The sequence below is a fragment of the Ictidomys tridecemlineatus genome, chromosome 3 (assembly GCF_052094955.1).
Source record: "Ictidomys tridecemlineatus isolate mIctTri1 chromosome 3, mIctTri1.hap1, whole genome shotgun sequence".
In the NCBI taxonomy this organism is placed as follows: Eukaryota; Metazoa; Chordata; class Mammalia; order Rodentia; family Sciuridae; genus Ictidomys; species Ictidomys tridecemlineatus.
In genome coordinates, this window is record NC_135479.1 from 63,417,056 (window position 1) to 63,538,951 (window position 121,896).

The window sequence follows — 121,896 nt, forward strand, 5'->3', positions numbered from 1 at the left end:
GGGAACAGGGTTCATATTATTCATCACCTCAATCCTGGGCTGTATCTTCCATAGCCCTTCTCTTGGAGATGCCCCCCACCCCCAGCAATCATGAGTCATCTGTAGAGGAACTAAGTCTCAGAGAGGTTAAGCAACTTGCCCAAGGTCACACAGTTTACAAGGGGCAGAGCCAGGATTTGAACCAGGTGTGTCTTAATGCCAAGCCTCCCTCCATAGGAAGGAGATTATAGCTGTCAGCGTGTGCAATCCATTTACCTTTGTTTTTTGCTTGCTCTATCTCTTCTCTTCATCTAAAAAAAAAAAAAAAACTTATAAAGGAAGTAAGGCAAATAATTCTCCTACTAGGCTTTTTTGTTGTTGTTGTTGTACCAAGGATTAAACCCAGGGGCATTTAACCACTGAGCACATCCTCAGCTCTTTTTTATATTTTATTTTAGAGACAGGGTCCCACCGAGTTGCTTGGGGCCCTGCTAAATTGCTGAGGCTGACTTTGAACTCAACCATCCTCCTGCCTCAGCCTCCCTAGCCGCTGGGATTACAGTGGCATTGAAGCAAGAGAAATTCAGGGAAGACTCACTCACAGATGTTCACAACAGTTCGATTCATTGTAGCCCCAAAAGGAACAACTCAAAGAATCAACAGATGAGCAGGTAAATAAGTGGGACCTATCCAGACTGGCACACTATTCAGCGAAAAAATGGAAATAGACTATTAATACATGCAATGATCTGAATAGATCCCAAAATAAACACGGTCAGAAGAAGCCAGCCGAAAACAAAGGGCACATGTGCTGTGTGACTCTGTTCACCAAAGTTCTAGAACAGACAAATCTCTGCCACAGTGGACAAGGTCAGGCTGCAGCTGCTTCTAGGGAGAGTGGGACCCTCAGCAGCCAGGGTGGGCGATTTCTGTCTGCAGGAGCCTGATCTACGCCGAATGGGTGTTCATCTTACTCCTTGATCACTCCCCTTACAATGTGTCCATTTCATTAGGTGTAAATTTCATCTGAAAGAAGAAAACTGTTAACAAATATCAAACTCAAGTTAATGTGTTATGCCAGATTCGTGGACCCCAGTAGACCTCCAGGAGCCGAATCCGATGCAATCACACAAGAATCTTTATTGCAAGCTCGAGCCTGGACTCACAACCGTTCCTGACGCAGCGGTCCCAGGGAGTGAGTCCCGGTCCTTTGTTCAGTGAGATTTTATAGGTTTGAGGGGGATACTCTATGCGTCACAACGTCACACACAGCAAGTCATTCCACACTGTGGGGAACAACAACTCTTAACATTGATTAGCACATTCACTGGAGGGAATAAATTGGGAGGGGTGATTGGTTAGTACAAGAGGGGGATTCCTTTGAACTGATTGGTTTAGGCTATGAGGGGTGTACGTGCTGAACTCCATGGTTTCCCAACATGTTATCAACCACCATAAACTACTGGGGGGTCATCTGGCATCCCAGGTATTTTCCCTGTCTCATGCTGATTGGTGGCTGCTAGGGGGTTGCTATGGGTCCTCACCTAGCCTAACTGAGTCAGGGACACCTGGCTCAGCAGACCTCTCCTGTTATTTACAGACAAACAACTCAGCAGCGTGGGGATGTGCCTAGGAGTGCTCTGTGGGCCTTTCCAAACACAAGGGTCATGCCCCCTTCCTTATGACAGGCTTTGCTCTGAGGTAGAGGCTGGTTTCTCAAAAATGGAGTCACATCAGTTTCTCAAATGCTACGCATGCTGAAGTGTCTAGAGGTGAAGTATCCATAGTGGCTGAGACAGGAGGATTGCAAGTTCAAGGCCAGCCTCAGCAATTAAGCAACTGAGTGAGACCTTGTCCCAAAATGAAAAAATAAAAAGGGCTGAGGGTATTGCTTAGTGATGAAGCGCCCCTGGATTCAATCCCCAGTACCAAAATGAAAAAGAAAAGAAATACACACGTGCCTCGACTTTTGACATAGTGACGTCCTGATGAGCCCCTGGTGCGTTGAATATATTTCCAATTCTAAAATGCACTGAATACCCCCACCCTCCAGCCCCATGGCTCACCAGCCCTCCTAGCAAAACCATCTAACCCAAAGCCTATTGCAGGCCACAGATGGTGCGTGTGAGTTGTTGAATCCTCCACTAGAAGTCAAAGACAGGGTGGTCCAATGGGTGCGGGATGGGTGTCCAGTAGACACACGATGCTGTGCCGGCAGAAAAAAATGCAACTCGATGTTCAAACAATGCTGGCAGCGCCTTCGCGGTGATTCACCCTCCTGTTCCGCGCGGCTGCCTGGGAGCTGCCGCTGCTCCGCATGGTGAACCAGGATCCCATCCCAAATTGCTAGCCCGGGAAGAGATCCAAACTCGCAATGCAAGCCTGGTTTTCAGCTGAATGCCTATCGGTTTCACGCCATTGTGCAGTTGAAAGCTCCTTCAGATCATGGGACCGTTTGTGCATCGAACAATATGATTGACGGTTGGGTGGAGGGTGGAGGGGCGGGGAGGCGGAGAGCCCCCGTGCTGGGTAAAGCAAGCGTGCAGCGGAGGCTGAGGACCGTCCCTTGTACCAACACCACCTGGTGTTCTCTGCACCACCCTCCCGTCTTTTCATGTTGGACAAGGTTCATGCTGAAGCGTTGGGAAATGCAGGGACAGAGGGTGGGAAGGACAGGGGCCTGCTCTTCTCCCCTCTATCGTCTCCTGGAGGCTCGGAGGCCTTAGAGCTGCAGGTGGGATCAACTGCACATCCCCTGAGCTTGGCAAGGAAGGGACCCCACCGGAAGGGAAATCCATCTGGTCTGGGCTCTCCTTTCTGTTCATCTCTCCCTCTTTGAATGGGACCTTTCGGGGCGTGACATCTGCCAGCGACTGACAGCGGACCCTGGGGCCACGCTGGCACCATCCTGCCCGGGAGCCATGCCTGACTGCGCTGGGCAGAGCTTGGATGGCCTCTCTCAGACAAGGAGCCACAGCTCGGGGGACCTCCGCCCAGACTTCCGGGCTTCTGTGGGGCTTCCCTGGCTGCACCCCCATTTTCCCTCCATCCCTGGGCATGCAGGGCATCCACTGCAAAGGGCCAACACATGGGCCCACTTCCTGTCCTGCTCCTTCCTCCAGCCTCCATCCCTGCTGCCTCCCCCTGGCCCTGCTCAAGGCCAAATCACCACCCACCCCTCACATCCCCTGTAAGGGCTGGAGGCTGCCTCAGAGGCCTCTCCTCCTTACTCAGCCTCCACATTTTGCAGATGGGGAGACCCAGGCAGAGGGGCCCCCTTCTCTATGAACCTCAGTCTTCTCTTCTGATAAATCAGAACGGGAGCGTGTGTCTCCGAGTCCCTGGGAGGATTCAGTAGGGACTGACAGGAGCAGATATTCATGGCCACCAGACGGAGTGTGATCACTGTCCGTTTCATAGATGAGGCTCAGAGAGAGCAAAGCACGTGCTTGGGCACGCGTGAACAGGAGAGGAAGGGTGGGACCCCCACACACACAGCACAGGGGAACTGAAGGGGACACTGGGTGAAGCATGGGGGTGCAGTAGCCCTGCCTGGCCCAGAGGAGGGAGGAGGGCTGGACGGGGCCGCTGGAGCCCGCGCCCTCCTCCTGGAGCCCGCGCCCTCCTCCTGGAGCCCTTGACAGGCTGTCAGCACTGACATTTATAACTGTGCCTAATGTTCCCGAGGAACCTGAGGGAGCCTTTTCCGCTCTAATCTGCCTGGCATTACCCAGCCTTGAAATGATGGCAATTACCCCCGGGGCTGGATAAATGGCCGTGGGAGGCAGTGAAAAGCGTCAGGTCTTGACACACAGGTGGCGGGGGTGAGACAGGACTCTCCCCCTCTGTGTGTGTGCGTGTGTGTGCGTGTGTGTGTGTGTGTGTGTGTGTGTGTGTGTGTGTGTGTGGCCGCTCTCGCTTTCCCCATCCTCATCCCTGGCCCCCACAGGAAAGTCTTGATGAGAACCTGAGGCTGGGGATGGGCTGCCCCAGGTCCCCCAGGAAGGAATCCAGCCAAACAAAAGTTTGGAGTCCGGGTCCCACTCTTCCTTCCCCAGAAACAGACACCCCTTCACCTCGCCCCGTTGCTGCCCCCTGGGCCAGGCAGAGGCCAAGAGCGTGCGTGCTAGCTGGAGTCTGGCGTGTCCAGATGGTGGACGGTCCAGGTGCCCGGCCTCAGCCTTGGTGACCCCACCCTGCCCCCATGTTCACAGCAGCACCGTCCACAATATCCCCAAACCGGGAACAACCTCAGCGTCCATCCGTGGATGAATGGGTGAGCAAACCGTGGTACGCCCAGAAAACAGGCAGGGGTGGACCTTGGAGCCAGGCACCGAGGGCCACTCAGCCTGCGATTCCACGGATTGGAACCCTCCAGAGCAGGCAAACCGTGAAGAGACGACTGGGTGGTTGCCTGGGGCTAGGAAGAAGTAGAGTGGAGTCAGCCAGGCTAGGAGGAGGGGGTTTCTTGGGGGAGCCACAAAAAGGTTAAGATCCACCGCGGTCACGGTGGCATGACTCTGCCAAGGTACTCAGAAGGCATCGAATCCCACGCTTTGAGTGAATTGTATGGAGTGTCAATGATTCCTCAGTAACAATCCACCAAGAAATAGAAATGCGAACAATAACACCCACTTCCTAGCAGCCGTGGATGAAAGTCAAAGTCATTCCAGAAACAACATCCAGGAGAGTTGGGGAGGTGATATAAGCAAGGGCTTACCAGGGCCCTGCACACAGAGCGCACTGCTCCTCCATCTACCATCTCACTGCTCAGAGCGTGGTCCTGAGACCAGGGGCCTCCGTATCTGGGACTTAGCGTGAGGGTGGAATCTGGGGCCCAGGCTGATTGCTTCAGAATCTGCAGCCTCCAGGGGAGCTGTGTCCACCCTAAGGTCTGAAAGGCACCAAACCACAGTGATGATCTCATCAGTATTCTCGGGTGGTGATGCTCAGAGTGGAAGGCACATGGGGAGCCTCTTGTTAAAACACAGCTGGGGACCCCATCCCCAGGGTTTCTGATCCCCCATGTCTGGGGCTGAGCATCGAACTCTGCATTTCTGATGAATTCCCTGGTCACCCCGATGCCACAGGCCCAGGAGGCCACTCTTTTAGAATTCCTGCTCCAGGGTCTGAGCAGCTTGCCAGGTATCTCATCCAAGAATCAGTGTAATGAGGTATACCTGCTGTCTCCCAGGAGAGGACAAGAGAGGACAAGCCTTGGGGACCAGTGGGTCTCCAACCCTGGCTTCACAGAAAGCCACCTGGAGACTTTTGACAGTTTCTGGCTGGGACCCCACTCCCGAACTACTGATGGGCATCTCAGGGCTTTAGCATTTGGTCTCAGCCAAAGCTGAGAGCAAGTTCCCCTTGCTCCCTAGATCAGGCAATTTTTCAGTGAGCAACCTGCACTACTGTTTGAGGGGTGGTGGGCTGAGGGCACACTTGCTCCTGGCACACAGACAAATGGAACCATTAACTTAGCTAACTTCCAGAGGGAAGGCCACAGCAGCCACAGTTTCCTCATCAGAGTCCAGCGAAAGCAAGCCAGGCTCAGGGCCAGGGTTGGAATTCCAGGTGCACATGAATCCAGACCTGGAACCCAAGGGTCTCATCCCCAGTGCCACCAGATCTGACCACCTCTGGCCAAAGCGGAGACTCCCTTCTGGGTTTTTCAAACATGAAAGAGACTGGGGGTTCAGCAGAGGCCCTGGGTCAGAATGAACCAGAACAAGCTGAGACCCAAGGCCCCCAGGGGTTCCACCTACAGTTTCCACACACCTCCAGCCCGTTGCCTGAGCACTGAAAACCCCTGCTAAGAACTGTTCTCTTTGCCCAGATCGTTGGGATATTTTTTTTCTCTCTCTAAGGAACAGTTTATATTAAGCAGACTAAATAGAGCTCTTTAAGACAGGATTTGGTTAAAGCCATCCTGGGTCTAATGGGCTTCAAGCTGAGGTTGGGGGGTGCGCTCTGGTGCTAATTGCCAATTAGTCCATTTTAAGCCCACTCTGCAGCCAAGGTCATTATTCGGCAGCCACCCACCACTGGTTTCTCCTGGACCTGACTGCTCACTTGCCTTTGTCTGCCCCTGTTTATCTGAAGATCAGTGGCTCTGATGTCCAGCAGCAGGTGACCCTCTTGAGATCCTGTTTCTGCTGGCCTCTCTCGAGCCATGGGGCTGCTGCTGGCTTCCTGGAATATGGAGAGCAGCACTCAAGAACTGGGGAGGTAGAACACAGGCGAGAGGGTTGCATTTCCTGTGTCGATGAATAGAGAAATGGGTTTTTTTAAAAAAATATTTTTTGGTTGTCAATGGATCTTTATTCTTTTCATCTATTTACATGTGGTGCTGAGAATCAAGCCCAGTGCCTAGCATCATGCTAGGCAAGCGCTCCGCCACTGAGCTACAACCCTAGCTCCATGATAAGCTTTTTTTCCCCAGGGAGTAGAGACCCTAGAAGCCATTAATTCGTGCAACACTTTTAAGCAAATTAAGGAAAGACCCCTCTTCCTTAGGAGAGCAGCTTGCTGGAAAGATCAGGCTGACCTTGGATCCCCTTGCTCCCTAGATCAGGCAATTTTGCAGTGAGCAACCTGGACTACTGTTTGGGGGGGGGGGGCGGGCTGAGGGCACTCTTGGTCCTGGCACACAGACAAATGGAACCATTAACTTAGCTAATGCTCTTGTCAAACGAGAGTTCCATGATAAGCCCCGGGGATGGAGCAGAGAAAGGTCTCTCATTGCAGATCGGGTCTGTTGGCAGGAAGAGATGAGAAAATTACCCTTGTAAAACACGGAGACGGTACCACGCTGGAAGAAAGACATTAGGAGCCAGACGCTGAGCTCAGAGTCAGTGCTGAACCCTCAACAAGGAATCCTGGGCTGAAGAAACAGGATCACCCAAAGGGCTCCAAGGAGACAATGTAACAGAGAGACTACTCACACTGCCCTGGGAAGGGGTAAGGGGCAATCAAGAGGTATGGTAGTGCCCATGCACTCCTGCAATCCCAGCATCTCAGAGGCCGAGGCCAGAGGATTGCAAGTTCAAGGCCAGCCTCAGAAACTTAGTGAGACCCTGTCTCCAAATAAAGTGGAAAGGGCTGGGGATGCTCTCAGTGGTAATGCTCTCTTGCCTGGCATGGGTGAAGCCTGGGGGAGCCCCCACCCCCACCCTACTGCCCCACAATGACAGGCAGGGCCCAAAGCAGAGCAGGGCAGGGAAGAGATAGATACCTGCCAGCTCCCTCTGCCCCGAGCCTCTGATCTGCAATGGTGCCTCCCCGTGGGGTCCCTGAGGAGGACAAGGAAATGCAGGCTCAAGAGGGGAGCTGAATTTAAAAAGACCAACATGATCGAACTTTTAAAACTGAGTTGATTTTAAACGGATACACAAAGACAAAAGAATTGTACGCGTTTGCCGGGCACCTACCCTAGGTGCTCTGACACATGGATACGGTGTACCATGTCCTTGTTTGGCTGCCCTGGAGGGCCCTACCACTGAGCCACACACCAGCCCTGGTGTTTTAGTCAACCTTTTCCCTGCTGTGACTAAGGGACCCACCCCACCAGGAAAGGGTAGAGGGGGTCATAGTTTCAGAGGCTTCAATCCATAGACAGCTGGCTCCATTCCTCGGTGCTCAAGGTCAGACAGGACATCATGGTGGAGGAGTGTGGCAGAGGCAAGTGGCTCACGCGATCATCAGGAAGCAGAGAGAAACTCCCCTGTGAGATACAAGATATATACCCATAGCCACGCCCCGTATGAACCGCCCCCTCCGGCCACACCCCATAGCCACGCCCCCTATGGACCACCTCCTCCAGCTACACCCATAGCCACGCCCCCATGAACTGCCTCCTCCAGCCACGCCCCATAGACACGCCCCCTATGGACCGCCTCCTACAGCCACACCCCATAGACACGCCCCCTATGAACCACCTCCTCCAGCCACGCCCCATAGCCACGCCCCCTATGAACCATCTCCTCCAGCCACACCCAATAGCCACGCCCCCTACGGACCACCTCCTCCAGCCACGCCCCACCCACCTCCAGCCACCACTCAGTTAATCCCATCAGGGATCAATTCACTGATTAGGTTAAGGTCAAGTGACCCAATCACTTCTCCTCCAAACCTTCTTGCACTGTGTCACCACATCTAAACCATAATACTTGGTTTTTTTATTTTTAAGCGGGGTCTCACTGAGTTGCCCAGGCTGGTCTCAAACTTGGGATCCTCCGGTCTCAGCCTTCTGATTAGCTGTAATTACAGGCATGAGTCACAGCACCCGTCTAGCACAAAACGTAATCAGTTTAAACATATTTATCTCTTCAAACATTCATCATTCCATGAAGGTGAAAATATTCAAGTCCTTCCTTCTTAGCTTTTGGAAATATAGAGTACACTATCATCATCTATAATCATCCTACTGTGTGATGGCACCATTAGCCTTTTCTTAATAGAATAAGAAACGAAGGCCCAGAGAGGTGCAGTAATTTGCCCAAGCCCACATAGCTCCTGAGTAGTAAAGGCTGAGTTGATAATAGATGGGAGCAGCCCCCAGAAGCATTGAGACTGAGAGATGACTGCCCCTGAGAAGAAAGGTTGGGAATGACCTTTCCCAGAAGCTGAGAGTTAAGACCACAAAGAAGTGATAGGAAGGAAAGAGAATAAAGTCGAGGTAGAAGAAAGAGCACCAAGAGAACAGAATCGAGTCCAGAAGTAAAGGCACCTGCCTGGGTCACCTGGCTGATGATAAAGTGCAGAGGGAAAGGATGGTCTTTTCAGGATACGGTGCTAAGTCAACTGGCTGTCCATATGGAAAAACACATATATTGACCCCGACCTCACACCATTTGCAGAAATGACTTCCAGATGGGTGGAGATCTCCTTGTGAAGGTCAAATGAGAAACCCATGTCCACAAAGATGTGCGTGCACGCATGTTCCCAGCAGCATTACGCACAATACCTGGAAGGTGGGAGCCACCCACATGCCCAAGGACATGAATGGATGAACAATCTGCAGCAAACGGAATATTAATCAGTTGCAAAAATGAGCGAAGTTCTGCAGCCTCTGTCACCCGGTTGGATATGATGAGCGGAGCTGGGGCGCTGGGGCTCAGTGGCAGAGCGCTTGCCTCGCATGCATGAGGCTCTGGGTTCCATCCTCGGCACCACAGAAAAGGAACAAATAAAATAAAGGCATTCTGTCCATCCACAACTACAAAAGAAAATTTAAAAAAAAAAACAACCCACGTAGTGTATGATTCCATTCATAGGAAAGGTGCAAAACAGGCAGATAGGCCAGTGGTGGTCCGAGCTGGGAACTGGGGAGGGATGGGGACAGGGTATGTGGGGTTTCTTCCTGTGATAACGAAAAGGTTCTAAAAGGGGCCGTGGTGATGCTCGCCCTACACGTCAGTCACCTTTTCGTCACTGTGACAAATACCTGAGAAGAGCTACTTCGGGAAGCGAAGATTTACTTTGACTCATGGTTTCAGAGGTTTCAGTCGGTGATTGGTCGGCTCCCGGGTAGAAACGTCACTGCAGGAGGGTGCAGGGGAAGGGAGCTGCTCTGCCCCGGGCAGCCACCAAGCCACAGAGAGGGAGGGGCCAGGGACAGGACCTGCCCTTCCCCCCAGGGCACGCCCCCAGTGACCACTCCCCCCCAACCTCGCTCGCCTCCTGCGGTTTCCACCGCCTCCCAGCCACACCCTCCGCGAAGGACGAGTCCCTCGGTGGGATCATCTACTGATGCAGTCGGCGCCCTGCGCATCCAGCCCACGTCCCCCAGGCCCCACCTCCGAACCCTGCTGCACCCGCAGGAGCTCCGGGGGCCGTTCCGGAGCCAGCGCCCAACGCCCAACCCTGAACATCTACCGAGCTGCACACTTTGAATGGGTGAACTGCAAAATATGTTAGTTTTACTTCCACAAAATTGTTTTTAAGGGGCTGGGGTTGTGGCTCAATGGTAGAGCGCTCTCCTAGCACCAGCGAGGTTCTGGGTTCCATCCTCAGCAACCACATAAAAATAAATAAATAAAATAAAGGTATCGCGTCCAACTACAACCAAAAAAATTAATATTAAAAAAAATCTCTTTTAAAAGATGTGTGGCCTTGGGAAACACACATGATTTCTTAGGACACTGGAATTGCTACCCATTAAGCTGGGGATGTGGCCCAGGGGTAGAGCGCTGGCCCAGCATGTGCAAGGCCCTGGGTTTCATCCCCAGCACTGAAGAGAGAGAGAGAGAGAGAGAGAGAGAGAGAGAGAGAGAGAGAGAGAGAGAGAGAGAGAGAGAGAAACGGCAAATGGCAAATTAGACTGTTAAATTAAGAATGTGTGTTCGTGAAAGACACCATTTACAGAGTCCAAAGCCACCCATAGAGTCAGAGGAAATCTTCAATAACATTCAGAATATAAAACAAGTATCCTATTTCTTAAGCTCAATAGACTGGGTGTTTTTGTTTTTGTTTTTTATTTTTTTTTTGTATTAGGGATTGAACTCAGGGCCACTTAACCACTGAGCCACACCCCCAGCCTTTTTTATTTTTTATTTTGAGACAGGGTCTCGCTAAATTGTTTAGGGCCTTGCTAAATTGCTGAGGCTGGCCTTGAATTTACAATCCTCCTGCCTCAGCCTCTGCAGTTGCTGGGATTACAGGCGTGCACCACCAAGCCTGGCTCCTGATCCTTTTTTTTTTTTTTTTTTTTTGTACTGGGGTTTGAACTTAGGGGTACTTGACCACTGAGCCACATCCCCAGCCCTATTTTTTTTTTTTTTTTTGTATTTTATTTAGAGACAGGGTCTCACCGAGTTGCTTGGGGCCCTGCTAAATTGCTGAGGCTGACTTTGAACTCAACATCGTCCTGCCTCAGCCTCCCCAGCTGCTGGGATTACAGGGGTGAGCCACGGCGCCCGGCCGGCATTCTGTTTTTACTGCTGCATTCTAGTTACACATAGTGATGGGACTTATGGCAACGTATTCGTACGTGCACACTGTATAGCCACATAATTTGCCAAACTCACTCCCCAGCACTTCCCTCCTCTGCTGACACTTCTTGGTTGGCCACCCTGATTGGGTGGGGGAAGAGAGTACCAATGGCTACCACCAAAGCCACGCGGCCCCTCCCTGTGGGAAGCCCCAGACTCCCTTTCCCAGCCTTCCTTATGGCTCAGGGCTGGTGCAGGAAGGGAGTCCATAGGTTCAACTTGATATTGTTCCTGGGGCCTTGTCAGTCATTGTGCAATTAAAAGAATAAACAGGAACAGGCTAGGTGTAGAGAAGCAAGAGTACCCATGGAGCCTGGCCCCCTGGGGACACCACCGAGCCACTGAATCACACCAGCAACTGCAGAACCCCAGGATTCTCTTTGTCTTGTTCACTGTGAGCTGCATCTTCTGTTATATGCAGCCCAAAACATTTCCAGCATCAATACGATGATTTTTTTTTCATGTATTGTGATTTCTCTTAAAACTCAGCACTCAGCCTCGAGCTCAGCACCTGTTATTTCCCCTCCTCTTCCTCCTCGGCAATTCCTGATTCTGCTTGGGACTGCCTGGGTTCTGGGGACTGAGATTCCCCAAACACCTGTATTCTGCAGGAGAGGCCGTGACTCAGCCTAAGCTGATTAGCTAATTCCATTCCTTCTGGCCCTGGCTCCAAGTAGGTCCACTTTTAGTCACGCTTTTCTGAGAACACTGGATAAAGCCATCGCTCTCTTTTCTGGAGAATGACCAAAGATGAACCGTCCCCTGCAGAAGGCAGAACAGAGAGCCAGGGGCGTCTTTGAGCCTGGATCAAGTCCTGTCTGAAAGAACACTGTGTTTGGGGTTTGTTTTTTTTTTCCAGGGCCTTGTGCCAGTAAATTCCCTTTCTTGTTAGTTGCAAAAAACATATCACACACAACTCCATCAATTTTTTTGATACTGAACTATTGAAAATATCTTTTAGAGTAGGCTTCCCTTATCCATGGGGGTAGGTAGGTATATTCCAAGACCCCAGTAATGCCTGAAATCACGAATAGTACCAAATCATACGTATATGTGTTTTTTCCTACCCATACATACCTAGGATAAAGTTTAATTCATAAAGTTATACAAGTAAGAGATGAACAACAACAATAATAAAATAGGACAATTATAAAATACATTGATAAAAATAATTAGGGGAACGCACCCTCAAGATTTCTTTCTGTGCTATTTTCACTCTTGGGAGGAGTTAAGATGATACAATTCCGATGGGATGAGATGAAGTAGGGTGGGTGACGTAGGCAGTGTGGTTAGGCAACTACTGTGATCCCTTGACAGCAATCTGAGATTTAACTGAGATAGCTACCAAGTAACTAGCGGGCAGGTAGCATATACAATGTGGATACATTGGACAAAGGGATGATTCATATCCTGGCAGGGATGGAGCATGATGATGGTGAGAGATTTCGTCCTGTTTCTCAAACAGCAAGCAATTTAAGACTCGTGAACTGGAATTTTCCACTTAATATTTTGGACCACCCCTGATTGCAGGTAACTGAAACTGTGGGGGAAAAAAATACTAAGGTGGCACTAACTTATACAGTTGGCCCCACATGAGGGATTCAACCAACCACAAATCAAAGATATTTGGGGGGAAAATTGCATTCATAGTGAACATGTATAGACTTGTGGGTTTTTTTTTTTTGTCATTATTCCCTAAACAATTTAGTGTAAAAACTACTTAAGTCGCATTCGCATTGTATTACGTATTTTAAGTAACCTAGAGATGATTGAAAGCATATGGGAGGTTGTGTATGGCCACATGCAAACACTGCACCACGTTATCTAAAGGACTTGGGCATCCTTGGACTTGGGGATCCTTGGAGGAGTCCTGGAACTCATCCCCACAGATTCTGAGAGACAATTATACTTGGCTTTGACCACAGTCCCAGATGACCATTCTTTCTGTCTCTCTGACTTTCTCTACTGTAGGCACCTCACATACATGGGATCACGCAGTATTTCTTTCTGTGACTGGCTTATTTCACTTAGTACAATGTCCTCAAGCTTCATCCATGTTGTAATGTGTCAGAATTTCCTTCTTCAAGGCTGAATAATATTCCACGGTACATATATATCACAGTTTCTTTCTCTGCACACCTATCAGTGGACATTTGTGCTGCTTCCACATTTTATCTGTTGTGAATAACGCAGCTATCAACATAAGTGTGCTAATCTCTTTTCCAGATCTTGCTTTCCAGAAGAGAGGAGAGGAGAGGAGAGGATGGGAAGAAGGGGAGAGAAGAAGGAAGGAAGGAAGATTGCTGTGTCTGACCCCTGCTCTTTCCTGGCCCTGATGCGTCATACTATGACCAGCATCTCACCTGCTCTGTGCAAAACTCCTGGGTAAAGTAGGGGCAAATAATACAATAAGAGAAGTCCTACTTTTCCCTGGGGTCACACAGCCAGGGTAGAAGAGCCAAGATGTCCTAAGTCATCCATGACATCAAGGATGCTGGATGACAACAGAGTAAGCGTGATTTCATTTCTCCATGGATCATGATCGACTCCTCTGATGGGGAAACCGGGGCTTGGAGCAAAGTCACCCGGCCAAGATCAGGCGGCCAGGAAGAAGTTGGTTCTGAGACTGAAACCTGGGTCTGGCTGACCCTGATCCCGGTCCAGTTGCTCAAGACTGTCCTTCATGGTGTAGCCTAAACCTCTCATTTGAAAGATGAGAACTTGCAAACCAGAGAGGCAAAGCGTCTTGCTCAAAGCCACACAGCTCTTACAAGCCAAGCCAAGGTTAGAGGATTTGTCACATGCCACCCAGAAGCCTCCTCAGTGTCGCGGACACCAGAAAGGAGACGGCTGTCCATGAAGCCTGTCTGCCGCGGGGCAGGGGTGGGGTGCTGCCCAGCCTCTCCCCGAGGCTCCTCTGCCGTCAGTGCAGGGCTGGAGGAGGAGGAACTCGGCCCCGTGCCCGGCTCCCCACGTCAGATCCGCCGGCTGAGGTCCAGATGGCAGCCACACGGCTTCCTGAGCGCCCGCCTGCCTGGGTCTTGGGTCGTCCCCGTGGGACGTTTCCACAGATGCACAGCAGCTGGCCACAGCGAAGAGACGCAGCCCCTTCCCTCCAAGATCTTGGAAGCCGCACTGGAGTTCCCAACCTGCGGGTGTGGACTCTCCCACCAAGAGCCCCAGAGACCCAGGTCACAAACCTGACGTCGGGTGGGCCAGGGGCTGAGGCTGGACTCGACTCCCTTCCAAGTCGCTTCCTCCTCTGTAGGACAGACGCCTCCCTGTCCCTCCCTCCAACAGCCCCCCCCACTGTGAACCCGCCTGGGCCCAGGACCTCTCTGCCTGGCTCCGCTGCTTGCTCCCAAGTGCCCTTGTCACAGCAGCCTGCTCTGGGGACACAGGAATCAGTAAGGCAGCAGGAGAAAGAGTTCAAATAGGCAGAAGGGAAATCCGGGCCCCTTGGAGGTCCCGTCTCCAGGTATCAGGGCTGAGAAAACACAGACACAAAAAGCCGGGTCTCATCCAGGTCAGGCCCATCCCTGTGTCTAAGCAGAAAAACCAACTAATCTGGAGACCTCTGCGCCGGGTGCCCAGACCCACCCCCCCACACACACACCAAAAAAAAAGGCATCACGACCTGATTGGACCAAAAGGCCCCGGGGAGGGGCTCTGGACTTACCTGGGTCGGGTCAGGACTAGCCCCCTCCCTCGATTTGTGGATTCATAGAATCCCCCTGGACAGTAGCCCCTGGCAACCCTCTCTTGGACCCCCACCACCTCCTTGGAGAGCTTTGCTTTCTTTCTCTCCATTATTCCAGTAAATTCTGTGTCTTGCTTCCACCCCTGTCCATGGGTTCCATTCTTCAAAGAACCCACTTGACCCCACACACCCTGCTACAGAATTACAATGAGAGCTAATAGCTAAGCGAATGCTCATGACATCCCCATAAAATGGAGAACCTTTAGCTCTCGCTGTTTGAGTGTTAGTAAGGTGAGGCTATTTCATGCTACAGTAACAAATAAGCCCCACAGCTCCAAGGCTTCATACCTACCGAGGTTGGACTTGATGGGAGGGGTCTCCCTCTTTGCAGATGGAGGACTGAGAGGCCAGGACCCAGCATGATCCAAGCCACCGCTTTTTGCTAGAATTAGCTCAGGAATCACCTCACCCAGGTAGCCGTGTGTAACTGTGTGTCATGCTCCGTGTTTTTTTGGTACCTGCATGTGTCAAGTTAGTATCTGGATCGGAGAATATAAAAATGGATGGCGTTGGGGGGACTCCAAGTGTCATCAATTTTACTTAAAACAACACTGGATTCCTCCCAGTGACTCAGGAGGCTGAGGCAGGAGGATGGCAAGTTTGAGGCCAGCCTCCGCAGCTTAGCAAGACCCAGTTTTAAAATTTAAAAAATGGAAAGGGTTGGGATGCAGCTCCGTGGTAAAGTGCCCCTCGGTTCAATCCCCAGTTGAGACAGAGAGAGAGAGAGAGAGAGAGAGAGAAGAGAGAGAGAGACTGACAGACGACAGACAGAGGATCACTGACACACACATTTTACCAGATGTACAAACAGAGCTAAAAGGTCCTACTCTTGGCACCATGGCGTACTGCATGTGAGCCGCAGATTCGAGACTGGGACTTGGAGTCTTGAGTTCCTGTCCTGAGACCCCCTCAGCTCACTATAAGGGGCTTGGCAGGGACACTTTCTCCAGGTTAAAAAGTGGCGCTTTCTTAGGGGAACTAGAGGGATGGAGAAGGAGCAGATGGTGAGTCCGAGGTGGGGCTCTTCCCAGTATCCTGTAGGGAAAAGTTCTTGAGCCCCACCCCCCAAGTCCAACCAGGGTCAATCAGCTCCTCCAGACTTTCCCTTTCACTTGGTGGAGACTGAGGAGGGAGGGAGGGGGGCTGGGGACGGGGTGGGGGTGTCAGGGTCTTGGCCGAGTTTGCACGGTGGCTAAGTGGCGAAGCTGGGGTCTGACCCCGGGTCCCGGAGTTCCTTGGCGCTCTCTCTGCCATACGCATTGTTCTCCTCGGGGGGGCGGGGGGAGTAGGGGACAGAAACCAAGGTGTCATCCTGTTTTCCAAACGACAGCGCCAGGCTGGATCTCTTAGATTTGGAAATTCGAGTTTCTTTTGTCACCATTTTCGTCAGCTGTCATCAGGGTTTTATAAATAGAGCGGCTCCGACGCAGGCAGGGGCTAAGTCCGGGAGCCAGCTTTGAATATTCAGCATCGGGGTGTAAAGTCGGGGAAAGGGCAAAGCCAGACCAAGTAAACCCCGTCCCCAAGCAGGGCCACCTGCCTGGGCCACCGTGGAGCCAGAGAGAGGAGCCCCCTGCAGGAAGGGGAAGGGGTCCCGCCTCCCAGGGCTGCAGTGACCAGGGCGAGGTCTCCAGAAGCTCGCCCTGGGGTGGGACCAGCCAGACACCTTTGGTTTGTCTCCTCCGGGAAGCCCTCCAGGTGTTCACGAGGCTGCCTCTCCTGGGGCCGTGATGGATGGACACCTCTGTCCTTTCTCCACCGACTCCTTTAAATACTATTTGTGCCTTTGGCGAGAGTCGCCTGCCCAACCAAGGGGCTGCCAAATGCCTCCCTGGGATTTAGGGTGAGAGGAGGGGCACCGGTCCCTGAACTTCAGGTGGCCCTGGGTTGTCCCTCCCTGTGAGACTGATTGGCTGGCTTAATCCCAGGGCTATCGACTTATCACCTGCAGATGTCCCCGCAGATGTCCCCGTGCAAACCCAGGAGGACGGGCATCACCTGGAGCGTGTTCACAGTCACCTGGGGGAACCCGGTGTGCACAGGTCGCTGTAGCAGGAGGCCGATGGGCGGAGGGCCCCGGGCAGGCAGGATGGGGCCTCCCCCAGGTCCCCTCCCCACCTGTTCCCATGCCTGTCCCCAGACACAGCCACCTGGGCTTTGTCAGTCCACGCCAGGTCAGTAGGCAGCTCACTCCGTCTCCTCTTGGCTGATCCCCGCCCTGGCTGGAGGCGAGGGAGAGCAGGGGGTACACAGGGTGACAGCTGGTGCCCAGGAGGGGCGGGCTGGGGAGGACCCTGCCCGAGGGAGGCACCTGTGTGCATGTCGGGGACAGCCTCTGGGAGCCAGAGGCTGCGGGGGCTTGGGGCGTCCAGGTAGGTGGTGGGTGGGCATCAAGGTCAGAGTGGCCCCCGAGAGGCAGGAAGTCAGCAGCGAAGACTTGGGCTCTTGCTGCGGTGAGGCAGGAGCCGAGCAGAGAGCAACCATTCATGGTGGAGAGAAGAACCCTGCTGAGGAGGGATCAGCCTGGCCCACTGTGCACACCTCTGCCTTTCCCCCTGTGAAATGGGTGTGTTGACAGCCCCTGCCTCAGGGATCAGATGAGGTCATTCACTCGCACCACCTCCGAGTGCTCAGGAAATGCTGCAGGCGCAGCCCTCACCTCCTCAGGCCAGAAAGGTCTCCCTTTGTGATCCATCCCTCCTGCTCCCAGCCACACAGATCTGCCTCCCCAGCCGCCAAAGGAAACTGCTCCTGGGGGGAGCAGTTTCTTTGCACCTGGCACTCAGGATCTAACAAAATGTGCCAAACTCCCTCATGGGCTCTCTCTACTTTTTCCTATCATTATATTGCCCGGGTATTAACTACCTTTTTTTTTCCTTAAGATTTTTGGAGAGAATTCTTTTTCAACATATCAAGATATGTCCGATCCATGGGTGTCTGAAATGCTAAAATTTACTTGAACTGTTTAAATATGTATACCTCCTTCGTAGACATAGTATGTATAAATTTGAACAGTTCAAAAAAAGTTCATTAGATCTTTTCTTGCCTCCTTGATCAGCCAATTTCTGAAAAAAATACATTGAGTCTCCCCCTTAATTGTGGAATGGTCCATGTCTCTGTGTGGATCTATCTAGTAAACCTTTTGAAACTATGTTGCTAGAGGCATAAAATTTCCTACATTTTATTTTGCTGGCAGATTGTTATTTAGCAACTGTGAATCCAACTTCACTATGTTTTTTGCTTTGAGTTGTGTTTTGTCTGATATTGACGTATCTTCCCTTATATTCTTTCAATTAATATTTATTTAGCATCTTCTCTTCTATTTAGAAACTTCCTGAGTCGTTATAATTTATGCATTTCTTAAAGACAGGATTTCATTGTTTGTCTAGGAGGAGTTTCTCCTTAGAAACCAAATTTAACCCATTCATATTTATTGCATGCCAATGCTGAAATGTTTGGACTTACTGCTGATGGTACTTTTTGTTTTCTATTTGGTATGCTTTTGTTCTTCTTTTTTCCCCTGATACCATTTGGATTGATTTCATTTTTTTCCATTTGTTTTCCCCTCTGATAGTTTACACGAATTATGTTCTCTACTTCTATCTCCCTTCACATTTTCACACATGCAGTTGATCTCATTCTACCCATATCTAGAATTCATCGGAATCTACCTCCACTCTCCAATAAGGTAAGAATTTTTTGCATATTTATTTTCCTCAGTTCCACAAATTCCTTCTTTGGGATACCATCTAAGATTTTAGTTCCAGATTTGATTTCAGATTTTTAAGCAATCTCACTTAGATTTAATGACGTTTGTTGGCTTCTCGGCTCACCTGTTTTTTTCTGGTATTCTAATGCTTAGGTTAATTCTTTTGCTCAGTGCATGTCTCTGAATGTCTGTCTCCTTACGTTTGGCTCCATGTAGAATTCTGGGTAAGGAATTACTGCACCAAGCCAGGTGCGTTGGTACATGCCTATAAACCCAGCTACTCCAGAGACTGAGGCAGGAGGATCGAAAGTTGGAGGCCAGCCTCAGCAACTTAAGTGAGACCCTTTGTCAAAATTAAAAACTTAAAAGGGCTGGGGATGTGGCTCAGTGGTAGAGCATCCCTGGGTTCAATCCCTAGTACTGTAAAAAAAACATTTTTCCTTCAGATTTTGAAGAAAATTACTTTCTCCCCCTGTAGCTTCTACTGAGGCACTTTAAATGGTGCTATAGTTTAGACCTTGAATGCCCCCCACAGGACCCTGTGTTGAGGGTTGGGGCCTAGGGGGGAAGTGGAATCATTGGAGGCATGCCCCTGAGGAGGATAGAGAGACCCTGGCCCCGCTCTGCCTCGCTCAGCTTCAAGTGCCAGTCGGGAGATGAACAGCTTGCCATGACTCGCCGTCTCACTGCAGGCCCAAATGTAATGTGGTCCATCCATCACGGACAGACGCCCCCTAGAAGCTGTGCCAAAATAAACCTTTCTTCTTTTTAAATTGGTCCCCTCAGGCAATTCATGACTGTAACAGAAAGCTGCCTGCCATTCTGCCAGGGTCTTTTGATTCCCCACACCCACCCTTGGGGCCGCAGTGACCCTCCCCTCCCTGGTCCCCCCCACCCCATCTGAGAGTCCCAGCTCCTTCCGTCTTTCTGTCTTTGGCACCACATCTGCTTTGCCAAGGGCAGCGGTCCTGTTTTCCAACATGGTTGTGAATTTTAAATGTGTCTTCTCTCTCCTTTGGAGGGATTTAGAACGATGAGAGCAGGAGGCTGCAGTGAGTCACTACTCGATGGCTTTCCGTGGGTTGGACACCGCAGGTGTCCCTGTGTCTGCTGACCGGCTCTGTTCCGTAGCTTTGAACAGGACCCGGGCTCCATTTTCTCCCCCATCAGTTTTCACAGATTTCAATGAGCCTCTCTTTACCTTGCAGCGCGGTCACCGGGAAGATTCACGACATCCTAATGCGTCTGGCACATGCTCGGCCTCAGGTCCCTTTCTCCTCCCCTCCACCCTCTTTCCCTCCCCGTTAGATGCTGGTCACCTCCCTCCCTAGGGTCTGTGGGAAGTCAGTGGTTCGAGGGGGTCAGAAGATGGGGGGCGGGGGCTGTGGGGTCTTCTTGCAGGAAGACAGCAGAGGGCAGACCTTGAGGTAGGACAGGAGAGAAAGGGAGGGGGGCTGCAGGCTGGGGGCTGGGTGGGCGTGATGGGTGCTAAACAATAGGGTGCTTTGTTTAGTCAGAGGGCGGGGACTCAGATGCCACCAGGAGGCTAGGAGGTGGCACCGATGTGACGGGCTGCGGACTAACCCTAGAGGAGGGTGCATAGTAAAAGGCTCTTTGCTCATGGCTGACCACCAACCAGAACCGCTAGCCAGCCGTTTCTGGGCTGGTCTCCTGAGGGCTGGTAGCAGGAGGGTATAAAAAATACCATTAAGAAGACCCTGCAAGGGGCTGGGGATGTGGCTCAAGCGGTAGTGCGCTCGCCTGGCATGCGTGCGGCCCAGGTTCGATCCTCAGCACCACATACAAACAAAGATGTTGTGTCCACCTAAAACTAAAAAATAAATAAATAAATATTTTTAAAAAATAATTTAAAAAGTATATATATTAAAAAAAAAAAAAAAGAAGACCCTGCAAGCCAATAAGACATGTCAGAGCCACCAGTTTGTCACCTGGTTTGTATGGAGAGCCTCATACAGGCACGGTGGGATCCAGCCACAGAGGGTGAGGTCTTTGAGCACCTGCAATCCCCCTTCACAGAGCCAGCCGGACCTCAGCCTAAGCCTCCCTCCGGAGGCTGAAACCAAGAGCCCCCACAGCTCTTGGTTCCTGGATGAGGTAACCGTAGTGATTCATCCATCGGCTGGGACAAGAGCAGCTGAGATCCTCAGGCCTGGCCCATGGGAGCTTCCAGAAGGTGCATGGGATCAGAAAGGAATGCTGCTGGTTGGAAACAACAAGATGGAGGCAGAACACAGGGCAGGTCTAATCTAGGCATTGACTACAGGCTCCAGGGAACCAAAGAGGCGACCTCACCGCTGCGCCGCGTACCCCCCACATCCCTGGGAGTGGGGGAGGCAGGAAGGGCGCCATGCAGTTAGACGGTTCTCTGGTGCCCTCCAGTGGACATGTCTGTGAATTGCAGCTCCCTCACCACGACCTGATCATCAGCCCTGTTTCATGAAAGAAGAAAATTTAACCAGCCTCAGAAACTTAGGTGAGACCCTTGGATTTGGCATGACAGGCTGCATCTCCTCTGTGCTGCTTCTCTTTAAGTTCTAAGTAGCCTCATTGTGACTGGCCTCCTGTGGACAGCAGCCTGTGAGTCTCAGCTAGCTTGTAGCCAAATCTAATCCATGACTCCTTGCCCCACATACACCCAAATTGCCAGCAGGCAGAAACATTCTCTGGACAGGTAATTTGCTGGCTATTTCTATGCGTTTCTATCCTTAAGAGTTTAATATGTGGACGGGGTGGGGGGGTATAGCTCAGTGGTAGAGTGCTTGCCTTGAATTGTGAGGCCGGGTCTATCCCCATCACTGAAGGGGGGGAAAAACATGCATTGGATTAGGATCCTGTGAGAGCTCAGAAAAGGTCTCGGGCCAAACTGTCCCTCTCTGAAGCCCACAGGTCATCCGCAGCTTGACCCCTGGGCTTGAGCAGCTCTGGGTAAATAGAACACCCACAAATGTTGCTGCTGACCCCCAACCAGCCCAGCATTCCTGGGGGGAAGTGTGGGACTTGGAAACCTGTACGAGTCCTAACTCTGAAGTAGAACGAGTTTTCCTTTCAGACCTCTGTCAAGTCTGGTGGATGGCGAGCATCTGAGGTTGTGGCTAGGGACCAGATTCCCGGGTGGACAAGCAGGTTGGGGTAACGCCTCCCCCACCACCACCCCAGCAGTCAGCTGCGGATCCTCAATCTGGCTGACACACACAGCCTGTAGGACCCCTGCCCATACCTCGGGGGGAAGAGAACTTAGGAAATTGGGCCCTTGGCCCTTCTTTGCCCACAAGCCTGCTCCTGTGCCCCTCTCAGGACCTCTCTCTCCACCAAACACAGGCACCTCATACCATTTGAGAGGGGGGCTGGGCTGCCACCTAGTGGCCAAAGCAGGACAATGCGCCCTAGGAGAAATCTCCAGGTTCCTGTGGAAGTTCCCCATCCACATTGGGGCACCCACCCACCACCTGGCTTCTTAGAGTAAGTCAGTGTCTTCAACTGAGCAGCAACAGTCTGGGACAAAGGCTCCTATTTCTTGCAACGCTTTCTCATAGAAGCCAACCAACTTATTTCCCAGTTGGGGAAATGGAGGCTCAGAGAGCAAGGAGTCACACACAGCAAGTTGCTAGATGGTGACACCAGACCCAAGTTTGGGAGGGACCCAAGTCCCCACCCCCAGCCATGCTTTCCAGGCAGCTTGGGCTTGTCAGTGAGGCCCTCTGAGCCCTGGTTTCCTGGTCCAGCGCCAGCAGGAAGGGCTGGGGGCGGGGAGGTATTGTTTGTGTAACGGGATCTGTGCGCACACACTAAGAATCACATCCACAAATTACTGTCCCTTGTGAACGATCACTAACCACCGTTACCTCAAAAGTGGCAACTAAAGCCAGGCATGGTGGTGTGCACACCTGTAATCCCAGAAACTTAGGAGGATTGCAAGTTTGAGGCCAACCTTGGCAACTGAGCGAGACCCTGTCTCAGAGCAGGGGATGTGGCTCAGGGGTTAAGTGCCCTTGGTGAAAAAAAAAAAAAAAAAGACAACTAACCCCCAACTTGGTCTCCTTCCATTTAAAGTGGTCTTTTTTGGTCTTACGTTTTTTGGGGGGGGAAGCATCAGGTCTATCAAAGCCCCCATTCCTAGAGGCTGATATCCCCTTGATCTTCTGTGGATTAATTTTCCCCCCGCCATGGTGACAGTAAATCCTGGCCATGTCACCTGGTTGAGGGACCTGCTTTCAGGTCTGGCTCCAGCTCCTGTCTGTTCCCAGATTTTGCAGCAGCCCTCACCCTAGGTCACTCTTTGGGGATCGGCCACCAGGGCTCCGGCCAGCACCTACATCCTCTGCACCCCTCCACAGGCTCGCTGTAACTTCTGCTGTCATGAAGGAAAAAGGGTCCAAAGGCTCTTCCTTGGGCCCAGGTTTTTAGCAGCCCCCATGTCACATGGATTCCGCCCCCTCCACTGGGCGACTAGAGGCCACCCCAACCAGCTGAGCCCTACCCCCGCGGCTTCTCAGCATGGCCCAGCTCTGGCCGAGTCCTCCCCACCTGGCCGACAGTTTCTGCTGCAAGCCAAGCACCTGAGCATCCACTTCAGTCGGAGGCCCGGTTCCAGAATCAGGCCCTGCCTCCAGGGCACCTGAGCCTGGAGAGAGAGTACCAGATGGGAGGTCACAAGAGGAGCCCCAGAGCGCGGCCTTTGGGGCTGAAGTCCTGGTTGCATGACTAACTAGCCCCGGGTCCTTCGCCTGCCGTCTTAGTCATGCAGAGATGGCTCAGAGGCTGGATGAGATGAGCTCCGCTTCCAGGGTGTGGTTTGGGGGTCCTGGACGCAGCTCATCAGCCTCTGGAACAGAAATGAGTGCTGAGGAGTTGACCATTGCTGCAGTGATGTCGGGGATCAGGTCTCAACTAACAGGCAAACGGTGACCCAGGAGAAACCACCCTGTCTCTCCGCCCTAAAACCCCTGGATTGTACAGCGAGCATGTGCGGGCCCATGCCACCCGCAAGTCCCACAGCGGGCTCTCATTTGCACCTTTAACATCCCAGCCACCAGCGTCAGGCCATGGCTGGGTGCCAGTCAAAAAGACACCAAGGAGGCTCAGGCAAGGGAGGGGTCCCGAGGCCTGCTTCTTTGGAGGCCATGATTGCACGTCTTTTTTTTTTTTTTTTTTAATATTTATTTTTTAGTTGTAGGTGGACACAATACCTTATTTTATGTGGTGCTGAGGATCGAACCCAGTGCCTCATGCGTGTTAAGCGAGCGCTCGACCTCTGAGCCACAACCCTAGCCCTTGATTGCACATCTTGTAGGTAGGTGGACTTGGTCCAGCCTGTAATGGCAAGCTGCCTCTTCTTCCTCCTCCGCTCTGTGAGTTAGACAAAACTACAGCTCCCTGTGCTGGTGCACCAAAGCCTCTCTCCCTAGCATCTAGAGCTCTCATGAAGAAGGACAAACCATTGCAGAGGACCGTGCCCACCCACCTAAGAATCCAACCACAAACCCCGAGGGCTTAGAAAGGTTGTGTGGTACAGGCCAGGGGAGTGGCTCAGTGGTAGAGAGCTCACTTAGCATGTGCAAGGACCTGGGTTCCATCCCCAGTGCTACAAAAATAAGAAGTGCCGTTGGTGACGTCCCACACCTGTGGGGCCTGACACAAGATGCACCCAGCCAAATGCCATGGTGCTCACAGTGTTCATCCTTTGTCCTGCCATATCTCACCCAACACCTGTGCATTTGGATGCTTTGACCCAAATGCTTCAAGCAAATCTCATTTGGAAACTGTCCTCCCGGGTTGCAGGATGAGTCTCTGCGGTGCCTGCTCTGATCTGTAGCCTGGGTCTTCAAAGGACCTGGACATGCTCGGGGGAGGGATGTCTTGACTTTATACCAGTCACCAGTCTCGATGAGCCTCAAGCGGTGAGGCTGTTAGGCATAAATCAAGGCCCTTGTCACAGATCCTGCTACTGCAGTTGCCATTAATATGACCACTCGTCCTTCTGGCCCTTTCTGTGATGCTTCTGCTGTGGCTGAGGAGCCCAGCTGGTGGCTCCGGGCATGGAGCCTGGGTTGGAGATGCTGGTGCCGGCTGCTCTGCCGTGGGGAAGAGTTCGCCAGCCAAAGGGAGATAGAGAAAAAGAACAGAGAGTGAGACAGGGTCCAATGAACCAGGAAGGTGGAGAAAGTTCTGGACATGCTGCTTAGTCCCCTGCACCAAAGCACGCCTGGGCTCCCTGGGCACAAGCTCTGCTCACTAGCAGGCCTGAGCTGCATTTCTGACACGGGCATGTGGCAGTCTGGTGCCTGGCCGGGAGGCCTTTCCATTGGCAGACCTGTGATGGCGGCATGAGCCTGGAGAGGTGGGAGGAGGGAGTTAAGGACGAGGCCCCAGGCAGGGAGTGGGCAGTGCTTGTTACGGGGCAGGGGACAGCTGGGGAGCTGTGGCCGGTTCTGTTGGGAACTCAGGCCACTTGTCCACAGAGGCTAGTGCTGAAGGGACTTGACAGAAGAGCCACCAGATGCTGGGACGGGCTGGCTGCCTCCCAGAGCCTCCACAGTGTCATTGTACAAAGGAGGGGCCACCTGAGCACAAGAGACCCACTCGCCACGGCAGCGGGGAGGGCTTCCTGCCTTTATTTGGTATCCCCAACAGGACGTGCACCCCGTGGAAGAAGTGCGCAGTAAGGGGCAAGTGATGTCGTGACAGCTCAACAGTCGGCCAGCAATTCCGTGTGGCCTTCTGAGAGGGCAGGACACCCGACCAACGCTCCTTGTGCATGGGCGGTATTTCCACCAGACCAAGAAGTGGGACCGGAGTAGTGCAAAGGAGCCCCGCAGAGAGGAGGAAGGTGGCCCAGGCAGGAGGGCCCTGAGCCCCTTACACGCCCTCCCTGCACACGGCTGACCGAAGCAAAGACCTGGGTCTCTGCTGCCCCACACCCCGGAGTGGCCTGCCCCATACCCTGGGAGTGGGATGCCTCTGTCACCTGCCAGGACCAAAAAGCAGAGGCAAGGTTCTTTCACACCCATGAGTATGGCCTGGGCATCCCACCTGCCCCCTACATTACTGTCATGGCAGACTCCCCATCTCCTTCCCCAGAGGGGATGTGGCTCCTTCTAGGGGCTCCCGTCCTAGAGTTTCTGAATATTTCCAATATTTCATTTTCTTCCATTTTTTTCCTTATTTTTTCAGTCCTGGGGATTGAACCCAGGGCCTCATGCAAGCTAGACAAACACTCTTACCTCCAAACTACAAAACTTTTTTCTCCTTCCTTCTTTTGCAGTATTGGGGATTGGTTCCAGGGACACTTTACCACTGAGCTACATCTCCAGCCTTTCTTGGTGAGTTGCCTGGCTGGCCTTGAACTTGTGATCCTCCTGCCTTGGCCTCCTGGGTAGCTGGGATTACAGGTGCACATGCCACTGCACCTGGCTTCAGTACTCAACGGGGTGAATCTCAAAGTCTGACAAGGGCAGAGCCGTCAGGAGGCCGGCCAGGTGTCACAAGGCAAGGGACCAGTGGCCAGCCAGGTGTCCCCAGGGCAAGGACCAGTTGGTCTTGTCTGGAAGCAGATCCAAGCTCAGCTCCCCTGTGGGGAAGTGGACTCCTAAACTAGGTAAAATCCGACAAGACCGTGAAGCTTTGGGGTCCTGGCCTGGGTCCTGGCAGCTGCGGGCACCCTGTTCTTCCTGGCACACTGTGGGCAGCAGCACCCAGGCGTGGCAGTGTCCGACGCCCTGCATTTCTGGCCAGGCTGCACCTCCTGCCCCAGTCTCTCCTGCAACATGTCCCTGCAACCGGGGGCTCTCCCCTCCCTCCCACCTAGACCTCAGTGGCACGGCCTGTGTAAGGGCCAACCTGGAGCTGAGCTCTGGGGCCCCTCCTCCTGCTCCTGACCACATGTCCACCTGGAGATGGCTCAGCGGGTGGGACTGCATTCGAAGCATCTTCTCCCCTGCAGTTACTTCTCCTCCTTAAACTGTAGCAGCTCAAGGGTCTGCACCTGGGGGAGTGACGCTGGCTGAGCAGAGAACAGACGCAGCAGCTGTGGGGTTGGGTTCTAAAACTCAGAGCCAGCGTCCAGAAAGACTGGGAGCCCAACTTTCCTGCTGTAGCTTTTGTAGGAATAGACAGAAGAGCTGGGCCAGCCCAGCCCGGGACAAAAACCCCTGGGTTGCGAGAGAGGGAAAACAGACAGGGTGCAGACGAGGAGGAATTTCAGGCAGGAGAGGAGACCAGGCCGCCCCTCTCTGCTCTTAAGTATGTTACAACATGAGTGAACAGAGGGGCCTCTGTTCCTCCCGCTCACCCAGGGTCAGTGGACACTGCTTTGCATGTCCTCAGCACATGGATAAGGACTGCTGGAGACCAGATGCAAGACCTGCAGGCTTCCCTGTGTGAAGTCCACCCTGGGCCTGGGTGCTCCCTGGGCAGGAGGAGGAGGAAAACACCGACAGGGCTGAGGAAGCCACAGGTTTGTTCCTCTGTCAATGGCAGAAAGAAGGCAAGTCGCTTTTTGCTCCCCAAGTTATGGTCACGGTGTTTTCAGGGCAGGGCTGGCGGCACCTCATTCACTGCTGTGTCCTTGGGTTTAGCACATAGTAGGAGCACGACAGCCCCCTCCACACCAAAGCCCTGAGGGCCAAGTCCTGGGGAAGGTGCTCTCAGTGCTGTGGCCGGAGGCTGCAAGGTCCCGGGCCGCCCAGGCTGGAGGACCCCCCACCCCCAATGAGGACTTGGCTGTGGGCAGCGTGGAGAGGTGATGGGCAGGTGGAGAGGTGATGGGCAGGTGGAGAGGTGATGGGCAGGTGGAGAGGAAGACAGCCACATCTAGCCGCCAGGAAACACAAGAAAGTGACTCACCTTGTGTCACAGCAGTAGGGCATCTTAGGACAGCTGGGGAGCTGGGCCTCTGAGCCCTGGACTCCTCTGGACATGGCCCTGAGGTCTGGTGGCTTCTGGAGCATGTGGCATAGCCCCAACTTATCACTGGTCAGAATGACCTGCCAAGCCCCTCCCTCAGTCCAAGGGCTAAAGCCCAGGTAGGGACAGAGTCTGCAAGCTGCCATGTGGCACCATGGACGGCTGTGACTGGCCAAGCCCAGAGGGGCCCTTGCTCCCTCAGCTGGAGAGACGGGGCCTAAGCCATGAGACCCTGAGAGCCGGGAGGTCACCAAGCTCACCTGGCCCGGGGTGTGCCTTTCCTGCCCTGCCTTCCCACCTGGCCTCGCTCCCCAGAGCAGCCCCGAAAGGCTTGTCCAGAGGGACAAATTAGGGGTGTGGACAACCTATGTTCTCTTTAAGGACAAAGGCCCCCAAGGTTGTCACTTCCCAGGGGCTCGAGAGGAACAAAAGCCAAGGTTCTAACAGGAGCTCCTGGGAGCTTGCAGGAGCTTGGCCTTGGGAGGGGTGGGGCAGGGAGCCCTGTACCCCACTGTGTGGGCCGGGGGGGCACAGGGCAGGTGTGGAGGGAGGGCCAGGGCAGGGTGGGTAGACCAAGGACACCCCCAAGGCTGCCGGCTCTGCCACATCAGGGTCATCCTACCTTGAACCCCATGAGGTCACCTAGGGAGGCCCAGCACGGGGGAAGCCGTGCCCCTCCTCTGCCCCTCGTCAGCACGTGGGACCCCCGACACACAGCAGGGCTCCCTGGGGGCCAGACGCCAGAGGATCGTGGGCAGGGGCTACAGGAGGCCACGGCTCAGGCCCTATGTGAACAGCATTTATTTCTCGTTTGTTCCGCAAACATTCAAGCCTACTGACTCTCCTGGGCGGAGTGGGCCCGGGGACAGGGGAGGGAGACACTTCGGAGCTGGTCACAGGCAGGGCCAGAGCTGTCTCCTAGGACGGAGCCTGGTGGCCCCTGGAACCCCCTGAGGATTCTCTAAATACACGTGGGGTCACTTGGAGAGGCCAGGTGGGACGCGGGGTGCCACAGCTGAGGTGGTGAGGGGCTCATGCCCACCGGAAGCACCTTGGCGGTCACGCTCCTGGCACTCTTTGCTGATGGGCTGCGACCCTGGAACCAGTGTACCCCTGACGCCTCAGGGGACTTACCAAGAGGGCACAGAGGGCCTCTGAAGAGTGGCTTGGACTCCTCACCTGGCAGCTAAGGGCCAGTGCCCGAGTCAGCCCACACTGCCTTGTCCCAGGCTCCAGGGCGCCCAGCCCTGCCCCAAGATCAGGTTAAGGCTTGGCAGGGCGGGAAGGGAAGGGCCACGCAGCAGGGGGTCATCGTGATCCAGACATCTGGGGGGGCCCAGCACAGCGCTGTCCCCATGGTCCCACTGGCCCCGAGCTGGGAGCCCTGAGATCAGGGCCCCGTGGAGGAGCCCGAAGCGTAGTCCAGCTCAGTGGGGCCGCTTGCTGTCCAGAATGGCCTTCCAGTCGTCTGCCCACGAGAGCAGCCTGCGGTGGGGGGGCTGCAGCTGCAGATGCTGGTTGTGGCAGGACGTGAAGAGAACGTGCTCCCAGGTGGGGTGTGGCTCCGCCCCTGTGGGCGAGAAAGTAACAGCTCAGTGCAGAGGCCGGGGCCCCAGGGGCAGCCGGGGACCAGATCCTGAGTATCCTCAGGCGGGCAGTGCACCTCGATGACTCAGTTTCCTCTCCTGTAAAGGGTGCTTGCGCCAGAGCCTGCCACAGGAGGCAGGAGGACCCAACAAGCACCTCACGCCAGACACCTGGTGCAGCACGTGTGAAGCGCTTGACTCTTCACGGAGACAGTGTTCTGCATCTGACCTGCCGGGCAGGGTCTGCGCTGAGCCAGGTGTCCAGCCTTCCCTGCCCTCTCTGTGCCCAGCCACCCAGCGCTGGTCTGTGGGGGAGGAACAGGCAGGCACCAACCACGCAGCTGTTGGCCATTTGGCCCCTGAGTTTCCATCCTTCTGTCCACACGGGTGCTGCTGGTGGATCTGCCCCTTCAGATTATGTCCCCCACCAGCTCCTTCCCACAGGCCTCCTCCTGCTCCAAGTGGCCTCTGGGCTCCTGGAGGTCACAGTCCCCATGGGCAATTGTGACCCTGGGTTTCCCTGGGAATCCACATGGTTGGGAGGGGCTGGCCCACCCATGAAGTCAGGGTGAATGCACCCGTGGACCTCTGGACACAGAGGTCTGGTGAAGAGATGGACATGTTTCCAAACCAGTTCCAAAAGCCATTAGGAAAGAAAAAGTCTCTTCCTATTGGGGGTGTCCAAAAGAGCAGCCCACGACCCTAAACCACTGATGACCAAAACCAAGAGAGAGCCCTGCCCGCAGATGCTGGCAAGACCAGGCCAGGGCAGGGCCCGGAGAGCAGGAGGCTGACTCAGCTGGGCCCCAGGCTCTCCTACCCCACCCTGTCAGCTACGTGAACCAGTGATTTGTCCTCTTCTTTCAAAAGTCAGGTTTACTGTTTCATTTGGGGGAGGGGGGCATCTATAAGCAAAAGGGACGAATGCAATTCCAAAACACCTTCAGCCAGAGAAACCAAGTTCTGCTTGCCTGCCATACCTTAGGCTCAGTCCAGATTGCTTCTGAGAGAAAAAAAAAAAATGTGTTTGGGGGTGGGAGGGGGGCATTAACTAAAAACAAAGGTTTGAAAACCAGAGCCAGGTCCTGGCTCTCCATGAGGAAGGAGGCAAGGCTTTGGAGATGCGACGTGACTCCCCAAGGCCACCCAGCAAATGAAGCTTAAACCTGGAGACGGATCCCAACCCCAGGAGTCCCCAGGAGGCAGCTCAGTGTGGGCTGCACAGTGGACACCTGACACGCTCCTGCGGACAGCATAGGCAGGCAGGGGCGAGGAGGCAGCTGAGGGGTGACCACTGGGGAGAAGGGAGACATGAGTCCCGAGGCCGGCCCACCCGCGCCTTCCCTGCCATAGGCCACTTGCCCGTGATGTCCGGCCGGTCGTCTATGAGGATGTCAGCGGAGACCACAGTCTTGTCCCTGGTCAGCACGATCTGCTCCAGGAAGTCGGGACCGAAGTGCTTCTCGACCCAGGCATACTGGAGGCCAACGGGGAGGGAGGAGAGCAAAATTACATCAGGCAGCTCTGGGGCAGCCAGGCCCTTCCCAAGGGGGGGACAGCTTAGGACCTCAGCACTAAGAAGAAAAGGGGCTGATGCCAGGGGCCAGCTCTCAGAAGCTCTATGCAGGGGGGACAAGATGATCCAGGATGCTGGCACTTGGGGGCCATGTGTCCCTGGTCCCCACTCTGTAGTCAGAATGCAGCAGGGCCGTGACAAACCCAGACCCGGTGCCTCCAGGGCTACATGCCCCCACAAAGGACAGCCACGTTGGCCGGTGCTATGTCCCACAGGTCCTGCTTCCTCCCCGACATGCCTGAGAAAGACAAAGGCAGCTCTGCCCTCGGGGAGCTTCCAGCGGGTTGGGGTTCAGGTCAGGTGCAATCAGACCGTAAGTGGCAGAACACTGTAAGGGTCGCAGAGAAGCCGTCTGAGGGGGGGGGGAGAAGCCACAGGGGCTCCTGACCTCCACCCAAGTGCAAAGGGTGAGCACTTGAAGCAGCTGCTGTCCGGGTGCTGAGGAAGACGGGGCAGGAGTCTGCAGGGATGCAGGACAGGGAAAGCTACAGTGCTGGGGGGTGATGGCTGCCCCACTCACGGGGCAGGGAAAGACTCGGGCTGGCAAGCCACACGCACCCTGGCCACGGGGGGCTCTGCGCAGGCCTTTCCCTTTCCTGGCACCCCTCGATTTCCCACAGGGGTGTGCCCTCCCACCACCCAGCGTGACCCAAGCACAGCCACCTGGCTCCCCGGGAACATCCTGAGTGAGCAATCCCAGCTCTGCCCATCAGCCCAGCTCTGCCCTGCTTCACGCTGTCTAGCCACCTGGACAGCCGACATCCTCCTAGATCTCTGCACCTCAGCTCACACACGACTAGGGGTTTGGGCCAGGGGGAGGTCTAAGCAGAGGAGGGCAGGAGAGGGCACGCCTCCCCCCAGAGCTGCTGTGAACAGATACTACAAGTTGCAACAGCTACACGGCGCCGGTGGCTTGGGCCAAGGGAGCCCCGAGCTGCAGAGACAATGCAGTGTGGCAGCTGCCGACCTGCTGCAGACATTCGGGCTCAGTCCAAATGTCCCATAGCCCCTTGAGTAAAACAAGGGTGGCTGTCCTCTGGCCAGAAGGATAGTGTGCTAGGCCTTCCCAGAGCCCTAGAAATTCAGCACATCCAGGGCCTTGCCAGGGGCGGCCACTGACCCCACCCCCCCACCACAGCCACCATGGCACTCTGTGATCTGCAGGGATAAGGGCAGGTTCTGCAGAGATGGGAGCGGGCACCTGCCCCGCGCAGCCAGCTTTGCCTCTCTCCCTGTGCGCCCCCCCCCCCACTACGGCCTTGATCTCTTCACAGTCGGGCTTTTCCCTGCCTCAGCAGCTTACATCACTGATGCATATCCACCTGCCCCACCCAACTGCAGATCCCTTGAGGAGAGGTACCATGTCTCGACGGGCACTTGCTCAGATGCACCCATCAACAATTGTACAAAAGGAAGGAGTGGGTCATTTTGGGGTTAGCCTTGCCCCCACAGGAAGGGTACTTTAATTCTGAAGTCCTCAAGGCCAAAGTCACAGGATGCCACCAGATTCACAAGATGGCTCCGAGAGGGTTAAGTCACAGTGCCACAGGCAGATGGACTGTGGGTGGGCTGACCCCAGGGGCCGCCGTCCTGGCCAGGACTCCTCCCAGGTACCAGGCCAGGGAGAGGACACGTGGAGGCCTGGAAGCAGGGGTAGAGGAGGTGGGAACCTGGAGCCCACACAGGAGAGTGCCACGGTCCACCCTCCTGCCTACATCTTGTCACCACCTATGAAGCACCTTCTCCTCATGCCTACATCTGTGTACATGACCAATCTGACGTGAGACGATCATGTGATGATCCACCGATGGCTGGAGGGACTGCTGGGAGGTGGCACCGTGCTAGGGAAGCAGGTAAGTCCCTGGATAGGTCCTTCTCCTCCCTGGCCCACGTCCTCTTTCTCTGTTCCTGGATGCCATGGGTGGAGAGGCTTTCCTCTGCCAAGCTCTCCCATCCCCATGTTCTACCTCATCTCAGGCCCAAAGGGATGGAGCTGGACTCGGTCCATGGAAACCATGAGCCAAAACAGACCTTTTTTTCCTCTAACTTGTTCTTGCCAGGTACTTTGGTCCCAGGAACAAAAGGCTGACTCAAATGCGGTGAGAGCCCCATTTCCACCAACCATCTGCGGAGACGGTCAGTTTTATTCTGTTTTGTTAATTTTCACTGCGCCACGGCCATGGGCTTGGATGCAGTGTGAATGTCCAAATTGTCATCAAAGTTTCCAGTCACATATAAGCTCCGTCTTGTGCTTCTCTCCTCTTGGGCCAGGGCCCGTCTGCAGGCCACAAGTAGAGAGAGCCACTCTCCCAAAAAAAAAAAAAAAAAAAAAAAAGAGAGCCACTCTGCATAAAGGGCTGACTTAAGTGACATACCACAGTGGTGGACAGATTCTGTACAGATTAAAAAAAAAGAAATCTGAGGCTCAGAGAGGGCTAGTGACTTGCTGAGGGTCACGTGAGTGGCAGAGCCCAGTGCGGCCCCAGGTCTGAGCCCTCAACGCCATGCTCTCCTGCCCTGAGACTGGAAGAGAGCATTCAGGTTTCCTGAGCCTCAAGGATCACAGCTGTGACCGCAGCTGCCCCTGTGTCACCTAGTCTCTTCCTCAGAAGGCTGCGCTGTCCATGCCCAGTAACAGGTCCCAGCACTACGCCTGCACACAGCTCGTGCTCAAGAAAGGAACTTTTGGCCTTACTCCAAGTCTGCCGTCCTAAGTGCCCTTACCCATCCCAAGGTTCCAATGACACTTGAGTCATGGGACCACGGGAAAACTGTTGAGCCTCCAAAGACAGTCTCCTGGGGATGCTGTGGGTCTGACTGAATCAAAGTAAATCTCTGAGGGACGCTGCTATAGTTTATATCTGAAGTGTCACCCAAAGGCCCGTGTGGGTAAAGGCTTAGTCCTCAAGGTGGCACTTGGAAATCTTGAGAGGTGGGGCCCAGGAACACGACTGTGGGTGACTGGGGGCCCTTGCAAAGGACCTGGCTAATTCCTTGCTTTCTGTTGCTCCCTGGTCACAAGGTAAGAGGGTTTGTTCCACCACATACTTCCCCCAGGACATGTGGCCCAGAGCCACAGGCCGGCCACTCACGGATGGAAACCTCCAAAACTGGGAGTCCAGGTAAAACCTTTCTTTTCTTTTTTTTTCTTTTTTAATATTTTTTATTTTTCAGTTTTCGGCAGACACAACATCTTTATTTTTTTATTTTTATGTGGTGCTGAGGATCGAACCCAGCGCCCCGCGCATGCCAGGTGAGCGCATTACCACTTGAGCCACATCCCCAGCCCCCAAAACCTTTCTTTTAATAATTTGGTTTATCTCAGGTGTTTATTATAATTATGGAAACCTAACCTAGGCAGACTATTTACAGTAATGCCAGGTACACAGAAAGAAATAAATGAATGTTATCATTACATCTGAAGTTCAATAGCCTCCAATAATTTACAAAGAAATAACCAGGCTATCAATTTAGCAACAGGGATGAATACAAGGCTGATACACAAAAATCACTTATATTTCTATTCACCTAGAGATTGCAAAATTTTTTTTAAAATGCTATTTATGATAGCATAAAAAATTAAATAGGCTAAACTTATGCACTTAAAATTGGTAAAGATGGTAACTTTTATGTTATATGTATTTAACACTAAGATTTTTCTAAGGAAAAATTGTGTTCTATATGTGTAATAAGATTTGTGATGCATTCTGTCATGTATTTAAAAAATAAAAGCAATTAAAAAAAGATTTTCTAAGCAAAAAATAAAAATAGGCTTTATGCCAAAAATCCCCAATGTGAAGTAAAGAAAAAATCAACAAAATATGAGTGATACCAGTACCATGAAAACTATAAGATATTGCTGAGAGAAATTAAAATCTAAATTAATGAAGCACTGTGTGTGTGTTCATTCAGGATCAGAAGGTTTTGTTAAGCTATGTAACTACAATGCTACCGTAATCAAATTCCCACCAGGCTGTCTACAGAAATGGACAAATCAGTTCTAAAATTTATATAGAAATACAAAGGATCTAAAATAGTCAAAATAAGTTTTTAAAAAATTTTTGTAGTTGTAATTGGACAGAATGCTTTTGTTTATTTTTATGTGGTGCTAAGGGTCAAACCCAGTGCCTCACAAATGCTAGGCAAGCACTCCGCCACTGAGCTACAATCTGAGAACCCAAATAAAATTTTTGATAACTTTATTTTATTTATAATTTTTATGAGGATCAAACCCAGTGCCTCACATGTGCTAGGCAAGCGCTCTATCACTGAGCCACAACCCCAGCTCCCAAAATAAATATTTTTTAAATATTTATTTTTTGGTTGTAACTGGACACAATATCTTTATTTTATTTATTTATTTTTATGTGGTGCTGAGGATTGAACGCTAGGTGAGCGCTCTACCGCTGAGCCACAACCCCAGCTCCCAAAATAAATTTTTAAGTGAAGGATAATGTTGGAAAACTCACAGTGATTTCAAGAGTTACTATGAAACTATAGTAACATAGTTTTTACATTAAAGTATTCAAAGTAGGAGAGACATTTCCATTAAAGGATCTATACAGATAATACTACATAAATGGACCCCAAGGTACCAGGACATTTCAATCAAAATGACCTTTCCAACACAGGAGCTCTGACTAAGTGTGGTGGTGCACACCACTAATCCCAGGGACTCAGGAGGCCGAGGCAGGAAGATCCAACTTCAAGCACAGCCTCAGCAACTTAGCAAGACCCTTGTCTCAAAAAGTAAAAAGGGCTGGGGAGAAAGTTAAGTGGCAGAGCACCCCCAGGTTCGATCCTCAGTACCACACAAATAAACAAAAAATTAGCTCTAGTTTCATCTTGTACTGTGTAAAAAATGAGTTAAAAATGGATGATAACCTAAACATAAAAGATAAAAGCACAAAACTTCTGTTCTTCAGAAGACACTGTTAAGAAAAGTCAGGGCCAAGAGATAATGTTTGCAAGACACGTCACCTGATAAAGGACTTGTTTCTAGAATACATAAAGGGCTCTCGCAACTCCATGCCCAACAGCCCGGTGAAAAACTGGACAAAAGATTTGAACACTTCATCACAGAATAAATACAGAGAGCTATTTGCTTCAAAGGATGCTCAACATCAAATAGCCATCAGGGAAATACAAATTAAGACAACAAAGAGATACCATACCCACCTATCACTATGACCAACAACTCAACTCTGATGATACCAAACACAAATGAGGATGTCAATCCAAAGGGACTCACTAAGGTTTGCAGATTATGGTTGGTTGTTTTAGTGCTGGGTCCAGCCTGGTGCATGTAAGCACATGGTCTACCACTGAGCAACATCCCAGCCCTTAGATTAAAAAAAAAAAAAAAAAAAAAACCCACAACTTTTAAAAACTCTATTAGTTACTTTTTTTTCTTTTAATGTGGTGCTGAGGACCAAACCTCGTGCCTCACACGTGCTAGGCAAGTGCTCTACCTGAGCCACAGCCCTTAGGTTTTACTTTTTAGAGTGGTCTTGGGTTCACGGCAGAAGGTACAGAGACTTCCCAAACCCGTCTACTCTCACACATGCACAGCATTCCCCACTCTCAACCCCACAAAAGGCATAGCCCTGTGGGTCAGCTGTCCCTGTGACAAGATCTCTGAGAAAGTCAGCTTAACAGGAGGAAAGATGTATTTGGGCTCCTGGTTTCAGAGGCTTCCGTCCATGTTGCTCGGACCCAATGCTGTGGGCCTCTGGTGAGGCGGAGCATCACGGCAGGGGACACGGGATGGGGCCAAGGTGTCCTGTCATGGCAGCCAGGAAGCAAAGCAAAGAAAAGAAGGAAAAGGGGCCAAGGTCTCAATATTCCCTTCCAGAAACACTGTGCCCACACCTGTCATCCTAGAGGCTCTGGAGGCTGAGGCAGGAGGATCCTGAGTTCAAAGCCAGCCTCAGCAATTTAGCGAGACCCCATCTCTACATAAAATACAAAAAAAAAAAAAAAAAAGGCTTTCTTTCTTTCAAAAATAAAGAAAGAAAGATTGTGTCCGGTGACCTAGCTTCCTCTCAGGAGGTCCCACCTCCCCACAGTGCTGTCAGCTAGGGACCAGGCGTTCAACACAGGAGCCTTTGGAGGCCACGTAAAATCCAAACTGTAACACACACCCAGAGTGAGCCCCAACGCTGGGGACTGAGGCGGTGCCCAGTGTGGTGTGTCAGCTCTGAGCACAGGGGACACTGGGACAGGAGTCCTCCTTTAGGTCTGTTAGCTGCCGCTTTGGAAATACAAGGGCTTCTCACTGTTGCTCTAAATCATTTTAGTTCCTAAAAAAAAACTGGGTATAAAAGCAGCTCAGCCCGGCCGGACATAAAGCCAACCCAAGTATAAAACGGCATCTTCATTTCTAAACCAGAATCAGGAACGAACGTCAGAAGCAGAATCTAAGACTACTTGTGGCTGAAGAATCTATTGCCTGTACGGCTCCCTGGGGAGGCCTTCTCTCCTAGGCCCAGGGGCAGCCAGGAGGACCTCCATCTTCAGAACCAGGGGTTCAGGGATCCTGAAGACGGGGGCGGGTGGGGGTGTGGGGGTGGTGGAGGGGATGCCGAAGGGGATGGTGCTGAGAGAGGGCCAGAGGGATGGACAGCTGCCGCCCCTCCTCCCCCACACCCCACGAGCCGCCTGGCTCCCAGGCTCAGGATCAAACCCAAAGCTCAGAAACAGGGGATCTCCAAGCCAGACCTGCCCCTTGCTGAACCCACACTCAGACAGGCAGACCTCGGGGCAGGCGCCACGTCAGTGTGGGCTGGCGGCTGACCTGAGGTCGAGATAGCGGGCTTGACCTAGGGCCCTATAAAAGTATCGTACACTTTTGTCCTCGATCCATGATAAAATTACAAGACCCCATCAGAAGAACAGGGTGAGTTTTAAAATCTTTAGCCATCTGAAAAATTTTTTATGTGTCATTCACATGCCATAAATTCCACATATCTAATTCAGCATATCCGTTGTGTCAGAATGTGGCCCATGTTGATAAAGGTTCAGTGTCGCTCTACGAGAGCCTGTGTTCTGCCATGGAGTACTCCAAGAACATCAGCTAGGTGCTATTCAAAGCTCCTAGATCCTTTCTCACTTCTTATCTATTTGTTTTACCTATTAATAGTAGGGAGAGACTAAAACTTCTGGCAATAATTGAGAATTTGTCTCTCTCTCCCTGCAGTTCTTTTAGTCTTTTATGTTAGAAAAAAAAAAAAAAAAGCTGTTTCTTTTTATCTCACCTTGAAAAGTCATTTTTGAGACCTAAGTCACATGCCATAAAATCCAGCCACGTTAGTGTGCATTTCGGGGTTTTAGCAGATCTGCGGTGTTACGGGACCATCACCAACATCTTTTCATACCTGTCACGTGGACACTAGGGCTGTGGCTTGGCTATGGTCTGTTCCCAGGAAAGCTCGTGGTGAGGGTCACTTCCTCAGGGCGGTGGTGTTGGAGGTGGGCCCCTCTCCTAGTGGGGGGTTTGGCCCATGGGGTGCAGAGGTCTCGTAAACCCCGTGATGCATCATCTTGGCGAGTTCTTGACCTCATGGGGCTGGAATGGTTACCTTGTGAGTGGACTGTATAAACTGAGGCCACCCCTCATGCTTTGCCTCTTCTATAGGTATCTGTTTTCCCCCCATGAATTGAAGCCACATGAGGCCCTCACCAGATACCAAGCAGATGTTGGCGCCCTGATCTTGGACCCCCTGGCCTTCAGAAATAGGAAGGCCAAAATAAACCTCTTTTCTTTATAAAGCACCCAGTCTCAGGCTTTTTGTTATATCAGCAAAAAAATGGACAAGAGAGCTGGTGAGGACTAAAAAACACACCATGAGCTCCCACGTGAGGCTATGGGGTGGAGGGTGGGGCAACCCAACCAGGCGAAGCTTCTGGAATGCAAGCGATGTGGTAGTCACAGCACGGCAGGAGAAAGTGTCGAGCCTTTCAGTGTGAGTCTTACCAGAGGCCCACGTGCTGGCAGCAGCTGGACAATGTGGTTTAAAATGTCATGTAATTTATTGTCTTTCACTGTGAGTGGTGCTGGGGATGGAACCCAGGGCCTCTTCACGCTCATCAAACATGTTCCCACCGAGTACACCCCAGGCCCCATCATTATCTCCCTAAGTTCAAAAAGTGGCCTAAATCTCTATTTGAGGTTAAATGAAGAGATCCAATTATGTGGAGTATTTAACTTATTTGTTTGGTTGTGGTGCTGGGGCTCAAACCCAGGGCCTCGCATGTGTGAGGCAAGAACTCCACCAAACGTTTGTTCTTAAAACCAGAGTAGATTCCGCAGACACCTCATCTGGGAACCGACCTTCCAATGACAAGAACACGCTCTGCTTCACACCCCGGCACCTCTCTTAATTTGGCGTGTGATTGCTTCCCTTGTTGAGCTAGAAAAAGTCGGCATCAAATGTCATGGCTATGCACAAAGAGCTTGCCGTGGAGGGCAGAAAAATCTTGCTACTTCAGTTCCAGCTCAGTGGAGTTCAAGGTGGGTGACACAGGGGACAGAGCTCAAGAAGGTGGGTGACACGGGGGACAGAGCTCAAGTGGGTGACACGGTGGGATGGAGGGGGGCAGAGCTCTGGCTCTGCACCCGGCTCACTGCCTTCCTGCTGCTGACCTTGGTCCCGGGCCTCAGCTTCCTCATCTCAACAGGGATGAGAACAGCCCCTGCTCTGCGGGGTACTCTGAAGGTGACACTGGTGGTGACAGGGAAGGCGGGTGCAGACCACCACCTCAGCACCCTCTGCTGTTATCTGCTGATGGCCTGAAGGTAGCCTCTCTGTGACTCCCAGGGAACTCACGGCAGTTAGTTCCTGTGATGATGACTCCAGAGGAAATCGATGGTGGAGAAATATTCACACACACGATGCTAAAGGCGATCCTGCTGCAGTGGACAAGGCCACCGTCCGTGACTGGCGGGGCGTCTGAGCCAAGACCAGGGCTTCCAAAAAGGGGCTGCATCTGTCCTGAGCACACATGTCCTGAATCAGCCTGTGGCCCCTTCAATGCCAGCCCCAGGCATGGCACAGAGGAATCAAGTCACCCGCATCCCCTTCAGCCACAGCCAGCCACAAGGAGAAGGGTCCATCTGGGGGCATGGGGGACAAGTAGGTGGTAGAAGCTATTTTCATCTCGGATGGCTGGAGCCTGGGTAAGTTAAAGCACTTGGCCTGGCCCCAACCCGCCTTGTCCCTCTAGCCAGTCTCTCTAGCTGCTGTTCCTCCAAGGTGCTGTGCATTTTTCTACCTTCTTATCTTTGTCCATCATCCCACTTCCTCTTAACCAACTGACCCCGTGTGGTCCAGCCTGCGCCTGGGTGGGAAGTGGGGGGCTCTGCCTGCTGCTGGTGCAGTGGGAACAGAATCGCTGAATAAGACACACCAGAGCCCTGCCCCTCCTTGTGTGATGCGCTCACACTACTTCTTGGAATTTACTCTTAAGAGCACAATAATAGGGCTGGGTATATAGCTCAGTGGGTAGAGTGCTTGCCTCGCATGCATAAGGCCCTGGGTTCAATCCCCAGCACCACCACCAAAAAAAAAAAAAAAAAGGCACAATAATACAAAGACTTATTTACAAGGCCTCTTTAGATACCAACAATCGTGTTTCTGAAGAACAGTGTTTGATGACATTGAAAAAGCTAAAATTATAATATTAAGCAGAAAAGGAATGTAAGGTCAGAACAGATTTAAGTTTTATTAAAATATATAATTATATTTAATAGGCATCAAAGTAAAACTAGAAAAAAATATTAAAATGTTAACAGCGTCCCTATCTCCAGGTGGTGGGAGATAAGGACACTGTGAGATGAGGGTTTTTGGAGCTTTTTCTCTTGGGTATTTGGGACAGGACATACATCTGCCATCACTGTAGTCCTTCTTCTGGCACCGACCCCCCTGCTTTTCTCTGGGACGCTGCCCCTCTGCCATCAGAGACAACCTTATAGGACAATCAGGATGCTCCCAAGACCTTCCAACTCCACTGTCTCCCCTCTTGGTTTTTGCTCCCCAGTACCCACAGGTGCTCCAGTGTCTGGAAGCACCTGTCCTGGGCGGCCTGTCTGCGGTTTTGGGCCCCTGCCACCTGAGGCCTGCTTTCTGAGGCTCCCCTTTGATGCTCTGAGATAAACCAACACGCTTCTCATCCATCCTCCTTTGGTTCAGAGGAAGGCTGTGATGCCGCTTGAGACTCAGGGGTCTGAACCGACACCTGTTCCTCCCCACGGTGCACAGGTTCCTCTCCAGGGAGGACGCGTCTCTGCGGGAGAAGGTGGCTCAGGGCACAGCTGGGGAGATGGACAGATGTGGAACAGGCCCCGCTGGCTGTGTGATTGTGAGGCCCAGTAAATGGGCCTCTCTGGGCCTCCATCTCTTCAAGTCAGAGAGGTATTCCTGTTTCACGGGGAGCTGCTCTGAGTCTCAGGAGTGATGTTGAAAGGAGGGTGCCTGGCCAATTGAAGGCCCGGAGGAAACGGCGTCTGAGAGCTCTCCACTGCACAAATATGGGTCTGTTCATCCAACACAAAAAGGCCAAGTGCCCAGAGTGCCTGGCCCTGCACTGAGGGCTGGGATCAACAGTCAGCTGGACGGCCACTGCCACTGCCCTTGTGGATCTCAGGCTGGTGGGAGATGACAAATAACAAGCCAGAGACAAGGACTAAAGCCGTTCCAAATGGTGCTAAGAGTCCTGTAGGAAACAAGGGCTGAGAAACCCGACACGGTGGAGAAAGAACGCGTCTTAGATATGGTAGGGAATGTGGGGGGGCCCGGAGCAGAGGACGCCTGGTGTGGGCTGACGCTCCAGGAAAGGAGGGTGGGGAGTGCGGTGGATGGAGGACGCGGGCAGGCTGGAAGACCAGGCCCAGGAGAGTGTGCACGTATTTTTCAAAGGCAGACCATTCAGATAGGGCTGATTCGGTCCATCTTATGAAAGTCCTCATCCGCTCTGAGTAGAACTGACATTCGCCAGAAGGTTAGGTCACACTAAGAGTAACATTAGGAGTCCTGAGCAGAAATTCTAAGGTGGCAACAATGGAAAAAGAGCAACAGACGGATGTCGGCTTCTTTCTGAGGAACAGAATTCACAGGACACAGAACACGGCACGGGGTGAGAGGAAGGTATCAGATGGACCCCACCTCCAGCCCTCCGAGGCAGGCAGACAGACTGCGAACCCGAGAGGGAAGGGCTGAGTCTGCGGGGGAAGATGGAGGGAGGGACATGGATGGCTGACCCCCAAATGAGTTATAAATCCACAGGGATGGCTGGATGAAAGCCATTTAGCAATCTTTCTCCTATAAACTCAGTGTGTCCTCTATACAGTCTTTCACATCAGTGGATTCAACCCACCACAGATCAGAAATATTCAGGAAGACAACTGTCGGCACTGAACAGCACTGGGTTTGCCTGTCACTCCCAACGACACGGCCTCACAGCGCTCACGACTGCATCAGGCACTGAGTAGGTGAAAGACGGTTCCCGGTGCACAGGGTTGTGCATGGGTTATGTGCAAATACGAAGCCACTCCACACAAGGGACCTGGACTCCTGCAGACCTTCATGGTGGGACTCCTAGAGCCAGACCTCCAAGGGACGACGGCGCTGGCGACAACCCGACCACCCAGTGGGAGATGGAAGCATCAGCCCCACTTCTCAAGCTCAGGGGTGGGTCAGCGCCACCTGGCAGGCTGGGAACACCGACCACAATGCCACTCAGAAGGTCTGGTGTGGGCTGAAAAATGTCAACCTCTCTTGGGGGTTTCTGCTGTACTGGAAAGAGTGGCCCCAGCCTTCACCCCTCATCCATGCCCACCAACTGTGGGACACCCCTCCCTGGGCTTAACTAAACTTGTGCCCCCAAAATGTTAAAAGAGGGGCCAGGGTAAAGAATGTTTTACCCTCAAGTGGAATGTTGAGAGGAAGTGGGCACTGAATGGTCACATGCTGGAGTAACTGAGCCCCTCCCCACCGGGGAATACAAGGTGCTTAATACTGGCTGATTGTGCCAAGGCAGTTTCTGATATGCAGCAGGAGACTATAGAGATGTTCAGAACTCGTGCCTGAGGGTCCGAGGGCCCTAGACAGGGGGAGGTGTGGGCTGGAAATCCAGCCTCCTTGTGGGGAGCCGCTGCACGGACACCAGGGCAGGGTCAGGCCCTGCATCTCCCCATGCACCCCCATCCTGGCACCAGCACCCTCCTCCCGGGCAACAGAGCTTTCCTTGGGGCTCAGCACCTGCAGCTTCCCAATTTCCAGAAAAATCTCCATTTCATTTGATTCTCTCTTCAACAAGGATAAAAGAGTGTGTAGCAAAACAAACTCGAGCCATTTCCCCTCTGTCAGATTCTTCATGTACAGAGGTCCCAAGCCCCCAACCCTCCCCAGATGCGGTTCTCCCCGCCATCACCTCCTTTACAGGCCTCACAAATGATGCTGCCCATTGGTTGGACACCTTCCCACCCACTCCACGTGGAGATGAGGTTCCATCCAGATCACGGTACAGAATTTCAGGCTGGTGCTGGAGAAGGGACCTGGTACCACAAGAGTCTGCCACCCTTCCTAGGGGACATGCCCATCTGGCAATCCTGCCTGACACCCAGGCGAAGGGCCCAACCAGAGCGAGACGCACGCCTTACCTTCTCGTAAGGACAGTACTTGAACATCTTGATGGGGCTTGTGCAGATGAAGACATCGGTGCTGCCAAGAAGAGAAAGGACAGTGAGCCCGTGGCCCCGCCTCTGCTGGACCCTCTGACCTCTGACTGGACCCTCTGACCTCTGACTCCTCTGCTGTCAGCTCCGAGTCCTGCATCCACATGGGAAAACCCCACCGCTCGGCACCGGATCCACATAAGAAACATCAGCTTATGTTTCTGGCCCCACCTGATGGCTCTGGGAAGCCACCAGTGACCCTACTTTGGCCACCAGCCACAAGCTCGGGGACAGGCTTCTGACTCCTGCAATTTTTGCTGGACAGGACTCAAAAGCTTAGCCACCCCAATCAGGCGCCACCTCTAAAATTTGCATAAGGAAAAACAGAGAGGCATGTGGCCACAAGGTCAGCAGGAAAAGGACAGAGAGAGCTGGGAGTGCAGCTCAGGAGCAGTGCGTGAGCTTTGCATCCTCGGGATTCAGTACCCATCCCCAGCACACATGTGCGCGCACACACACACACGCACGCACACGCTCGAAGATGCAAAACCCACAGTTGCTTGAGGGAGAACGGGGGCCTCGTGCAATGCAAAAGAATAAGCAATGTACCAGGAAGAACTCCAAGAGCCCCTGCAAGTTCTCTGGTCCTGTTAGGCAGGTGGGGAGCCCAGCTCTACCTGCACTGAGCTGTCAACATGTCAAGACAGATGGAGGCTCTCCACAAGGAACCCCCTGCCCATGGTCACTGTTCTGAGCTGAATTCACAGGGGATGACGCTGCCCCGGAAGGGCCTTCCAGGCACCTGCTCCTCCCTATACCTGAGCCCTCTGATCCCAAACATCCTCGTAGAGTTGGCATTCGTTGCTGGCACCTGCCGGCTCATCAGACTGAGCTGTGGGGACTTTTCTCAGCTCTTTCTCTTTGGCAAATTAGTCCCCTGGGCGTCCCGTGTAAGCCTGCCAGGTTCCTGCGCCCTCTCATTACTGGAATCTCCTCGATTCTTGGCCCTCCCTCTGCCAACCTGGCTGTCCCCTCACACCTGCTAGGACACCGAGCACTCAGTCTCTGCCCTTTGGTTCTCACCTCCGGCCTCTGTGGGGACTGTCCTGCCTCCCTGCAGGCCTGGGTGAGGGCTGGCTTCTCCTTAACTCCACAGGGGAGGTGAGGAGAGCGTCTTCCCTCCTCTCCATCGCTCCTGTGTCAAAGGGCCTCACGCCCCGGTGGTCCTGCCTACCCCGTCACCTGCCACTTGCCAGGTACCGTCCTCCCCGTTCCTCCCGAGCCCCTCTCCCCCTACTCTGTCATCATCCTCAGTGACCCTGCACACGCGCACGCGTGCACACACACAAACACACATGTGCAAATCCAACAGCTTGCCTTTCGGTGGTGCCCAACCCTTCTCACCACCAGCCTCCTCCCCCACCCAACCTCTCTCCTGCCCATCACTGTCTACAGCGCAGACTCGCTTCAGCCAACACCTCAGTCTCACACTTGGCCTTTCTGGTCACCACTCTCGATGCTTCTGGAAAACATACACTAACAGCCTGAGCCCAGCTCTTCAGACTCAACCAGAGAGACAACCCGCTGCGGCCCCCCCATTTCTGCATGACCTCTGTCAGCTCGGTGTCCCCTCCTCTCCCCTGCTTGCACTCTGAGGCCCATCTCTACCATCTCTCTGCCTGTGTTTCTCTTGCTCCACTGAGATCTGTTTTGCCAGACCCTGAAAGAATCCAGCTGTCCAACTTCTAACACCAGCATCCAAGCAATCGAAGGTTGCTGGAGGGAAAAAACCAAACCAACTGTTGGAAAAGCTCCACTGAGCACTCCAGCTGAGGGCAGCCTTCCTCTGGAGCCGCCATGGGGGCAAGGCTCCCAGCGTGGCCAGAACTCACTTTTCCTGTTCCTCACCTCCTCACCCACCCTCCCCCCTCTCACCAGCCCCCTTCAACTCTGAACTCTAGCCTCATCTGCCCAAAGACTTTGTCCCTGTAACATCCCCCCTTTCTCTCCACCTTCTCAATCCAACATATTCTGGAACCTCCTCCTTAACCTCCTTGACTTACCGCAAGGTTACGTCCTGACAGGCCCACGATGAGTTGAAAACCTCAGTAGAAAATGCCTTTGATGCACCCACGCTACCACACCCTACTCTTAATACACCCACTGCACTACGGCTTCTACTGAATGGATGGATCTTGCTTTCGCGTCACTGTCAAGTCAAAAGTCCTAACTGAACCATCTGTGAAACTAAACCTTGGCCCGCATCCTCCCTCCAGTTACCGCATCTGCTCCCTTGGTGTATAACAGACCCAGCGCCCTGCTTTGCTGCAGCCTCAAACGTCCTCACCTCCTGCCCCTGCTGCGACCCACTCCAGCCTGAGGTCAATCCCTCCACTCCACAGAAAGTGGTCACTGTCATCAAGGACCCTTGAGTCCCCCGTGCGTGGCACACTGCACACCCTTCGCCTCCCTCACCAGCATTCTACCCCATCTTTGCCAGCTCTCTGGGGTGCTCCACCAGCTCCAGTATCCTCCAGGCCTGCAGCTTTAATGCCACCTGTAGGCTGGCACCTCCCAGGCTCTCCCCGCACCAGCTTCCAGTCCTTCTGGACTATTAAACAGCCCCACCTGGACACCATGCATCTCAAAATTGGCAGTTCCAAAGTAAACGTGGGATTTCCCTCACCTCCCAAATCTGTCCCTTCCCTGGTATTCCTCTAGCTAACAGCACTAAAATAAATGGCACTGTATTGGTATACACATATGCTAAAGAAAAACCCTGAAAATCACCACTTTTTCCTACCTTTCTTCCACCCCCAGTATTATAACCATCGCCAAGTCCTCTGGGCTTTACCCACATGGGTTTCAGCCCAATAGCTTCTCTCCGTGGCTGTCAAGCACCCAGGCCAAAGCACCCTCTCCCCAGTGAGCTGCTGTAAACACTCACTAGTCCCTCAATTTCCAATTCTGACCTTTCCAGGTCATTCTCCATCTCACAACCAGAATGACTTTTTTTTTCTTTTTCTTTTTTTGAGATGGACTTTCGCTACACTGCCCAGGCTGACCTTGACCGGGGTTCAAGTGATCCTCCCTCCTTGGACGCCTGGAACTACCATCACGCCTCACCACACCTAACTTGACCGATTATTTTTAGACAGTTTTATTGAGGTATAGTTGACATGCAGTAAACTGCACAAATTAAAAGGGCACAATTTGATAAGTTGTGGCACACGTACACACCCACAAAACACAGGACTCCACTATCAGGGTAATAAACACACCCTGTACCCTGAGCATTTCCCTTAGTCATCTCTCCCACCTGCCCCGCCCACGCCTGGGCCCCTGCAACCTCCAACAGCCTACAGCTACAGATCAGATGGGATTTTTTTAGAATTTTATGGAAGTGGAAACATCGAGTATCATTCTTTTTTTTTTTTTTAATCTGGTTTCTTTCGTCCAGTAAAATTGTTCAGATATTCACCCATGCTGTTAAAAATGTGTCCAAAGATTGTAAGTTTTTCAAAATTAAACAAACTGATTTTTTTAAGTTTTATTAAGATATAATCCCTATATCATAACACCCACTTTAATAGCTAAATGAACTTTAGTGTATTTACAGAGTTTTACAACCATCACCACAGTCTAATTTCTAGGATATTCTGATCACTGCACAAATAAAACTTACGTCCATTAAACAGTCACCTCCCACTCCCTCCTCCTGGCCCCCTGCTTTGTCTCTAAGGATTTGCCAACCTGGGACATTTCATATAAGTGGAATCACTGTATGTTCTTCCTTCTCTTAGCATGTTTTAAGGTTGCTCCGTGTTACAGCATGAATTAGAACTTCATTCATTTTTATAACTGAATAATATTCCACTTATGGATATACCATGTTTAGTTAGCCTATTCACCCACTGATGGGGACGTGGGTTGCTTCTTTTAGATATTACGAAGAGCACTACTGTGAGCATTTGTGTACAGTTCTGCACTAACAGTTTCACTGCTCTTGGGTAATTACCCAGGAGTGGAATCACAGGCTCATATGGTAATCCTGCACTTAATGTGTTAAGAGACGGTTTGCCAAACTGTTTTGCACAGTGGCTGTGCATTTTACATTCCCACCCACAACATATGAGGGTTCCGAGTTTTCCACATCTTCTCCCACAACTGGTACCATCGTCTCTCCTTAGTGGGTGTGAAGTGACACCTCACTGTGGGGTCTCAGGTTGTTTGGTTTCTGTTTCTGCAGTGCTGGGGACTGAGTCCAAGGCTCTGTGCATGCTAGGCAATGCTCTATCACTGAGCTACACCCTCCGACGTCATTTGTGGTTCTAACTTGCATTCTCCTGATAATGAGTGTCACTAAGCACGATTCCGTGTACTTACTGGCTCTCTGTAAATCTTCTCTAGAGAAATGTCTATCCACATTCGTTGCCCTAAACCCACAATTTTAAAACCTGTGTCAGGTCACAGCACTCTTTCCTCAGTCTCCTCCTCTGCCACTGTCATCCTACTCCCCCTACCACACTCACTAAAATTCTAGCTGCCCTGGTCTCCTTTATGTCACTCAAATCACTCAAATAAGCAAAATCCTTGCCCATGTCAGGGCTTTCACGCCTGCTCTCCTCTTGGCCTGGAGTGCTGGCCCTGACCCTTCGCTGGCCTATTCATTCTCAACCTTCAGGTCTGAGGTCAGATGTCAGCTCCTTGGAAAAATCATCCCACCCCACCCGAAGCAGCCCCTTCCCCATTTATTCTTCAGCACATGGCAATCTGAAATTGCACTTGCAGTTGTTCACGCTGCCGTCTCGCCACTGTGATGTGAACTCCCTGAGGCCTGAGACCTTAGGGGTCTTACCCACTAACACATCCCCAGTGCTGGTGCCATGCCACCTAGTAAGGCAGATACCAAGTCATTAAAAATGTGTCTGTCTAGGGAATAAACTGCCTCTTATTCCAGGCTCCACAATGGAGTAACAGGTGTCATGCTCAAATTGAGGGTTTAGACATTTATCTCTCCAAATGAGTGGTATGTCCTTTAGAAGTCCCCAATGAGGTCAAACACTTGTTTTGACAAATACCAATCCTCCTGGATGGTGATGAGGTAATGTCCCAATATACCCGTTATAAACTGAAAATACTGTGACTTGAAAATGCCCTGGATCCACCTAGTCTTCTGCAGATCCTAGCTCAGCGACACAGTCCACTGCGGAGTGCTGGTCGATCCCCTGTGTGATTAGGCTGACAGAGCTGGGGCTCACTGCTGCGGCCCAGCATCGAGAGAGAGGGCTGGGGGGCTGGGGGACAGCTCAGTAGTCGGTGCTTGCCTAACCCATGTGAGGCACTGGCTTTTATCCTCAGCACCACATTAAAAAATAAATAGGCACGAAAAGATCCACGTTCAAAAATTCATGTCATTTCCATTGACTGTGAATCTCTGTTTTTACCCCTGTAAAGTCTAAAATCTAAGTCAAACTATCATAAGTTGAACCACCTGTACTGCTAAAAACATACTTGGAGGGTCTATCATACAATAAAAATATGGAAAATATATAGAAAACTCAAAACCACCAAAACATTAAAAAGTGCTTGTTGCAAAATGGTGAGATTTTTAATAATAAATTTTAATAATAAATGACTTTTTATTATATATTTTAATTTTCCAAATTAACAGTTAGCTTTTATAATCTCAGAAGCCAGTTACAATCACCTCCAAAGATAGACATTGCTTTGACATCCTAAGTTGCTTTTATTTAACATATTTTGAAATGCATAGTAGTCTTAGCACTAGGAAAATTTAGATATGACTCATATTTACCAGCATTGACTCACAATAATTTTTGGCTATTTTTGCATGTCAAATGCTCCTTTTAAATGACAACACTGATTGAGGGCTGTTTTGAACCCTAGGAGCACTTAACTACTGAGCCATATTCTCAACACTTCATGTTTTTATTTTGAAACAGGGTCTCACTAAGTTGCTCAGGGCCTAACTAAGTTGCTGAGGCTGGCTTTGAACTTGCTTCCTTCCTGACTCAGCCTCCTGAGCTGCTGAGATTACAGGCATGCACCACCATGTCCAGCCAGGGTCTTTCAAGTGAGAAAAAAAAAAGACAGTAGAGCATGTATTCTGTGCTAGATGTTATGGAAGAACATCTACTCAAAATTACAGAAGAACATCTGCTCAAAAGGATAACTTAAATCATGAGATACTTATTAAAATTCAAAAACACGTGGCTTTGATCCAACTAGTCCACAACTGCATACGTACACCAGACTCACTGCAGTTCTGAAACATATGAATGAATGAGAAACAGCCACATGGTAACCCTTACAGGAACTATGTTACATCCATCCTGTAGAGTACTAGATGGTAGTCAAGGTCACCGGTGCAGTGACACACACCTATAGTCCCAGCTATTCAGAAGGCTGAGCCCAGGAGTCTGAGGCCAGCCTGGCAACATAGTGAGACCCCTGTCTCTATTAAAGAGAAAAAGGAAAAAGCAACTTTAAAAGAATAAGGTAGTTCTATAGTACTGACATTAAAATATTTCTAAGATATTGTTAAGTATAAAGGAGAGAGCTTACAGAACAACACAAAGATCTTATCCACTTTTTTTATTTTTAAATAGGGCTTCACTATGTTGTTGAGTCTGGGCCACAACCCTCGACTCAAGCAATCCTCCTGCCTCAGTCTCCTGATTGGCTGGGACTGCAAGCCTACACCACCACCCTCAGCTCCACATATTTATTTTATATTACCGGTGCTAGGGATTGAACCCAGGACCTCACACATGTTAAGCATGTTCCCTTCCACTGAGCCCTTCCATCCATGTTTTTCCAAAAAAGCCTAAGAACTTTGTGAATATGTACACTAGAGTTATTCATTCAGCAAACATTTGGGGTACATGCTAAGTGCCAGATATCATTCTGTGGACTGAGAATAGAGCCAGAACCAAGACAATCCCTGACCTCAGGGAGCTGTCACCCGAAAGAGAAAAGGACAAACACAGACGTCACCGTTTCAGATTGGAGTGTGTCCCCAGAGTAACGGAGATCTTAGTGCCACGTGAAGTCAGCCGGGTTTTCAGCTGGGAATCAACATCACCAGAATTTAGTTCAAAAAACAGCTCATTCTGGCTGCTGGTGGGTCATTGAAATTCATACATCTATATGTAAACTTGTATATAGGTGCATTTTAAAAGGCCTGGGAGTGTGCACTCTAAATTCTTGCTGGTGTGCCATGGCAGATGCCTATAATCCCAGCAACTGTGGAGGCTGAGGCAAGAGGACTGCAAGTTGGAGGCCAACCTGGGCAATTTAGCAAGAATCTGTCTCAAAATAAAACAGAAAGGCTGGGATCAGCTCAGCAGTAAAGTACTTGCCTAGCGTGAGCAAGATGCTGGGTTTTCGATCCAGTGCTCCCCCACAACACAAAACACAATCTTCACAAGGGCAAAAGGAGTAGAACCCAGAGGGCTATACAGAGGGAGGGAGAACAAAAGGGCACTGCCCGTACATCCACACTGAGTTCTTTTTTTTTGTAAAAGACTAGATCCATGTTTTGGGATAGGGGTATAACTCAGTGGTACAGCCTGGTCTGTAGGAGGTCCTGGGTTCTGTCCCCAGAACCACAAAACAAGACTTGTATGTTCCTGAGTAATCAACAGTCAACATGCCAAGGAAGCTGTTTGGGGAGAGCCTCTCAGTGGGAGATCAGGTCTCTTTCATGGTGTTCTCTCCTATAAGAAATTCCCTGCCCCTCCTTCACCTGGCACGTCCCTTCTCATTCTTCAAGATGGCGGCTCCAAGCTCACAGCCTCTCCTGGGGAGTGCCAGCCCTGGCCTGCCTATACTCCTACACTCCCTTCACATGCCCACTACTGGGCTCTTAGATCTACCTCCTAATAACCCTTAGGTCACTAGTTCAAGCACCTGGTTCAAGGGCAAGCCCATGCCAAGTGTTTGATAATTATCCACAATATTAACAGTTAAACCTTGGCCTCTGTCGCTGGGCCTCCCACATCTCTTGTTCTGCAGTATGCCTGCTCCAGCACCTGACATGCAGTACCCACTCAGCTTCTGATCAGACCCCTTGTGCCCTGTCCATACTCTGGCCACTGAGTCACCATGGGACTCTTCCACCCAATTCCCCCAGATGGAGGCAAAGGATCACTGGGTATGGTCTAGTTTTGCATTTCCCAGTTTCTGTGAAAGTGAAAATAGGTAAGCGGTGATAAAAAGTCTTCGAAGCTAGATTACAGGTGGCAAAAGTTGCCTTATCTCCTGTCCCAATGAGGTGTTGCCATGCCCTTGGGCGGTTAAACACTCTGGAAAGTTCTATGGTGAAGCATGAAGCAGCCTACTTAATCCACCGTTCCCCAACCTGTGTCGGCTGAAGAATGCTTTCCTTGTGGCAATACCTACTAAATCTCCCAGAATAACAAAAGCATCAACTTTTCTGAGTACCTACTGTGTGCCACATACTACACTGAGCACTTCTCGTTACCTTCACTTTACAGAGGAAGAAACAGACTCAGGAAATTTCAATAACTTGCCTGAGAGATGTTCTCTAGAACCCAGGACCTGGGCAGTCCTGCTGCTGTTCCTTGCTCTAAAACACTATGTGACACAGTGTCCCAGAACACAGTAGTGTGACTGTATCCAGGACACACTGACCCAGGCAGCGAGGAGAGATTTGAGAGCTAAAGTGCTGATACAGTCATCCCGTAGCATCTGCGGGGGATCGTTTCCAGACCCCTGCCCATCACAGGAACCAAAATCCAGGAATGTTCAAGTTCCTCACATAAAATGGCGTAGTACTTGCATGTAACTTGTGCACACTTTTCTGAATACTTTCAATAATCTCTAGATTGCCTCTGACACCTAATACAATGCAAATGCTCCAGATAGAGTTGCTATTGTTTAGAGAATAATGACACAAAGGAAAAAAAATGTGTACATGGTCAGCACAGATGCAACCGTCACAGGTGTTATAGTCTGGATCTTAAATGTCCTGCAAAGGCCATGTATTGAAGGCTTGGTCCCCTGTGCCTGGCACTATGAAAGTGAAAGAAAGTAAGTTCATCGTGGGCATGCCCTTAAAGGGAATACTGGAACCCCAAACTTTCTGGTCTCTCTCTTTGCTTCCTGGCCACCATGAGGTGAACATGTCTCCGCTGCTACGTGTTCTACCATCATGTACCCAGAGCCAGCACAGGCCCAAAGCAACAAGGCTAGGTGACCATGGACTGAAGCCTCTGAAACTGTGAACCAAAATAAACCTCTTTCCTTATTAAGCTGATTATCTCAAGTAATTTGTTAAAGTAATGCAAAGCTGACTAACACAACAGGCCTAGTACATGTTTGGCGACAATGAACCCATAGATATGGAGGGCCAACTGGGCACACATTCTCTGCCTTTCCAAACTCTTGCCACACACTACTAAAAACCAATCATACTATAAAACACAATCAAATATACTAATCTGCAGGACCTGGATTCAAGTCCAAAGACAAATCACCGAACAAATAAGGTCTACAATTCAAACGAAACTCTAAGCATTTTGTGGTTCTCTGATGCTTGTGTATCACAGTAGAATTTTTAAAAAAATATTTATTTTTTAGTTGTAGTTGGACACAACACTTCCATTTTACCTATTTTTATGTGGTGCCGAGGATCAAACCCAGGGCCTTGCACATGCTAGGCGAGCGCTCTATCACTGAGCCACAACCCCAGCACCCCCGACAGCAGAATTTTTTAAATTGGCAAATTCCAGAGGCACTTACATGGCACAATGAAGGCTAAATCATATCTCATGTTTGATTTGTCATACAGGTTGCTGAATTCAAGCAAAATTATGGCCAATAAAAATTATCTGTGTCTAGGAATAGACCTACATACTACAGTCAATTGATTTTCTTTTCCTTTATTCTGGTGTGTGTGTGTGTGTGTGTTTCTGGGAAATGGACTCAGCGCCTTGCACATGGGAGGCAAGTACTCTACCATGAAGCTATAACTCAAGCTCAATTTTAAGCAAGAGTACTAAGAAAACTCAATATCTTGGGCCAGGGTTGTGGCTCAGAGTGGTAGCACGCTTGCTTAGCATGCCTGAGGCACTGGGTTTAGTTCCCGGTACCATATAAAAAAATAAACAAACAAACAAATAAAATAAAGATATTGTGTCCATCTACAACTAGAAAAAATATTTTTTAAAAAAACTCAATATCTTTTCCTTAAAACTTTGAAAGAAGTTATAGTCTTTTCAACAAATGATTCTGGGACAACTGGATATCCACATTGTAAAGAATGAAGTTGGATCCCTGCCTTACATCATACACAAAACCTAAAATGGATTACAGGCCTGTTTTGGTTATAGCAGAAACTAAAACTCTTAAAAAAAACACAGCAGCAAATCCGTGTAACCCTGGATTAGGCAATGGCTGCTTAGATAAGACCCCCAACACACAAGTGACAAGAAAACAAATCAATAAATCGGACCACTTTGAAATGAAAGACTTTCTGTTTTAAAGGGCACAGTTAAGAAAGTGAAACAACAGTCCCCAGAATGAGAGGACATGCCTGTAAGTCATATATCTGATAAGGGACTTGTATCTAGAATATGTAGAGAACCTTATAAGTGAAACAATTAAAAAGAGAGCAATTAAGCTGGGCGTGGTGGCACACAGCTACTTGGGAGGCTGACCAGGAAGATTGCAAGTTTGAGACCAGCCTGGGTAATGTGTCTCAAAAATTTTTTTTTTAATTTTTAAAAAAATGTTTTAAAGGCCTGGGGATATAGCTCAAAAGTAAGTGCTTGCATAGCACATGCAAGGACCTGGGTTCAATCCCCAGGACCACACTCACACTAAAAAGACTCATTACCCAGTTGAAAAAAAAAAAAAAGAACAAAGGATATGAATAAATATTTCTTCAAATAAAATATTAAAATGGCCAATAAGTTCATGAAAATATATTCAACATTATTAGCCTTCATGGAAACGCAAATTAAAACCACAATATCAATTCACACCCACTGGGATGACTAAAATAAAAAAAAGACAATAACATGTCTTTACAAAGATGTGGACAAACTGGATCCTTTCCACATTGCTGTGGGAATGCAAAATGCATGGCTACTTGGAACAATTCGGTAGATCCTCAGGACTATTGATCACAGAATTATCTTATGATTCAATAATTCTGCTCTTATGTATATCCCCAAGAGAACTGAAAACAGGTATTCAAGCAAATACTTATGTGAATATTCACAGTATCACTACTCCACACAGTCAAAAGGTGGGAACAGCCCAAATATCCGTGAGCTGATGGATAAAGTGTGATCTATCCATAGAAGGGAATATTACTCAGCCATAAAGTCAGTAAGTAGTAACATAGGATACAACGTGGATGTATCTGGAAAAAAGTATTCCAAGTAAAAGAAGTCAGACCCCAAAGACCACACATTGTATGATGCTACTTAAATGAAATGTACAGAACAGATGAATCTACAAAGACAGAAAGTGAACCAGTGGTTGCGCGGGGCTACAGGAGGAAGATGGGAATGGGTAATGAGTGGTGATTGGTATGGGGTTTCTCTTTGGGGGATGATGAAAAAGTTTGATATTGACAGCAGCAGTGGCTATACAACTTTGTGTAGGTACTAAAACCCACTGAACTAGACTCTTTAAACCTCTCATTTTCACTTATTCAAATTCCTCCTTCTTCCTGAACCACCCTTTCTTTCCAAGTGGGGTCCTCTTCAACCTTCACCCTATAGTAACGCAGCTGTCTCTCCTGTGTGATTCTCTGCTCAACGCCTGCTCTCACTGGGCTACAAGCCCCAGGAGGGCCGGGGCCAGGCTTTGCTGTTGCTGAATTCCCTGGTGCCGGCAGCATCCACCCAGAACAGTTTCTACCCGATTCTGCGACAAGGTGAGGGGGTACAGACTGGAGCTGTGAGGGTCCCACCGGGTGGGAAGATAAACTTACTTTTGTAGGCTGGCCATCTGCTTCACAGCTTGCACGGCCCCTGGCAGAGGCTCAAGTTCAAAGAAGAAATTCTTCGTCTCCCAGATGCTGATGGCCTTCTCCTGAAAAGTCAAGAGAAGCAGATTACCTCCAGGCTCCACAGTGAGTGTGTGTGTGTGTGTGTGTGTGTGTGTGTGTGTGTGCCCACTCGCATGCATTCTGGCCCCTTTCCAGGAAGGATGTGACTTCTGTTAGGATCCAGCAGGGACCAGCGAAGGGGTTAGCTCTGTGGGGAGGCACATGGGGTTCTCTGGGCTTAAGGTCAACCTTCCCGAACCACAGACTTGATTCGAATGAATGAATGACGTACTGTGGAGGCTGGAGAGAGGACCAGGTCTTGCAATGGCAGAACTGTCAATAGACTTGAGGGCTGGACAATCTCAGAGACCCTGGAAGTGCACAGCTGAGCCAGGTGGGACAGGGGGAGGGGAGGCAGTGTGAAAGGTCAGGAGAGCACCAGGCTCCTCCTGTCAACCAAAACAGTTCTGCTTTGATGTTCTTTATGTGTTGAGGTGCCAATAATAGCTTTAAAAAAAAAAAAAAAGATTCTGCCGCTTTTAAAGTTTGAAAGCAAAAATTCAGACCTTCATTTTATTTTATTTTTAAAAATATTTATTTTTTAGTTGTAGTTGGATACAGTACCTTGAGTTAACTTATTTATTTTTATGTGGTGCTGAGAATCGAACCCAGGGCCTCGCGTGTGCTATGTGAGCACTCTACCACTGAGCCACAACTCCAGCCCCAGACCTTCATTTTATATGAGAAAACCAAGGGTCAGAATAGGGAAGATATCTACCCTATGTCACACAGCAAGACAGTGACCTTGCTGGGAGTAGAATACCCCTATCTCTTCACTCCCAGGGCAGTAACTTTCTACCTTTTGCTATTAGGCCTAAGCCCAATTTTCAAAAGGCAGCACCTCTTCTGGGGCCAGGCAAGGGGAAAGTGATAAATCTCAGTTTCTGAGAATCAAGAACCTAAATTCAGGTGTACAGTTCAGAAGTGCCTCTCTTTTTTTTTTTTTTTAAAGAAAGAGTGAGAGAGGAGAGAGAGAATTTTTAATATTTATTCTTTAGTTCTCGGCGGACACAACATCTTTGTTGGTATGTGGTGCTGAGGATCGAACCCGGGCCGCACGCATGCCAGGTGAGCGCGCTACCGCTTGAGCCACATCCCCAGCCCCAGAAGTGCCTCTCTTGTAAGAGATCATATAAGCAATATTCTTGTGAACTACACAGGGCTAAGTAAATGCGCACTTATTGCTGAGATAGGTCTTCTTGTCTGATACTCCCAATCCCCAAGAACCAAAGATCACTCTACCCAATTTACAGAGAAGGGAGATTTTGTTCAAGGACGCTTAGGGGTGACACCATCAGGACTTGAACTCATGTAGAGACAGTCTGGATGAAGTCCAAAAGCCCTGGTCCTTGCCGTGTGACCTGGGTTCACCACCTCCACTAAATGAGCCTCTCTCCTATCCCCAGAATAAAGACAGAAGCTCACCCCTTTCTTACAGGGTTCTTATGAGGATGTGACAAATACAGTAACCTCAATACCCAAGTCTCTCGTTGAGATGACAGTTTCTCAGTACCCCTTCCCTGACACTAACTTGCTGGGAACCACTAGTCAACCCTCTCTGGCTCAGTGCATCTGTCCTAACAGTCTAAGATTCTAAGTCTGTTAAAAATGAGCTCTTCTTTCCGTCTCTGCCCTGCTTACCTACCTAAATACTATGAAGATCAAAGGGAACACAGATAATGCAATCAGCCTTCCATATCCACAGGTTCTGCATGCAACAGACTCAACCAACCACAGATAGAAAACATTTGGAAAAAACACACTGCATCAGTACTAAATATGCAGAGACATTTTTCCTTGTCATTATTCCCCTAAACAGTGCAGGATACCAACTATTACATTGTATCAGGCATTATAAGTTATCTAAGTGTGACTTAAAGTATACGGAAAGTAGGTAGGCTACATGTAAATACTACACCATTTTATGTAAGACACTTGAGCATTTGTGGATTTTAATATCCAAGGGAGATCCTGGAACAGTCCACCTGGATACTAAGGGACTTTATTCTGTAAAGTAGAAGTGCCTTATCCAAACACAGGTTCCTCCCAGAGCACCTCCTACTTCCTCCACGAGCTGCTCCTTCTCTCTGTACTGGGAAAACAGGAAACTGTCTCCTTAGACCTTGAGCCTGGATCTCTGTGAAAAGGGCACGAAAAACCACTGTGCTTTTCAGAGTTGAGGATGGACTTAGTTCATCCATCATAAACTCTTGGGAGAAAATAAGGTGTCCTGAATTCCAGTACTCGGTTACCTATCGACAAATGAACACCAAACATCACTGAAATGACATGGGTATGTCCTTTGGTTTTTCAGTTTGAGGTCTCAGTACCAGGAGAGATCAGCGTACCAGGCTCTGTGGAATTCACCTTCGGAAGTCCTGGTTTTGAGGTAGGATAGAAAAGAGATTAAAAGATAGGCTGAAAGGAAACAGAAGGAAAAAAGAGACTCCAACTTTAAATATAAAATCCCCATGATCACAGGACTTGACACCTTTATTCCCCAGACCTGTCGTGCTTACCAGCCTGTTACCCGCAAATTCTTGAGAAATCGATAAATCTGAAAGTTATCATAAATTCACTCGTCTATGAAAATTGCCTGGTTTTAATGCTTATGAGCACTATTAGCTTACACAATGTACTTTTCAATTAGATAAAGAAAAAAGGAGATGTATTTTAAGAAACCTACAATATAGGCACATTCCAAATGTTATCTAGAAAAAAGATAAAATGACAACCTGAACACTTCAGAAGACCACACCATCTTAAACATCTTGTAATCACCAGGCAGATGCCATTCCCACATACCTTCTCAGGTCCACCCCACAGAGTTTCCTTTAAAAGAAAAGCCCGTGAGCCAAGTGCAGGGGTAGATGCCTGTAATCTTGGACTCAAGAGGTTGAGAGTTAGAGGACTGGCTTGGGCAACTTAGGAGGGCCTGCCTCAACAAAACACAAAAAACAAATAATAAAAACAAAAGGACTAGGTTGTAGCTCAGTGACAATGTTCCACTGGGTTCATTCCCTACCACCAAAAAAGAAAAGAAAAACCTGTGACCCAAAAAAGTGCTTCTCACTCAAAATGGACCATGGTCTGCTCTGAGAATGCCTATCTTCATCTAATACAGCTCTTCCTCTTTGCTACAACCTGATGCATCTTTAAATTCTTTTCTGCAAAATGTCAAGAACCTAGAAGGTCTGAGCAGAGATCTCCTTCCCACCCTCTTATGGTGAAACTTTGAATAAAGAGAAATGATACTTGAGTACTTCCTGACACCTGAACCTCAGGAAGACCCTTCTCCTTCACAGTGTTTCATCATGGTAAGGCGCTGGGTCTATCCTGGGGAGGTGTGCTGTTCCACCTTCCAGGTCCTCCCCTGTACAGGATGCCCACACTTAGCAGGTGGGAATGTTTCTACTACTCCCTGAAACTGGAGGGCCCAAGCAGGAGCGAAGAGCAGCTCTGGCCTCCAAGTTGGTACTTGTTTTCCCCCAAATTATTGTGGGACAAAACAAATTGTTGTATTGTGCCTTGTTGGAGTCAGAAGAAATGTCAATTGTTAGGGCAGGGCAGGCGACAGGACTTTGGAAGGGAAAAGCTAAAATGTGCCTAGCAGGCAGGCAGACTGGAGTTTGAATCCTGCCAGGGCCTCTTATGGATCAGATGACTTGGCCAAGTTTCCTCATCAGCAAAACGGAGATAACAATGCCTACCTTCAGAAGAGATAAGGCAGTAAACTTGGGCTCTTTATCCTCACCATCAAACCCTCTGCAGTAACCCCAAGGGGCTAATCAAGGGATGCTATAAAATTCCCAGCCTCTTTTAGTTTGTGCATGGCAAAATTCTCTGTTCCTTTCACAAAATAGTTTAAATCTTACAAATTATGCCCTCTGCAAAGGTCCCTGTATGGATATTTCTATCTATCCATGAAGGACTCAGGGGGCAGAGCACAGTTTGGGGGCGCTCAGGTATTCAGCAGGACAGGTATTTGGCACTGAATTTTGGGACAGGCTAGGGGGTGGATTCCACCTCACCTTAACCATAGGACTCCCTGTGTGGCACTCTAAAATTCTCTGAGCCTCCAATATCATACAAGCTATGCTTTCGTGGAATAGGGCAAAAAAGAAGGGTAAAGACACCTGTTAAAGTCATAGGTAAAATTTTAATTAACAAACGACCTGAAGACAAATATATCGAAAATTGAAAAATCGGCAGCAGAAAGAGAGTTTAGGTATATCATCATTAGAAACCCCCGTGACAGCCAAAGATAAATGGTGCAGGGCAGCGCTTGGCGCTGCTCTCTCGTCCTCCCCAGAACCCTACTTTACAAGAGGACCACCCCAAGGCTAGGGCGGTGACCCGTGCAAGGGAGCTCTCCGCCCAGGGCTGGGAAGGTAGCCTCGATTTCCCTGTCCGCGGTGAGCAAGAAGGGCGGCCCGAGAGACACCCCGAGGGGACCGAGGCAAGGGATGCTCACGCTCAATCCCGGCCGCAGGAGGCCGTATTGCTCCGACACCCAGAAGCCGCGCCGGTCCTCCAGCGCGATGAAGGGCAGGTCGGGGAAGCGCGCGCGGAACTTCTTGAGAAAACCGCCCTCGAAGTCGGCCAGCACGCCGTCCATGTCCACCAGCACCCGCAGGGCGCGGCCGCCTCCCTGGCCCGCCGGCCCGCCGGATGCCCGGCGCCGCTCCGCAGGGCCCGGCGCGCCGCGGGGCCGCAGCGCACACCAGCCGCCCAGCCGGATCATGGCCCCTCGTGGCCGACCGCCGTGGGCGCAGGTGCCCGAGCCGCCCCGCGCCGCCTGTGCGGGCCGGTAAACATACCCGCTGCGCAGGAGAAGCCCCGCCTCCCCCGGCGCGCCGCGGGCCACAGGGTACCTGGGGCGCGGGGCGCGGGGCGCGGGGCACCGGGCGCCAGCGCGCAGACTCCAGCCTCGAAGCGAGACCGAGGTGCGCGCCCCAACCGGCAGCGAGGCCCCGCCCCTTTAAAGGGCCGCCCGCCCCGTGGAGGCGGAGCCTGAGGGGCGTGGCTTCGGGGACAGCTCTGGGTGCTGGATGTCCACATGCCTGGAGTCTCCACTCGCATCCTTTCTCAGCAGCGGCCTGAGCTCGCTCTCCCCACTGCAGAAGCGGAGGATGAAGGTGCTGTGCATGCAAATGGAGCAGACCTGTGTCCTTAGACATGAACTGAGCGCTTGCTGTGTGAGACTGGAACCAGACAGACAAGGTTCCAGCCAGCCTGGAACTTAGGTTGTAGAAGGGAAGACAGACGATGGGGTGAAAGAACCAAAACGGGTTGTTGCGCACCTCGAAAGCCTCTCTGCTTATTTGGTGAATGTCTGGGGAAAGACTGATATGAGAACACGGAACCAGTATTTTTCAAGTAAACATATAAATAAATAGTATGTACCACGTTATAAGTTGCATTTTTTTTTCTTTACAAAACCAAACAACTTTGAAAACAGCACAGTAATGGGGTGATGTAGAAGGGTGAGATTGGCAGAGTGGTCGGGGAAGACTTTTACCGGGTGATGCTGTGTGAGATTAGAAAGTTCGGTGGTTCGTTTTGAGAATATAGTATTTAGCCTTAATTGGGTTGTAAGATCCAATTGTAGCCGATTTTAGCCCAGTTGTAGCCCAGTTTTAAAATTATCCAATCACTAACCCCACTTTCTCCAATCACGGCAAGAGGGAGCATTGATTTAGAGAGAAAAACAGCTAAACTGCCAGCAGTGTGCTTGCTAGATAAGTTCTTTAGCAGAAGTTAAGTTTGTCTTGTCCGCCTACTTCTGAGTATGTGTTTGATTTATTATTTTTTTATTATTTTTAGTGGTCAATGGACCTTTATTTTATTTATTTATTTGGATGCGGTGCTGAGAATCGAACCCAGAGCCCCACACAGGCCTGGCAAGCACTCTTGAGCTACAGCCCAAGCCCTGCGTTTGATTTCTTGCTGCACTTAGGTGTTTCTAACAAATTGGGTGCCAAGTGTGGAGCTCCATACATTGCCTAGGGGTCATGGGTCTCCTTCCTTAGAAGAGACACTTCCTACTGCCTTATTGCAGTGGCCCCAGAGCAGGGGAGGAAACTGTCTGTGATCCTTGAGGCTGGCAATGGTCCCCAAATCAAAAGTGGATCCACAAAGAGGGGAAAGGACCCAAGCAAGCACCCTGGAGGCCAGGTAACTCCAGGCATGAACCAAGGTAGGAAAATCTACTCTCAAGGACCAGAGAGAAGTACTTCCTTGGTCATGGCATCTTGGAGATTCTGTGAGTATGACTGAGGCATGAGAGCAAGAAATCCCCAAAGAGCGGGGGTTGGGTCTTGATTCAGAAACACTGAGAGCAAACTCAAGGAAAGGGGGGTGGGAGTTTGTGTGCAAGAAATCCTCAGTAAGGAGGATAGAGCACATAGGGTGCCTGGGGTATACAAGAAACCTCCAGGGGTTGACTACACCAGGAAACTTAATTATAGAAACCTTAAAAAGCAGAGGGTTGTAATAAAAATTCTAGGTCTAAAGACAGGGAAAAACAATGGAAATCTTTTCCTTTGGAGGGTTCCAAGCAGGGAAAATAAACAGTAGTGATGGTAGGAATAAATCTTTCCCCATGGAGGATAATGGCCAACTAAACCTTTGATTTCAGCATCCACCATGGTTGACAGACTCTATTCCTAATGTTACCAACTGCACAGCCCATTTTCATGTACCAGTCATACTGTAAAAAAAATCTGGGACAGGGTTGGAGTTGAGACTCAGTGGTAGAGCACTTGCCTAGCATGCATACATGAGACTCTGGGTTCCATCCCTAGAACCACATAAAAAAAAAAAAAAAAAACTAAATAAGTAAAATAAAGGTATAGTTTCCATCTTTTTAAAAAAAAAAATCTGTGACAGGCTGTATTTTAACCTGTGTATTGTATGTTGTGTCTATATATGGGCTTGTATCTCTATCATGTACATGATATCAAAATTGGTTTTCATGGGTAACCTAAGTTAGAAATGGGTAAATTAGTTTTAACATAAATGGAATTAATCTTCATAAATGTGTTTGTTAGAGGAGACATCTGGCTGATTTACAAAGTTAAAATACTAAAACATCAACTAAGTATAAATTCAAGAACTCTTGGCTTCTTGAATTCCATAAGGTAACATATATTTGGGCTATTAAATTTACCAATTTACAAAAATTGGTAAATTTAAAAAAGGTTTACATCAGACATAACTTTCCTATGTTCATATATGCATACACGACCAGTATAACTCCACAATATGTATACCTCAAGAATGGGGAGTTATACTCCATGTATGTATAATATGTCAAAATACATTCTACTGTCATGTATAACTAAAAAGGATAAAAAAAATTTAAAAAGGTTTAAGGTTACTTAAACTAAAAGCAAGGTTGTAAAGCGCTGAAATTCTAACAGGTGTAATTCCATATGCATAACATAAGTTTCAGCTGTATTTAGTTAAAGTACTGTAAAAAGAATAAAGTATTTCAATTATTAAGAGAAAGAGTAAGATTTATCCCTGTGGCTCTGGGAGGCTGAGACAAGAGGATTGGGAGTTCAAAGCCAGCCTCAGCAAAAGTGAGGTGCTAGGCAACTCAGTGAGACTTTGTCTCTAAATAAAATACAAAATAGGGCTGGAGATATGGCTCAGTGGTGGAGTGCCCCTGAGTTCAATCCCCAGTACCCTCCCCACCCAAGAAAAAAAAAAAGGAGTAAGATTTGTTTGAATGAGGGAAGAAAAAGCTCTTGTGACGTCAGGAGCAACCTACCTAATAGAGGTTTTATGGTTTCTGGATAAGAGTCCTGCTGAACAGGTATTTCAAAAGCACTGGGGCTGATGGTTGGAATCTATGTTGTACAGGCTCGGGAGGGTACCATGGTTGTTGGCTTTGCCCCTGACTTTCTAATTGACTAATTTTTCTGTAACCTTCATTTGGGTCTACCCCCACTTCCAGATTCCCAGCATTCTGGGACAAAAGAATTGACTGTAATGTTTAACCTCACAGGGTGGCCTTTGCATTTGAAAAGAACAAACCAAAAAGGCAACTAATTATTCTGTCTTATTCAGGAAGGTGAAGCTGCCAGTCACAAAGGACATAGCAAGGAGTTCCAGCACTATTAAATTATAACCTGGGGCGGGCGGGGGGGGGGGGGGGGGGCATTAAGGCACAGTTTTGTTTTGTTTTTTGCGGGGGGGGGGGGGGGGGGGGGGGGGAGGTTATATGCCAGATTTTCTATTCCTCTCCAGGGATAAACAGTTATGTAAATTAAACCTACAGATAACAGTTACAACAGTTACAGATAAGAGTTACAACTTCATTTGCAGGTGCCCCCAAGGAAAAGAAAACAAAGCCTGCTCTGCTGGAGGTCTACTAAAAGTGACTGAGACCACTTGAGCCAAAGGCACTATGAGGAAGATGATCAAGTTATCTCAACCAAGACTTTGTTTAGGGAGGAAATGGCTTGTCCCAGGAAGAATATATCCTCCTGTGTGTATATATGTAATGCAAGACCAAGTGATTCTGCAACCTGTACACTCAGAAAATTGAGATATTATATCCCGTCTGATTCAAATGTGTGATATGTCAAGGTCATTGTACTGTCATGTGTAACTGATTAAATCAGATTTAAAAAAAAAGAAAGGCATTAATGGGGATCCAGTCTCTTCTGGACAATTAAAAAACAAAAAGAATTGAGTCTGATTTGCCAGATACCCTAAATATATGTAAATATAGATAGATAGATAGATAGATAGATACATACATACATACATACATACATACATATATACATAAAAGCTTAGGGGAACACTTTACCAAGCTAGTGTTCTCCAAATTAAAGTGGCAATCTCCTACAGATTTATATAGAAATAACAATTTTAACTGGGGTTTATTTATGTCAATTAATGTTCTGTAGATGGATAAACGTAACCTTTAATCAGTAATGTATATATAAAATTTTGTGTTACTTTTTAACATTGGAGTGGAAATTTCAAAGTATTTTAAAAGATAATAAGGAGAACCTGATTTGTTTAAAGGTTGAGATTGTTTAAAGGTTGAGATTGCCACTTTTTCCACAAAAAGTAATTCAGGAACTCTCTTGGTTTTTGTATTTCAGATGTGATGTTGTATTGTGTTATTTGTCAAAAGCTCCACCTTACCTGAGATAAGGCTCCACCTCTCACCCTACTTCATGTTAGAATGAATCCAAAGAAGGTTAGACTTAAGCTCATTTAAAGTTATATTCAAAAGATAATTTTTTAATACTTTTTTTTTTTGTCAATTTTCAGTGGACCTTTATTTTATTTATTTATATGTGGTGCTGAGGATCAAACCCAGTGCCTCACACATGCTGGGCAAGCGCTCTACCACTGAGCCACAACCCCAGCCCAAAAGATGGATTTTTGTTGTGAAGACTACTGAGATCTCAAAATAAACAAAGGATATAACACAAAACGAAGCAAAGGTTTAGATAAATTACAAAAGGTATGTAAGATTGTAAAATAGTTTTAAAAGAAGGCAAAATTTGTAAAGAATCTCATATGTGATTGAGTTGATAGATTTATGGATTTTGTGGAGGCAAAGATATATTAGTGTTAATACAGAAATTATGTTTCTTGGTTCAAAGCAATCATATAAACTGAATGTTTTGGGTTTTGTTAATTTCATTTTGTATTTTCCTTATAGAACTGTATAACTTTTTAACATTTTTTTTTTTTTTTTTTTTTAGTTTTTGATGGATCTTTATTTTATATGTGGTGCTGAGAATCAAACCCAGGGCCTCACACATCCTAGACAAGTGCTTTACCATTACGCCACAACCCCAGCCCAGAACTGTATGACTTCTTAAAAAATATTTTTCAATTGTTGATAGACCTTAATTTTATTCATTTATTATTTATTTATTTGTATGCAGTGCTGAGAATCAAACCCAGTACCTCACACATTCCAAGCAAGTGCTCTACCACTGAGCTACAACCCCAGACCAAGAAATGTATAACTTTTTCTTGTTAGGGTTTTGAAGAAGTACTCCTTCAAACAGAACAACCCAAGTTAATTTGAAATAATAAACCATAACCTATAGGATAGAATAAGATATAAGCCTGACTTCCAGTACTGACGCCAGTTTAATGGAAGAGGTAACTATATAATTATAGACGCCTCTTAACTATATAATCATGACACTGAAGTTACTGATGATCTCTCTCACCCTGCACAAAACTCAGTTCAAATTGGATCAGAGATCATAGTATTAGACCAGAAACCCTGCACCTACTAAAAGAAAATGTAGGCCCAACTCCCCAACATGTCCACTTAGGGACCAACTTCCTCAACAAGAAGCACAAGAAGTAGAATTTCAGAAATCAATAAATGGGTTGGTATCAAACTAAAAAGCTTCTTCACAGCGAAGAAAACAAGAGCATGGAGAGAGTGCCTTCATGTCTCAAAAGAAGGAATCTGAGTGGTCAACAAATACACAAAGTGTTCAAAATCTCTAGCAAATAGAGAAATGCAAATTAACTACACTAAAATTACATCTCACTCTAGGCAGAAAGGCAATTATCAAAAATACAAATAACAACAAATGTTGGCAAGGGTGTGGGGAAAAGGGCACACTCATACATTGCTGGTGGGAAAGCACATTGTTGCAACCACTATGGAAAGCAGTATGGAGATTCCTCAGAAAACTAGAAATGGAATCACCATTTGACCCAGTTATCCCACTCTTCAGTTTACATCCAAAGGAGTTAAAATCGGCATACTACAGTAATGCAGCCACATCAATATTTATAGCAGATCAATTCACAATAGCCAAACTATGGAACCAAACTTGATGCTCTTCAACAGATGAATTGATAAAGAAAATGTGGTATATATACACAAAAGAATATTACTCAGCCTTAAAAAAGAATGAAATCATGGCATTTGCTGATAAATGGATGGAACTGGAGATTATCATGCTAACTGAAATAAGCCAATACCCCAAAACCAAAGATTGAATGTTCTCTCTGATATGTGGATGCTAACCCACAAGAAGGAGGGGGAGGGGAATAATAGAAGTTCAGTGGATTAGACAAAGGGGAATGGAGGGTCAATAGGAATAGGAAAGACAGTGGAATAATCTGACATAACTTTCCTATGTACATATATAAATACATCACATTGAATCGCAACATCCTGTACATCCACAAGACTGGGATCCTGATTAGAATAAGATATATTCCATGTTTGCATAAATATAACAAAATAAATTCTACTGTCATGTATAACTAAAAAGGACAAAAAAAAGTTACTGGGGAAAGTGACCTGCTGAATGTTTAAAACCATAACCTGTAAACCAAAGGCAAGGAAATAAAAGATCCAAGAATAAAGTAGCCAATATTTTGGCTGTGCCTCTCTAAGGTCAGCCACGACTCAGGGAATGAGGGGACCCTTCTAAGGGCTGGCTCTACAACTTTGGTGAGTCACCTGGCCTCCTGATCAGGGAGATTGAGAGGACCCTAGAGAACAGGAAGCCAATCAGTGCACCATCTGCGAAGAGATGGTTATTGGAGAGGGAAATGTCCCTAATGCTTCCAAAGGAAGTCAGTTGTGGTCAGCAAGACCCTAACCCATTCTGGAAGATGGCACAACTGGTAGAGGAAGGGCAAAAGAGCCAAGAGGCTTCTCAAACGTTCCCAAGAGTGATCTCTGAGGAATCTCAGCTGACTCTAAGAGTAGACAAGAACAAGGTCAATTTGACCAACTTGGTCTTAAACACCTGGCAGGAGAGTATATCCAAAGCACAGCCATACCTGGACAATAATACCTGGACAATAATTTTTTTTATTTGAGCTATACATTTGTGTAAGTCTTCCCCAAGGTAAGTAAAACTGGGAGGCTATAAAGGAAGGGTTTTTATACAGGAGTGCTTGATACCTATCACATAAAATTCTTTCAGAGTCAAAAGTTTGTTCTGAGTCAAGTTGAGACCTATCTTTTTTTTTTTTTTTCCTGGTATGATTATCATGAACTACTGCTCATACTCCCTTTCTGGAGTTTGCAATTCATCATTTCCAGCCAGACAACTTTACTTTAATAAAGACCTGGAAACAAGACAAGCTTCAACCAAGCTGGAAAGGACCTTCCCAAGTGCTCCTAATCACTACCCTAAGCCTTCATTCCAAGCACTGAGCCTAATTGCATGCACCTGTCATCTGGCTGTCTCTGGCTATTCAAACTGCTAGAAAGGGGAGAATTCATTACCGTGGGCGATTTCAACCTCAAAAAGTTAGAATGTCTAGGATGAATGGCAACACCAAAGGGTACAAGGACAAAAATTAAAATGAAGTCAAAAGGTATAAAATGAAAAGTGGGAGGGGGGCGGAGGTATTTGTGAGAAATAGATAGTCCAGGGGTCCTTGTGACTGAGTCACCTTACATGTGACTGAGTCACCCTCCCCGGCTGGGTACTGAGGTGCTCAGTCACAGAAATGTGGCAGAACTTTCCCCACCCTTCTTGGGTTCGAAGGTCAGTGTCTCGTGCATGGGTGTGTCTTGCAACAGCCCCATGGGTGAAGCTACACTCACCTGTTCCTTTGTAATATAACCCCTTGCCCTGTTTAGGATAGAATCTTCCATGGAAGTGCCTTGTGTGTGTCCCCTTCTCTTACTTGTGTGTGTGCCCTTGGGTATGGCCTACCCAGGTGTCAGTCAACCTGCTGACAGTGGACATCATGAAGACAGACTCAGCCCCTGAAACCTGACCCCTAGCCTCATTTGAATAGCTTCTCCTCAATAAAAGGGGTCAGTGCGTGCTCTCGCTCTCTCTCTCTCTCTTTCTGCAGACCCTTAAGGTCAGACGAGCTGTCACAGCGACCCCAAAGAAAAAGGTATTTGTGTCTCTTGTGTGGTTATTTTGTTTTGTTTGTGCAGCCCAGTCAGCCCAGTTCAACTGGAGCGACCCCTGAGCCTTTTAGTTACGAGAACAGAAACCGGGCAGGGTCCATTTTTCAGAATATAGTATTTAGTTAATTAATGGGAAGTAAGATCCAATGTAGCCCTTCCCTTTGTCTGCCCCAATTTTTAAATTAGCCAGTCACATAGATTGTAACCCCAGGGTCCTCCAATCAGGATGAAGGGCAGTGCTGTCTTAGGGATATAAGAAGATGGCTGTCCACCCAGGCATGCTTGCTAGCCAGGTTCCAAAGAATGCCCTGTGGCAGAAGTTCGCCTCGCTCACTCATACCCAAGCATGTGTTTGGTTTCTTGGGGGCACTTCAGGATTTCTAAGAGCTGGAGTAGAGAAAGAATGATGGGAAAGAGAACCAGAGACAGCCAGATGACACGGTGCATGCAATCAGGCTCAGCACTTGCAGTGAGGGCTCAGGATAGTGGGAGGGGGAAAGTCGATGAAAGCATAATTTCCATTCATATATTTACTTGGCAAATACTGAGCGTTCCCGATGTGCTTGGTGATGGATATCAAGTGATGGACAAAGAACTCACCCTTGTGGAACTGGTACTCTTGGCTTCTTCTAAAACCCTGCGGAAGGAATGGCAGGGGTGGTCCAACTTAGAGTAAGAGAGACAGTCAGGAGCTAGCAGGAAAGCAATATGACACAGTTAAAAAAGTGTGATCTGTGAACTCACACTGTCCCATGACCCAACCCAGGCACATGGTAGGGGCATGGGGCCTCAGGCATAACTAGGCACTTTAATGGCATCTTTGGGATCATATACCAATACCCTTGTTTGTTTTATTCACTGATATAACTCCAGTACCTAGAATGGCGTCTGGCCTATAGTATGTGCTCAATAAATTCATCCAGACACAAGTTGAACACATAGTTTTTGATTGCCTTGGAGAACACAGTGGGTGAAGACCAGCTCTGGTTCATCCTTGTATCCTGGATGAATGAGTGAATGTGTGAATGTGATTCCTGAAATAACCTTCCTAGTTATTCTTTGATACCTACCCCGACCCAACAAAGATTTCCCATCGTGCTTCTTCACCCAGATATTGATTCTTTAGTTCCATTGCCATGCTTTTCTCCATAATTTTATTATGAAAAATCTCAAACATTCAGAAAAGTTGAAAGAAGTATGCCAAGTAGATCCATCTGCATTCTATAGCTTTGTTCACTTTAACTAACACTGTGGGCCTGTGTCTCCCTGCACCCGTTCATCAGTGCAGCTTATTCTTTGAAGCTTTTCAAAGGAAGGTGTGGATGTTAGTACACTTCATCCCCAAATGCTTCAGCCTAGGTAGACTGAAGTGAGTTTGATATATTTAAATACATGTATTTAATGCACAGATCTCAGTTTTACCATTCTGTATAGTTTACATGTAAAATATTCCCCCAGGGGCCCATGCTCTAAAGGCTTAGTTCCTAGGGTAGCACTGATTGAAGGTGGTAGAATCTTTAAGAGATGGGGCCTAGCATGAGGTCTCAGGTCACTGGGGGCGTACCCTTACAGGGGATGTTGAGGTGAACAGTTTGTTCTACCACATACTCCCCATCAGGTTATGCTGCCTCCCCACAGACCCAAAGCAACGGTGCGGTGCTAATTGCTGATGAACTGCAAACCTTCAAAGATGAGAACCAAACTCAATCTTTCCTCTTTGTAAGTTGATTGCCTCGGGTATTTTGTTACAGTAATGAAGAGCTGACTAACACATATTCCATGAGTTTTAATAAATATGTTTAAATATGTGACCCACACTCTGGCGAGATATAGACCAGTGCTATGTCTTAGAACCATCTGCAGGGATGGAAAGGATCTGTGCCAATAGAGTAGCCACTTACCTCATGTGGCTATGGAGTACTCGAAATGTGGTTATTATGAATGAGGAATTGAAATTTATTTAATTGTAGATCAGTTAAATTTATATAACTCATGTGTCTGGCAATCAGCTTATCAAACAGGTAAATATAGAAATCTTCTCCCCAGAAAGTTCCATTCTGCTTCTTGTCCATTGCCTCCTTGTTTTGTTTTGTTTTCACCATAGAGAAGTTTTGCCTATTCTAGAACTGTAAGCCCAATCATACACTACATTTTTTTTTTGATTGAATTCTTTCACTCAACATATTGTTTTGGAGAAAGATTTATGTTACCAGCTGTATTAGACACTTGTTTATTATTTATTTATTGCTAAGTTCTTCATTGCATGAATATACTGTTTGTTTACCCAATCTTCTACTGATGGACATTGGGTTGTTTCTAGTTTGGGCCTATTAAGGATGAAGCTGTTCCAAATATTCATAAAAGTCTTTGAGTAGATGTATACTAGGTTTCTGTTCTTGCAACCAAATGGCTCAAGGGTCACTCCAGTTGAACTGGGCTGACTAGGCTGGGCAAAATAAGCACACAAGAGACACAAATACCTTTTTCTTTGGGGTCACTGTGACAGCTCCTCTGACCTTAAGGGTCCACAGGAAGAGACGGAGCGAGAGAGCATGCGCTGACCCCTTTTATTGAGGAAGCTATTCAATTGAGGCAGGGGGTCAGGTTTCAGGGGGCTGAGTCTATCTTCATAATGTCCCCTGTCAGCAGGTTGACTGACACCTGGGTAGGCCACACCCAAGGGCACAGTAAGAGGAGGGGACACACACAAGGCACTTCCATGGAAGATTCTATCCTAAACAGGGCAAGGGGTTATATTACAAAGGAACAGGTGAGCATAGCTCCACCCATGGGGCTGTAGCAAGACACACCCATGCAGGAGACACCAACCCTCGCACCCAAGAAGGGTGGGGAGAGCTCTGCCACATTTCTGTGACTGAGCACCTCAACACCCAGCAGGGGAGTGTGACTCAGTCACGTGCAAGGTTGGTCTCTCACAGATGTACTTTTTTTCCCCTTGAGTAAATGCCTAAGAGTGGGACTTCTGAGTAACAGACTGGGCATACATTGTTTTATAAGAAACTATCAGAGGGGCTGGGGTTGCGACTCAGAGGAAGAGCGCTTGCCTCGTATGCGTGAGGCACTGGGTTCGATCCTCAGCACCACATAAAAATAAAATAAAGATATTGTGTCCACCTATAACTAAAAAATAAATATTTTTCTTTAAAAAAGAAACCATCAGACTTTTTCTGAAGAGTTTGCACTACTGTAAAGCTCTGTTGGCTCAACACCCTCATCAAATTTCATATTGTCAGTCATTTTAATTTTAGCTGTGGGGGCGGGGTGTGTAGTAGTATCTCACTGGATTCTACTTTGCATGTATGACCACATTTTATTTTCTTTTAATTTCTGGAATTTTTTTCTGTATTGTTTACTTGTGGATTTTTTTTTGTCTTCTCTTCCCTTTTTGGAGTTAAATCCCATGAGGGCTAATCTGGTTTGTTCACTGCTATGTTCCTAGTGCTTAAATCAGTGCTTGCATATAGTAGGTTGTTTGATAAATTTGCTTAGGCATATATTCAGTAAATAGCTTTTGAATGCCTTGAACAGAACTGACATTAATTCAATGACAGATGAGAAGAGACTAGAGAATGAACCATGTTCAGTGCAACTGATAGTGGATGTCAATCATGACTAACGTATATCGAGACCTACTATGTGTTAAACACAAGTCAGACTCTTTAAGTGAATTTTCTCACAAAAAGAAATCACCATGAGGGCTGGGATTGTGGCTCGGTGGTAGAGTGCTTGCCTAGCACGTGCGGGGCCCTGGGTTGGATCCTCAGCACCATATAAAACGAAATAAGTAAAATAAAGACATTGTGTCCAACTACAACTAAAAATATATATATATATATTTTTTTTTTAAAAAAAAAAAAAGAAAGAAATCACCATGAGAGCTGGAGTGCTGGCTCAGTGGTAGAGCGCTTGCCTAGCACATGTGAAGCACTGGGTTCGATCCCCAGCACCATATAAAAATAAATAAAATAAAGATATTTTTAAAAAAGAAAAGAAATCACCATGAAAAATATTAACCCATTTTAAAGGATGAAAAAACTGAAGCAAAGAGAGGTAAATAGCTTGCTCCGTGGTGTAATCATGTTAAATAAAAAATTTGATACTTTCAAGAGATGGACCTTGGGGCTGGGGTTGTGGCTCAGTGGCAGAGCGCTTGCCTAGCATGTGTGAGGCCCTGGGTTCGGTCCCCAGCACCACAAATAAATAAATGAACAAAATAAAGGTCCCTCAACATCTTTAAAAAAAGAGAGAGAGAGATGGACCTTAATTCTTGTCTCCTTCAGTGTGGGCTGGATTTAGTTATATTCCTCTAATGAATAAGATATAGTGAAAATGGTATTGTTTGACTTTTAAGACCATGTCATTGCTATGGTTTGGATGTCAAGTGCCTCCCCACAAAGGTCCATGTCCCTGGGGTGGCAGTATTGACAGGTGGCAGAAACTTGAAGAAGTGAGGCCTAGAGAGAGGTTCTCCAAAGGTGGTTAAGGTAGTTCTTGTGTGACCCTTTTGTAGCTCTACTGAGAGGGTTATTATAAACAGAACAAGCCCGGCCCCTCTCCTCTCTCTGCTTCCTGGTTCAATCTATGACCTTTTGCTACTGCACACACCCTGTTGTCAGGTGATGCCATCTGCTGCTCTCACCAGAGGCAGTTAAACTAACTTCGAAATCCTAAAACGGGGGCCAAACAAACCTCAAGGACTGGGGATATAGGTCACTGATAAAGCGGTTATCTAGCATGCACTAGGTTCAATCCCTCATACCACATAAATGTTTGCTGCTATAAGCCTCCAAGTTTGGGGGGTGATTTTTATATACATCCCCAGATAATGAATACACTAGGCCACGAGTAAATGTTAGAACCAGGGTTCAAATCCAGACATTGGACTTAATAGCCACAAAGTTCAGGATGGTACCTTTCCTTCATGGGGTGTCCCCACCTGCCATGCTCTATGAAATGGATTCAAGTATCAATGGCTCTGAATGGGGGCTGGAGCCCTGATCTTGGCACGGTAACTCAAGGGCACAGGCCTGGGAGCTCTTGTCTGCCTGTATTTAGTTCTGACTTTGTCTCTTACCAGTTACAACACTTTGCCGTGTCTTAAAACATCTCTTGGATTGAATTTTCTCATTTTAAAATGGTCGTGATAGTAGCACCTGCATCACAGGGTCATTATGGAATTGCACGAGTTTTTACATTTCAAACACTTAGAACTAAGCCGTATACATAGTAGCCCCGCCAATCACTGTTACCTTGTGTGTTGTTTGGTATCATTCATGATGACTCACACAGTATGCAAAGCACTTGGTTTCGAGGCATCTTCACAATGACCCTATGAGGTAGCAATGTCCTAGCCATCCCTGTGGGAGTGGGCTGCCCCTAGCACTCCCTTCTCAAAGCGATCATTCAAGTCAGTTTATACTTTATGGCCTTGAGCGTGCAATGAGTGGGGTCTAGCCAATTCCTGAGATGCATTCAAGGCATGTTTCCTATTGTCCTAGCACAAACTACTTAGCTTCCTTTTATTAGCGACCACATCCTTCTTGGTCCCAGTCTTACTTTTTTCTTTTTTTCCAAACTTCAAGTTTTTTCAATCTTTGCATTCTGTTTTTTTTGCTCCCAATTACCACTGTAAATCTGACTAAGAGCAGATTGAATGTTGTGTCGCCTCAAAATTTCCTACCACAGATAAACTATCCATCACCTTTAAACTTGGCCTCACACAAAGTCTCAGGGCATGGACAAAATGGACATGGCATGGCATGGACCATATTCCTATGTGCATTCTGATCTTCTGAGCATCCTACCAGAATCATACATTACCTTAAGTTCCAAGTTTTCAATTATGGGACCATTTCAATAAAATTGACACAGGTGCATTAAAATAGGTTGTAAATAATAATCTAGAGCTTACATATTATTATATTTATTAATACAAATTAATGTATTATAATTATTATACTAAAATTGCATTCTTTTAGATAGCTATCTGAAATACTGTTCTATTAGAGGCTATATTTAAGTTTTTGCAGTTGTTCCACTTCTGGGACAGTGGGACAATCGGACCAATTCGTCCCCCTTTGAGTTGGCCTGCTTGCTTCTGCTGTGGAAGCCAATGGTCCTGGGCCTCCGTCTCTTTTCAAAGTCCTCTCACTGCGGCCTCCATGTTCAGACCACCCTGCTCGTAGCTCAGGTTACCTGCGTGGTCGTGGTCAGTCAGGACACTGTACCTCTGGTCCATTTGATGCCAGATGGCTCCCTCAGATATGGCCGGTCTGCCTAGGAAGGGCAGTGGTAATCTGGAACTGAGGTAGCCAGAGTCTCCTCAAAGATGGCTTGGGGGGGACACTGCAGAAGTGTTGTTTCTAACCAAGCTATCTCTGGAGGTTTGGACTTGGCATCTGACTGCTTCCCTGTCACATTGCCCTCTCCAGGTCCTAATTCCGGAAGTTCTTTCCCATTTCCCCCTCGGGATCTGAAAACTTGTTTTCCATAGCACTCTCTCCTCATGGGGGCTTTACAGCAAAAACTCAAAAGCAGTCCACCTGCTCTGTCCTTGGAATATGGAGGAAATCTTCGGAATTCAGTGTCAGGAGCAGCAGTTAACGTATGGTCCTTAGCTTCTGGAGGCAGAGGCAGTGCCTCTCTTGGGGACTTTCAGGTTGAAGGAGTGGAGAAGATCTCCTGGTTGCTATGGTGACACTCTGTTCAGAAGGAGATTCCGTGCCAGCCACGGATTTATCAGTTCTTGACCTCAGGTTCAGATGCCAGCTTCCCGGGGGTGGGGGCAGAGAATTATGGGTGCAAGCTGATAACTGTAACTGGGCTGCACAAAAGTTCATCCTCCACCCTGTATGCCTTGAAGACACTCTCACAGAAAGCCCCTTTGATGTTAAGACCTATAGAATAAACATGCTGCGCTGAATCTGGGTCATCCATCCCTCATCAGGGGACCGAGAACCACCTGTGACCCAGATTTTTCTCTATTTGTGTGTCTGTTTTGTCTTTTCTTCATCCCCTCATCGCCCCATCCGATTTCCAGGATTAATGGCCATGCAGGTTGCAGCAATTTAGAAATTTCTTTTCAGTCTTACCAAAAATCTGATTTTGAAATAAATTAACTTTCTGTCCTAAATGCTGCTACATGCATTTCTGCTTCCCCGGGGTGGAGTGGGGGGGAGGCTTATTATGGCTTAGGCTTATATAACAAAAGCAGAAATAAGAAAGAAGCCCATGGCTGATAAGAAAAGATGTGTGATATATTTCAAATATACTGGACCTAGAGAATCAAATTAAAAATAAAGGACTTCAGCGGTCTGGAGACATAGATCAGCTGATAGAGCGCTTGCCTCACATGCACAAGGCCCTGGGTTCAATTCCCAGCATCAATACAATTTTTAGAAAAGGACTTCAATGAAAGGACACAATCAAGAAAGTGAAAAGACAATCCACAAAACAAAAGAAAAAATTCCCTGGAAAATTTCCCTTCTGGAAAGGGACTTGTATCCAAAATATATAAAGACTCTTACAACTCAATAACAACAACACTACAACAACAAAAACCCTCAGTTTGAAAATGGGCAAAGGGTATGCAATAGACATTTCTCCTAAGAAGATATGGCCAACAAACACATGAAAATGTATTATTGTCATTGGTCCTTTGGTTGCTTAGGAAATGTAGATGAAGAATATCATGAGAAAATAATATACATCTACTAGAAAGAATGTGAAGCAAGAAAACTCATGCAGTGACAGTAAGCATACAAACTGGTGCCAATGCTTCAGAAAAGAGTTTTCCAGTTCCTCAAAAATATAAATATATGATTAGCATGTGACCCAGTAAGTTCCACTTCTAGGTATATACCCCAAAACGTTGCAACATAGGTCCACATGAAAATTTGTATATGTATAGTTGTAGCAATACTATTCATAATAGCCAAAAGGTAGAAATATATAATGTATAGCCATGTAATGAAATATTATTCACCGATTAAAAGTCATTAAAATAAATAAATGAATAAGGCAAATTTATTCATTTTATTTTATTATTTATTGTTTGACCTCTCGGTCAAACAGTTCCACCACCAACTACTGTTGGCAATCACTGATCTATTTGTGTCCATACAGCTTTGCCTTCTATAGAATGTCATTGAATGGAATTGTACAGTATGTAATATAATTGTAGAGTATGTAATATGATGATGGCCTTTGAGATTCACCTCCACTGGTGCCTGTATCTGAAATTCAATTATTTTTATTACCTTACTGAGTATATTAGTTAGTTTTCCATCACTATAATAAAATGCCAGAGATAAGTAACTTAACAAAGATAAAAGGTTTGGGCTGGGGTTGTGGCTCAGTGGTGAAGTGCCCACCTAGAATGCATGAGGCACTGGATTCGGTCCTCAGCACCACATAAAAATAAAAAAATAAAGATATTGTGTCCACCTAAAAATCTAAAAAATAAATATTGAAAAAAAGATAAAAGGTTTATTTTGTATCATGGTTTTAGAAGTTCCTGTCCACTATCTGGCAGAACAATTGTTTTTGGGCCCCCTCTAGTGGGGGTGCAATTTCATCATTAAGGGGAGTGTACGTCAGACCAAAACAGTGCCTTATTGTCAGGAACCAAAGAGCAAGAGGAAGAGATGGGGATATAATAATCCCCTTCAAGAGAATGCGCCCATGGACCCAAGGACTTCCCACTAGGCCCCGTGTCCTAAAGGTTCTGCCAGTTCTCACTGACACCAGGCTGAAGACCAAGCACATTGGTCCTTGGGGGATATTCAGCATTCAGTTATGCTGAGCAATAGTCCATGAATGGACATACCATAGTGTATTTACCCATTCACCTACCCAATGAGAAGAAACTTGGGTCACTTCCAGGTATTGACAATTATGAGTAGAGCTAGAATAAGCATTTGTGCAAAGTTTTTGTGTGAACTTATATTTTCATTTCTTTTTTATTTTTAATTTTTTTAAGTTGTAGATGGACACAATACCTTTATTTTATTTGTTTGGTTTTATGTGATGTCAGAGATTGAACCCAGGATCTCACACATGCTAGGCAAGTGGTCTACCACTGAGCCACAATCCCAGCCCACATATTCATTCCTTTGGGGTAAATACCTAAGAGTGGGTATATGGGGCTGGGGTGGTGGCTCAGTGGTAGAGCACTTGCCTAGCATGTGTGAGGCACTGGGTTCGAGCTTCAGCATCATATAAAGATAAATAAAGGCATTGTCCATCTACAACTAAAAAAATAAAAATAAAGATCTAAAAAAAAAAGAGTGGGTATATGGCAAGTGTATGTTTAAGATATAAGAAGAAAGTTTTCCAGAATGGTTACATCATTTTTCATCCCTACCATCATTGAATGAGGTTTCCTATTGCCCTGCTTCTAGCCATTGCTGGGGCTGGCTTTGAACTCCTGATCCTCCTGCTTCAGCTGGGATTACAGGCGTGTGTCACCACATCCAGCAAATTTTACTTCCTTTTCAAAATTGTTTTCTTTATTCTGGTTCCATTCACTTTCCATATGAATTTTAGAATAAACTTATTTATTCTACAAAAAAATCTTAGGTAGAGTTGAAATTACACAAAATGTGTAGATCAATTTGGAGTTATTGACTTCTTAATTATATTGAACATTCCAATTCATAAATGTATGTCTCTTCTAAGTTTCCTTTGAGTTCTGGTATCAATATTTTGCAGTTTTCAGTATGCGGGTCCTGCACATGTTTAGTTGATTTGCACCTAAATATTTCACTTTTTGGTATTTTGTAAATTTAAAGTACTGTGGCTGGAAAAAACTGCAGCAAGACACATTGTAATTAAATTGTTCAAAACCAGTGGTAAAAAGAAAAGAAAATCTTAAAATAGCACCCCCAAAATAAAAACATATTAAATACAGAGAAATAAAAACAAAGATGACAGCAAACTTCTTGTCAGAGCCAATACAAAGGGCATTTAAAATGGTTAAAGGGAGGCTGAGGATGTAGCTCAGTGGTAGGGTTCCTTTTGGCAAAAAGGGGGGTTTGGGAACATAGGTCAGTTGTAGAGTGTTGGCCTGATGTGACAGGTCAACCTTAGCAACTTAGGAAAACCTTGTTTCAAAATAAAAAGAACTGGGGATGTAGCTCAGTGATAAAGCACCCCTGGGTTCAATCCCTAGTGCCCAAAACAAAATAACACGAAACATGATCTAGCTATATGCTGTTTATAAGAGATGAACTTTAAATTAAAAAACACAAACAAGTTAAAAGTTACAGGATAGAGAAAGTTACTCTGTGCATACAGTAACAGAAAGACAGCTGGATGGCTACATTACTTTAGGCAAAATAAACTTTGACACAAATAGAGTCACTGGAAACAAAGAGAAACATTTTATAAATATTTAAAAAAATCAATCCATTTGGAAGATATAACAATTATAAGCATATATGCACCTAACAACAATACCCTAAGATAGAATTTAAGATTGAAATAGACAACTCAAAAATAAAATTCGTAAATTGCAATATCTTCTTTCAATAACTGATCAACAACTAGAGAACAAGGAAAGAAAAGATATGAATAATGCTAAACAAATGAGACCTAATACAAATCATCTATGGAACAAAATCCCTCAAACAAGATCAGACTACACGTTCTTCTCCAGTACATGTGGACCATTCTTCATGATAAGCCATGTGTTAGTCATAAAACCAGTCTCAATAAATTTAAAAGGATTAAATCATACAAAATATGTACTCCAGGGCTGGGGTTGTGGCTTAGTGGTAGATACTTGCCTAGCATGTGTGAGGCACAAGGTTCAATTTTCAGCACCACATATAAATAAGTAAAAATAAAGGTCCATTGACAACTAAAAAAATATTTTAAAAAATATGTACTCCAGCAAATATTAAATTAGATATCAAAAACAGAAGTAAATTTGGGCAATTAACAAATATTTGGAATGTTAAATTCACACCTATGAAATAATGATGGGTCAAGGAAACAGTCACCAAAGAAATTAGATAGTAGTTGAAAGGTATGTAAGTGAAATTACATCATCCCAAAACTTAGGAGATGTCACAAAACCACAGCTCAGAGGGAAAATAATGTATCAATGCCTACATTAAATAAAGACCTCAAATCAATAAACTAACTTTCCATCTTAAGAATCTAGAAGCAGGACATAACTTTCCTATGTTCATATATGAAAACATGACCAGTGTAACTCCACATCATGTGCAACCACAAGAATGGGAAGTTATATTCCATGTACCTATGATATGTCAAAATAGATTCTACTGTCATATGTAACTAAAAAGAACAAATAAAAAATCTTAAAGACAAATTTGGAAACAAAACAAAAACAAATCCAAAAGCAGAGGGAACTATAATAAAGAAAGAGCAAAATATATTAAATAAAGACCAGAAAACAAAGGTTGGTTAGTTTTCAACAAAATTGACAAACGTCTTTATTTCTTTACTAAGAAATAGAGAGGGCTGGAAATACTAAATCAAGATTGAAAGAGGCAACATCACAGCCCAACCTATGGAAACAAATAAGAAAAGATTATGAGAAAATGTCATGAGCAATTATGTTACAAAAATCATACGACTTATTTTAACTGGATCCATTATTAGAAAGTCACAAACTACCAAAACTCAAGACTCAAGAAGAGAGAGAAAAGGAAACCTAAACATGCACATAACCAGTAGAGAAACTGACGCAGTAATTTTAAAAACTTCCAAAAAGAAATGTCCAGGGCGGATTGACTTCACCAGTAAACTCTAAACCAAATCTTTAATGAAGAAAATAACAGCAATCTTTCAGAAGATTTTCCCCAAGTGAAATTAGAAGTGAAGACTTTTCAGCTTATTTTTGAGGCCAATTTACTCTGATACTAAACCAGACAAGGATAACATAATAAAAGAACATCCAAGACCACTATCTCGGCAGAAAATTTATCAAAGCATAGTAGAAAACCAAATTCAGAAATAGTAGAAAAAGTACTATCCACAATGAGAGGTGGGGCTTATTACAGAAAGCAAGTTTGCTTTAGTTTCACAAAATCCAGCAATGCGATACAGTAAGCATTTGTCAAAATCCAACAACTTTCATGATTGGGAGGAAAAAAAAAAAAGGACTGTGGTTGCGGTTGTAGCTCAGTGGTAGAGCGCTTGCCTAGCATGTGTGAGGCACTGGGTTTAAACCTCATCATCACATAAAAATAAATAAAGGTACTGCGTTCATATACAACTAAAAAAATAAATACATTTTAAAATCCAAAAAATAAAAAAAAACTAGAGCTGGACATGGTGGTTCATGCCTGAAATCCCAGGGGCTCTGGAAGCTGAGACAGGAGGATCCTGAGTTCAAAGCCAGCCTCAGCAAAAGCAAGGCACTAAGCAACTCAGTGAGAGACTGTCTCTAAATAAAATACAAAACAGGGTTAGGGATGTGGTATTGAACCCTGACACAAAGAAAAGACCACCAACTTCAATTTTGAATCAAATTAAAGCAAGCTTGTATTTGTGTACACAAAGAGCTGAACAGCGGCTGTCTCTCCCAACACAGGAAGCAAGTTTAGAGATCAGCCGCCCAGCCTTCTAGGAACAAGGTTTTATAGCACAAAAAGTTGCAGACTGGGGTGTCTTGAGTACTTAGAGCTAACAGGATTTTCACAAGCAAACAAAGGCAGATAGTAGGTTAATGACCTACATGGAATGATATTTCAAGGTAGGGAGTAAATTCAGGTCCCAACATCAGAATTTATGAGGTGCTACTGAGGTTTCAGAGAGGGCTGTTATCTGGTCAGGGAAAGCCAGGCATGGATGAGTTCAAGGCATGGGCAGAAATTCCAAACAAGTTTAGAGATCGCAGTAATTTATAGTAAAACAAAAATGAACTTTCCAAGGCTTTATGACGAGATGGCTCCCAATCTTAAAATGGAATTAGGCTGGATTCATCAGTGGTTCAGTGGCCGAGTTCCCCTGAGTTCAGTCCCCAGCACCAAAAAAAAAAAAAAAAAAAAAAAGAAAGAAAGAAAGAAAGAAAGAAAAAAGAAAAGAATAAAATCAAACTTCTTCAACTTGGTAAAAGACATTAATGATAAAAAGCCATAGCTAACACCACAATTAATAGTGAAGGAATAAATGCTTCATTCTAAGATCAGGAATGAGAAAAGAATAATGTCTAGTCTCACCATTCTTATTCAACATTGTATTGCAAGTCTTATTCATGGTAATTAGGCAAGAAAAAGAAAGTAAAAAGAACCCAAAGATAGGCTGGGGTGTGGCTCAGTGGTAGAGCCTGGCATGTGTGATGCACTGGGTTTGATCCTCAGCACCACATAAAAATAAGCAAATAAAATAAAGGCATTGTGTTTATCTATAACTACAATTTTTTTAAAAAAAGAGAATTATTGGCTTGAAAAGAAAAAGGAAACCAAAGAGAGAAGGAAGAAGCTATCTATATTCATAGATAAATGATCTTTAATCCCAAATAATTCACTAAAAACTTTAGAATTAATACGCAAATTCAGCAAGGTTGCAGGATACAATAGTTTTTTTTTTAATTTTATTTTTGAGTTGTAGTTGGATACAATACCTTTATTTTATTTTTATGTGGTGCTGAGGATCGAACCCAGGGCCCTGCATGTGCTAGGTGAGCGCTCTACTGCTGAATCACAATCCCAGCCCCCAATAGTTTTTTAAAAATGTGTGTTTTTTAGTTGTAGTTGGACACAATACCTTTATTTTATTTTTATGTGGTGCTGAGGATCGAACTCAGTGCCTCACACATGCCAGGCAAGCGCTCTGCCACTGAGCCACAGTCACAGCCCTGAAGGATACAATATTGATGTACAAAAATCCATTGTATACACTAGCAATGAACAGTTCAAAAATGAAATAAAAGAATTTCATTTTTAATAAAAGAATTTCATTTATTTTAGCATAAAATGGTAAAATAATTAAGAGCAGATTTAACAAAATTCATGTAAATTGGAAACTGAAAAATATTATTAAAATAAATTTTAAAAAGATCTAAATCAAAAGAAAGAATCTGATGTTTATGGAGAGAGACTTAAAATGGCAGTATTCCCCAAATTGATCTATAGATTTAACACAATCTCTATCAGGATCTCAGGTGTTTTTTGTTTTGTTTTGTTTTGTAGAAATTTACAACCTTATTCAAAAATTCACATGTAAAATTAAGAGACCAGAATAGCTAAAACAATCTCGAAAAAAATCCCCATAAAATTGGAGTTACACACTTCCTGATTCAAAACTTACTACAAAACTATAGCAATCAAGACGATGTTGTTTTGGCATAACAACACACATATGGATCAATGGAATAGGATGGAGAAGATGGGAATGAACCCTCACGTTTTTGAGCAATTGGTTTCAGATAAGTCTGCCAATCAGAAAAGGATAATCTTATAACAAATGATACTGAGGCAACTGAATATCAACATGTGAAAGAAGGAACCAGATGCCTATATAAAACATTAACTCAACATAGATCAGGGAATTAAATATAAGAGGTAAAATTACAAATTCTGAGAAAAAAAAACTTAGTGGTAAATCTTTGTGGCCTTGTATTAGGTGATACAGTTTCTTAGAATACCCAAGATAGATGGGTATATAGATATAGGTAGATATAAAATTTCACTTCACCCAAATTTGAAAAACGTGTGTGTCAAAGGACACTACCAAGGATAGTTATTATAAAACAAAACAAACAAAACTGGGAAAAAATTATAATAAGGAGGCAGAGAAGAAATGGAAGTCCTTGTGTGCTACAAGTGCTACTACTATGGAAAATAGTTTGTGCTTCAAAATTTAAAATAGAGTTACTACGTATCCAGTAATTCCACTTCTGGAACATACTCAAAAGAATTGAGTCAAACTTACATTTGTGCAACTCTGTTCATAGCAACATTAAAACAGCTAAAAGGTGGAAGTCATCTGAGTGTCTAGCCACAGGAAAATGGATACAATGGAGTACTACTCACCCTTGGAAAGGAAGAACATTCTAGCACATGCTGCAACAATGTGGACAAATCTTGAAGATATTTTGCTTTCACTTAAGAAGCCAATCACAAAAGGCCACATATTGTAGGATTTTATTTATATGAAATGTTCAGAATATAAGAAAATCTACAGTGATAGAGAATGGATTAGAGGTGGCCAAGGGTGGTTTGGAGGACAGAATTGAGATTAAGTGCTACCAAGTATGGGGTTTCTCTCCAGCTAATACGAATGCATTTGAATTAGATGGCAGTGATAGCTGTACAACATATATGAAAGCCCACTAAAATGTACACTTTAAAATGATAGATTTTGTTATGTGACTAATACATAAAAATGACTGCAAGGGTAGAATAAAAAGTAATCAGCCTTTTAAAAATGTTTATTATTAAGTTTTAGGTGGACACAATATGGTTATTTTACATTTATGTGGTGCTGAGGATCAAACCCAGTGCCTTGTGCATGCTAGGTGAGCATTCTACCATGGAGCCACAACCTCAGCCCGTAGTAATCAGCCTTTTAAATGTATAAAACTGCAACTGCAAATTTATAATTGTTGTTGGAATAATTTAATATTCCTGCCTTAATAACTGATAGAACAAATGGAAAATCAATAAAGATACATAAGCCTTGAACAACACTGTCGACCCATTTGACCTAATCTACATTGAGAAAACATTCCACACAAGAGCAGCAGAATAGATATTCTTCTCCTTCACACATAGAACATTTAAAAAGATAGGGGCTGAAGCATAACACACAAGGGTAGAGCACTTGCCTAGCCTTGGGTTCAAGGCCCTGGGCTCCATCCCCAGTACCTACCCTCCAAAAAGGCCACATTCTGGGCCATAAAACAATCTGTACACATTTGAAAGAATTTGAAGTATATAAAGTATGTTCTCTGATCACAGTGGAATTAAATTAGAAATCAATAATAGAAAAGTCTCTGAAACATTCCCCAGATTAGTGAACAAAAACCATGCTTCTAGATTGCCCACAGATGAAAAACAAAACCAAAAGAAAAATTAGAAAATATTTTGACTTGAATAACAGTTATGAGATATCATAAAAATAGTGGCAGTTCTTTAAACAGACATTTTAACAGATGGCCATTAAGCACATAAGAAGATGCTCAACATCACTGCTCATCAGGGTCATGCAAACTCAAACCACAGGAGATTCCAGTTCGCATCCATTAGGATGGTTAAAACTTAAAATGATTGACCATAGTGTCAGAATACCAGGGTGCCACCAGAAATCAAACTCCTGCTCAGAAGCAGCTCAGCAAGGCAGACTTTATTTCTGCTACCAAAGAAAATCCAGGGCATGTAGTCTCCCTGCTTTTATTGCTAACACAGTAACTGACCCTTGCTCTGGTAGGAGGGCTCGGAGTTACAATCCATGCCATTAGCTAATTTTAAAATTGGGGTGGACAAAGGGAAAGGCTATAGTTAAAATGGTTACGATTGGATCTTAATATCACAATTAAGACTAAATACTATATTTTGAAAATGAAGCCAGGCACAGTGGCTCACGCCTGTAATCCTAATGGTTCAGGAGGCTGAGGCAGGAGGATCGCAAGTTCAAAGCCAGCCTCAGCAAAGGCACGGCACTTAGCTGAGACCCTGTTTCTAAATAAAATACAAAATAGGGCTGGGGGATGTAGCTTAGTGGTCAAGTGTCCCTGAATTCAATCCCTGATACCAAAATAAATAAATAAATAAGTAAAACAAAAAGGGACCACTGAACTTTCTACTTCTCACATTAGCAAAGATGCGGAGGAGTTGAAACTCTCATGGATTGCTGTTGGGGAGAACAAAAATAATTGTGCAAACACATTAGAAAACATTTTTGTCAGTTTCTTACAAAGTAAATACATACCTACCTATGATCTGACTATTCCTCTCCTGACTGTGTACTCAAAAGGAAAGAAAGCTTATGCTCAAATAGAGATTTACACACTAATGTTCTTAGAGACCCTCTTTGAAATAACCAAAAGGTGGAAACAAACCAAACGTCTATCACCATGGGACTAGAGAAACAAGTTGTGGTATAGCCATAAAATAAAATACTAACTAGCAACAAAAAAGGAACAAATGAGGACAAATGCAGAACATTAATGAGTCCTTAAGTAATAACAGTGAATGAATGAAATAAGCCAGAACCTACCCCGCTCCCAGAAAAACATGCTATAATTTGAATATTGAGGTTCACTATGGCCCATGTGGTAAAGGATGGTGCTATTGCCAGGTTGTGGAATGAGGTGAGACCTAGTTAGAGGAAGTTAGGTCATTGAGAAAGTGCCCTAGAAAGAGATAAGAGAACACTAGTCTCTCTCTACCACCCCCCTCTCTTGCTTCATTACCTTGAGTGGTTTTGCTCTGCCACATGCTCGCACCATCAGGTGCTGCCTCATCACATGCCAAAGGAACAGGGCCAGTTGATCATGGATTGAAAGCTTCATGACTATGAGTCAAAATAAACCTTTTCTTTTTATGGGTTGATTATTTCAGGTATTTTGTTACAGTAACAGAAAATTGACTAACACCATTATTCCATTTGTGTACATTTCTAGATAATGCAATCTAACCTATAGTGACTCAAAGTGGATCAATGGTTGCCAAGAGATTAGAGGATGGGGAGGAGAGGACTTATAAAAGGACACAAAGAAACTTCTGGGGGTGATGGATATATTCACTGTCTTGGTTGAAGAAATGGTTTCATTGGTGTATATGTATACATTTTTATTTTAAAAAATTAACAAATTTCTATCAAAGTTTAAATTGTATATCTTTATAAATTTAAATTATGTATCTTTATAATTGTGTATCAGTTATAAATTGTGTATCAGTTATACCCCAATTTAAAAACAAAAGCTTTAGCCCTGTTATGGTGGAGCTTAGCAGTAATCCTAGCAACTCAGGAGGCCAAGGCAAAAAGATGATAAGTTTGAAGCCAGCCTAGGCAACTTATCAAGATCCTGTCTCAGAATTAAAAAATTTATAAAGCACTGGGGATACAGCTCAGTGTAGAGTGCTTGCCTTGTATGCACAAAGCTCTGGGTTCAATCCCCAATACTACAAAAAAAAAAAAAGTTTTATCCAAGAAATGGAAAGAAAGAAAACATAAGTGAAATAAAGATAAAGACTGCTATGCTGCCAAATCCAACTTCCCCTCAATCTGCAGTTCATTCATTTCTTGAAGTTGGTAGTTTCAGAGGTTGATAAATTCCCTTTATGAAGTAAGGCAGTTTAAAGTGGGCTTTCAGCTGCAGTGCAGAGTTCTGGGTGACACAATCCTCACCTCTAAAAGGTTGGGAAGGAGCCTAAAATAGAAGTAGCATATGGATGCACAGAATACAAAGCTTCAAATGCTTCTAGGATTTTTTTTTTTTTTACTACTAGAGATTGAACCCTGGACTTTTCACACGCTAGGCAAGTGCTCTACCACTGATCTACCATCCCAACTCTTTTTAATTTTTCGAGACAGGGCATTGCTAAGTTGCCCAGGCAGATCTTGAACTTATGATCCTCGTGCCTCAGCCTCTGAGGCAGCTGAGATTATAGGTATTTGCCACTATGCCTGGCTACTTCTAGCAATTTTAAATATGGACAGCAGGAAGGGTCCGGAAATAAGAAGGCTCTTGACTGGCACAACTTGTCTGGTGTGCTTGTGCTGATGACATATAAAGGTCAGGGATACGTGTTTTGATCTTGTGGGTTGAGGTCTTACCTCTGCCACTAGTTGCTGAGTGACCTTGGGTAAGTCCCACTTCCCTCTGACTTTCAGTGAATCAGCTGTGATAGGAAGAAGTTAAGGTGTTCTCAGATGCATTGTCACTTGGATGTGTCCTTTCTTCCAAGAGGCAAATCATACATGTGGCTGTGGGTGGAAATTTGGATCTGCTGAGCCGACAGAACAAAGTGTTAGCTGAGTTAACGAGGTGTTTCAAAATGAGAGATTCAGACCATTTTATTGTAAGAAGTGAAGAATTTGGGGGAAGCAGGTTAAAGATGGTGGAGTATGTTTTTCTCTGGGCTTTCTTCTTGCTGTCTCACCCGGTACGGTCTGTAGGCCCTAGCCACTGTACAGATCACTGCCGTCCCATGGATTGAAGTGAAATAGCTTCCCATCCCCACATTTCCTACTGACCCAGTGTACACAGTAAATAATTTTTTCTCCTCTCTCTCTCTCTCTCTCTCTCTCTCTCTCCTGCCTCCACTGCTTCTGCCTCTCAAGGGAGGATCTTTCTCTCTCTGAGGGGGATCCATCTGCCATGTTCTGAGCTGCCTTACGGAGAGGCCCGTGTGGCAAGAAACTAAGGGAGGGCTATGGCCAGCACTAGTGAGTAACTAACATAGCTCAAAAGCCCATGATAGCTGAATCCTTCCAACAACCCCATGAAGGAGCTTGGAAACAGACTACGTCCCAGTTGAGCCTTCTGATGAGGCTGCAGCCCTGGACGATAGCCTGACCAGCTCTGAGGGAGACCTTGAGGCAGAGGTGGCCATTGAACCATGAGAGAATTCCTGATATGCAGAAAGTGGGAGATAGTAAGTGTTGGTGAAGTAAGAAATGTTAAGGCTCTAAGCCTGAGGGTAATTTGCTACATAACTACGTTTCCAATGTGGTTTGGGGAAGGTGGCCTCTGCCCTTCTTACCTAAGGACTCAGGCCTGGAGCCCCCATCTCAATACTTCCGCCAGCACCCTGACAGGGGAGGAATTACACCTGACTCTTAAAACCCTCATCCTAGGGCTGGGGATATAGCTCAGTTGGTAGAGTGCTTGCCTCACATGCACAAGCCTCTGGGTTCAAATCCCCAGCATCACCAAAAAGAAAAAAACCAAAAAACCCACACCCTAAAGTGAAACATAAACACTTCAACTGTGTTTTATCAATCAAATGAAATAACATTGGGCTGGGGATGTGGCTCAAGCGGTAGCGTGCTCGCCTGCAAGAACTAAAAAATAAATATTAAAAATTCTCTCTCTCTCTCTCTCTTTCTCCTCTCTCACTCTCTCTTTAAAAAAATGAAATAACATATTCACAACTAACTTCACAGGAGGTGGAAAGAAAATAAATGGAATAGCTGTGAACTGTCTGGATGACTCCTACACTAACCTCTTTCTGGCAGGACTGTTAAGGGGACAGTGTCTTTTATTGCCATATTGGAACACTTTTGGCTACAAGTAAGAGGAAAACTTAAATAATAAAAGCTTAAACAATGAAGGGAACCTGTTGGCTCATATATTTTTGGCTGAAATTTTCAAAGATAGTTAAGACTGAAGCAATGGTATGATAGGATTAATTTCTTTTTGTTTCTCTTTTCTGTACTTTGACATACAGTCAGCCCTCTGAATTCTCAGATTCTGCATCCTTGGATTCTGAATCCTCAGAATCAACTAACCACAGATCAAAAATATTATTAAAATAAAAACACGCACATCCAGGCATGGTGGCACATACCTGTAATCCCAGCGGCTCAGGAGGCTAAGTCAGGAGGTTCACAAGTTTCAGTTCAGCCTCAGCAACTTAATAAGAACCTGTCTCAAAATAAAAAACAAAAAGGGCTGGGAATGTAGTTCAGTGGTAAAATATCCTGGGTCAAATCCCTAGTACTAAGAAAAAAAATTCTGTATTGAATATGTACAGATTTTTTCCTTATCATTGTTCCCCCCACCAAATATTTTGTAACAATTATTTGCATAGCATTTACATTGTATGTAAGTAAGTATAAGTATTATAAGTACTTATAATTAAAGTACTGTAAGTAATTATAAGTTTTATAAGTACTTATAAAGTATAAGCACTTACAATTAAAGTATTATAAGTACTCTAGGAAGATTTAAAATATAAAGGAGGATGTTCACAGGTTATATGCAAATACTACAGCATTATATATTATAAGGTATTCAAGCATCCTCTGATTTTGGTATCCATGGGAGGTTCTGGAACCAATCCCCCAGAGATATGGTGGGCTAAGGGTCAATTGTATGAATTTCATCCTAAACTTGCTACTCTCAGGATTCCATAGTGGTTACTAGAAGTCCCTAAGGGTTACATACTTCCTTGATCAAGAAGGGGGAGGGGGGGCTGGGGATGTAGCTCAAGCGGTAGTGCGCTCGCCTGACTTGCACGCGGCCCCGGTTTGATCCTCAGCACCACATACAAACAAAGATGTTGTGTCCGCCGAAAACTAAAAAAATAAATATTAAAATTCTAAAAAAAAAAAAAAGAAGGGGGGAGGGGTGCTGGGATTGTGGCTCAGCATGTGCAAGGCACTGGGTTCAATCCTCAGCGCCACCTTAAAAAAATAAATAAAATAAAGTTAATACAACTAAAAAATATTAAGAAGAAGAAGAAGAAGGGTAGCGGGCAGTGCCGCCTTGTTCACAGAAGTCCTGAGCTTCCCGCAGACTGGGTCAGTCACATGTTCACTGATGCCTGAGGGAGATGGTTCTGGAAAAGTGGATGGTTTCACCTCCTTTACATGCTCAGATTCTCCAAGTCAGGTTCCTTGGATGCACACAAACAGAAAGGGAGTGTACAGAGAGTGTTCCTGTGTCCCCTACCCCCCACGATTACTTACCACTCCTTTCTTTCAAGTCACCACCTGGTGAAGATATTTCTGTGATGACTTCATAAACTTGACTGGATCAGAATACGCTTTGCATTTTAAAAGCTAGACAAATCTAAGAGATTGTTGCTATGACTAGAGATAAGCAGTTCCCACCAATACCAGGATCCCCCTCACCCACTCTATTCTAGCCACACTGGCATTTTGTTCTTTCCTTGAAATGCTCCACACTGCCATTTGCCCACTATGCATTTCTCTCAGTTTTGAACTCTCTCGCTCCAGATCTTTCTTTTCTTTTCTTTTTTTAATTTATTATTATTATTAGTTGTTTATGGACATTTATTTAATTTTATATGGTGCTGAGAATCACACCCAGGGCCTCACACATGCTAGGCAAGCGCTCTACCACTGAGCCCCAACCCCAGCGCCCCCCACATCTTTCTTAATTGGCTCCCATCCTTCAGATTTTAGAGAAGCAACTCCTGATCTTCTATTCCTGGTGTCCATATTTTGCTTTTGTTTTTCTTTAAAAACGTATAAAATAGCAATTTTATTGAGGTAAATTTATACATTCCAAGAAAAGATCTGGCTCTGAAGCAGGATATTCAAACTGTCTAGACTTTTATATAATATAAATCATTTCAAAACCATTATATAAAATAATATTTCAAGTGGCACTTCATAAAATTATAAATATCAATCACATATAAATGAACTCAAATCTCATATTTAAATTATCAATAAATTAAAAATAATTAAAATAGTGTCCTAACACTTATACTGTCAGTTCTTCGTAGAGAACAAGATAAGGTAGGTACCCAGTGGACAGGACATGTTTTCTGACCATAGGAAGGAATGTCCATGAACCAATTAGCTTAGATGCCCACACTATGCTTTCCAAATAGCTCTCAGGGTGAACTGCAGGAAATCCTCAAAGTTGCTCAAGATGAGTTGCATGGTCATGACCTTCTGACAATCATTCTGTGACTCCAGTTTTGCCAACAGGTTGATATTTGCAGTTGGGCTAGGGAAGACTATTTTATTGGGATCCTTCACCTCTTTTTTCAGGATCTCAATCAGGGTTTTGGAACTGTTCTGCACACGTTTGGCTCTGTCCCTGTTCCTGCTTTCCTGAAACTTGTTCCGGATGTACTTCAGGTACATCTGAAACTCCAGAAGCCCAGAGGTGATTCACACAAGGCAGTTGTCCCGATTATATCCAGTTTGGAAGCATCCATCTTTTTCAGTCATCTTTGGAAGGTTCAGATTGGACACTGCCACATGGCTCTTGATACAGGTCTCATCATTCTTGCACAGCGTTTTTCTATTTTGAAGACTTCCTTGATGAGGTAGGAAATCTGTCCTGCGTTTTTTTTCTGAAGAGGCACGTGTTGGTTTATTTTGAGTGACACCATCCTCTACACCTTCTCTGTGAAGTTCTGAGGTGGGGAAGGCAGTCACCACCACTAGGAACAGCCCCCAGGAGGCAACTAGAAGAAAGGCGCCTGAGCCAGAGGGAAGAGAAAGCAGGGCGTGAGCTGACCCATATTTTGCTTTCTTCACAACATTTATTACTATATGAAACTATTTTGTTTATTTGGTTGCTAATTGCCTCCTCCCCCAACCAAACCTTTCATGTCAGCAAGGACTTTCTGTTTTCTACACAGATACACTCCCAGCATCTTGGCAAAGGCCTTGATGCATATTTGACACAAAATAAATGTGTATCCAAAGAATGAAAGAAATGATTAAATGTATCATCTCCATCAACTGCTATGCCACTGTGGGTGGTGAGTTCCTGCTTCCAGGAATTGTCAGATTTTGCAAATTACTGGCTTGCCAAAATACAAATTAGAATATATTCAAGGTTAACTCTCCAGCCACGAATCTTTCACTTTATTCTTGAAAGGAAAAGATAAGGGTGGAATTACTCTTTGCTGTTTGAGAGGGAGTGTAAATTGTATGCTGGCTCAATCCAGAGGCTCTCACATTTCAGTGTGCTCCAGAATCATGGCAAGGCCATTCATTTCAGATTCCTGGGCACCACCTTCAGAGTTTTCAATATGGGAGGTCTACAGTGACTCCAGGAATTTGCATTTTCAAAAAAGGTCCAGGTGCTGCTGCCGTTGCTTGCAGGAGTCATGGTTTGAAAGCAGCTGCCACAATCTAAATAGGCAACTCACTTTCAAAGTACGAATAATACAGGGGCTGGTGTTAGGTAACTCAACGGTAGAAGACTTGCCTAGCATGTGTGAGACCCTGAGTTCTATCCCCAGCACTGAAAAAAAAAAAAAGTTTGATTAACAGTCATGGCTATTTTGAATTATTGTAATACTTTCTCTGCCATGTTTTAGGCTTTCACTAAAACCCATGTATATCCATGGAAAGGAACCCTATACATCAAAATATCTGTCTGTGTGCTGCAAGAGATCAAAGACCAATTGCTGCCATTCAGGGCCATCTCTATCTTGAAGAATAAGTGTGAAAGTCATTCATCTAAACATGTCTCAAGTCCATCAATTTATTTTCATCTCTACTTTAAAGAGTTACAATTATTGTTATTCATGGTACAGTCAGTCATCCAAGGCACACAAGATTTCATGTCAACAACTGCAATAGCTTCCTATTCCTAACTGGCTCTCTTGAAATTTTATCTATATGAAGCCAGACCATTCTTTTAAAGATGTAAATCTGATTGTGCCACTTGCTTCTATAAAATGCTCCAGTAGTTTTTTAATCATCCCAGGTAAAAGCCCATTATCTTGAACACTGCTTACTTGACGTGGCCCCTGTCTGCCTTACAGTCTTACATCCTCTCCAAAGCCTCTTTCTTCAGAGGTCAATTTGCTCCATTTTTCTTAAGAAAGATTTCCCCTTGGTTCCCAGATCTGGTCAATTTCCTCTGTTGCACGATCTTATAGAGCCACGTTCCATTCCTTCAGGGCACACTACCTTTTTTTTTTCCTAGGGTCTTTACTTATTCATCATTTGCAGGAGAGAAGGACTAAGACCATTTTTGTTCACCAGTACATTCCTAGTGTCCGAACACAACATGTTGAGCATGTAGGTACTGGATTAAACATACGTTGGATGGAATCTTAAAATGTGCATTTCTCACTTCCTATTATGTACCAAATCCTATCCTGCGTCTCAAGAGGGCACAGAGATTAGTAAGAGAGAGATGTTTGACCTAAAAAAACTCCATGCAGGTTAAAAGCCATTGTGGCAGGGCGTGGTGGCGCATGCCTGTAATTCCAGAGGCTGGGGAGGCTGAGTGAGTTCAAAGCCAGCCTCAGCAAAAGTGAGGTGCTAAGCAACTCAGTGAGACCCTGTCTCTAAATAAAATACAAAATAGGGCTTGGAATATGCCTCAGTGGTTGAGTGACCCTGAGTTCATTCCCCAGAAAAAAAAAAAAAACCCAAAAAACAAACAAACAAAAAAAAGCCATTGCTTAAAGTGAAAGGAACAAAGTAACAGCATGCTTTTGAGGTCAAGTGGAGGAGGGAGAGCTCAATTCCAGGTGGGAAAGCCTGTTCATTCAACATATATCATGAATGAAGATCCCGATCACTCCTACTAGGGGCTATGCTAAGTGTCTCATAGGCCCCAGGGCGTTGTGTGGAGTAAACAAGGCACAGAACGTGCGCAGTCACACAGCCACTGTGATAGAAAAAGGATTTGAACCTAGTCTGTTTAAAAAAAAAAAAAAAAAATATATATATATATATATATATATATATATATATATTAGTTGTAATAACTTTTTTAAAAAAATCTTTTTAAGGTGGTGCTGAGGATCGAACCCAGGGCCCCCCACCTCCCAGGCAAGCACTCCATCACTGAGCCCCAGCCCCCACCCCCTCGTCATGGAAGACGTGGAAATTAAGCCGGGCTTAAAGGAGCTGGCCAAGTGAAAAAAGACGCACAGCCATTCCTAGCCAACTCTGGGCCGATAAACACGGGCTTAGTTATGAATTTGGTTCCTTCCTTTCTCAACCATTCGAGCCTAATTTGGGAAGCGATTCTACTGCAGCACAAAAACGCAGGAGGACGCAAGGGAAACTTCCGGACACCGCGAGGAGAGAAACCGTTTCCACGGAAACAGTAACGTGTTCCCGACAAGGTGAGATCTCGCGGTGCTTGAGCCAGGGGAAGTGACGTCAGGCCTCTCCGGAGGCCCTCTGGTGGATCGCCGCGGCCCCTCCTCCCCGAGCGGCCGCCTTTTCCCGCGCGAGCTGCCTCTGGTGCTCGGGCCGCCCGCGGGGAAACATGGCGTCCGCCCTGGAACAGTTCGTGAACAGTGTCCGACAACTCTCGGCTCAAGGTGAGGCCTTAGGCCGAGGGGCTGGGCCTGGGTGGGCCTCGGGGGATGGGCCTGCATCCTCAGGCGCCAGCGCGGCCGGTTGGGACCGCCCTCTTAGTCCCAAGCTTCATCTCGGGGGCCGGACTTGGGGTTGTGGCGCTTAGACCAGAGTGGGATCGAGCGCCGCTGAATGTAAGCAGCCCTCTCGAGTTCTTGAGCCCAGCTGTTCCCTCCTGCCAGACTCACCTCCCTGGGGCCGCCGGAACCTTTCCTCCCCCCCGGCCCGGGCCCCTGCCACCGGGCGCTGCGCTTGACAGTTTGGGGGCGTGACTTCCGCCGGGCGCCTTTCCGAATGCCCATTGGCCCGTTGGGCTTCCCTTGCTTTCAATGATTGGTGCAGCGCCTTGTTCGTCTTGTCGCCAGCCGGCCGCCCCCTTGACTAGGCCGCGGGGAGCGGGCAGAAGGCGAGTCCTTTCTGGGCTCCTTGGCTCCGAGGCTTGCCTTGGCGGATCTCTCAGCAACCAGCCGGCGCAAGCTGGGGAGCCTCCGCACCTATTTTGGTCCTAAAGAATGCCAAGGGAGCTCTCGCTGATGGGACTCCATTTCTATGGTGTGGAGTTGTTATCTTGATTATTTTGCCCTTGTTTTTCATGCTCTCTGGCTCATGCATCTCATCATCTGAATATGCCGAATACTTGACTCAGGATTAGAGTGGTTAGTAGCTATGAAGGACCCTTTAACTACCCAGTACTTGCATATTCTTCATCTGAAAGATAAAAAATATGTCCCTACTTCATAATGATGTTATGAGATCGAGTGGAGAAGCACCGTGAAAGCACTTGGAACAGTGCTTGTCATGGGGTGCAGTAAATAGAGCTGTAAGTTGTAAGTGCTAGAAGCTGTGTGACCTCTGACAAATCACCTTTAATCCCTTGAATCTCTTTTTATCTCCATTTGTGGAAATACAGGGTTGCTGTTTTGCTCCTGTTATAAGGCTTCAATGTTCTGGTTTGCAATCGTGCTTAGTAAATAATAGTTCTCTCATTTTCGTTATTATTAAAAGAAATTAAGGGGCTGGAGCTGGGGCTCAGTGGTAGAGCGCTTGCCTAGCATGTGTGAGGCACTGGGTTCGATCCTCAACACCACATAAAAATAAACAAAGGCACTGTGTCCATGTACAATTAAAAAAAAAAAAAAGAAAGAAAGAAATTAGGTTCATGGGTCCGGTACAGACTTCCATTTTTGTGAATGAGGAAACCAATCGTTCATTTATGCAACACACTTAGTTTCTACTTCCTGGGATGTGATGTGGTTAGAAGATTGATATTGGAATCCTGTCTCAGTCGCTTGGTAAGACATTTAATTTTTTTCTGGCCAATTTTCTCATTTACAAAATGGAAGAGGACTGTGAAAACCAAGGAAGGTCACTTATCTGTAAGCTTTGATAGTTTCTCTGTGCAAGACAGTGCTTTGGAAAGAGTATGCTAGGCAGAGATAAATATAACTTTTCACTGCCAACAGCTTCTGTGCCTTACATTCATTTTGTAGTAAATGTTTAAGTTTCTGTTCAGCTGCTTTTATTCAGAATTTTCTAACATGGACCTTAAGTGAAAGAAATGTTGTCATTTCCAGTTCTCTCAGATTAGAGGGAGTTTCCCTGAGCGCATCTCTGGTTGGATTCATTTCACATGCACTCTGACACTTAAACTTACTTTTGACAGGCATAGTGACCCTGCACTAGTTAAGTGTCTGATGATTTCATAGTGACCTAGCTTTTATTTTAAGTGTCACCTCAGCTTTGGTTATTTAATTGGAGGAAAACTAATGGACTAAAATGTTGATTTCTGGGTATTTCAAATCATTGTAAATGTATTTAGAGTAGTGGGTGTTTTTATGTTTTATTTTATATATTTATAGCCTCACTATGTTCCTGAGGCTTGTCCTGAACTTGCCATCCTTCTGCCTCAGCCTCCCAAGTTGCTGGGATTACAGGCATATGCCACCACACCTGGCTGAACAGTAAATTTTTAAAAGGGCAAATTATTATTTTTATTTATTTATTTATTTTAGTTGTAGTTGGACACAATACCTTTTATTTATTTATCGAGCCCAGTGCCTCACACGTGCTAGGCAAGTGCTCTCTTTATTGGTGGTGCTGAGGCTTGAACCCAGCTCCTTGCACATGCTAAGTGAGTACTCTACTGCTGAGCCACAATCCCAGCCCCTAAAAGGGCAAATTATTTAACCAGAAGATGCTCTTTCATAACTACCAGTGAGTTCCATAATAAAACGATGGTGAGCTGTATTTTTCCATCTCAACAGATGTTTATTTTTGTTTTCAAAGAAAAATTATATTTGAAAGTATTTTAGTTTAGGAGCCCCAGAAGTTATCAAAGTACGTACCTACAGTCAGTTGGATTTAAAGTATTATACTGTTTAAATGTTCTTTTAATAAGGGGAAAAAAATCACCCACTACTGTACAGAAATAATTGAAGGACGAATCTTGGGGTTAATGCCCATGGAGGGCTGAGATTGTGGCTCAGTGGTAGAGCGCTCCCTAGCACATGCGAGGCCCTGGGTTTGAGCCTCAGCACTACATAAAAATAAAATAAAATAAAGGTATTGTGTCCAACTACAACTAAAAAAGTAAATATTTTTGAAAAAATGTCCATGGACTTATCCCTACCACTACCCCCAAATGTTGCCAGGATGTCTGTCTTCAGGATTACCATCAAAATTGATAGGTTTACTTTAAAGTAACAATTCAGGCCTAATTAGGTTCTGTACCTTAGTTGTTTAAACTTATCATTATGATATAGGAGAAAGAGTGATGATCAGTTAGGAGAGTAACTAATTCAGCAGCTGCTTGTTGACTGGCTACTAAGCAGGCACTGTATTCTGAACTGGAGAAATGAACAGTCCCTCCACCTGAATTTACTTTGAATTGCCTAACCACCATAATCCCATGTGATGGAAAGAGGGCAGAGAGGGCAAATATCCAATGTAGTATATCCATCCAACTTGGGGGAGGGGGAGGCCCAGAGAAGGCCTGAGTAGTTGAATGTTGAATATGAGTCAGGTAGCGGATACGAAGAGGGTTGGAGAATAACATGTGCAGAAGCATAAAGATGAGAGGACATGTAATGATGATTTTCTGGGCTTTTGTGACCAAAGAGTAGGTATGTGAGGCAAGGTTGCAAAGGTGGCAGGCACCCATTATTTAAGAAGCTTTATAAGCCAAGCTGAGTCATTTGGATTTCTTTTTATTTTTAAATATATTTTTTAGTTGTCAGTAGACCTTTATTTTATTTACTTATATGTGGTGCTGAGAATCAAACCCAGTGTCTCACACGCTGAGTAAGTGCTGTACCACCAAGCTACAGCATATATTTATGTCTGCCTAGCATACTCTTTCCAGTCTTTTGGATTTCTTAATGCCATTGGAGTAATTTGATTGAATTTTCATTTTAGAAAGATCAGACAGTACCAGTATGGAGTACTGGAGAAAGAAAGATCAAAGCAGACATACTCTTTAGAAGATATATGATGTAATCCAGACGAGAAATCATGAGGATCCAAATTAAGGCAGGGAGAGGAGAGACAAAGGATTGGAACCAAGGAAAATTTTGGGTGCAGAGAGAGAGGTGTGGGAGGTGGTGATAGTAATGTGTACATTTCTGGGTTGGGGGACTGGAAAAGGCACTGGAGGAAAGGAGAAACTTACGGAGGCTAGAGAGAAATAGGAGAACTTCTGACTAGTTCTGAGTCACATGCAGATTGTTTCACTCCTTTGGTCCTTTTGGGTTCTTATCCAAAAGGAGGGAGACGCAAGAAATCGTCTTTGGGCACTGTGGGCTCTGAGGTACAAAGTCTGCACTTAGCATTCCTTTGGTCTAGTTGGTGCTGTGATTGAATGCTAGTATTGTTCCTGTTTTGCAGGGCAAATGACCCAGCTTTGTGAACTGATCAACAAGAGCGGGGAACTCCTTGCGAAGAACTTATCCCATCTGGACACTGTACTAGGGGCTTTGGATGTACAAGAACACTCCTTGGGTGTCCTTGCTGTTTTGTAAGGGACATCTTCTTTTTATAATTTTGTGCTTTTTAAAACTGAACACTGCACTTTCTGGCTCTATTTTATTTATTTATTTTTATTTTCCATTTAGAAAGTAAGTTATGTAAACAGCATTGAGCTCTTTCACAAAGCTAAAATTATTTTATTTATTCCAGCTAATCATTACATATTATATTTTGTTCAGTTTTATAATTTTTGGCTCTCGTTTATGTTTATACATATTATGGAAATTTATTTTAAAAAACAAATGGCCATCCCAATTATAGGCACTATTGTTTGCATTTATCTGAATGCTTCTGTTCATGTAGTCTGTAGAATTGTCCATACTTTCTAACTTGGAAAGAAATAGGAAGAGTGACAGAATGGGTCATGGTGGAATACACTGAATGAAAATATCAATTTTTATTTCTTTTGACTTGGCACAGATCTTCAAACAAACTTAAGCTATTTAAGACCAAATTAAATAGACCTTATTTCAGCTGGAGTTTCTTGTAACTCTTTAGACCTGATAGTAGAATTCTAGATTGGGATATCATGGTTGTCATGAAAATTTGAAAAAGTAGAAATAACTGGGAAGAAATTGACCTGAAGGGAGGGTTTGGCTCCATCACATTGCTATTCACAGTACAGAAGTATGTGTCAGGAGCAGCATTTAGAACAGAAACCTGTGAGAACAGAAGGGTCTAGAGCTCCGCTCTGCAATAACAGGCTATTTAAATTAAAGTTAAATAAAGGGAAAGATTAAGTTTTTCAGTTGCTTTTGCAACAGTTTAGCCATTCTGTAGCCACTGTGTTGGATGTCCAACCATTCTATCCCGGACAGTCTACTAATGAACATTGTACTAGTATAGATGTTCTGGACAAAGCAGTTGTCTTATTGACATGAAAGAGCAGATAGCATGCATGTTTTATACACACATAAACTCACATGTATAAAGTGAGATAATATATATGAAAGCATTTTGAAGCTGTTTAGTACCTTACTATTGTATATCAGTTTTTTGTTTTTTTAATTTGTGGTGCTGGGGATTGAACCCTGGGCCTTGTGCATGTGAGGCAAGCACTACTACTAACTATATCCCCAGCCCATATATAAGTTATAATGATGCATGTAAAGAACCATGCATTTGTGGCTGATATTCTAGATTTGAGTCTATATTCTTCCAATTATAAAGTGTGGGATCCTGAGCTTTATATTTTTATTTATAAAACAGAAATCATGACTTTACCTATTGTGAACTCCAAATTAAATTGTTCCTCGCACATTTTTTTAAGAAAATCTTTTATATATACATTTATACACACATATTAATATTCTTATTAATTATAGATGGACACAGTATCTTTATTTTTATTTCAAGGTTTTTATTTTTTTTGGTTAAAAGTTTATATTTGGTTCATCTACAAGTACTAGAAAACCTGATATTTGACCTTATTAGGAGAGTTTTTCATTTTGAAATTTTTTCTCTTTTAAGCATATTTTTCGCAACCCCAGTTTGTGCCAGGGTTCTATATCTTGGTTATGCAAAAGAACCCAGCCAGGAGAATCTTGTGGACTCTAGTTCTTAAGTTTTAAAAATACTGTTCCTTATTTTATTTCACAGAATATTAGAGGTAAGATGGACTTCAGGCATAAGTTGCTTCTATACTTACCCTATGAAATATTATGATAATTACTTTCTTTTTTCTTTATTCTAGGTTTGTGAAGTTTTCTATGCCCAGTGTTCCTGACTTTGAAACATTATTCTCACAGGTTCAGCTTTTCATCAGTACTTGTAATGGAGAGCACATTCGATATGCAACAGACACTTGTAAGCTAACCAATATTTTATCTTCTGTTGAATGTGTTTTGCCTTTTTAGTTATTTATATTTTCAATATTTTATTGTTGTATCTAGTTGCTGGGCTTTGCCATCAGCTAACAAATGCACTTGTGGAAAGAAAACAGGTAAGAAATGCTATTCAAGTATTTATAGCTCTGATATAATGTGTTTCTAACTTTCACAGTGAACTAGGTAATATTAAGATACCAGGTTAATACTCAGCATCTTAACACTTAGGTACATGTGGTTACTTGAGAGCTCCCCAAGCTTTTGCTGTAAGGACAGCAGTCACTATGTGTGGAGAATGAGCCAGAGGTGCAGGAAATGTGCTTCTTCAAGGGAGGCAACTAGTTGGTCGTCCTTGTTTTCACAACCACCAATCTGGACTGGTGTTGTGGTTGGGTGGCAGAGCCTGCCCAGCATGTGTCAGGCCCAGGGTTCAAGCCCCAGAACCACAAAAGAAAAGACCAACCTAGTGCATTTATGTTGTAATATGCTATTTTTTGTTTGTTATATTTTTTCTCTTAACTTTCAGTTATAATTTTTGCCGCACAGAAAGCTATTAATACCCAAAGAATTCTCATGTACTTTTCATCCAGCTCCTCCAAATATTAATATTTTACTATAATTGCATTTTCTGTTATTCCCTCTATTTTTCTGAACCATTGGGAAGTAAATTGCAGATTTACTGTTACTTCTGTTACTCATAATCACTTCAACGGTGCTTCCTAAAAAATTAGGTCATTCTCTTATAGACCATGATAAAATGATCAGTATCTGGAAATGGATGTTTATAATGTTCTCACAATCCACGGACCCTCTTCAGATGTAGTCAACTCTTCAGCCAATGTCCTTTATATATATAACAACCTATGGGTAGTTGTGTTTTTTTATCTCTTTAGTCTCCTTTAGCCTGAAACAGTTCTTTGATCTTTACCTTTTATGGTATTGACACAAGTTAGAATTTGGGTGTTTCTTTTTTATTTGAAAGTGAACTTTTAAGATTAATGGCTTAAAGGAAGCTGAATACAGAAAGAACTAGTTCTGTAGGAGTACCAAATAACTGTTTGAAAGAGATGGTTTAAAAAAGTCACCAAGGCTTTATTGAAAAAGCCATATAAATTATTTAGATATTTTATAATATCATCTGTGTAGAAACTGATTGATTGTACCTCAGTTAAAACTTGATCTTCTTGGGGCTGGGGCTATGGCTCAGTGGTAGCGCCCGTGCCTGGTATGTGTGAGGCATTGAGTTTGATTCTCAGCACCATGTATTAAAAAAATAAAGATCTATCAGCAACTAAAAAATATGAAAAAAAAATAACCCTTTAAAAAATATCTTGGTCTTCTTATATACAATGAGGGCAAGAAACATTCATTTGTTACCTTGTGATATTAGTTTTCTCTGTACAATCCAAAGTTTCTTCATTCTTCCCTACTCCCCGCCCCCGCCCCACCCAACACACAGACTGTGGATCAGTATCTGCTTATCAGAGAAAACATTTGGCCTTTGGTTTTTTGGGGATTGGCTTATTTCACTTAGCATGATATTCGCTAGTTCCATCCATTTACCTACAGATGTCATAATTCTTTAAGGCTGAGTAATATTGCATGGTGTATATGTATCACATTTTCTTTATCCATTTATCTGTTGAAGAGCATCTATTTTGGATCCATAGTTTAGCTATTGTGTCACATCAGTGTGTGCTGATTTTAAGTCCTTTGTGTATAAATCGAGGAGTGGGATAGCTGAGTCAAATGGTGATTCCATTACATCTTTTCTGAGGAATTTCCACACTGCTTTACATAGAGGTTGCACCAGTTTGCAGTTCCACCAGCAATGTTTGACTGTACCGTCTCCCCCACATCCTTGCCAGCACTTATTATTGCTTGTATTCATACAATACAAGCCATTCTGAGTGGAGTGAGACACAAATACATTTCTAAGTTTAGATGCTCATCTGTTATAAATGATTTGGAAATTTTTTGTTTGGTTAGTTGTTGTAAAGATAATCAACTATTAAGAAAGTAACTTTGTTTTTTATTATTGATATTCACTGGAGATGGGGGAAGCTTTTGACTTAAAGGTGGTGCTGAATTGTCAAAGTATTCTGAGAAATAGCTTCAGAAAATGTTTTCTGGCTGAATAGGGACAGACATTTCCTGACAGAGTATGGAAACCTCATATTGCTATTTAAAAGAACCTATCAATTAGTGTTATTTTTTATTTGTAAGTGACAACATAAGATCCATTGTGCTGCCATCTTTGAGAACTTATCTGAAAGAGATGTCATTTCTGACAGCCCCTGCGAGGAATTGGCATCCTTAAACAAGCCATAGACAAGATGCAGATGAATACAAACCAGCTGACCTCAATACACGCTGATCTCTGCCAGGTAAGCAGCTAGAAAGAGTGACTCACTCCAAGTCAGTGCTATGAGTCTGCATGGGTTTGCTCAACTTGGAGTAGAAGGTCATTTGATGGAGATTGTGTTCTGCTGTAGAAGTTTAAATGTAGTCATGGAGCTTAGCTAGTAAATTTGTAGGTCAGATAGGGTAGTCAGTGGTTGTAATATTTATTTATTCATACATTCATTCATTTTCTAGTCTGTTTAGAGATAGGGTTTCACTGAATTGCTTAGCACCTCATTTTTGCTGAGGCTGGCTTTGAACTCATGATTCTCCTGCCTCAGCCTCCCAAACCCTGGGATTACAGGCATGCACCACCATACCTGGTGGTTGTAATATTTAAATACAAAAAAAGGAAAATTTGTGTGTGTGTGTATATATATATACACACACACACACATATATATATATATAAAATAAGAATTTTTTGTGATTGAGATATAGTATATAATAAAGCACAAATTTTGTGTACAAAGTCAGGCATGGTGGCACTTCCTTGTAATCCCAACTACTTGGAAAGCTGAAGTAGGATTCCAGGCTTGAGGCTAGTCTAGATATCTTAGTGAGACTCTGCTTTAAAAAAATAAAAAGGGCTGGGATGTGGATCCATGGTAGCACTTGACTAGCATGCCCGAGGCCCTTTGTTTAATTCTCAGTATTGGGAAAAAAAAAAATAGTACACGGCTCAATGCATGTACAGATGTCTATACCATGCCCCCATTGTCTAGATATAGAACTTTCCTATGTGCTTGCTTTCTTTTTTTTTTCTTTTAGTTATATTGGACACAATACCTTTATTTTATTTATTTCTTTATTTTTATGTGGTGTTAAGGATCAAACCCAGCACCTCACGTGTTAATAAGCGAGCACTCTACCACTGAGCCACAACCCCAGCCCCATTTTCTTGCTATCTTGACCTGCACAATTTCCTATACTTTCCTGAAGGATTAATAGAAAAAAAGACTTTGATTTTTGTGTTTTTATGATCTGTTTTACTAGTTCAGTAAATTTAACAAGGACACACTTGTTTGCCCATCTGTAAACAGATGGGTGGTAGGTGGGTTAAAGGATAATGGAGCTGTATTATGGAGTTCTCAATCATTTTATCTATGGCATGCCCTACTGGTTATTTTTTTAATATGAAGAAATGTTACTTTATTCTGAATGGTTAGGAAAATGGAATAATGTGATATATAACATTTTCTTGAAATTTATTAAATCTGTAAATTTCCTCTTGCTATAGCCTGCCAAAGTAAAGTTAAAATGATGATTTAATATAAATTTTTTCACAGCTTTGTTTGCTGGCAAAGTGCTTTAAACCTGCCCTTCCATATCTTGACGTGGACATGATGGATATCTGTAAAGAGAACGGAGCCTATGATGCAAAACACTTTTTATGTTACTATTATTATGGAGGGATGATCTATACTGGGCTGAAGAACTTTGAAAGAGCACTGTACTTTTATGAACAGGTAATCATCTCTCCTTGTCCCTGAGGTGGTTTTGAACTTGGGTAATTGAAGAAGTACCTGCTTTGTTTTCTAAAATGAGTGGGTTGGTGGTTGGGCCTCCGAGTTTCAGGGGGAGGTCCTTTCAAAGACTGTTCCTCTGGGCATGTAAACAGTGGTGACTTGCCCAAGCGCAAGATGAAGAGCCGTGGCAGTGTAGAAGAAACACTAATCCAGGCTTTAACACTTAGAATCTGTCAGATTTGGGGCAAGTAATAGTATATCTTACATTTAAAGCTTCCTTTACTTAGAGGAAAGAAATTAAAATGTTTTCTTGTCTAAAAACATATGTGGTATTTTGTTGTTTCTTGTCATGGTTCAAAATTCAAAGAGCATTAAGGAGTACATGGTGAAAAGTCCTTTCCACCCTTATATGTGTCTGTGTAATGGCCACTGGTCTGTGCCATTGAGACAATACCAAGCTTGGTAGAATATTTTGGAGGTTTACTCAAGGACTGATAGATACACAATATTGATTAATACCAGTGTTCTAAGATAAATTAGATATTTGTAAGTATCTATTTAGTGCATAGCATGTATTAAGAACAGTTTAAGCCTTCAAAGAGCTCAGTTTAATTGGAATGATGGCTTGTAATGCACTCCTGTACATGTCCGGGTCTCTAGACAGTGCTGTAGGGAGTTGTTAATGAGCCCTGCTGAAGGAGCCTGAGGAGAGTCACCATGAGGTGTGGCAGTCAGGAACATGTTGGGTTAAATAATTGTGGTATGTTCATTTTAAGGCTAAAAATTTTAAAAATGGCAAAAACATACTTCAGGACTAGGGATGTGGCTCAATGGGAGAGTGCTTACCTAGCATATACGAAGCCCTGAGTTCCATCCCCAATACTACAAAAACAAAAAAACAAACATACTTCATAGTCATTGGATGCATTTTTATATTACTGTCCCAGATAGTACCTCACAAGCAGACATGAATGTCAAGATAATGTAAGCTTTAAAAAGACAGGAATGCGTGCAATGCACTAAGAAAATATTTGTGTCTCAGATAGCTAAAACGGCCCGGTGTGGTGGCAAATACCTGTAATCCCAGTGACTCCGGAGGCTGAGGCAGGATGATTGTGAGTTCAAAGCTAGCCTCAGCAAAAGCGAGGTGCTAAGCAACTCAGACCTGTCTAAATAAAATACAAGACAGGGCTGGGGATATGACTCAGTAGTTGAGTGCCCCCTGCATTCAATCCCTGGTACCTCAATAAATAAATAAAATGATCAAATAGATAAAATGGTTTTAAAATTTTGATGCATATACATATAACCCTTTTACCTAAAAATATACTTACTCCCTGATTTTGACCTAATGACAATCATTGTCTAGTGTTAGAATTCTTTATGCAACCCTGTTTTAATGATATGCATATAGCCATAGATGGTATTTCAGAAAGTTATAAAGATTTTTTTATATTTTTAAGAAATTCCAAAAGAAGAATTATTTTTCAAAAAATTCAGATCATTTAGCATTATACAAAGCAAAAAGTAGAGTTATTTCCTTTCCTCATATAGCACCTTTGACTGACTAGCTTACTTGTCCCGACCAATGTAAATCTAATATCTTACAACTAAAACCAGTATTGCAGTAGGAATTGTTGTATGTGTCTTCATGCACTGAAATGAGTGTTTTTGAGAGGACCTTATAATCTGGCTCAGAGGTGCCAGTTTTGATTTGGAAGATTGGGGCTGATTTGGTTGTGATAGTTGTCAAGCTTATTAGCCTTCATAAAACCAACTGAAATGAAAAGGCAGCCATAGATTGGGACAAACCTTTGTAAATCACTTTTTTTAAAAAAAATTTTTTTAGTTGTAGTTGGACACAGTATCTTTATTTTATTATTATGTGGTACTGAGGATCGAACCTAGGGCCTTAGATGTGCTAGGTGAGCGCTCTACTGCTGAGCCACAACCCCAGCCCTGCAAATCACATTTCTGATAAGGGTTTTACATCCAGAGTATCCAAAGACCTTGCAACTCAAAATTAAAAGACTAAAATTTAAAAGGATGTTGATTTTTTTTTTTTTTGGTACTGGGGATTGAGCTCGGGGACAGGGGCACTTTATTTACCATTGGGCTTCATCCCCAGCCCTTTTTATTTTTTTATTTTGAGACATGCTCTCCCTAAGTTGCTTAGGACCTCATTGAGTTGCTGAGGCTGACCTTAAACTTGAAATCCTTGCCTCAGCATCCCGAGTCACTGGGATTACAGGTGTGCATTACTGCACTTGCTGGACAATGAGTTTCAATAGACATTTCAATACACAAATGGCCAATAAGCTCATGAAAAGATGCTCATTGTCATTAGTCAGGAAGGAAATGCAGATTCAAACTAGTTTTGATACTAGTTCATACCACTAGGATGGCTAATATTTAAAAGGCAGCCAATAACAAGTGTTGACAGGAGGTGGAAAATCCTGAACCCTCATAACTGCTGAAAGGACTGCAGAGTATGCAGTTACTTTTGGAGTGCTTTGCATACTTTGTGTGAAGCCCTGGGTTCCATCTCTCCAGCACCACAAAAAAGTTAAAAACGTTAAACATAGTTAATCATGTGACCCAGCAATTTCACTCCTAAGAATATATCCAAGAGAAAAGAAGACATGTACACACAAAACACGCCTACTGATAGTCATAGCAGCATTGTTCATTCCAAAAGGTTGGAAACAACCCAAAAGCTCATCAACTGAGGAAAGGCGTACTGAGTGTACTGCGTATCTACAAAGTAGAATGTTATTCAACTATGGTATAAAGTACTTACAGTGCTAGAAGATGGGTGAACTTTGAAATTTGAAAACATTGTTAAGCCAGTCACAATAGACCATATACTGTATTATGCCATTTATCTGAGTGTCCAGAATAGGCAAATCTATAGAGATGGAAAGAAGAGTAGTGTTTGCCTGGGCTTGTGGGGAAAGTAGAATGGGAAATGACTGCTAATGAGTATGAGGGTTCATTTTGAGGTGGTAAAAGTATTCTGAAATTAGGTACTGGTAATAATTTTGCAACATAATGAATATACTGGAAATCACTGAATTGTATGCTTTACAGGGGTAAAATTTATATTATTCGAATTATACCTCAACAAAACTTTTATGAAAAGCAATAATAGGCCAGATGTCGTGGCGCATGCCTGTGATCCCAGGGATGTAGGAGGCTGAGGCAGTAGATCGAGATTTCAAAGTCAGCCTCAGCAACTCAGTAAGACTCTGTCTCTAAATTTAAAAAATATAAAAAAGGGCTAGGGATGTGGCTCAGTGTTTAAGTGCCCCGGGGTTTAATCTCCAGTACCCAAAAAAAAAAAAAAAAGAAACCATTAATAGGACATTTAATATAAGTCTTGTTTTAAAAGTGATAAATGTAGTGAGGTGCTATTTACCACTGTGCTGTGCTCTCTTTTCACATTTTTCTCTTGCTCAGGCTATAACTACTCCTGCCATGGCAGTCAGTCATATCATGTTGGAATCATATAAAAAATATATTCTAGTGTCTTTGATATTACTCGGCAAAGTACAGCAGCTACCGAAATACACGTCTCAGATTGTGGGTAGATTCATTAAGGTGAGTTTTTAAAATAAAACTTTTTTTTATGTGACATGTTTATAAGTACATAAAGAATTAGTACGGATACAGTTCCGAGATTTTTATATTGATCTAGCTCTCCTAGCAGCTTCAGATTAGCAGGTATTTATTAAATGTTCGTGGGAGCCCAGGAGCTCAATTCAGTCAGAATCACTGTTTCAATGCTTATACATAGTGTGCCTGGTTAGCTTAGAATGTTTCTCAGAAACCTGTTCCCAAACCTTCAATCTGGCTGCTTATGGCTATATTGTTTTGCTAGTTCCATTTCTTTATTCTATTTTGACCATGATACTGAACAGGCAGTACTGATCTGATTGAACTTCCGCCTGCTCACGTGTTTGTATATCTTACCAGAGCCCCTAGATGAAGGTTATAAGCTCTGCCCACTGCATTCTTGTTGTGGTTTTCTGTGATAACCCACTTTAGGACAATGTTTAAAAAAAATAGACCATTGGTTTTTGTTTAAATGCATTTTTTTAATTGAGCAGTTCCAAAGGGTTATGAGATTACAGTCCTCATATAAAACTCAAAATTTTAAGGAAGTCAATCTGAAAATCTTCCTGCTGAGATTTTCTTGCTGGTTTATTGAAGATAGCCAGCAAAGTGTCCTTTGCCTAAGAGGCCTGTTGAGGTTCTCAGGGCTCTAGCTGCCTGGTTACAGGCAACAGAGTAGGAGGGGGTGGCTGAAGGTGCTCCCTGAACTCCCATAGAAGAATGATATGCAAGATAGGTCGATGACAGCCCTGCTCAGATCACTGTGAGAAACTCTGAGGAGGCCTGTTTTAGAAGAAATGCCCTTATAAAATGACATCTTCATGGCTTAAGGGTATCAGTCACAAGAATTAAAAACTTACTGATGATGATATCATGAATGGTGAAAAAAACCAGACTTCAGATCAGAGAGGTGGATTTGAATCCAGCTTTCTTCCTGTCAAATAAGTGTTTTTCAGGACCATTCCACATTCTCTGGACTTCTGCTCCAGCTTCTTAATAGGAGTGGCAGATTGTCCCATTGTACATGGTGATGTGTGTGCAGAGAGGGCTGGGAATGATGGCATTTTTGCCTTCTTTCTTCCCAGCATAGATTATCCATAGGAAGAAACAGTGAAGAAATAAAGATGTGTATCTTCACTAAATTCTGTAGGCTTTCTCCTGCTTTGCAGTTACTTGCTCTGTGCTATGAAGTGTTATTAATAAATTACTTCACAGTGAATTTCTATCCTTGGTCTTAAAAAACAGGCATTTGCTTTGGATAAATTATAGTTTATTAGGAATAATGTGGAGTATATTTGCTCAAAACATGGTGCCATAGGTTGGTTAGTTTGTTTTTTGCCTCCTATAAAACTTTTAAGTTCTCTAAAGTTTTAATCTGATTTTTTTTCCCCTACCTTCAAACCTTTAGCCTCTTAGTAATGCATACCATGAGTTAGCACAAGTTTATTCAACTAATAACCCTTCAGAACTCCGAAACCTGGTGAACAAGCACAGTGAAACTTTCACCCGCGATAACAACATGGGACTGGTGAAGCAATGTTTATCTTCTCTCTATAAGAAGAACATTCAGAGGCTAACAAAGGTGAGGCGAGCATCTCCCTTGGATGCTATCTCCTAACTCCCCAGGGCCTTGTTCTCTTCTCTTTTTCTTTTCAGCACTGAGGAAGCAGATTCAGGGATAAAGTATGACAGGATATCTATACAAAAAGAGATCTCTGTTGTGACTGGGTTCTTAGAGTTTGATTGATACCTTTTGGTCTTTTCAGGGCTAGAGCAGGGTATTTGAGAAGAGGAGCAGGTGAAGAGGAAGAAAGGTAGGCGATATGGCTACATTGGGAGGCAGAGAAAGTAGCCTTGGTGGGGTTGCCAGTTCCAGATTGGCAGATTGTGGGGTGCTAGTGATGGCTAGCCTTGGAACCTCTCAGGCCAGCCTGATCTGTGCTCAACTTTTATGTTTACATAGTGCAACTCTGACATTACCATGTAGTCCAGAGTTGAGTGAGCCGTGTATGTGTAGTTGAATTCTAGAATTTAAGGAAATTATATAATTTTTATTTTTGAGATGAAAATTATCATATGGTTCATGATAATAAAAATTGTGCACTGTGCACAGAGGTATATGCCTGTAATCCCTGCTACTTGGAAGGATCACTTGAGCCCAGAAGTCCAAGCCAACCTGGGCAACATAGTGAGACTTGACTCAAAAAGAAAAGAAAATAAGCTTATTATTAAGGGTTCAAGCAATACATAAAGGTATAAAATAAATCCTCTGTGTTAAAAAGGCATGTGCAGCATATAATAAGAATCCCACTAAGATTAGCTTAAGCAGATAGCATGTTGCTTTTTTTCTGGTGAAGGGTCTGTTCAGGACTGCATCAGATCACAGCTGGTGAGAACATGGTGACCCTGTTCTTGTGCCCTTCCCTCATGGAGTTAGCAGTGGTCATAGTGGGGAGGAAGCACAGGAGCAAGACTCTGAGCTGTTTGTTGCCAGGATGCCCACCAGTGGGAAAGGATGATGGATTTGCTTATGTGAGGACCTGAGGAAGGTGACTCACTCCAAAAAGTTAGTGAAGAAGAGTGGCACTGTGGGGTAGTAGTGGAGGTGGGCAGGCTATGCAAGGACAAAGCCTCCTGCTGTGAAAAGGAAGGAGTTGGCTAGGTGACCACCGAACAAGAGGAGAAATTTCCTCTGAATATTTTAGAGAAACCATAGCCTCCTGACATACAGAAATCAGCAGAGAATTTGTCAAAAGTTAATTTGTGAGAAGAAAATAAACAGTGTGAAAGAGAAAACAACTCAAGAAAGATAAAAAACCAAAGGTAACCTGTTAGCCAGAGAAAAACCGTTGTAATCCACACAGACTTGAAAAGACTGTCTTAAGAGATGGGATATTCATGCATTGCTGCAGAAATCATCAGTTAGCATCTTGTGAAATTCAATGTTCATCCTTTCGGAATAGTTGGCAGCTTATACTTTGAGAAGTCAGTGTAGTAGGATTCAGTTTTCTGTTCTAGATAGGAAAATTCTTAACCAAATTCAACCAAACAAATAGGAATAATCTCAAGCCGGTCAGTCCAGGGCTGGGGCAGTGGCTTGTGAAGTCCACTGTGTCCTGGGTCTTTGGTGCAGACTCATAGTGGATTGTGGCATGCTGGGCTTGTGAGCACTACCAGGGGATGTAGTGGGTGTCCACCACAAAACGTGGTAGGCAGGGACAGTGTCCTAATGCAAGGGGTGAATCTCTGGTGGTGCTGCTACATACACTTTGGGCATCAGGTCCATGGCAGAATAATAGAAGGGGAAACAGCAAAGGATTTTCAGTCACGTATAACTTCCTTCTTACTACAAAATCAGAAAGTCAAAAGCTGAAACATCTCAACAAGTAGACTGTGTGTCACTGTTGGTGATAGAAAATGTGTCTCATGGCACTGCCAGTGAAGGGAAGCTAGGGACAAAAGGTTTATCAAATGGAAGTGTAATCTGCCACTCTGATGCTAAGAGATTGCTCCATGTTAATGTTTCTGTGGATATTTTTCTGGATTCCTATTGCTTCTCCATCGCTGTGTGTATGTATAGACACTCTAAGTTATGTGTAGTTGGGATCATACTCTGTGCTGTTTTCTACCCTGTTCTTTCTGTTCAGTATATCATAAACCCTTTTCCATGGTAACCTAAGCCTGTATCACAGTAGTCCATATATAGTAGTTCCTTATGTAAGTGGTTCATAATTTATTTAGCCAGTCCCCTGTTGATGGGCATTCATATAGAAGCTGCTATTTATTTTGAAATAGGAAAAAATAATGACTTTATGTATTTTAGAAATATTAACTTTTTGAGTCCTTGTTTGTTTTAAGCTAAATATGTATTTCTTAAGATTAGCAATAATTTCACTTTCTTGTGTGCTATTTTCCAAATTAAATAGATATTTTTGTCCTTGACATATCAAGAGTATTCATGTGGGGTGTGTGGCTTTGACAGAGCACTTGCCTAGCATGTGTGAGGCCCTGGATTCCATCCTCAGCGCTGCCAGAAAAAGTAAAAGTAAAAGTTCGTGATGAGAGTTTTAACATGCCCAGCTCTGAAAATGCTATTGTTATAAATGTTGCCAGCTGCCATGAAAAAAAGGAGCTCTTTTAGTTTCTTCCTGAAAAGGAGCATTTTCATCAGGTCCCAAGCAGAGCAGCAGTAAACAGTGGTGTCCTTCGCTTTTCACCAGTGTGTGGTCCTTCCTCTGTTTGCTTGACTCTTCTGTTTTTTTAAAAAAATTTTTTTATATTTATTTTTTAGTTCTCGGCGGACACAACATCTTTGTTTGTATATGGTGCTGAGGATCTAACCCGGGCTGCACGCATGCCAGGCGAGCACACTATCGCTTGAGCCACATCACTAGCTCTTTTTTAATAGTTTTAGCTTTGGGGCTGGGGATGTGGCTCAAGCGGTAGCACGCTCGCCTGGTACGCGTGCAGCCCGGGTTAGATCCTCAGCACCACATACAAACAAAGATGCTGTGTCCGCCAAAAACTAAAAAATAAATATTAAAATTCTCCCCCTCTCTCTCTCTCCCTCTCTCTCTCTCTCTCTCTCTCTCTCTCTCTCTCTCTCTCTCTCTCTCTCCAAAAAAAAAATAGTTTTAGCTTTGAATTTTGGAGGATGAATGTGAGCTTTTCAATTTTATTTTATTTAATAAGTAATACATTGATTATCAAAATTCAGAAGATATAAAGATCTCCATTTTGTTTCTGTACCCTAGACACCCTTATTCTTTCCCCAGAAGTAACCCAGTTTTACCCAGTGAGTCTCTTAGGCATCTTTCTGGAGACGATCTATGTGTGTACATGAAAACACATGCACATACACGTATACAGTCTTTGCCTTTATTTACACAGATGTTGGCATGCCATATACACTGTTGAACATTTTCCTTTTTGCTGTTTAACAATGTGTATATCCCGGATTCCTTTATAGTTCATAAAAGGTGTCGTCACTTTTCTTTTTCACTACTGCATAGTAATCCATTTGTGTGGCTGTGTTGTTCTTTATTTAACTTGTCCTCTGTGGACACTGAAGTGTTTTCCTGTATTTGGCTATAGTAAACACCATTACAGTGCACATATATGTGTCTTGACCACATGTTATTTCATGCAAATAGGAAAGTATGCCTAGGATGCATTTCTAAAAGTGAAATTACTAGGTCAGAGTATCTGTGCACTAGTCACCTACAGGGTGCTGCTGACTCGTCTTTTATCAAATTGTACTTCTTTACATTCCTGCCGGCTCACATGGTGGGCCTGGTTCCTCATATCTGTACCAGTGCAGTGTTATCAGACTTCAGAGCTTTATGAGATGAAAATGGAATCTTGGTGTAGTTTTCTTTTAAGTTTTTCTACAGGTAAGTGACTGAGCGTTCTTGCACACAACTCTTTCATTTCCTCTTTATTTTGCACGGTCTTTTCTTTTTATGGGCTTTTGAAAGTTTGACCTTTTTCTTACTGTTTGGTAAAAGTGCCATGTGTGTATCTGTACAGCAGTGGAAAGAACTGTGTACACATTTGGTAAAATATCTTTCTTCTATGGTTTCTACCTGTGATTGATTCTACTTCTGACTTTCAGACATTTTTAACACTATCATTACAAGATATGGCAAGTCGTGTGCAGTTATCTGGACCTCAGGAGGCAGAAAAATATGTTCTACACATGGTAAGTGTTTTCAGTTTTTAAAAAGTCAATCGGGGGACTTTTGTTGTTATAAAAGTAATGGATGTTCATCATGGAAAAAAAAATTAAAAAAGGAGAAAGGGGGAAATACCCAGAGTTAACCACAGTTGACACTCTGATCTTGGATCTATTTCCTTACAGTTTGTAGGATTTTCCAACCATCGTGGTATTAATCAGCTTTGCCTGAGGCAAGTAACTGTATAAAGAGATAAGGTTTGGGGCTGGGGATAGAGCTTAGTTGGTAGAGTGCTTGCTTTGCATTCATAAGGCCCTGGGTTCAATCCCCAGCACTAAAAAAAAACAAAAAAGAAAGAGAGAGAGAGAAAGTTTATTTAGCTTACAGTTTTGGCATTTCAGATCCAAGATCAAAGATCCAGAGAACCTAAGCAGAGAGAAAGAGACCAGGATCCCTCAGTTCTTTTCAGGGGCACAACCTCAAGAACCTCCCACTAGGCTCCACCTGCTAAGGGGTTCTGTCACCTCCCAGTAGCACTGCCCTAGACCAAGGCTTTAATCATGATGGACCCTTGGAGAGCATCCAGAACCATAGTTTTAGTGGCTTGAGTAATGAGCACAATGACTGTGTCCTACTTGTGCTCCTGGTTTGTCATATTTACATATTTTCATTATCAGACTGTAAACCTCATTTAAAATACCCATGAAATATTCAAGATATACAAAGAAGCAAATAGTAGTGTTTCTCTCTGCTGGTCCACAATGAGATCTCAAGTTTGCAACAGTATGTATGTCAAGACACCACTATAGCATCAAGAAAAGGTGCATAGTGACATTGGTGACTTACATCCTGACTCAAGTCCCTTACCTTGTGGGCCAATACTGGTCTGTGACTGCACCTTGAGTACCACTAACATAAAGATGCTAGGACAAACACTGACACCTTCTCCTTAGTACTTCCCACTTGCATTTCCCCCACTTTCTCCCACCTCAACCACAGAACCACTTCCGGTAGGGATGAATGTCTGTGCTAACTAACATACCAAGTTGGTAATACAGTAACCTACCCATTATATAATTACATAGCTCTGATCTGATTTTGGTTCACTAAATACAAACCTGGGTCCACAGGCCAAAGCAGGCAAATCTTTCTATAATCTCTATGATTTCAGGATTAAAAATATTAAAACTACTTTTCCTTGTGGTAACAGAGTATTTTATTTCAGTAGTTCAATTTACAAGTGTTCTAGGGTTGTTGTTTTGTTTTTGTTCTTGTTCAACCTAATTTCTCAAAATGTGCATACACCTCAAACAAAGCAAAGTCTGTCTGATGGCCAGCCTTAGAGTATCTTCTCAGTGCCCCTTCACCGACCCACAGAGTTACACAGGATGAGTGAGCTTATAGCTTGTTTCCCCAAAAAAAAAAACCCTCTCTTTGGTGGTAGAAATAGATGCATGATTGTGATACTAGCCAAGAGGCATCAGCTAGTAAAACACTGTGAGGGCAGAGGAGGGGCTGGGTTTTGAACACTGCTGGACCATCCTGACAGACTGCATCAGTGCTTCTCTGCCAAGGTTGATTTTATCTGCTGGAGAGTTTTGTCCATGTGTGCTGGGGATCAAATCCAGGGCCTTATGCATGCTAGGCAAGTGCTCTATCATTGAGCTCCGACTCCAGCCTTGGAGATGTTTTTGGTTAAGTGTGGTTATTACTGGCATCTTGTGGGTGGAGGCCAGGGATGCTGCTAAACACTCTATACTGCAAGGACATCTCCACAGATAACAAAGTCTTACTTGAGCAAAATGTCAGTTTTACCAGGCTTGGGAAATTGTACCCTGGGGTCTGTGAGGGCAGGGTTTTTTTTTGTTTGTTTGTTTTTTTAAGTAAACATTTCATTGGAATAAAGCACACATAGAGAAAAGTACCTTTAAGTAAATATGTAGCCAAACACATTTCCACAAAGTGAAAATGTCTGTGCCAACAATACAGTGAAGGAGCAGCACATGACCAGCTCCTGGAAATAGCCCTCCCGCCTGCATCCAGCTTTCCCCTGGCTGGAAAGGCCATTGTTGTACTGAGATTTTTTTGCTTTTATTTTTGTGTTATAGATGGAACCTAGGAGCGCTAACCACAGAGCCACATCCCCAGCCCTTTCTTGTATTTTATTTAGAGGCGGGGTCTTGCTAAGTTGCTTAGGGCCTCACTAAGTTGCTGAGGCTGGCTTTGAGTTAGCAATCCTTCTGCCTCGGCCTCCTGAGTCACTGGGATTACTGGAGCGCACCGCTGGGCCTGGCTTAGTGTCCTGATTTCTGACACCCTATTAGTTATGTTTGTGTGAACTCTTATAAAAGGAAGCATACAGTATGTTTTTATGGGGTCTGGCTTTCCTTGTTTTGTTTAGTTTTGCTTAGCACTGAGTCATTCATGATGCCTGTAGTTGTGGTTGGTGTGTTTTCAGCTGAAGCGTTCCACTTTTGGGATATATCTTCCATTGGAATTACGTGGACATTTGGGTGGTTTCCCATTCTGGTTATCGTGAATACATCCACTCTTTAAAGAAGCAGCTTTCCACGGCCACAGGGTTCTCTGCATTCTATTTAATACTGCTATTTCATTATATAGTCTATGTGCCCTCCAAGGCTAGAAAAGGAGAGGGCCAGTGTAGATAGCTCAGTTTCACCACTAACAGATGAACCAATCATCATGACACCATGGAGCAATTTGTTAGGAATAAAAATACCTGTTAGGAATTTTTGTTTTCTTCTGACTTTTTAACTTCATGGTCAAGATGTGGCTCAATCAAATTCCCAGTCACTGATGCAAATAAAGGGCATAGACCTTGAAACTGTCTTTGACTCAAAAATGGTAGAAAAATTTTCCTGAAGAATTAGAAAACAATTTCCACTGGGTGAAACAAAAATATGTTAGAGCTTCACTTCTTAACATATAGCAGCGAGCCAGGTGTAATGATGCACACCTGTAATTCCAGCTATTTGGGAAGATGAGGTGGGGGAATCATAAGTTCAAGGCCAACCTAGGCAACATAGTAAACCCTTCTCTTAAAAATAAATAAATAAAATGCAGCAATAATATAAGTTATATCTTATTTTAAAATGCAAGGGCAAGGGGCTGCGGTTGTAGTTTAGTGGTAGAACACTTGCCTAGAATGTGTGAGGCGCTGCATTCCAGCCTCAGCACCACATAAAAAAGTTAATTAAAATAAATAAAAGCAAGGTACCTAAAAAAAAAAAAAGAAAAGAAAAAAGAAAAAAAGGACAGGACTAGGGTTATATCTCAGTGGTAGAGTACTTGTCTGGCATGTGTGAGGCCCAGCACCACAAAAAAGAAAAAATTGCAAGGGCACTTTGACAGCATTATGCCAAGTGAAGCCAGATAGAAGAGATCACAGAGCACATAATACCAGTTCTAGGAAATGTCCAGGACAGGCAAGTTCACTGATACAGAAAGCAGATTAGTGACCAACAGGGACTAGAAGGGAGAAGGGGATGGGAAGAGCTGCTCATAAGTACAGGACAGCCTTCCAGGATGATACAAATGTTTTAGAACTAGATAGTAGTTGCACATGACATTTTGAATGTACTAAATGCCACTGAATTGTTCATTTAAAAATGATTGAATATGTGCATTTTACCTCAATTCTTTAAAAGTGCAAGGGTGGGATTTTGTATTTGTATATGTTAGTTTTCCAACCCTTAGTTTCTATAATAGTACCTAGCATATAGTAGGGATTCAGTTAACACTTATTAAACAGATGCTACTTTAAATAGATATATAGCCAGGTGTAGTGGCACACACCTATAATCCCAGCTACTTGGGAAGCTGAAGCAGGAGGATTGCAGGTTCAAGGCCAGCCTGGGCAACTTACATCTCAAAAAGTAAGAAAAGAATTATAGAACACATGCAAGTTTGTTTACATATTGCTTTCTGTGCCATGGTTATATTCTGTGACTATATATTCATGTAGTGCTGAGGTATAAACTACTTCCTGACTTCTTTTTCTACAGATAGAAGATGGTGAAATTTTTGCAAGTATTAATCAGAAGGATGGTATGGTCAGTTTCCATGATAATCCTGAAAAATACAATAACCCAGCCATGCTTCATAACATCGATCAAGAGGTAAACATTATATACTAGGTTGGGGGTTTTTGAGATTGAGGTGCTATACTGGAAGTATTGATGGTTCCCAGCCTAAACACTTACTTCCTAGAAAGTTCATTTCAAACTGGGCATGGTAGAACACACTTGTAATCCCAGGAACTTGGGAGGATGAGACAGGAGGATGGAAAATTTGAGACCAGACTGAGCAACCTAGCAAGACTTTGACTCGAAAATAAAAAGGAGGTCTGAGGGTATAGCTCAGCATTAGAGCACTTACCTACCATCTGCAAAGTCCTGAGTTTGATCTCCAGTGCTACAAAAAAATAAAAAATTTAAAAAGAACTGGGGATATAAAAAAGTAGGTTTAATTTCAAAATGGGCTGCTTAAGGGGCTGGGGATGTGGCTCAAGCGGTAGCGCGCTCGCCAGGCATGCCCGGGGCGCTGGGTTTGATCCTCAGCACCACATAAAATAAAGATGTTGTGTCCACCGAAAACTGAAAAGTAAATATTAAAAAATTTCTCTCTCTCTCTCTCTCTCTCTCTCTCTCTCTCTCTCTCTCTCTAAAAAAATGGGCTGCTTAAAACTCTTTTAAGATGGGCATGGTGAAATATACCTATAGTCCCAGTGACTTGGGAAGTTGAGGCAGGAGGATTTCAAGTTTGAGACCAGCTCAGCAATTTTAGCAAGGCCCTAAGCAACTTAGACCCTGTCTCAAAATGAAACATAAAAGGGGCTGGGGATGTGGCTCAATGGTTAAGCACCACTGGGTTTAATCCCCAGTACCAAAAAAAAAAAAAAAAATTTTAAGATTGTTGGGCTGTAAACAAATAGTGGGCTTAGTGGGTTTAGATTTCCCCACTAGCTCACCAAAGCTTATTGAACTCAAAAAACACTTGAAGGATCCAGTACAATTTTGTCTGTACCCAGTTGTCATTTACAAGGTAGTTTTGTTTCCATGATGAGATGATCAGCAAACAACTGGTCAGAAGCAGAGTCCAGGATAGAGTCTGTTTCTGAACATCGAGTAGGGAAATGATTGAGCCTCTGTGAAATACATCTACAAGTGCTGCTTTGATCCTTCCTGGAGTATTAGGTACATTGTACTTGTACTATGCTAACTTTCTGAATCCAAAACATTCTGACTCTAAAACCTTTTAGACTTTTCAGATCAAGGATTGTGAACCTTTGGCACCCACAATAACACCTGCGGTTACAAAGATGGAATTTGGTTCACAGGGGTTGTGGCTCAGCAGTAGAGCGCTTGCTTAGCACATATGAGGCCCTGGGTTCCATCCTCAGCACCACATATAAGTGAATAAACATATTGTGTCCAACTACACCTAAAAAATATTTCTTAAAAAAAGGATAGAATTGGGCTAGGGATGTGACTTAGTGGTAGAGTACTTGCCTGCTATGTGTGAAGTCCTGGGTTTGATCCCCAGAACTGCCAAAAGATTAAAAAGGATGAAATTGACCCAGGCCCACCTGCTAATTGTGTTCCAACTTGTGTGTCATGTAGATGCTGAAGTGCATAGAGCTGGATGAGAGACTGAAGGCCATGGACCAGGAGATCACAGTGAATCCCCAGTTCGTGCAAAAGGTGAGTGGGATTCTCTCATTAAAAAAGCAGACTGTGTATAGACAGGGATACCGCTACATTAAGCATAATAACTGGGTTTCAGATTATTAAATATTTGGTTGCCCATTGTTCTTGAAAACCATTATCAAGCTTACAGAGAAATATTCGCTCAGACATTTTTAGTGACGGCCTGAAGTGTGCTTATGGAGACTCCTGAGCTGCCTGCTCTCATTGTTTCCAGGGTGACTTTCCTCAGGGAGGGACAGGATGAGCAGCTGGTATGCTGGTTTGGGGATGGGGAACCCCGTGACAAAGCCAACCATAAACAAACCGCTTTGCTGTCCCTTTCACAGAGTATGGGCTCACAAGAAGATGATTCAGGAAACAAACCCTCCAGTTACTCCTGAAACTAACACCCATCCCAAGTACAACAAGAAAACCTGGCAGTCACCTTCGCCACAGCGAAGTTACAAGGGCAGCAGGGAGTACAAGCCTGTTCCACCTGGACATTAAGAAATTCAGTTTTGTTTTGACATCTTCAGCCCTATGTGCTTTCAGAAAACCATTCTCTCTGCAAAGAACAGAAAAAAATTTTCAAACTTTAGAGTCTGTTGTGGATTTATTTATCCTCAGATTATTGTTATTGCATTAAATTTACTTTTTGTTTTAATTCCTTCAACATTGATGTGTCTTCTGTATCAATTCCCCCCCTCTGAAAAGGTTGTAACAAACACATATATAGTGCATAGAAATAGTTGGGTTTTAGGAATTTGGAGAAGATTTGAATCTAAAAGTTTTTGTCAGCATCCCTGCCCCCTCCCCCACCCAATGCTGGGAGAATCTATAAGATTTTGTGATGCACTTCCTCAAAAAATAAAAAGGGACGGGGATGTATCTCAGTGGTATAGTACCCCTGGGTTCAATCCCCAGTACCCCTCCCCAAATAATAAATAAAATAAGGTGGATTTCACAGGCATTTTAGTGATAACATGAATCATGTATTTGCAATGCTGTGGAAGGACTTTCTGACCTCTGATGTGCGTTCCCTTCGGTAGTCATCCTGAGGATGGCAGACTTGTTTTTCTTCTTGAAGCACCTTCAGGTTCGCTGCACCACAATTTTTGTGTGAATGTATTAAAAGTCAAACACTGTCACTTTATAACTTTTAATCAGTTTAAAGTGGATTGGTTTACTTGGCACCAGCCCAAATAGAAATCTAAATGTAATGCAAGTACTGGATTCTAACAGCAATGAATTATTTTCAAGAATCAAGAGTATTTGCATCTGAGATCATTTTGAAAAGGCAAATTTGAAAAACACTTAAGACCTGACAGATCCAAAGGAATCCAAAGTTACACCCTTGGGCCTCAGAAACAGACCTAAGTGCAAACTCACCATTTTTTAGCATCATCAGAATACCTCATGTTGGAAAAAACAAAGAAATCAAACCCGTGCTCGAAAGTAGGTGGGCAAAGCAGACCTTTACTTCTGGCAGGGGGCAGCTACAGAACCTGGTTAGCACGTGGGCTTGGGTGGGCAGTCCACCTGCTTTTATCTAGAACCTAACAGCAGCGCTGCCCTTCACTCTGATGGGAGGAGTTCCAAGTGACCATCTACGGGATTAGCTAATTTTCCAATTAGGGCGGGCAAAAGGGGATTGCTGGAATTATAGGCGTGCAAGTCCAAGACACAGGCAGAGAGCCTAGGCAACATATATTTCAGAAAAAGCAAGTGTAAAGCCCTAAACAGTCTCTTCTTAGATACCAAAGAGGCATGTATCTCCTTGACTCATAAGATTTTTCAAAAGTAATTCCCATCAGGAGAGAAACCACTTACCAGTTTGTTTAATAGAAAAAGTTTGGGGCTAGGGTTGTGGCTCGGTGGTAGAGCACTCGGCAAGTGTGGGTGAGGCACTGGGTTCGATCCTCAGCACCACATAAAAGTAAATAAATAAAAATAAAGGCATTGTATCTACTTACAACCAAAAAAAGGGGGGGAAAAAAGGTAAAAAGTTTACCAGAGCCATCAACCAGGTATTGGAGGAGGAATTGCACCAATGTAGTAACTGTGGGAAGCAGGAACTACTCCTTAGGGCTTGGGAAACAAAGAGATTGGGATTAATATAATTTGAAAATCTGAAAGAGGGTTCTAGTGGGACTGAGCCAACTTCTGTGCAGGGAAATAAGGAGACTGCCTCCTAGGGCCCATATTCCTCAGGGAAGTGTTGAGGCTAATACTAGAAGCAAGGGGGAATATCTTGAACTGGAATTGCTGCAAATGGAATCATCCTTGCTGGGTGGTACTGCTCAACAGAAGCAGATAGGTACCTGTCTCTTTCCAGCTGCGTTACAGGACTGGTCTCAATCACATTATGGGGGTTAAAGCTGAGACAAAGATAACTAGCACTGCCCCTACAACATAGGCTTCGCGACGGTGGGGCAGTAAATGGTTTGCAAGGCCTTAAATATCACAATCCTTTAGAGTTAAAAATTTCCATGTGATATTTTTATGAAATCAACTACATCATTAGAAGTCCCCAAGAGACAGTCACCAATGGCAGCCACTAGGGAGTTCCTGAACATACTTTAAGAGGAATTTCAGATCCAGATAAACCGATTGTTCAATTTATGTTGTATGTATTTTTTGTGTGTGTGTGTGGAGGGGGGTGTGATGTGCTGGGGATTGAATTCAGGGCCTTGTGTGAGGCAAGCACTCTATCAACTGAGCTATATACCTAGCCCAGTTGTATGTATTTGTGTGTGTGATACTGGGGATTAAACCTAGGGTGTTCTATCACAGAGCTACATCCACCCCCCTCCTTTTTTTTTTTTTTTTTTTTCATTTTGAGACAGGGTCTTGCTAAATTGCTCCCAAGTAGCTGGGATTACAAGAATGCACCACCATGGCTGGCCCAATTTCAATTAAAAAAAAAAAAAATCATGCCGGGTACAGTGGTGCAGGCCTGTAATCCCAACACTAGGGAGGCTGAAGCAGGAA

The 121,896-nt window shown here is 45.2% G+C and overlaps 2 protein-coding genes across 12 annotated transcripts; one reads left to right on the forward strand and one right to left on the reverse strand.

The window, feature by feature from the left end:
• Positions 1–28,139: 28,139 nt before the first annotated feature.
• Nt5m (5',3'-nucleotidase, mitochondrial) lies at positions 28,140–94,462 on the reverse strand. Of its 8 annotated transcripts, XM_078043037.1 has the most exons (9): positions 94,375–94,462; positions 90,643–91,329; positions 88,714–88,790; positions 86,978–87,147; positions 68,735–68,837; positions 55,189–55,289; positions 43,182–43,242; positions 30,310–30,424; positions 28,140–28,931 (listed from the first exon to the last, which is right to left on the reverse strand). In XM_078043037.1, exons 6-9 carry the CDS (start codon positions 55,203–55,205, stop codon positions 28,789–28,791), a joined length of 336 nt encoding a protein of 111 aa, XP_077899163.1. In that variant the 5' UTR covers positions 55,206–55,289; positions 68,735–68,837; positions 86,978–87,147; positions 88,714–88,790; positions 90,643–91,329; positions 94,375–94,462; the 3' UTR covers positions 28,140–28,788. The 8 variants fall into 8 exon arrangements, with proteins under 8 accessions (XP_077899163.1, XP_077899164.1, XP_077899165.1 ...); XM_078043038.1 differs by lacking the exon at positions 86,978–87,147; XM_078043039.1 differs by lacking the exons at positions 68,735–68,837; positions 86,978–87,147.
• Cops3 (COP9 signalosome subunit 3) lies at positions 93,980–119,569 on the forward strand. 4 transcript variants are annotated; one of them, XM_005339447.5, is made up of 12 exons: positions 93,980–94,149; positions 98,069–98,198; positions 99,903–100,015; positions 100,102–100,151; positions 102,330–102,422; positions 103,728–103,907; positions 107,367–107,507; positions 108,931–109,104; positions 113,137–113,223; positions 117,223–117,336; positions 118,840–118,920; positions 119,253–119,569. In XM_005339447.5, the coding sequence occupies exons 1-12, from the start codon at positions 94,095–94,097 to the stop codon at positions 119,304–119,306; spliced, it is 1,272 nt and encodes a 423-aa protein (XP_005339504.1). In that variant the 5' UTR covers positions 93,980–94,094; the 3' UTR covers positions 119,307–119,569. The 4 variants fall into 4 exon arrangements, with proteins under 4 accessions (XP_005339504.1, XP_013220268.1, XP_040125581.1 ...); XM_013364814.4 differs by lacking the exon at positions 93,980–94,149 and adding an exon at positions 94,753–94,842; XM_040269647.2 differs by lacking the exon at positions 93,980–94,149 and adding an exon at positions 95,458–95,478.
• Positions 119,570–121,896: the final 2,327 nt, after the last annotated feature.

Coding starts and splice junctions, on each gene's coding strand:
- Nt5m (XM_078043034.1), bottom strand. CDS start 60,485: ATGTCTAAGGACACAGGTCTGCTCCATTTGCATGCACAGCACCTTCAT. Junction 55,290..60,125: donor GGGCTTCTCCTGCGCAGCGG/GTATGTTTACCG, acceptor TTGACTTTTCAG/GAGAAGGCCATCAGCATCTG. Junction 43,243..55,188: donor CAGATGGCCAGCCTACAAAA/GTAAGTTTATCT, acceptor TCTTCTTGGCAG/CACCGATGTCTTCATCTGCA.
- Cops3 (XM_005339447.5), top strand. CDS start 94,095: ATGGCGTCCGCCCTGGAACAGTTCGTGAACAGTGTCCGACAACTCTCG. Junction 98,199..99,902: donor TTGGGTGTCCTTGCTGTTTT/GTAAGGGACATC, acceptor TCTTTATTCTAG/GTTTGTGAAGTTTTCTATGC. Junction 118,921..119,252: donor ATCCCCAGTTCGTGCAAAAG/GTGAGTGGGATT, acceptor TCCCTTTCACAG/AGTATGGGCTCACAAGAAGA.